Here is a 144,179-nt window from a genome sequence, read left to right on the forward strand (position 1 = left end):
ACCCAAATCACGCACAAAAAACAAAGTATGTATACTTTCCCATATCTGTGTACCCACTGTGACAGCCATAGCAGTCATTTGAAAAATGGAAGTATTTATGGGATCTGTGATTTCAGACTTGGAACAGGGAAAGAGATAAAAATAAGATGCAGCTGAGGGCAGCCTCGGGGAGATTCCACCTCCAGGAGCATGGGGCTGACACCAGCCTGAGGCTGTTTGTACCCCAAATATTGAGTACTTCACTTTGTTTCATTACATTTATTTACTTCTAAAAACCAGAAATACATCTAAAATATAAGTTTGACGGTTAAATGGGTATTAATAATTCACACAGCAGGTGGAATCAATTCAATCAGATCCCTTTCCCCTCCCTCTCCAGAGCGCTGCAGGACCAGTGGTGTGCACAGGGCACAAGGAGAGAAGGTAGATTCTCCACCAGAATCCTTTTCGGTAATCGCCTTCCTGGGTCAGGCGGGGCTGGCAAAGGGCCCCACTTGGTGCAGGGGTTGGGATGGGGCAAAGGAATGAGGGTTTTCTGTTGCTGGAAGTTCTGATGCAATCACAGGTAAACACTGAACGTCAAGTCCCCGAAGAAATGCAAGTCAGAGCCCAAACCAACATTCTAAGCTGGGTCCACAAGCCTGGGGGCCAAGTAACAAGTGGGAGCTAAGGCAAGGTGCCAAATGAGCTAGCAAAACAAGAGAGAACAGCTGAATGGGAGTATCAGGCAGGGCCCAAGGAGGCAGCGATTTGAGGTCAGGCTGACTGCACTGAGAAGCACTCAAATGGTTCAGAATGAAACCCCCTCCCGCGACCCCCAGGCTTTCTCCTGCAGGGCCTCCCTAGATTTGCCTGGTGGAAGGCTCTGGAGAAGTCTGGAGCTTGCATTTCTAAGGTGGCAGGAGGTTCCCATGGTCACAGTGGATTAGCTACCGGAGCCCTTATGGGGATCGAGTGTTCAAGGTCGGCTGTTTGTGGCAGGCTGGGGGCAGCAGGGATCTGTGGAGCATGGTCGGGATGGAAGCTGAGGACAGGAGGCTGTGGGGTGAAGCTTCAAGGGCCCGAGTGGACCTCTGGTTTCTGATGCGTTCGGTCTGGAAGATTCTGAAGGAGACCCAGGCATCTTCCACTGAGATGTCCTCTTTTAGGGCTGGACAGCTATCCGTTTATGGCTTATTTTGACCCTCAGCATACTAAAGCGTTTTCCAGAGGTCTTTCCGGGTGTCACAGCTCCTCCTGCCGCCCCGCCCCGAGCACCTGCCCTCGGCCAGGCTTATTCTTACGGAGTGGGGTACTCCTGGGGAACGAGTACAATGGATTTTTATACCAAATGCCACTGAGTTGAGTTGAGTGCACTGGTTCTTTCTGTTTCTCTAGAACTACAGAAGCTTCCCCCACTGCCCTTTCACCAAGTTAATATTGATTAATTATTGGTAGAAGTCAAGCCCAGGAATAAACACTTTACATGTGATTCTCTCTGAATCTGTCCATGTTCTAGAGCAGACCCTCCCAAGCATCCAGGACCCCTTTCTTCGCCTCCAGAGCCCCGAGTCTGTCAGGTCCTGCAGAGTGACGGAGCCATTGCGGACAACCACACAGCCCTTTACCACCTACTTGGAGTCTTGTGTCTTGTTCAAGAAAATGTTATTTTGAGTTTTCCATCACTCACAGCCAAACCTAATCCATACCGACTAGCAAGGTCCGCAGGACTAGGCTGTGAAAACTCTAAAGAGATCAGACAGTGAGAATAACCGAGCCTATGAGAATGCAGGAAAAATAACGTTCCACTAGCCTACCACCCTTGAAAATTTGAAGTTATTTTTATGACTTTGTAGAGAAAATTCCTACATTCTACTTTTTATAGGTAGACAGGGGTTGGCCCTGAAGAACTGGGTACACTGCTGGATTTGAATTGTCCTGTGTCACGGGCGGTGGTGGTGGGGTAGTTTGTGTACCTTGAGGGAGGTGCCTGGGTGCCTGGTCCACGTGCTCATCCGGCTTATCTCATTAGATCTCTTTGACTGAAACTCTCACAAATTCTCAGATCGAAGCCAAAAATCACCTCTTCACCCAAAACAGTGATTAGCATCATAAGTGAGATTTGGCGGCAGATTCCAAGGGCTGCTTAATATAAGGAATTATTCAAATGAGGGAATTATATGACGGGTAGTTATATATAATACAGATATGAGTAATGCACTGTGACCCATCCCACCAACATTAGCCTTTTTCTACATAAAATATTCATGCAGTCACTTTATTTGAGAAAAAGTTTATAAAGCATCTGTGAAATTATTTTGTGAATTGTCTATCCTTTGACCATATATCAATTGGGGTTTTCCTGTGTGTTATAGCCTTTTGTGGGAGTTCCTTCTAAATCAAGGATTGTAGCAGAAGAACTAAATAGACATTTCTCCAAAGAAGAAATACAGATGGCCAACAGGCATATGAAAAGATGCTCAACATTGCTAATTATTAGAGAAATGCAAATCAAAACTACAATGAGGTAGCACCTCACAACGGTCAGAATGGCCATTATTAAAAAGTCCACAAATAACAAATGCTGGAGAGGGTGTGGAGAAAAGGGCACCCTCCTACAGTGTCAGTGGGAATGTAAGTTGGTGCAGCCATTATAGAAAACAGTATGAAGGTCCCTCAAAAAGGCAAAAATAGAGTTCCATATGACCCAGCAATCCCACTCCTGGGCATATATCCGGGCAAAACTATAATTCAAAAAGACACATTCACCTCAATGTTCATAGCAGCACTATTCACAATAGCCAAGACATGGAAACAACCTAAATGTCCATTGACAGATGAATGGATAAAGAAGATATGGTACATACATACAATGGAATACTACTCAGCCATAAAAAAGAAAATAATGCTGTTTGTGTAACTGAGAAGGACCCTTTGGGGCCTTCCCAGAACAGCCCCCCACCCCATGTCCTCTGCCTGCCTTTTGTCTGTAGAAAAACTTTAGTCAAAGAATAAATTTAATCAGAGAAATGAAAAAAATGCAGAAAGGAAAACAGTCAAGCAAGACAAAATAATAACAGTTTAGCCATTAAACAAAGTCAAGTTCCTCCTCAAGGGCTATAGATCCTATTCTGAGCCACACCATTTAAGTTGTTTTGCAGCTACTGAAATCCCTGCCGGGTGGGAGAAGTTAACTATATGCTGCCCACAAGCACTTAGACCCCAGACCAGTTGGAACCAGGTTGATGATGTTGATCTTGATTACCTCACCACCAACTGATCAGAAGAATGTCCAGGAGCTGATCACACACCCCACAATGCCCCTCCCCTAATCCTGTCTTTCTTATTTATTTATTTATTTATTTATTCATTCATTCATTTATTTTTGCGGTATGCGGGCCTCTCACTGTTGTGACCTCTCCCGTTGCGGAGCACAGGCTCCGGACGCGCAGGCTCAGCGGCCATGGCTCACGGGCCCAGCCACTCCGCGGCATGTGGGATCTTCCCGGACCGGGGCACAAACCTGTCCCCTGCATCGGCAGGCGGACTCTCAACCACTGCGCCACCAGGGAAACCCCTCATCCTGTCTTTAAAACCCTTTCCCTGAAAGCCTTCAGGGAGTTTGGGTCTTTTAAGCACTAGCTGCCCTGGACTCCTTGCTTGGCCCTGCAACAAACGCTTTGCTTCACCACTTGGCTTTACTGCCCATAGGCAAGCAGACCCAAGTTTGGTAACATCTGCAGCAACAGGGATGGAACCAGAGATTATCATACTAAGTGAAGTAAGTCAGAAATAGACAAATACCATAAGATACCATACAGTACTGTACCATATGATATCACTTAAAATATGGCGCAAATGAACTTATCTACAAAACCGAAACAGACTCACATAGAGAACAGACTTGTGGTTGCCAAGGAGGGCGGGCAGGGAAAGGGATGGACTGGGAGTTCGGTGTTGGTAGATGCAAACTATTACATTTAGAACAGATAAACAACAAGGTCCTACTGTATAGCATGGGAAACTATATCCAATCCCCTGGGATAAACCATAATGGAAAAGAATATTAAAAAAGAATGTCTCTATGTGTATAACTGAGTCACTTTGCTGTACAGCGGAGACAGGCACAACATTGTAAATCAACTATACTTCAACTAAAATTAAAAAAGTTTAAGAAGCCTTAAGTATGGCTGACCAACCCTAACTTGACCTTGAGTGTGACAGGGGCCCTGAATCGGCTGAGCGTCTGCTGTCCCACTGCAGGAGGGGCGCGGGGTCCCAGGCGCTAGTACCCAGTGAGAACCCGGAGGGAGAGGGATGCGAGGCACCACGGCCGGGTCTGCAGCCCCTCTCGCTCCCCGCGGCTCTTCCCCGTGATTGGGCGGCGCCAACTCCCAGTGCACCCCGCCCACCCCGCCCACCGGCGCCGGCGTTCCCCGTGCGCGGCGGGAGCGCGAGTTAAAGCCGCCCGGGCGGCCCGTGCGCTCAGCCTGCTCGCGGCGTCCTCGCGCAGCGCGCCTCACGCCCGGGTTCCCGCGCTGTCTCCTCGCGGCCATGGGACTCTGGTCGCTCCTTCGGCTCCTGCCGCCCTGCTGGCCGCGCTGGGCGGCCTCGGGGGCTCCGCGACCGGTGAGTGGGGCCCGCGGGTGGGGCTCCCCGGGAGGGACCTCATCCCGCTCTGCAGGCTGCGGGGCGCGGGGCTGCGGGGCTGCCCGGCTGCCGGGAGGGGGCGGAGGAGAGCTTGGGGCGCCCTCGCTGGGTGTGTGCGGCTTGTCCCCCGTCCTGTGGTGACCTTTTGTCTGGGAGGGCGAGGCTAGACTGTCTGGAGGGGCCCCCTGCTTCTCAGCCCTTTACTCCTTAACAAGCCTGCCTGGTGGGTGGGCTCAGCGGATGGATTGGATGTCTTTTCCTCTCTGGCCCTCAGGCCGGTGAGAAAGGAAGCTCGTTCCGCACCTGAGTGCAGGGCGCCCGCTCCCTTCTAGGTTCTTCCTTTCCCCAACATCCAAGCGAGTGGAATTGGCTTTCTAGCCCTGGTCTCTGATGGGCCCGCAGCCCAGGTTTAACCAGGGAGCAAATTTAGCCTCTTGGAGGCCCGGGACCTTGAGAAGAGGTGCTTCCCTCCAGAAACAGCCTGGGGGAAACGGAGCTTGGGCCCAGGTGCGGTTAGCAAGCAACTTCCAGCGGCGCTTGTTAATACCACTCAGGTGTAGGCGGACCCCAAGGCAGAGGAGAGCTGAGTCGGGGTCCCAGGGTGACTGAGACACCCTGAGTTCCCGTAGGGCTGGTGGTTGGTGACTGAGCCAGGTGCAGGAGGTGCCCAGTGTTTGTCAAACGACCTGGCCTGCAGGATTGCCCATCTCTCCTGACAGGTGCTCCCAATTGGCCCTCATGGATGGAGGCAGATTTTAACTCATTTTTTAACTTATGCAGACACTTTGTTGGTCAAGGTACTGTTAACTGGTTTGGAGGAGATGTCACTTAGTCTCTGAGCTGTTTGCCCTCCAGGAGGGATTCTGACCCTCAGGGTTTTTGCCTAACCTGGTGAGGCGTCTCTGTGGCAGGAATTCCTTGTCCTGGGTGGTCTGTTTGCTCCACTCCGGAAACAGGATTTAAAGTTTCTTGCCTTTTTCACTAAGCAGTGTTCGCCCAGGCCTTCTGGTATGAAGACATCTTTGTGATGTCTGTTGTAGAACAGCCCATGATCATTGTACTTTGTATATTGACAGACTCTGAGAAAGCTACCATGAACTTAATATGTAAATAGATTAATAAATACATTTTTAGTTTATTCACAGCAAGTATGTACCTAAATTTGAAAAGTAATGTTTGAGACCCATCTACAGATGGTGTTCAGAATCCATGTGCACACTGGGTCTCCAGACTGAGAATCACCAGGGCAAATAGTGTTCCAGGTGGGACTCGCCTAGCAGTGTGAGTCTCTGAGGGTTGACTGCAGCCCTAACTGGGACCCTTCTGGAAGGATCTTCTAGAAGAGGTAGCAAAAGAGCTAACACTTTGGGAGCATTTATTTGGTGGGTATTGTGCCCAGTGACTTTGTACTCTTTTAATCCTTGCATTTTCCTCTTAGAACCACTTATTTACTAGCCTCACTTTACAGACAAGAAAAACTGAGGTCCAGAGGGAGGCAGTAACTCTCCTGAGGTGATGTTGTTAGTACGTGGTCTAACCAAAACTCGAGCCTAGTAAGTAGCCTGATGACTGAGCCTGGGGTCTCATCTTAGGGGTTGCTGACCTCACCTGCTCTCAATTGAATGGTTTTGGTCAAGTCAAGTGGGATTGCCCGGATGGTATGTGAGTAGCTGGCAAAGTTGTTAGCTGTTCATTAATAACCAGTGCCTCCTGAGTCTTTCATTTATAATGCAAATTATAAGCCAGACTTTTAAAATCAAACATTGAGTAACTATGCTAAAAGCACTATCTTAGAGGGATGCAAGTAAGACTGAGGTCTGGTTCCTCGCCAAAGAAGGTGTAGTCTATGCGGTGGGCTTCCATTGTCAACTCCCATCACATAGCTTTGCATACGACTTTCCATCCCATGTGCCTACATTGTCCCTGGGGTAGGGTCTTCACTGCGTCTTACAGAGTTTTCTGCCAAATGGGACATGTGGCTTATGTTTTCTCGGAACCAAGGATTGGCTTTTTCTCTTTGAAAGTTAGGGCAAAATAGTAAACTAAGTACAACCAGGCCTTCTCTGAGCACCACATCCATAACAGGCTTATTTTTGACCATTAATCATTCAGGGTTGAGAAACACAAGTTCATGGTTTCAATAAAGCTGATCATATAAATCAGTGTCCTGCAAATAACTGAAAACTTAAGTATTTATAACCAGGCTATTAGAGGTTTTTTTTTTTTTTTTTTTGCAGTACGCGGGTCTCTCACTGTTGTGGCCTCTCCCGTTGCGGAGCACAGGCTCCGGCCACGCAGGCTCAATGGCCAGGGCTCACGGGCCCAGCCGCTCCGCGGCATGTGAGATCTTCCCGGACTGGGGCACGAACCCGTGTCCCCTGCCTCGGCAGGTGGACTCTCAACCACTGCGCCACCAGGGAAGCCCTAGAGGTATTCTTATAAAGATGGCATGTAGGACCCCAAACCCTAACTTCATTTGAAGCTGTATCTACCCATGTCTAAAAAAAGGAAACTAAAGTCAAGTGCTTTGAGCCTAGACTTCTAAACTTGCAACGCTTCATGCTCTGAGTTTCTAAGACCGAATCAGGCCTAGAAGAATAGTTGTATCTTTTTAAGCACAAGTGTAAGTCTGAGCTGTTCTAACAAGACAGCGGGGAGGCGAATGGCAGCTCTCCAGCAACAGCTCCACGGCATCAGAAAGAATGGTCCCCAGGGTTCGTCATGGCAAACCTGCATGGGTTTTCAGGGTACTGAACCCCCTAGCGTTCTCCTAGATAATAGTTGAAGGAAGGTCTTCCAAAGAGAACAGTGACTGCAGCTTATCATGAAAAGGTCCCCTGGACCCAAGGAATCCAGGAACTCTGATGGCTTTGCTTCTTGGTCCTTCATTGCAGATGAAATATGGTGTCACATGACAAGGCAAGCTGCATGTGGTGGGAGATGCATTCCTGTGGCCTGGCTCTGCAACGGAGAGCAGGAGTGCCCGGATGGGGCGGACGAGCATTGTGGTAAGTGGTCTCACCGCTGTGTCCTGTTGTGTATCATGCACTCACCCACACCTGGCCCTTATTGCTATGTGCCTGGTTGACAGTCAGTTCTCATGGTTTTCACCCTCTTAGGGGGTGTTCGGAAATGTTGGGAGCCCTGGGTGTCTTGGTAGTGTAATTCGAGTGTCAGAAGTAGCCTAACCTTTGAAATCATAGTAAAACTGGTTTAAATCTACTCCACGTGCAGTGGGAGCTCGGAGTCCCACCAGTTCCCACCAGGTTTGTGCAGAGGAGCCTGGCTTACAGCGTTTTGGTGTCACCTCTGTAGCACCCTCCATTTTGGTTGAATTGTTGAGCTTGTGGGTATCTGCACTGCATGTGTCCACCTGTTCTTTGTCTTCAGCTGCAGCAAACACACACTGCACTGCTCTCCACCTTCAGATTCCTGCTCGTTCCTTTTGGAGCAGTTCAGCTCTCCTGCCAAGTTCTGCCTTAGGAATTTCACCATAAGTTCTAAGCTATATCTCAAGGTATTTTTCTCAGGTTAAAAAAAAAAGTTCCATCCCTAAGGGAAATTCTGGTGCTGTTAAAATAATTTATTATTTCACCTTGCTGCACTAGTTAAGGCTGATTTGATTATGACTCATAGAATCCAAATGAAGCTAAGGTAAGCTGGCTTAGGAATTTATTGTAAGGATACTATGGTTTCTAATGGAACTCAAAGAAGACTACCTGGGCCTTGGGACAGTGTCTCATAGTAAAAACACGTATCTCCGAGGATCAAAGACAATTGCCCCGGAAGGGGAAATCCACACGTGTTGGCCAGACACCCTCAGAAATGTCTATAAGATGACCTACTGAGCCCACAGGATCTGAGTCCATTTCCTCAAAGAGATAAGGGTTCAAGTGCATCATTGACTATAGGATATATCACATACACAGACCACTTTTATGTATAATCATTTTCAAATTTTTAAAAACATCATTGCGGGGCTTCCCTGATGGCGCAGTGGTTGAGAGTCTGCCTGCCGGTGCAGGGGACACGGGTTTGAGCCCTGGTCTGGGAGGCTCCCACATGCTGTGGAGCAGCTGGGCCCGTGAGCCACAACTACTGAGCCTGCACGTCTGGAGCCTGTGCTCCACAACAAGAGAGGCCGCGACAGTGAGAGGCCCGTGCACCGCGATGAAGAGTGGCCCTGGCTCTCCGCAACTGGAGAGGGCCCTTGCGCAGAAAAGAAGACCCAACACAGCCAAAAATAAATAAATAAATAATTAAATAACTTTTTTTTTTTTTTAATTTTTCTTTCTTTATTTTATTTATTTATGGCTGTGTTGGGTCTTCGTTTCTGTACGAGGGCTTTCTCTAGTTGTGGCAAGTGGGGGGGCCACTCCTCATCGTGGTGCGCGGGCCTCTCACTATCGTGGCCTCTCTTGTTGTGGAGCACAGGCTCCAGACGCACAGGTTCAGTAATTGTGGCTCACGGGGCTAGTTGCTCCGCAGCATGTGGGATCTTCCCAGATCAGGGCTCGAACCCGTGTCCCCTGCATTGGCAGGCAGACTCCCAACCACTGCGCTACCAGGGAAGCCCCATTAAATAACTTTTTTTAAAAAGGTTAAAAAAAAAAAAAAAAAGTCATTGCTTTACAAAAACAAAAAACTTCTTTTTTAAAATTTTATTTAAAAAATTTTTATTTTACTTTGGAGTACAGTTGGTTTACAATGTATTAGTTTCAGGTGTACAGAAAAGTGATTCAGTTATACATATACATCTATTCTTTTTCAAATTCTTTTCTGATTTAGGATATTACAGAATATTGATTAGAGTTCCCTGTCCTATACAGTAGGTCCTTGTTGGTTATCTAATTTAAATATAGTAGTGTATATATGTCAATCCCAAACTCCCAATTTATCCCTTCCCCTGCCACCTTTCCCTTTTGGTAATCATAGGTTTGTTTTCTAAGTCTGTGATTGTTTCTGTTTTGTAAGTAAGTTCATTTGTATAATTTTTTTTATTGAAGTATAATTGACTTACAATATTTTATTAGTTTCAAGTATATAACGTAGTGATTCGATATTTTTATACATTATAAAATGATCACCATAATAAGTCTAGTTATGATATGTCACAATACAAAGATATTACATAGTTATTGACTATATTCCCCACACTGTACATTTTATACCTGTGACTCATTTATTTTGTAACTGGAAGTTTGTACCTCTTAACCTGCCTCACCTATTTTCCTAATGCCCCCTACCCACCTCCCTCTGGCAACCACCAGTTTGTTCTCTGTATTTATGAGCTTGTTTCTGTTTTGTTATGTTTGTTCATTTTAAAAAAATTTTTATTGGAGTATAGTTGATTTACAGTGTCGTGTTAGTTTCAAGTGTACAGCAAAGTGAATCAGTTATACATATACATGTATCTACTCTTTTTCAGATTCTTTTCCCAAGTAGGCCATTCCAGAGTATTGAGTCCCTGTGCTATACAGTAGGTCCTTATTAGTTACCTATTTTGTATATAGTAGTGTGTATATGTCAATCCCAATCTTCTAATTTATCCCTTCCCCCTCCCTTACCCCTTGGTAACCGTAAGTTTATTTTCTACATCTGTAAGTCTCTTTGGTAGGTAAGTTCATTTGTACCCTTTTTTCTAGATTCCATGTATAAGCGATATCTTATGATATTTGTCTTTCTCTGTCTGACTTACTTCACTCAGTATGACAATCTGTAGGTTCATCCATGTTGCTGCAAATGGCATTATTTCGTTCTTTTTTATGGTTGAGTCATATTCCATTGTATATATGTACCACATCTTTTATTTATTTATTTATTTATTTTTGGCTGCATTGGGTCTTTGTTGCTGAGCGGGGGCTCCTCTTCATTGCAGTGCATGGGCTTCTCATTGTGGTGGGTTGTTGCAGAGCACGGTCTCTAGGTGCACAGGCTTCAGTAGTTGTGTCATGTGGGCTCAGTAGTTGTGTCATGCGGGCTTAGCTGCTCTGTGGCATGTGGGATCTTCCCAGACCAGGGCTCGAACCAGTGTCTCCTGCATTGGCAGGAGGATTCTTTTTTTTTTTTTTTTTTGCCCATAATCAAAACTTTATTGAAATAGTGACACCAAAATAGGAGAGCGCTGTTGTATACCTTACAAAATTAAACATAATTACATTATCTTGGTAGATTAACTGGAATTACTGAACTGATAAGGCTTTCTGAGATAGAACACAAATTCAGGCAGTTGTGTGGATCATTAGTGTTGCTTTCTTCTAAATGAACACCCTTCTATGAGTCTGGCCTTTCCTCCTGTCGGCTGGCACAACACGGTTGAACAACCTACACAAAGCACCACTGTCTGAGTATGGCTGAAAACTGTGGTAATCTCGTAGCAGCCTGGACATGTTACATCCATAAAATAAGAATTTGGACTTTGAACCAGCCGTTTCTTTTTATGTTTTTTCTTTTCCTCTTCCAAGGAAGGATGCAGTATATCTCTAGCCAAAGGCATGTTGATCCTTTCGCAAGCCCAGCCCGTGCATGGCAGGAGGATTCTTAACCACCACGCCACCAGGGAAGCCACATCTTCTTTATCCATTCCTCTGTTGATGGACATTTATGTTGCTTCCATGTCCTGGCTCTTGTAAATAGTGCTGCAGTGAATATTGGGGTGCATGTATCTTTTCAAATTATGTTTTTCTCCAGATATATGCCCAGGAGTGGGATTGCTGGATCATATGGTAATTCTGTTTTTAGTTTTTTAAGGAGCCTTCATACTGTTTTCCATAGTGGCTGTACCAATTTACATTCCTACCAACAGCGTAAGAGGGTTCCCTTTTCTCCACACCCTCTCCAGCATTTATTGTTTGTAGACTTTTTGATGATGGCCATTCTGAACGGTGTGAGGTGGTACCTCATTGTAGTTTTGATGTGCATTTCTCTAATAATTAGTGATATTGAGCATCTTTTCATGAGCTTTTTGGCCATCTATTTGTCTTCTTTGGAGAAGCATCTGTTGAGATCTTCTGCCCATTTTTTGATTGGGTTGTTTGTTTTTTTGATATTCAGCTGCATGAGCTGTTTGTATATTTTGGAGATTAATCCCTTGTTGTTTGCTTCATTTGCAAATATTTTCTCCCACTCTAAGGGTTGTCTTTTCGTTTTGTTTATGGTTTCCTTTGCTGTGCAAAAGCTTTTAAGTTGAATTAGGTTTCATTTATTTATTTTTGTTTTTATTTTCATTACTCTAGGAGGTGGATCCAAAAAGATTTTGCTGTGATTTATGTCAAAGAGTGTTCTTCCTATGTTTTCCTTTAAGGATTTTATAGTATCTGGCCTTACATTTAGGTCTTTAATCTGTTTTGAGTTTATTTTTGTATATGGTGTTAGAGAATGTTCTAATTTCATTCTTTTACATGTAGCTGTCCAGTTTTTCCAGCACCATTTATTGAAGAGCCTATTTTTTCTCCATTGTATATTCTTGCCTCCTTTGTTGTAGATTAATTGACAATAGGTGTGGGGTTTATTTCTGGGCTTTCTATCCTGTTTCATTGAGCTATATTTCTGGTTTTATGCCAGTATCATACTGTTTTGATGACTGTAGCTTTGTAGTACAGTGTGAAGTCAGGGAATCTGATTCCTCCAGCTCTGTGTTTCTTTCTCAAGATTGCTTTGGCAGTTCGGGGTCTTTTGTGTTTCCATACAAATTAAAATTTTTTTTGTTCTAGTTCTGTGAAAAATGCCATTGGTGATTTGATAGGGATTGCACTGAATCCGTAGATTGCCTTGGGTAGTATAGTCATTTTGACATTATTGCTTCTTCCAGTCCAAGAACATGCTATATCTTTCCATCTGTTTGTGTCATCTTTGATTTCTTTCATCATAGTTTTCTGAGTACAGGTCTCTTGCCTCCTTAGGTAGGTTTATTTCTAAGTATTTTATTCTTTTTGACGTGATAGTAAATGGGATTGTTTCATTAATTTCTCTTTCTGATCTTTCATTTTTAGTGTGTAGGAATGCAAAAGCTTTCTGTGTATTAATTTTGTATCCTGCAACTTTACTGAATTCATTGAGCTCTAGTAGTTTTCTAGTAGCATCTTTAGGATTTTTTAATGTGTAGCATCATGTGCTCTGCAAACAGTGACAGTTTTACCTCTTTTCCAATTTGGATTCCTTTTATTTCTTTTTCTTCTCTGATTGCTGTGGCTAGGACTTCCAAACCTATGTTGAACAGAAGTGGCGATGAACTCAGGTGACCTCAGCCTGCAGTGGCTTGAAGCAGGATCTCAGGTCCCAGGCCAGAGACTGAAGCCAGCCCGTGGCAGTGAGAATGCCGAATCCTAGCCACTCAACCTCGAGGGCCAGTGGCTAGTTCCAAGGCCCTGGGTCATCTGCTTTGTGGAAAAGAATTTCAACAAAGAGACAGAGGTAGTGAAACAAGTAAAGTGTTTATTAGGAGGAAAAAAAGTACGTGTGGATAGACACACACAGGCAGGCTCAGAGAGAGTTGCACCCTTGGGGTAGTTCACATCACTTATATGGGGCAGTTCTTCCCGGTTCCCTCTGGCCAGTCATCCTGCTTTGCCTGGCTCTGAGTCCATATTTGGTCTAACTCAGGGCCCTCCGCTGTGTGTGTGCGCATCTTTTAGACAAGGTGGATTCCAGTGCAGGGGTTTCTGGGAAGAAGAACATGTTATGATCTGGTGCCCTCTCCCTTCTCTGACCTCTGGGGAACCTTTCTGTTGCACGTGCAGTCGGGAAGGTGTCCTTGACCTCAAGAATGAGAGATATGTGGTCTCTTTATCTTCTCTCCAAGCAGCACTCAGCTCCCCTTGTTCCTGCCATTATGTTTATCCTAGAGTATCTGTCCACAGGGATTCCAGCTCCTCAGCCTGGGACCCATCCATCTCCTGCCTCAAATTCCCCCTGAGAGACGTGGACCCCAAGAAATCTTTACTGGGAAGATAAAGGCCGAAGGTCTATCTTCTGTAGCTTCTTCAGGCTGGCATGGGGCTTACAGACCCTACCTAATTGGAGCCATGCAACTCTTGCCATATCTTGTTGAGGGACCCCAGGGTGACTTCTGCTGTTATTCTGGCAGGGTCTTTTTCGGGGAGCAGCTGGAATCCATGCATCACCATTATCCTGTTGTGCCCTCGAGGAAACAAACTGAATAGGTAGATTAGAGTAGCAGGGGCTAAAGACTAGTGAAAGACAATTATAATCCGAGACTCAAGCAGGGGTAAGAATCTGGTTATACATGGTCAGCGTATTTTTGTTAATCTCAGGGTTAAAATTTAGCATGTTTCCCCGTTTCTAAAATGGAAGTTCTGAACCTGTTGGTCCCAGCCCTCCTACTTGGGCTGAAAGTTCTTAGTTATAGATTTATAACAGTATGGAAGACAACAAGCACTAGGCGAAATATAACTTAAATCAGTGTGACTGAAAAGAGGAGGGGTATAAGAAGATGGAAACCTGTCAGAAAGTTTTTAATACCTTGTGGGATCCAAGAGAACAAACTAGAGAACCAGTTTTCAGTTTTCCCGCCCATATTGAATAACAAGGATTGATGGTTAAGTGTCTGCTGAAGCCAAGCGGCTGATTGTTGAATTGTTTCAGTGTTGGTTTCTGCCTGGGAAGAGGTGTTAACGTACGTGTGACAGGAAGTATTGGCGGTTGCACATACTCCTTGTGTTCTGCCAATAGATAATCCAGGGCCAGTCGGTTGTCAAGTACCCCCTTGGCCAGGGAATCTAGAGACTCTGTAAATTAATAGGAGATTTAGTAGTCTCACTGGCTGTGGTGGTAAGAGTGCGACGCAAGTTTTGAAGGACGTGTTGGTGGGCAGCTGTCTCCCCTCCATGGTAACAGTGCATACCCAACGAAATAGGCCTCTCCATCTGGGATATTCTCGGGTAAGTTTCGAGTCAATCCAATGAACGGTTTTAATGAACTGACCCAGTGCTTGGATTCATTTGAGGAGTGGATTGAGAAAGGGGAAATCAAGGTTCCCAGCCTACACTGCGTGGGTGTGGAATGATTGTGTAGGCAATTAGTAGCCCACAGTTGTTTATCTACGTGGCATCCAAAGACGTATCCTGTTGGGGCACAATAGACTAACTGGCCTAAGGTTTTAAAGCTTAACCATCCAATCCTGTCGTTGTGGAAATATTTTCCAACCATATACCCAATGCGCCCCATCCATTCCGTTCTGTCAATTGCTCCACCAGTATGGATCCTTCTTCCATCAGGTAGTGGGTTAGGGTTTGAGCACAAACGGGCAACTGGACCTCTGGCTTGGGCGAGAGGCATCATAAAACGCTGGGGTGTCTTAATGCCAGTTTTTCATTCCCCAGTTTTGACCTCATGTTCTCCTTCTGCTGCTAAGGAAGAGGTAGGCAAGAGACATGAGAACTTTTTTCTGTGGGAAGATGAACAATTTGACTCTGTACATCACAGCACTGAGTCTTGGGTCTTTGAAAGTCCATTTTCCCTCAGGAACTTGGTGAAAATTCTTTATGGGACGGACAAAGGGGTTGCTATGGTCGATGAAGGACTTAGCTCATGGGGTAAGCAAATCCAGCATTCTGTCAACTGAGGGGAGGAAGCAAGAGTTTGCGCGGTGTGAGCCAGGGAGTTGTCTGTCTGTCCTGTGGACAAGGGAAAGAGGTAGAGAAAATCTAAAGTAATTAATACCTTCATAGTTGCACCAATCAGAATTTTGATCTTGAAAAATAACTGGAAAGCAGGAGCATTAAAAGAAGTGTTGTAGGGAGTTGAAAGCCAGTGGTTAAGTGTGGGTCCTGAGGTTTCAGGTGAGTCACACTAATCCACGCAGCATGGGTAGAGGAGTTCTCTCTCGGGTGTCGGCGCAGGGCTACAGCGGCACTCATAATAAATTCCGAAAGCAAACGTGAGAGCAAGGAGGACAGTGATTATCTAACTTCACCAGAGCATGTCAGTTATTTTGTAAGTGGACTAGAGTACTGGAAGGCAAATAGGAAGATAGTGGCTGTGGGTACTTAGCCTTGGGTCTAAGAAGTCTCTTTGTCCTTCCTGCATAGAGCTTTAGGTCTTGGAGAGGCTTCCTAGTCCACCTGGATTTTTCAGGCTGTCCAGGGTCCTCCGTGTCCTATGGAGACTTGGGGGAAGGGGTGGATTTGTAGGAATGGCTGGCATGTGGGTCTTCGGGTTCCTGTAACCTCAGTGGAGGCAGGTTTAATCCTGGACGGACGGACCCAACTCATGACTCCCTGGAGCTTAACTGCTGTAGGGGTGCTCAGCGGGACTTGTTAAGGACCCTTCCACTTTGGGAGTAGCTGGGCGCCCGGGGACTCATTTTTCCAGGTCTCTGAGAACACCCAGTCCCCAGGATTTACAATGGAGTGACTGGGGCTCTTACCTGGGGAGGGCTGGGTTCTGTTGCCATATTCTTGTATAGCCCTCTGGACCTGGCCTAGGTTTATAATGCATTTAAGATGGGCTTGGGTTTCTGGGTCAGTTAGCATGTCCAAGGTAAGGAATAGCCTTCCGTATGTCATTTCAAAGGGGCTTAACTTACTGGTTGTTTTAGGGGCCGCCCTGACCCTTAAGGGAGCTATTGGCAGCAGGCGGTACCACGGTTCTGGTTTCCTGACAGTTTGCCCATGGTTTTCTTTAGGGTATGATTAACCTGTTCTACTTTTCATGAGGACGGAGGTCTCCTGGACGAATGCAGGTGGTATCTGATCCTTAAGGCCTTTGAGAGCTGCTGGGCGACCCTGGCTTTGAATGAGGGTCCACTGTCACTCTGGAGGTGGCGGGGTAACCTGAACCTAGGAGTGATTTCTTTTATTGATAGAAGTGTTCTAGCCACCTTGGTTGCCTTTTCCGTCCTACTGGGGAAGGCCTCTGCCCATCCAGTGAAAGTGTCTTTAAATACTAATAAGTATTTGAAGCCTTGGAAAGAGGGCACCTGACCGAAACCCATTTGCCAGTCCTCTCCTGGGCAAGTCCCACGTCACTGGGCTGGGCTAACAAGAGGGGTTGGGGCTGCGGCTTGAGGCTGCCTCCGGATTATGTGTGGTGCAGAGGGCGCAGGCTCGAGCAACCCTTCTGATTGTCTCTGGGAGCCCTTTCCTGTAAAAAGCTGGAAAACCACAGCAGACATGGCATCCCTCCCCAGATGGAGGAATCATGTGGCCCTTTAATAATTTTCCATTGGTCAGAAAGAGGTATGAGCAATTTTTGATCTATGTGCCACCAGCCATCTATTCCCTTAGTTCCCCCTTGGTCTCGTGACCAGGTCTCTTCGGAAGTTGAGTATCTGGTATAACGTTAGAAGGGGCAAGGGATGGGATCAATGCCATTTCTGTTGTGGGTATCAGGGCTGCTTTCTTGGCTTCCTGATCTGCCCTGTAGTTCCCTTGGGTAATTTGAGAAGTTCCCTTTTGGTGCCCGCAGCAGTGAATGAGTGCTACCTGTTTTACGGTTTTTGAACCACTTCTATGAGATGTAAAATGTCAGCCTCATTTTTTTAGGGGAATTTCTTGTATTTAAAAATTCTCTTTTTTTCCCAGATAGCTTTGTGGGCATGTGAAACAGGGAAGGCATATTTTGAGTCTGTGTATAAATTTACAGTTTTTCCTTCCCCTAGGGTTAGAGCTATCAGTTCAGCCTTCCGGGCTGAAGTGTTGGGTGGCAAAGGTTTCACTTCTGTGACACTATGAGCGCTCATGATAGCATACCCTGCCCTCCTGACCCCGTCCTTAATAAAGCTACTGCTGTCAGTAAGCCATTCTTCCTCAGGGTTTTCTATGGCTTGATCTGTTAGATTAAACCTACAGGCACAGACCTGGTCAAGGGTTTCGAGGCAGGAATACATTAGTTCTGGGCTGTCAGCAGGCATCCGTGCAGCTGGGTTGAGGGTGCAGCAAGTTTTAAGGGTTACCTCTGGGGAGTCGAGGACCAAAGCCTGGTACTTAGTCAGGCAGCCTCCAGTTAGCCAGTGGTGGCCTTTGAGCTCCAGGATCCCTTGTACTTGATGGGAGGTCTGGACTTCCAGTGGCTCTCCAAAGGTAAACTTGTTAGCTTCTTCCACTAATTAAAGTGGTGGCAGCTACTACACAAAGGCAGCCAGGCCACCCTTGGGCCACGAGTCTAGTTGTTTGGAAAAATAGCCTATAGGCTGAGGAACTTGCCCTAGCTTCTGTGCTAGGACCCACCGCCCCCGCCCCGAGCTGTCCCTTGCTTTTCAGTCACGTATAAGATGAATGGCTTTTTCAAATTGGGGAGACCCAGAGCAGGGGCTCTGGTGAGGGCCTGCTTGATATTATTCAAAGCCTTTTCCTGTTCCCCAGTCCAAAGTAATGGTTTTGTATCTGGGCCTTTAGTGGCTTCATACAGGGGCTTAAGCCATTATCCCAAATCCTGGGATCCAAATTCTGCAGAATCCTGCCATGCCCAGAAAAGGTGTTTGTCTTCAGAGTGCTTAGGCCTAATATAGCCTGTTTTCTATCTGGAGATAACTGTCTACTTCCGAGGTTTATAATATAGTGCAGATGTTTAACTTGTTGCTTTGAGATTTGTGCCTTTGTCCGAGAGACTCTAACCTCGGGCCCCAAGGAGATTAAGGACTTCAGTTGTATTCTGATTTGAGGCCTCCATGGAGGGGCTACATATTAATATATCAATATCTACATACTGCAGAATAGCCCCTTTTAGGTGTTATCTCCCTTAGTTCTTTTCCTAGGGCCTGGGCGAACAAGTGTGGGCTGTCCCGAAACCCCTGAGGCAGTACTGTCCGGGTGTATTGTTGCATTTGGCCTGAGAGGGCATCAGTCCCCTCGAAGGCAAACAGATGCTGTGAGGAGGGGTGAACTGGGATGCACAAAAGGCATCCTAAAAGGCATCCTTTTGAGCACAGTAAACCATTCAGCATCCTCAGGGATTTGGGCTAATGTGTTATAAGGATTGGCCACGAGGGGGTGAATAGGGACCACAGCATCATTTACTGCTTTAAGATCTTGTACCATTCTAAATTCCCCATTTGGCTTAACATCTGGAAAAATAGTATTGCGTGGAGACTGGCAGGACACCAAGAGGCCATGTTTTAAGAATTTATCTACAGGGGGTTGTAAACCCTTCTTTGCTTCCAACTTTATGGGGTATTGTCTCTTTTTTTTTTTTAATTTATTTATTTATTTTTGGCTGCTTTGGGTCTTTGTTGCTGCCCGTGGGCTTTCTCTAGTTGCGGCGAGCGGGGGCTACTCGTCGTTGCGGTGCGTGGGCTTCTTATTGCCGTGGCTTCTCTTGTTGCAGAGCATGGGCTCTAGGCACGCAGGCTTCAGTAGTTATGGCACGTGGGCTCAGTAGTTGTGGCTTGTTAGGGTAGGAAGCTTCTGGCTTAAAGCTAATTTTACAGGTTGGGCGTTTATGGCCCTCCCAGGGACTCCTTTGTCCCAAACTGCAGGGTTCACTGGTTGGAGAATACGGCTGGGAACAGGCCCTTCATCTACCTTAGTCAGGGTCAAGATAAGGGGCTGCTTTCCTCCTAACTGTAATATGGCCCCGAGGGAGCCCAGAAGGTCTCTCCCTGGTGGTGGGGTAAGACTCAGGGACAACTAAAAAGGTATGTGAAATCAAACGCCGCTCAAACTGGCAAGTGAGAGGCCCAGTAAAGTAATGGGTGCGAGGCTTTCCTTGGACACCAGTCACAGTACAGCTTTTGGAGGAAAGAGGCCCAGCATGAGAAATCAGGACAGAGTAAGTGGCTCTGGTGTCACTTAAAAAATCGATCTTCTTACCTGCCGTATCATGGACCACCCGGGGCTCCGTGATGGAGACAGACATCTCATGGGGGGATGTCGTCCAGCATGGCAGTCTCAGGAGTGGGGACCCCCCTTCCGCTTTGGGACTGAGGGCAGTCCCACTTCCAATGACATGTTTGTTTGCAGGCTGGGCACGGCCTAGGGCCATTCTTGGGCCCAGTGGCCTGTTGACTTGCACTTGGAGCATTCCTCCTTGTTGGTCTTACTTCCAGACAGATAGTTGAACTTTCTTGGCCCCCTTGGGTTGTCTTGAGGTTGCAAGGCGTGGCTGACAGCAACGGCTGTCAGTTTTGCATGAGCCCTGTCCTGTCTTTTCTCACGTTTGGTTCTTTCTTCCTCCTCAGCTTGATCTCGATTATTAAATACTCCAAAGGCCACCTCTAGGAGTTGGGGCATGGGGGCTTGTGGTCCTAATTGTAACTTCTGGAGTTTCTATCTAATATCAGGGGCAGACTGGCTGATAAAGGGTTGTCCCAGCAGGGATTGACCTTCGGGAGTGGAGGGGTCAATGTCAGTATATTTTCTAAAAGCCTCCACGAGGCATCCATAAAAGAGGGCTGGATTTTCTTTTTCTTCTTGGGTCACTCCTTTAACCCTTTCATAGTTAACTGACTTTTTGATACTCTTTCTTATCCCTTCTAATACACATTGGATCATGTGCTTCCTGGCTTCTGTTCCCTCCCAGGAAACATCATTCCAAAAGAGCTCCTGCTTTGGGACTGCAGCTCCACCCATAACCAAATGTTCGGGTTGCTCCCTGGCAAGCTGGTCAGCGTGCCCCTGGGCTGTTCCCCAGTTCTCTGTTTCTCCTCAGGGGTACAGCGAGTAGATAGGACTACTTGGACATCCTTCCAAATTAAATCAAAGACCAGAGTTAGGGCCTGAAACCCTTCAGCAAACTAGGGTCTTCAGCAAATCAGCCCAGTCTTTGTTTGCATTGGGCTAAATCAGTTAAAGAGAAGGGCACATATATTCGGATTGTCCCTTTGCTGTTGGCCACTTCCCTAAGAGGGGATAATTTCCCTGATCCTGGGTGACAGGAAGCTCCACTGCGAGTTACCCCGGAGGAACTAGTCTCTCTTTCTTGGGGGTATTGGAGGGTATAGAGGGACATGGGGAGGTGGAGTTTGGGGTCGGTCAGAGGGCTCTGGAGAGGGAGGTGACACCAGAGAAGTGGGTGGCTCTGAAGAAGTAGGGGTACTGTCAGGAGTGGGGGAGCTCAGTTTCCCCCCTGAGAGTTGGGGGAGGTTAGGAGGGGATCATCTAAAATGTCGGGAGGGTTTTCTGGTTCCCCAGCCTTTTTTTTGTTGTTTTTTTTTTTTCTGCGGTACGCGGGCCTCTCACTGTTGTGGCCTCTCCCGCTGCGGAGCACAGGCTCTGGACGCGCAGGCTCAGCGGCCATGGCTTACGGGCCCAGCTGCTCCATGGCATGTGGGATCCTCCCGGACCGGGGCATGAACCCGTGTCCCCTGCATCGGCAGGCGGACTCCCAACCACTGCGCAACCAGGGAAACCCCCCCAGGCTTTTGATTACAAGAGCTGTGTAGGGCGGGATTTTGGTAAAGGACCATGAAGGCTTGAACATAGGGAACCTCAGTCCACTCTCCTATCTTGCAGCAATAAAGATCCAATTGCAGAATGGTATTATAATTTACAGACCCATTTTCAGGCCATTTTTCTCCATCTCAGAACTGAAACAAAGGCCAGGCAGTGTTACAGTAGAATTTGTTTTTCCTTTCTTAACCCGTCTATTTTAAAAAGTTTCTAGTTCTTAAGGATACACTCCAGAGGTGTTTCTTCTGGCTTGGGAGGGGATCCTCCCATGTTGGGAAACCTGCAACCGAGAACAAAAGCGCTCTCCTAGAAATGGAATTTGCTGTCCCAGAAACATTGCAGGGAGGCGCTTGAAGGAGATTCAGAGCATCCTCTAAATTTCCTTCCGTCTTATTGCTGATGGGGTTTGGAGCATCGTCTACTTCCCCATTGATTCCTACCAGACACTTCCAGTCATTCTTGGTACCTTGTGCAAGGTGTCCCCCATGTTGCCAGGGGAGGACATTTGAACCAGTGCAGACCGGTTGCCAGGATTCCCCTTAGGGAGGGATCTGTGGCCTATAGAGGTTATGCCCTATGACAGGTCTTCCTATGCTGGGGTGTATTCCTCGTGATTAAGCATCTACAAAGTTTATAACGCAGGCTTCTGTGTAGCGGCCAGCCCAATAGGCTGTCCATAGCAGTGTGTAGGCTGCCAAGGCCTGGAGTAAGGGAGTCTGATAGATGCAAAGAGGAACCCTTGGAGAAGTCGGAGTTGGGCGCTCTGGAAGATGGCGCAGGTTCAAGACCCAAGGGGCCGGGAGGTAGAGAAATTCTCATAGTAGATTTTTGGACATTGAATGATGTGAAAGACTAGACAACAGAAGAACCCAAAATCCATTACCCTATCTATCTGGAGGCTAAGATGAAATCATCAGGCACTTCCCAATTTTATCTGACAGGCAACAGTGAGTTTGGCAGCGGCGGGGACGGGGACACAGTTTAGGAACGAGGTCCAGAAAATCCTTCCCTGAAACGGTGCAGAGATACACAGTGAGAAAGAGACCTTGCTGTACGAGCGAGGTGGGAAAGAAAAGCATAGAGGAGGTTCCATACAGGACAGGGAGGGAGAGAGAGGGAGGGAAGGAGAGAGGGGAAGGGAGGGGGAGAGAGAGAGGGAGGGAGGGCGGGAGAGGCAGGCACCCCTTGGACTCCTTCACTATGAGAAATCACGTTTCCACCAGGTCCCAGAGGACAGCGGCAGCAGTCACCCCAGTGTTAGTTGGATCTGCACGGCCTGGGGGATATCCTCTGCCACCGTCACCTGGGGGAGCGATAACACAGTGAGTGGACTGAGATTAGGCCCCGTGGGTCTTGAAAAGAAAGCGAAGCAGAGAGCGAGAGACACAGGGCAAGAGTGAAAGTCAGGGGCCTCAAGCAGCAGCTGGGCAAAGCCCGCGGTTTACGTTGAATTCCCAGGTTTGGGCACCAAAAATGATCTTGGGTGGCCTCGGCCTGCAGTAGCTTGAAGCAGGATCTCGGTTCCCCGATGAGAGGTTGAAGCCAGGCCGCGGCAGTGAGAACGCCAAATCCTAGCCACTAGATCTCCAGGGCCAGTGGCTAGTTACAAGGCCCTGGGTTGTCTGCTTTGGAGAAAGGAATTTCAACAAAGAGAAGAAAGGTAGTGAAACGAGTAGTGTTTTTGAGGAGGAAAAGAAAGTACATGTGGATAGACACACACGGGTGGGCCCAGAGACAGAGCCGCACCCTTGGGGTAGTTCACGTCACTTATATGGGGCAGTTCTTCCCGGTTCCCTCTGGCCAGTCATCCTGCTTTGCCTGGCTCTGAGTCCACATTTGGTCTAACTCAGGGCCCTCCCCTGCGTGCACGTGCATCTTTTAGCCAAGATGGATTCCAGTGCAGGGGTTTCTGGGAAGAAGAACATGTTATGGTCTGACGCCCCCTCCCTTCTCTGACCTCTGAGGAACCTTTCTGTTGCACGTGCAGTCGGGAAGGTGTCCTTGACCTCAAGAATGAGAAGTGTGTGGTCTCTATCTTCTCTCCAAGCAGGACTCAGCTCCCCTTGTTCCTGCTGTTATCTTTATCCTAGAGTATCTGTCCACAGGGGACGATTCCAGCTGCTCAGCCTGGGGCCCATCTATCTCCTGCCTCAGCAAGAGTGGACATCCTTGTCTTGTTCTTGATCTTAGAGGAAATGCTTTCAGCTTTTCACCATTGAGAATGATGTTAGCTGTGGGTTTGTTATATATGGCCTTATGTTGAGGTAGCTTCCCTCTATGCCCACTTTCTAGGGGATTAAAAAAAATTTTTTTTAAATTTATTTTTGGCTGCATCAGGTCTCCGTTTAGGCACACGGGATCTTCGTTGAGGCATGCATGTGGGATCTTTCGTTACGGCACGCGGGCTCTTCCTTGCAGCTCGCAGGCACCAGGGCACGCGGGCTCTGTAGTTTGCGGCACACAGGCTCTCTAATTGAGGCACGCGAGCTCAGTAGTTGTGGCATGCAGGCTTAGTTGCCCCATGGCATGTGGGATTTTAGTTCCCTGAGCAGGGATCGAACCCGCGTCCTCTGCATTGTAAGGCGGATTCTTTACCACTGGACCACCAGGGAAGTCCCCGGGGATTTTTTAAAAAAATATAAATGTATTTATTTATTCATTTTTATTTTTTGGCTGTGTTGGGTCTTTGTTGCTGTGAGCGAGCTTTCTCTAGTTGTAGCAAGCCGGGGCTACTCTTCCTTGTGGTGTGCGGGCTTCTCATTGTTGTGGCTTCTCTTATTGCAAGCATGGGCTCTAGGCATGCAGGCTCAGTAGTTGTGGCATGCAGGCTCAGTGGTTGCGGTGCACGGGCTTAGTTGCTCCGCGGCATGTGAGATCTTCCTGGGCCAGGGCTCGAACCCATGTCCCCTGCATTGGCAGGCGGATTCTTAACCACTGCGCCACCAGGGAAGCCCTCTAGAGAGTTTTTATCATAAATGGGTGTTGAATTTTGTCAGAAGCTTGTTCTGCATTTATCGAGTTGATCATATGGTTTTTATTCTTTAGTTGTTTTTTTTTTTTTTTTTTTTTGCAGTACGCGGGCCTCTCACTGTTGTGGCCTCTCCCGTTGCAGAGCACAGGCTCCGGACGCGCAGGCTCAATGGCCAGGGCTCACGGGCCCAGCCACTCTGCGGCATGTGAGATCTTCCCGGACCGGGGCACGAACCCGTGTCCCCTGCATCGGCAGGCGGACTCTCAACCACTGCACCACCAGGGAAGCCCGGGAAGCGCTATTCTTTAGTTTTTTAATGTGGTGTATCACACTGATTGATTTGCAGATATTGAAGAATCCTTGCATCCCTGGGATAAATCCCACTTGATCATGGTTTATGATCCTTTTAATGTATTATTGGTTTCGGTTTGCTAGTATTTTGTTGAGGATTTTTGCATCTATGTTCATCAGTGATATAGGCCTGTAATTTTTTTTGTCGTATCTTTGGTTTGGTATCAGGGTGATGGTGGCCTCATTGAATGAGTTTGGGAGTGTTCCTTCCTCTGCAATTTTTTGGAGGAGTTTCAGAAGGATAGGTGTTAGCTCTTCTCTAAATGTTTGATAGAATTCGCCTGTGAAGCCATCTGGTCCCGGACTTTTTGTCTGTTGGGAGTTTTTAAATCACAGTTTCAATTTCAGTACTTGTGATTGGTCTGTTCATATTTTCTATTTCTTCCTAGTTTGTAAATTGACTTTTGAAGTGATCAAAAGCCTAATGTTTATTCTAACAGTGTTGCCATTCTTAGCATTTTTTGTGCACCCACCCTATGCCCCTATGAGATATGTAATGAATATTTAACTCCTACACAATATGAGATATAGTTATTATTTTCATCATTTTATAGTTGAGAGAAGTGAGGCTTGGAAAAGGTAAGTGAACTCATCAAAGATTTCACATCTAGCGAATATTAGTAAAAATATTCATTTATCATTCAGGCTTCAAAGATTATGGATAAAAAAGTGTGCCCCTGCTAATATGGAGGATATTTTTCTAAAACAGAAAAAAAAAAAACCTTTAAAAGCACTATGGCCTTATGTAAGAGCATATGTTTCGTCCAAATGAGAGAAAAATCCTTAAGAACAGGGATCCAATTCCCTCTGAAGCTGAGGTGACCGGTCCCATTTCATCTTCAGATGTGGCAGCACCACCTAGTGGCAAAGAAAGATATAGCCCTAGTGAATGGTTTTCTTCTTTGGACAACTAACCCTGTTTTTAAGAGTGACTGATTAATTTGGGGCTTCCAGTTCAAAATAAAATGACCAAATATGTTTACTTCCTTTACCTGGAAAAATTTCTCAACAAATACTAAGAAGACAGAGGGCAGAAGGTGGGCTGAACAGAACAGAGGAAGTTCAGGCCAACGGCCTGCGTGAGGGGATAACTGATAACTGCAGATGGCCCGAGGGGCCCAGAACTTAGAGGCAGTCTGATCTGTGAAGAGGGCTGGAAAAGTGGGGAGGGAGTGCGAATTAATCTGTTCACCTGTTGCCCATGCTCAGGAGGTTTACACTCAAGAGGATTTGATCCGAAGGTGCTGATCTCAGGGACATCAGGCCCGCATAGACCAGGAGGATAAAGAGGCAGGAACTGAAGAAAAATCCGCGCCCTGAATGGTGGCTCGTCGACCTCCTTCCCACACGGGACACCTGCATCCATTCTGGAGGAACTGAAGAACGCTGGAGGAAAATACAGCCACAGAAGTCCCTCAGGGCGAAGGCTGTTTCCCTGCTGTCCTTTGTGACGGCAGTGTTGACCTGAAACAAATGCACAGCTGTTTCTCCAGCAAAGATGGGTTTATTCAGGATCAACAGAGAATTGCAGTTCGGGGGCTGCAGCCGTGATGAGCAGCATGTGAGTTTGCCACACGGCAAGGGAAGAAGAGCGCTTTTACGGGGGAAAAGGAAGTTGGGAGGGTTGTAGCAAACAGAGTCCATGGCTTTGCCTTAGCTGAGTCCTTGCCAGGAAAGAAGAGGAATCTTCCTTCTTCCTGTCGGGCTCTGCTGTGGTCATAGGGCCTGAGAGCTCCCCCTTCTGGTCTCCAGATTCTATTTAATGGAGGTTTCTGTTCATTAATTTTTTACACCAGCTTTTAACAAACCCAGCCCTACCTGTATGAGTCTCTTTAAAATATGAATGGATGGCCAGAAGTCATCACACTTTCAAGGAAGAGCTCTGACATGAAAAATGAAGACCAAAACCAGCAAATGGGGAAAAGAGGCTGAGTGGAAACAGAAGATGCAGGAAGGGGACAAAAGCTACACTTTATAGTATCAGAAGAGAATGTTTAAAAAAAAAAAAAAAGAAAGAAAACAGAAAAAATAATTGTTTGCAGTTTATAAAAATGGTAACTGAAATAACAATTCACGACAAGTTTTGAAGGCTAATGCTGAGGAAATTCCAGGAATGTTGAGCATTAAGAAAAAAGGTAGATAGAGATTGGAGACAAAAGAAAACTAGAAGTTGAGGACAAATCTAAGTGGGGAAAATCTGTCTAATGGAATTTTCAGAAAGAGAGAAAAGAGGAAAGAGGTGTTGTGTGATCCTTCAGTGATGTACCTTGGCAGGGCCCTTCCCATTTATTACAATGGGTACTTAGTAGGTCTTTCAATAAAGTTATGGGTAATCATTCTAGCGAATATTCTGGCAGAGCTTTCCATGTCAGCAGAAACAGAGCTTATTCCTTTTAAATGCTTCATAATACTCTGTTATCTAGAACTAAATAGCATATGTAACTACCCGTTTTTCCATTGGTGAGCGTTTAGGTGTTTTTCTGTGTCTTGGCATTACAAACAGTGCTGCTATAAACACCCTGTAATCCTTCTCCTTGCAAATGTTTGAGTATTTCCCTTAGAAGTCTACCTCAAGAAAAGATTTCTAGGTCACAGAATATGAGTGTTTTTAAGTTAAAATCCAAAGGTTGCCCCTTCCTCATGACACCGATTTATGCTGTTACCAGCTGAGCTTGGGGTGCCGTCTCCCCATACCCAAGACTGGATGCTAATAATCTACTAAACTCTTTTCCAGCCTATTAGATTAAAAAATGACATCTCGTTATCTTAATTTGCATTTTCCTGACTATTATCAAGGTTGAACAGTTTTATTTACTAATCATTTGTATTTCTTCTTCTGTGAACTGGCCATTTGCATCCTTTGAACATTTATATTGGATTATTTGTCTTTTACTGATTTATAGGAACTATTTATATATTCTGGACAGAGGCTTCTATCTTAGAAGTTATCAATGTTTTATTCTAATCAGTTTTGTCTTTTAACTTTGTTAAAAATCCCTGTTATAATGAGAGATCCCTGAAGGCAGGGAATTGGTGTTACTCATTTTTGTTGCCAAGCATCTGGCAGGACATACTAGACACTCATTTTATGAATGAAAACAGAGACATGACCTTGGATTCATGACCCGCCCTGAAAGAACATTTACAGATGCTTGTAGCCAGAGCTCTCCTGGGTCTCAGGTGACTTCTCAGATTTCGGGTGGGTCGGTGGGTGGGGGTGGGGTGTGGGGGAAGGACTGGCTTGGATTTAAGATGTTAAGTGGATCACAGGAATGCCAGTGACATACACTCCCAATTGTTAAGATTCTTGAAGAACCATAATAGGGTATAGATTGTTGAGGGAGTATCCTCTAGTTATCTTCCTGAGCCTAAAACCAGGATCTAGTCAATAGGTTAATGTAGTAAAAGGAGAGATGTGTGTGGTTGGACTAGCTTACAGAGATGCATATGTCTTTAGGACCAGAGAACTGTTAAAAAGTTTGATTTGACAATGCACTATGACTTTTCATATTTTAACACCAGTGGCAAGAAAGTCTCAACCAAATAGGAGATAAACTAGTAAAAGATTGTGGTGAGGGTGGAAATTCACTACATATAGTCTTTAGGTGGTATTGTTTTAATAGACAGCATGAAGTTTGAGATTTGGTATTTATTCATATGCTAGTGTCAGTTGTTAAAATTTTTGGATCCTTGAAAGCTCATGGGTGGAATTTTTAGGTTTCTTTTTTTTCAATAGATCTTTATTGGAGTATAATTGCTTTACAAAACTGTTAGTTTCTGTTGTACAACAAAGTGAATCAGCCATATGCATACATATGTCCCCATATACCATCCCTCTTGAGCCTCCCTCCCATCTTCCCTATCCCACCCCTCTGGGTCATCGAAAAGCACCGAGCTGATCTCCCTGTGCTACACTGCTGCTTCCCATTAGCTATCTATTTTACATTCGGTAGTGTATATATGTCAGTGCTACTCTCACTTCGCCCCAGCTTCTCCCTCCTACCCTGTGTCCTCAGGTCCATTCTCTATGTCTGCATCTTTACTCCTGCCCTGCAACTGGGTTCTTCATGACCATTTTTTTTTTTTTTTTAGATTCCATATATATGCGTTAGCATACGGTATTTGTTTTTCTCTTTCTGACTTACTTCACTCTGTATGACAGACTCTAGGTCCATCCACTTCACTACAAATAACTCAATTTTGTTTCTTTTTATGGCTGAGTAATATTCCATTGTATGTATGTACCACATCTTCTTTATCCATTCATCTGTCGATGGACAGGTTGGTTCCATGTCCTGGCTATTGTAAATAGTGCTGCAGTGAACATTGTGGTACATGTCTGCTTTTGAATTATGGTTTTCTCAGGGTATATGCCCAGTAGTGGGATTGCTGGGTCGTATGGTAGTTCTATTTTTAGTTTTTTAAAGGACCTCCATACTGTTCTCCATAGTGGTTGTATCAATTTACATTCCCACCAACAGTGCAGGAGGGTTCCCTTTTCACCACACCCTTTCCAGCATTTATTGTTTCTAAATTTTTTGATAATGGCCATTCTGACCGGCGTGAGGTGATATCTCATTGTAGTTTTGATTTACATTTCTCTAATAATTAGTGATGTCGAGCATCTTTTCATGTGCCTCTTGGCCATCTGTATGTCTTCCTTAGTGAAATGTCTATTTAGGTCTTCCGCCCATTTTTTAATTGGATTGTTTGGTTTTTTTGATACTGAGCTCCATGAGCTGTTTGTATATTTTGGAGATTAATCCTTTGTTGTTTCATTTGCCAATATTTTCTCCCATTCTGAGGTTGTCTTTTTTTCTTGTTTATGGTTTCATTTGCTGTGCAAAAGCTTTTAAATTTAATTAAGTCCCATTTGTTTATTTTTGTTCTATTTCCGTTACTCTAGGAGATGGGTCAAAAAAGATGTTGCTGTGGTTTTTGTCAGAGTGTTCTTCCTTTGTTTTCCTCTAAGAGTTTTGTAGTGCCTGGTCTTAATTAAGTCTTTAATCCATTTGCAGTTTATTTTTCTGCATGGTGTTAGGGAGTGTTCTAATTTCATTCTTTTACATGTAGCTGTCCAGTTTTCCCAGCACCACTTATTGAAGAGGCTGTCTTTTCTCCACTGTATGTTCTTGCCTCCTTTGTCATAAATTAGGTGCCCATGTGTGCATGGATTTATCTCTGGGCATTCTGTCCTGTACCATTGATCAATATTTGTTTTTGTGCCAATACCATACTGTCTTGATTACTGTACCTTTGTGGTATAGTTTGAATTTGGGGAGCCTGATTTCCTCCAGCTCCATTTTTCTTTCTCAAGATTGCTTTGGCTATTCGGGGTCTTTTGTGTTTCCATACAAATTGTGAAATTTTTTGTTCTAGTTCTGTGAAAAATGCCATTTGTCATTTGATAAGGATTGCATTAATCTGTAGATTGCTTTGGGTAGTATAGTCATTTTCACAATATTGATTCTTCCAATCCTAGAACATGGTGTATTTCTCCATCTGTTTATGTCATCTTTGATTTCTTTCATCAGTGTTTTATAGTTTTCTGAGTACAAGTCTTTCGCCTCCTTAGGCAGTATTATTCCTAGGTATTTTATTCTTTTTGTTGCGATGGTAAATGGGATTGTTTCCTTAATCTTTCTTTCTGATTTTTCGTTGTTGGTGTATAGGGATGCCAGAGATTTCTGTGCATTAAGTTTGTATCCTGCAACCTTACCAAATTCATTGATTAGTTCTAGTAGTTTTCTGGTGGCATCTTTAGGGTTTTCTATGTATCATATGTATCATGTCATCCACAGACAGTGACAGTTTTACTTCTTCTCCAATTTGTATTCCTTTTATTTCTTTTCCTTCTCTGATTGCCATGGCTAGGACTTTCAAAACTATGTTGAATAAGAGTGGCGAGAGTGGACATCCTTGTCTTGTTCCTGATCTTAGAGGACATGCTTTCAGTTTTTCACCATTGAGAATGATGTTTGCTGTGGGTTTGTCATAAATGGCCTTTATTATCTTGAGGTAGGTTCGCTCTGTGCCCATTTTCTGGAGAGTTTCTATCATAAATCGTTGTTGAATTTTGTCAGAAGCTTTTTCTGCATCTATTGAGATGATCATATGGTTTTTATTCCTTAATTTGTTAATGTGGTGTATCCCATTGATTGATTTGCATATATTGAAGAATCCTTACATCCCTGGGATAAATTGCACTTGACCATGGTGTATGATCCCTTTAATGGGTTGTTGGATTCTGCTTGCTAGTATTTTTTTTTTTTTTGCGGTACGCAGGCCTCTCACTGCTGTGGCCTCTCCCATTGCAGAGCACAGGCTGCGGATGCGCAGGCCCAGCGGCCATGGCTCACTGGCCCAGCCGCTCCGCGGCATGTGGGATCTTCCTGGACCGGGGCACGAACCCATGTCCCCTGCATCGGCAGGCGGACTCTCAACCACTGCGCCACCAGGGAAGCCCCTGCTTGCTAGTATTTTGTTGAGGAGTTTTGCATCTATGTTCATCAGTGATATTGGTCTATAATTTTCTTTTATTGTGATATCTTTTTCTGGTTTTGGTATCAGGGTGATGGTGACTTTGTAGAATGAATTTGGGAGTGTTTCTCCCTCTGCAGTTTTTTGGAAGAGTTTGAGAAGAATCGGTGTTAGCTCTTCTCTAAATGTTTGGTAGAATTCACCTGTGAAGCCATCTGGTCCTGGACATTTGTTTGTTGGAAGATTTTTTTTTTTTTTTTTTTTTTTGGCGGTACGCGGGCCTCTCACTGTTGTGGCCTCTCCCCTTGTGGAGCACAGGCTCCAGATGCGCAGGCTCTGTGGCCATGGCTCACGGGCCTAGCTGCTCCATGGCATGTGGCATCTTCCCGGACCGGGGCACGAACCCGTGTCCCCTGCATCAGCAGGAGGACTCTCAACCACTGTGCCACCAGGGAAGCCCCTGTTGGAAGATTTTTAGTTACGGTTTCAGTTTCATTACTTGTGATAGGTCTGTTTATATTTTCTAATTCTTCCTGGTTCGGTCTTGGAAAATTGTACCTTTCCAAGAATTTGTCCATTTCTTCGTGGTTGTCCATAATATTGGCATATAGTTTTTTGTAGTAGTCTCTTATAACCCTTTGTATTTCTGCCGTGTTGGTTCTGATTTCTCCTTTTTCATTTCTAATTTTATTGATTTGCATCCTCTCCCTGTTTTTCTTGATGAGTCTGGCTAAGGGTTTTTCAATTTTGTTTATCTTCTCAAAGAACCAGCTGTTAGTTTTATTGATCTTTGCTGTTTTCTTTGTTTTGCTATTTCTCTGTTTTCTTTGTTTCTATTTCATTTATTTCTGCTCTGATCTTTATGATTTCTTTCCTTCTACTGACTTTGGGTTTTCTTTGTTCTTTTTTCTCTAGCTGTTTTAAGTGTAGGGTTAGATTGTTTGAGATTTTTCTTGTTTCTTGAGGTGAGATTGTATTGCTCTAAACTTCCCTCTTAGAACTGCTTTTGCTGCATCCCATGGGTTTTGGGTCGTCGTGTTTTCATTGTCATTTGTTTCTGTGTATTTTTTAATATCTTCTTTGATTTCTTCATTGATCTCTCGGTTATTTAGTAGCGCACTGTTTAGCCTCCATGTATTTGTGTTTTTTTACAGTGTTTTTCCTGTAATTGATTTCCAGTCTTATAGCGTTGTGGTCAGAAAAGATGCTTAGTACGATTTCCGTTTTCATAAATTTCCTGAGGCTTGATTTGTGACCCAAGATGTGATCTATCCTGGAGAATGCTCTGTGTGCACTTGAGTAGAAAGTGTATTCTGCCACTTTTGAGTGGAATGTTCTATAAATATCAATTAAATCTATCTGGTCTGTTGTGTCATTTAAAGCTTATGTTTCCTTATTTTCTGTTTGGATGATCTGTCCATTGGTGTAAGTGGCATGTTAAAGTCCCCTACTGTTATTATGTTACTGTCGATTTCTCCTTTCATGGTTGTTAGCATTTGCCTTACGTATTGAGGTGCTCCTGTGTTGGGTGTGTAAACATTTATAATTGTTATATCTTCTTGGATTGATCCTGTGATCTTTATGTAGTGTCCCTCCTTATCTCCTGTAACAGTCTTTATTTTAAAGTCTATTTTATCGGATATGAGTATTGCTACTCCAGCTTTCTTTTGCTGTCCATTTTCATGGAATATCTTTTTCCATCCCTTCACCTTCAGTCTGTATGTGTCCCTAGGTCTGAAGTGGGTCTCTTGTAGACAGCATATACATGGGTCTTGTTTTTATATCCATTCAGCCAGTCTGTGTCTTTTGGTTGGGGCATTTAATCCATTTACATTCAAGGTTATTATTGATATGTATGTTCCTGTTACCATTTTCTTAATTGTTTTGGGTTTGTTTTTGTGGGTCTTTTTCTTCTCTTGTGTTTCCCCCCTAGAGAACTTTCTTTAGCATTTGTTGTAAAGCTGGTTTGGTGGTGCTGAATTCTCTTAGCTTTTGCTTGTCTGTAAAGGTTTTAACTTCTCTGTCGAATCTTAATGAGATCCTTGCTGGGTAGAGTAATCTTGGTTGTAGGTTTTTCTCTTTCATCACTTTAAGTATATCCTGCCACTCCTTTCTGGCCTGCAGAGTTTCCTCTGAAAAATCAGCTGATAACCTTATGGGAACTCCTTTGTATGTTTTTTTTTTTTCCCTTGCTGCTTTTAATATTTTTTCTTTAAATTTAATTTTTGTTAGTTTGATTAATATGTGTCTTGGTGTGTTTCTCCTAGGATTTATCCTGTATGGGACTCTCTGTGCTCCCTGGACTTGGGTGACTATTTCCTTTCCCATGTTAGGGAAGTTTTCGACTCTGATCTCTTCAAATATTTTCTCAGACCCTTTCTTTTTCTCTTCTTCTTCTGGGACCCCTGTAATTCGAATGTTGGTGCATTTAGTGTTGTCCCAGAGGTCTCTGAAATTGTCTTCAATTCTTTTTTTTTTTTTTTTTTTTCTGTACGCGGGTCTTTCACTGTTGTGGCCTCTCCCATTGCAGAGCACAGGCTCCGGACACGCAGGCTCAGCAGCCATGGCTCACGGGCACAGCCACTCCGCGGCATGTGGGATCTTCCCAGACTGGGGCATGAACCCATGTCCCCTGCATCGGCAGGCGGACTCCCAACCACTGCGCCACCAGGGAAGCCCTGTCTTCAATTCTTTTCGTTCTTTTTTCTTTACTCTGCTTCTTGGCAGTTATTTCCACCATTTTGTCTTCCAGCTCACTTATTTGTTCTTCTGCTTCAGTTATTCTGTTATTGTTTTCTTCTAGTGTATTTTTCATTGCAGTTATTGTGTTGTTCATCTCTGTTTGTTCTTTAGTTCTTCTAGATCTTTGTTAAACATTTCTTGTATTTTCTCAATCTGTGCCTCCATTCTATTTCCAAGATTCTGAATCATCTTTACTATCATTACTCTGAATTCTTTTTCAGGTAGATTGCCTATTTCCTCTTCATTTATTTGGTCTTGTAAGTTTTTACCTTGCTCCTTCATCTGTGACATATTTGCTGTCTTATTTACTTATTTATTTATTTAATTGTGTTCCTGTCTTACTGGTTGTTTGGCCTGAGGCTTCCAACACTGGAGCGTGTTGGCTGTTGGGTAGAGCTGGGTCTTCGTGCTGAGATGAGGACCTCTGTGAGACCTCATTCCGATGAATATTCCCTGGGGTCTGAGGTCCTCTGTTAGTCCAGTGGTTATGGCACAGAGCTCCTACCACAGGAGCTTCAGCCCGACCCCTGGCTCATGAACCAAGATCCCACAAGCTGCATGGGGTGGCAAAAAAAAAAAGCAAGAACAAAAACAGAGAATAATAACAAAGTAAAAAATAAAGTTAGACTAGGAAAATAACAGATATGTTAGAAAGAATATAAAAATAAACATATAGGGCTTCCCTGGTGGCGCAGTGGTTGAGAGTCTGCCTGCTGATGCAGGGGACACGGGTTCGGGTCCCGGTCTGGGAAGATCCCACATGCTGCGGAGCGGTTGGGCCCGTGAGCCATGGCTGCTGAGCCTGCGCGTCCGGAGCCTGTGCTCCGCAACGGGAGAGGCCCACGTACCGCAAAAAAAAAAAAATATATATATAGATGAATCAACAACTGGAAGGTACAACAGTACCACAATAGTAAAAAAGAGGAGAAGGGGAAAGAAAAGGGCGGGGGGGGGAGAAGACCTTGGCTGTGGAGGGCGGGGCCTAAGCAAGGGTGAGGTTTGGGCGGTGGACGGGGCCTATGCTCAGGACCCACAGGGTTGGAAAAGGCCTTGGGGGCTGTGGGGGGTGGGGCTAAGGCTCAAGGAACAGAAGGGGCCCAGGTGTGGCCCCACCCCTGGTCTCAGAGGGTGGGGTACCTCACCTGGGAGCCCTGCAGGCTTCCTGGGCCCCAGTAGGCAGGGCAAATGCTCTCCGCTCCTCTGCTGATCCTCCGGTCCCGCAGGGCCCCTCCCACCTGCCTCTCCTGTTCTCCCCTCAGCCTCCCTCCTATGCCCCCAAGGACCCACACGGCCTGGAGGGGGCTTTGGAGAGCAGGGGACCGGCCTGGGAGCTCAGCAGGCTCCCTGTACCTGAGTGGGCGGGGCAGTCACCCTCTGCTCCTCCCGCCTACTTCTCCTGATCTCCTTGGCCTCAGGGGTGCCAGTCCTGTCCGGCCTCCACTTCTCCTCCCTCCTCTTCCCCACACGTCCTACTGATTCACTTGGGGGTTCCCTCCCGTCTCCTTGGGCATCAGGGTCCCCCACCAGCAGCCAGCAGGTGCCCTAGTTGTGGGAAGACCCGCATCTTCCCACACGGCCATCTTGACTCCTCCCCCTAGATTTCTTAATTGAGACTTATTTCTACAACTGAGGAAATGTGGCAGATGGGGCTTCCTGCTACATTGGTTTTTTTCCCCCAACTTTCTACTAATTTAGTATGAAGAAACCTCCAGCAAGCCTTTTCTATCTAAAAACATGTCCAAACAGTGATCAGAGCCCATATGGGGTTGGAAAACGGGAATGCTAGGAAGAAATGGTGAGGAAATCTTACTTGTTGCTTATTATATGTCTGTATTACTTAATTTTCTTATACAAATGTGTTATATATGTGTAATTACATTAAAACAATAGTCTAAATCACCATGTGGTGAGCAGTCAGCCTAACCCTCGTTTTCTAGGTTTGGGCAGTACTCTTTACTACATTTGCAAGTCTTTCTGGTAACCAGTGTGAGGCAGGAAAGGAGGTGTGAGCCTTGATATGTACTAGCAAGTGCCCCTATTTCCTCCATCCCCCCATGGGACTGTGCAGGAAAATAGGCTAGAATGAGACTTCTAAAAGCATGACATCTCAGACTAGAGTTGATCTTCCTGGCCACCAGGTGACGCTTGTGTGTCTCTGCAGGGAAAGAGATTTGAGTAACAATCTAGACAGTAATTTTTAGAAATTCAGGATATTTAACAAATCACCAGATTATCTCATGCAGAAATGGAGTATAGGTGTTTCTTGACATGTTTTTATAAACAGATCAGAAAATTTTACCTTGGTAAGAAATTCTGTTTTCTCCTCAATTAAGATGACATTCTGATTTCTATCTGAAGATCCTCATATCTAAATTCTAAAGTTATAGTTAAGATTGTAGGCATTAGGTTAACAATCAAAAAGTGCATAGTGGGACTTCCCTGGTAGTGCAGTGGTTAAGAATCCACCTGCCAATGCAGGGGACACGGGTTCGAGCCCTGGTCCGGGAAGATCCCACATGCCGCGGAGCAACTAAGCCCATGCACCACAACTACTGAGCCTGTGCTCTAGAGCCCGTTGGCCACAACTACTGAGCCCATGTGCCACAACTACTGAAGCTTGCATGCCTAGAGCCCATGCTCCATAACAAGAGAAGCCACCGCAATGAGAAGCCCGCACACTGCAATGAAGAGTAGCCCCTGCTCACCACAACTAGAGAAAGCCCGTGCACAGCAACGAAGACCCAATGCAGCCCAAAATAAATAAATAAATAAAAAATGTGCATAGTGTATGCATATTCACCTCACTCCAAGTTGTAGGTTGACCCCATGCAGGTAAAAAGTCAGACATATCTCAGACTTTACCTCCCCTGCAGGATAACTGAAAAACATTTGATTCCTTCCTAACTCTGGGTTACATTGCAAAACAATATTCTATCAATTTAATACATCATAATGACACAAAATTCAGGGCCAGCCAGTTCTTGGCTTTTCACAGCACTTGAGAGTGATTCCAGCACACTTAGCCTCACACCCTTTTTTAACCTCCTTAATGTGTGTCTGTGTCTTAAGACACATACACAAATGTATGAATCATAATAGCAAAAAAACTGGAAATAATTCATGTCTATCAACAGTAGAAGAAATTTAAAAATTGTGGTAAGCTCATAAAATGGAATACTATACAACAAGGAAAATGAATAAGATATAATAATATTGATTGAAATAAGACAAGCACAAAATATATATCATGTGATTCCATTTATATAAATTGAAAAACAAGCAGAATTAATCAATGGTTTTAGAAGTCAAGGTAGTAGTTACATTTGGGGAGGAGGTGAGGGTAGTAATTTGGAAGGAGAATGAAGGGGTTTCTGGGTACTAGTTGTGTTCTACTGCTTTACCCAGATATCTTCATTTTGTGATAGTTCATTAAAGCTGTACATTTATGCTTTGTACACTTCTCTTTCTGTTTTTATTTTATATTGGAGTATAGTTGATTTACAGTGTTGTGTTAGTTTCAGGCGTACAGCTAAGTGATTCATTTATACATATATATATATCCATTCTTTTTCAGATTCTTTTTCCATATAGGTTATTGCAGAGTATCGAGTAGAGTTCCCTGTGCTGTACAGTAGGTCCTTGTTGATTGTCTTATTTTATACATAGTAGTATGTATATATGTTAATCGCAAATTCCTAATTTATTCCTACCCACCTCCAACCTTTCCCCTTTGGTAACCATAAATTTGTTTTTGAAGTCTATGAGTCTGTTTCTGTTTTTTAAGTTCATTTGTATCTTTTTTTTTTAGATTCCACATATAAGTGATGTCATACGATATTTGTCTTTTTCCGTCCATGTTGCTACAAATGGCATTATTTCATTCTTCCTTATGGCTGAGAAATATCCCATTGTATATATGTACCACATCTTCTTTATCCATTTCTCTGTCGATGGAAATTTAGGTTGCTTCTGTGTCTTGGCTATTGTAAATAGTGCTGCAGTGGACACTTGGGCGCCTGTATCTTTTTTTAAAAATTTTTATTGGAGTATAGTTGATTTACACTGTTGTGTTAGTTTCAGGTGTACAGCAAAGTGAATCAGTTACACATATACGTATATCCACTATTTTTTAGATTCTTTTCCCATATAGACCATTACAGAGTATTGAGTAGAGTTCCCTGTGCTATACAGTATGTCCTTATTATTTACCTATTTTATATATAGTAGTATTTATATGTCAGTCTCAGTCTCCCAATTTATCCTTCTCCCCTTTTCCCCCTGTAACAATAAGTTTATTTTCTACATCTGTAACTTTATTTCTGTTTTGTAGATAAGTTCATTTGTACCCTTTTTTATTTTAGATTCCACGTATAAGTGATATCGTGATATTTGTCTTTCTCTGACTTCACTCAGTATAACGATCTCTAGGTCCATCCATGTTGCTGCAAATGGCATTATTTTGTTCTTTTTTATGGCTGAGTAATATTCCATTGTATATATATGTACCACATCTTCTTTATCCATTCCTCTGTTGATGGACATTTATGTTGCTTCCATGTCCTGGCTATTGTAAATAGTGCTGCAGTGAACATTGGGGTGCATGTATCTTTTTGAATTCTGGTTTTCTCCGAATATATGCCCAGGAGTGGGATTGCTGGATCATATGGTAGCTCTATTTTTAGTTTTTTTAGGAACCTGCATACTGTTCTCCGTAGTGGCTGTATCAATTTACATTCCCACCAACAGTGCAGGAGGGTTCCCTTTTCTCCACACCCTCTCCAGCATTTGTTGTTTGTAGATTTTTTGATGAGGCCATTCTGACTGGTGTGAGGTGATACCTCATTGTAGTTTTGATTTGCATTTCTCTAATAATTATTGATGTTGAGCATCTTTTCATGTGCTTTTTGGTCATTTGCATGTCTTCTTTGGAGAAACGTCTATTGAGATCTGCCCATTTTTTGATTGGGTCGTTTGTTTTTTTGATATTGAGCTGCCTGAGCTGTTTGTATATTTTGGAGATTAATCCCATGTCAGTTACTTCATTTGCAAATATTTTCTCCCGCTCTGAGGGTTGTCTTTTCATTTTGTTTATGGTTTTCTTTGCTGAGCAAAAGCTTTTAAGTTTAATTAGGTCCCATTTGTTTATTTTTGTTTTTATCTTCATTACTCGAGGAGGTGGATCCAAAAAGATACTGCTGAGATTTATGTCAAAGATTGTTTTTCCTGTGTTTTCTTCCAAGAGTTTTATAGTATCCGGACTTACATTTACGTCTTTAATCCATTTTGAGTTTATTTTTGTGTATGGTATTAGAGGATGTTCTAATTTCATTCTTTTACATGTAGCTGTCCAGTTTTCCCAGCACCACTTATTGAAGAGACTCTCTTTTCTCCATTGTGTAGTCTTGTCTCCTTTGTCATAGATTAATTGACCATAGGTGTGTGGTTTTATTTCTGGGCTTTCTGTCCTGCTCCATTGATCTATATTTCTGTTTTAGCGCCAGTACCGTACTGTTTTGATTACATAGCTTTGTAGTATAATCTGAAGCCAGGGAATTGATTCCTCCAGCTCTGTTTTTCTTTCTCAGGATTGCTTTCAGGGCCTTTTGTGTTTCCATACAGATTGTAAAAATGTTTTGTTTTAATTCTGTGAAAAATGCCATTGGCAATTTGATAGGAATTGCATTGACTCTGTAGATTGCTTTGGGTAGTATAGTCATTTTGATAATATTGATTCTTCCAGTCTAGTAACACGGTATATTTCTCCATCTGTTTGTCATCTTTTATTTCTTTCATCAGTGTCTTATAGTCTTCTGAGTACAGGTATTTTGCCTCCTTAGGTATGTTTATTCCCAGGTATTTTATTCTTTTTGATGGGATGATAAATGTGATTGTTTCCTTAATTTCTCTTTCTGATCTTTTGTTGTTAGTGTATAAGAATGCAAGAGATTTCTGTGTATTAATTTTGTATCCTCCAGCTTTACTATAGCTCATCAATGAATTTGGTAGTTTTCTGGTAGCATCTTCAGGATTTTCTATGTATAGTATCATGTGACCTGCATACAGTGACAGTTTTACTTCTTCTTTTCCAATTTGGATTCCTTTTTTTTCTTTTTCTTCTCTGATTGCCATGGCCAGGACTTCCAAAACTATGTTGAATAAAAGTAGTGAGAGTGGACATCCTTGTCTCATTCCTGATCTTAGAGGAAATGCTTTCAGTTTTTCACAATTGAGAATGATGTTTGCTGTGGGTTTGTCGTATGTGGCCCTTATTATGTTGAGGTAGTTTCCCTCTATGCCCACTTTCTGGAGAGTTTACATCATAAGTGGTTGTTGAATTTTGTCAGAAGCTTTTTCTGCATCTTTTGAGATGATCATGTGGTTTTTGTCTTTTGTTGATGTGGTGTATCACACTGATTGATTTGTGGATATTGAAGAATCCTTGGATCCCTGGGACAAATCCCACTTGATCATGGTGTATAATCCTTTTAATGTATTGTTGGATTTGGTTTGCTTGTATTGTGTCCCAGCTGTCTGTCCCAGCTGATCTCTCTGCTGGTGAGGGAGGCTTTCCCCGGGTATGGGAGTCTCATCTGTTCTTCAGCTCCCCACCAGGGGTGCAGGTCCTGTCCCATGCTACCTGGTTGTGTGGGGATTTTTCTTGTCCTTTTAGGTTTCCAAGGTCTTCTGCCAGTGTTCAGCAGGTGGTCTGTGAGAATTGTTCCATTTGTAGATGTATTCTTGATGTACTTGTGGGGAGAGGTCAACTCCATGTCCTCCTTTTCCACCATCTTGACTCCTCCCCCTGTTAAACATTTCTTGTATCTTCTCTGTCTGTGCCTCCATTCTTTTTCTGAGATCTTGAATTCTCTTTACTGTCATTACTCTGAGTTCTTTTTCAGGTAGATTGCCTATCTCCACTTCATTTAGTTATTCTTCTGGGTTTTTATCTTATTCCTTCATCTGGAACAAGACAGCAGATACTTTTCTGCTGTCTCATTTTGTCTAACTTTCCGTGTTTGTGGTCTCCTTTTCACAGGGTGCAGGATCATACTTCCTCTTGCTTCTGGTGTCTGCCCCCTTGTGGGTGAGGTTGGTCCAGGGCCTTGTGCAGGCTTCCTAATGAAAGGGACTGGTGCCTGCCCACTGGTGTGTGGAGCTGGGCCTGTCCCTCTGGTGGGCAGGACCATGTCAAGGCGTGTGTTTAGAGGTGGCTGTGAGCTCAGGAAGACTTTAGGCAGCCTGTCTGCTGATGGGTGGGGCTGTTTTCTCTCCCTACCCCTGCTGGTTGTTTGGCCTTAGGTGTCCCAGCACTGGAGTCTGCAGGCTGTTGGGTGAGGCCAGGTCTCGGTGCCAAAATGGTGACCTCTGGGAGACCTCACACTGATCAGTGTTCCCTAGGGCCTGTACCACCAGTGTCCTTGCCTCCACAGTGAGCCAAAGCGAACCCTCACCTCCCCAGGAGAGTCTCCAAGACCCCCATGTAGATCTAGCCCAGGCTTCTGTGGAGTCACTGCTTTGTGCTAGGTCCCAGTGCATGTGAAACCCTGTGTGCCCTCCAAGGGTGGAATCTGTTCCCCAGTCCCATGGCGCTCCTGCATTCAAGCCTCGCCGGCCTTCAAAGTCAAGCGCTCTGGGGGCTCCTTCTCCCAATGCCAGACCCTCAGTCTGGGGAGCCTGATGTTGAGCTCAGAACTCTCACTCCTGTGGGAGAACTTCTGCAATATAATTATTTTCCAGTTTGTGGGTCGCCCACCTGGTGGGTATGGGATTTGTTTATATGGTGAAAGTGCTGCTCCTACCATTTTGTTGTGGCTTCTTCTTTGTCTTTGGATGTGAAATATCTTTTTCGGTAGGTTCCAGTCTTTTTTATCGATGGTTGTTCAGCAGTTAGTTGTGATTTTGGGGTTTTCGTGAGAGGAGGTGAGCTCAAGTCCTTCTACTCCACCATCTTGTCCAGAATCCTGTACACTTTCCTATATGTGCGTTATACTTTGAATTTAAAAGTCTAAAATACATAAATAATTTTTTCCTAATACCTATGAACCACCCAGAGATTTAAAATCAACAGGCATAAGATTTTAGTATTTATATGTTATATACATAGTAAAAGTTCAACAAATAGCATATGGGTTGATTTCATCTGCTAATTAAAGCTATTTTGACATCAGACTATGAATTTTTTTTTCTGGCCATGGATATTTTGTTACAAACTTTTGAGTGCAGGAATAACATTGGTTAGGTCTAAAGTGAGGCAACTTTTTGTGATCTGTCATGTATGAAAAAATCTGTTTGAAATGAGTATTTGATAAGGGATGTTTTCCATTGGATAAAGTCCTAGCTCTTTCTCGTGCCTTTGTGATTTGACACCCACCTACCACCTCAGGCTCATCTAGACCTACTTCTCCCTTACCCACTTTCCTTCTGGCCACACCATAAGCAATACAAAATTCCCTGTGGTTCTCTGATCCCATGTTGATCACTCTTCGTGGACCACTGCCCACATCCATTTTTTTCGCCGGTCCAATCCTAGTCTATATCAATTCTCCATTTAGTTTTCATTCTTTGTTTACTTCACAGTGGCCATGTACTCCCCAGTCAGCACAGCCTACCCTGGAACACTGATCATGCCCATAACACATTTGCAGACGTATCTGTCTTTCCTACCAAACTGTAAGTTTAAAAGGAGTCGATACAAGTATTCCAAATACCTGTAACGGTTCTGGGCACATGGTAGATGCTAATAAGTATTGTTGGAACCAAAGATCTAACTGTGAAAATAGTACTCTCTCTCTCATTCTCCACACAGCAGGGAGCCACTGGGAGCATATGCCTCCCTTGCTTTAAACTCTCCAACAGCTTCCCAAACCAACTCAAAGAAAATCCAAAGTCCTTACCGTGGTCTATAAAATATTACGTAGTCTGGTCCCTGCCTACTTCTCTGTTCTTTGCTTCTGCTGTTCTCTTTAATCCCTAAACTCTGGCCTCATTGGCCTCCTTTTTCATACCTGCACACACCAATCTCATTCTCCCCTTAGGGTTTTGTACTTATTCCTTCCTCTGTCTGCAGTGGTCCCCTCACAGTGTCATCCTGGCTGCTGTGGTAGAGGCCCTGAAGGGCCTTCAGGAATGCTGTGCAAGGGTATCTGGACCTGTCTGGTCCAGCAGCAGCAGGGAGGCAGCCCCGCCCTGGCACCACTACCCACACGAAGCACAACTTCTCATCTACTGCTCAGATGCTGGCTGGGCCGTGGAGGCCAAGGAGTCTGACTTTTAAGACTGAGCCAGCCGCTTCCCAGTGCAGCATTGCTAGAGGACCTCGTGACCGGGGGAAGGAGGCTGAGATGGCACAGCTGCTGGACCACGAGCCCTGGTAGTTTTCACAGCCTGGACGGAGCAGGCAGGACTGTGGACCCAAAGGCAACTTTCAGAAACAGAAGCTAAGGACTGCTGGCTTTAGAGGCCTCCCTAGCTTCAGCCGGCAGGTGGTGCAGAGAACCGGCCTCTTCCCCATCTGGGGGGACTTCCAGCGCGTCTAGCAGTGGACGCTGGACCACTGCCACGAGTGGAGTTCAGCCGCAGACCCCACCGGGACCACGCCTGGCATGGGGAGGGCTGGTGAGCCTCCTTGTCCTAGCCTCATCCAGCTTCCCCGCGGCCTTGGTGGAAGGTGCGATGGCCCCAGTAGGTCTGTACTGGGCCAGCAGGTGGAGGCGTCTGTCCCCTAAGCTAACCCCGCTGGTCTCTGCTGGGCACCCAAGAGCCGCACGGACCTGGACCCGGGGCGGCACGCCCTCTGGCGCGGTCCCACGGGGCCACGTGTGCGCCACCTTCAGGGAGCCGTGGGCATGTCTGTCCTGGCCAGAGGCTTCAAGGACTAGAGTAGGATCCAGGAAGCCTGCAAATCTCCTTCCTTCAAAGGAAGCCCAGCTCTTCAGAGAAGACCGCTCAGTATCCTCAGACCCTGGGACATGAGCCTTGCCTGAGAGCTGGCTGTGATGGGCTGTGCGCCAGATCAGTCCCCTTTGACCTGCCCTGTGGCCACTCTTTGGACTATTTAATAGTCCTCCCCCCCCAGTCTAGTGTTTGAAGCTTATTGAGGGCACAGACCTTACTTACATTATTCCACAAAGTCCCTTGTCGCTGTGAGAGCACCTGGCACAAAGTAGGCTCTTCATGGCCGCTGAGCCTGCGTGTCCGGAGCCTGTGCTCCGCAACGGGAGAGGCCACAACAGTGAGAGGCCCATGTAACGCAAAAAAAAAAAAAGTAGGCTCTTGCTCACGGGAAGCATCCTGACACATCCTGTGAACGGGTGCAGGAAGGAAGAAATGAACACGTCTCCTTCGAAGTGTGACGGGACCCAGGACTTTACTCCCTCCTCTTTTAGTATAAAAGAAGCCTGAGTTCTACCTCCGGGAAGGTGGTTCTTTGGGATGCTAGCCTGCTGTCTTCTCAGCCTTCTGGCTTTCCAAATAAAGTTGCTATTCCTTGCCCAACAACAATAAAACAGTGCTGTCTCACTTAGATCTAGATTTTCTAACCATCTGACCTTCTTAACCTTCATATATTGTCAACAATATGGTACAGAAGTAGCATAAGACTCTGTAAAATTAAGAATGAAAGTAACTTGACTTCATGAAATTTCTGTTTCCCCAGAGACCCCATTGATCTCTCAGTTTTGAAAATCAAACCAACTTAGTAGTAACATGAAATCACTTGTTCATATTTATATCCAGATAGGCAGTCATTCTAGAGGTATTTATTGAGTAACTAGTATACATATGATGTGCTAGAATCATTCAGATATGTTGACTTGGGATGGGAGGATGATTTAAAAAAATTTTTTTTATTGAAGTATAGTTGATTTACAGTGTTATGTTAATTTCTGCTGTACAGCAAAGTGATTCAGTTATACATATATAGACATTGTTTTTTTATATTCTTTTCCATTATGGTTTATCATAGGATATTGAGTATAGTTCTCTGTGCCACATGGTAGCACCTTGTTGTTTATCCATGCTATATATAAAAGCTTACATCTGCTAACCCCAACTTCCCACTCCATCCCTCCCCCAACCCCCTCCCCTTTGGCAACCCAACCACCAGTCTGTTCTCTGTGTCCATGATTTTGTTTCGTAGATAGGTTCGTTTGTGTCATATTTTAGATTCCACATAAGTGATATCATATGGTCTTTTTCTTTCTGACTGACTTCACTTAGTATGATAATTTCTAGTTTCATTCATGTTGCTGCAAATGGCATTATTTCATTCTTTTTTATGGCTGAGTAGTATTCCATTGTATATATGTACCACATCTTCTTTATCCATTCATCTGTTGATGGACATTTAGGTTGTTTCCATGTCTTGGCTATTGTGAATAGTGCTGCTAAGAATATAGGGGTGCATGTATCTTTTGGGATTAGAGTTTTGTCTGGATATACGCCCAGGAGTGGGATTGCTGGATCATATGGTAGTTCTATTTTTGGTTTTTTAAGGAACCTCCATACTGTTCTCCATAGTGGTTGCACCAACTTACATTCCCACCAACAGTGTAGGAGGGTTCCCTTTTCACCACATCGGGAGGATGATTTTTTTGTCTACAGTGCCTCATATTTGACAGCTAGTCTGAATGGGTTTGTGAATAGATGTTTCTGGAGTCAAGGCATAATTATTTTGAGTCTCATCTGTTGACTTGTCTTTCATTCCCTACCTTTCTTCATTATTGTCAACTTTACCTACAAATTTCCCAACTCCAGTTACTAGAATCAATTATATCTGAAAAAGGAAGTTTTCAACCAGTTTCAGACCCACTTCCACATGGCCTTTGCATCATAATCCTTGTTGTCAGCCTGAATTGAATGCTGTATTAGGTTCTGAGGTTGCGGTGTACCACAAACCGAGTGGCTTTAAACAGTAGGAACCTACTCTTTACATACAAAACCGGCAGAGCCATCTTCAAAGTTCATGCTGGAGTGGAGTGTCTCCAACTGAGGGGGGTCCATGATAAGGGAGACACCCCCTCATTTACCAGGCAAGTAAGCACTGAAAAATTATAAACTGCCGTGAGGCACAGGCAGCAGGAAAAGCATAAAACTGAGTATAAAACACCAACATAAAGAAAAAACCTCAGGCAAACTGTTGTGATTTTGTTAAATTAACATTTGTTAAGTAGAACCTTGGTACTGAGTCAAATGATGAGCCACAGTTTAACAAAGACTGAAAGGGAAAGCGAAATAGAGAAGATGATTATTGCCCGGAGGTCCTGGCGGAGGTCCGTGGCAGCCTTGAGGGGCCACATGGAGAGGTAAAGGCAGGGTGCAGGCAGGCTGGGAGCAGCAGGACCTGGGGCGCCTGGCTTTATTAGGGTGACAGGTGCAGTGCTTGGCGGGTCCCAGGTTAAGGCTGGATCAGTTAATTCAAACCATAAAGAGCAGGGTTTAAGTAAGCTCCAGGGGGCTCTTATGCACAAGTGGAGAAAGCTAGGAGGCAGGAGAGACTGTTTATCAGCAGGGGTGTTGGAGAAGTCGCATCAGGAACTTGTGACTCTGAGGCTGCCGTGGAGGGCACGCACCGTGGGAGGGCTAGTGTCAGTTCAAGGCCCCCACTGGGCACTTGGCCGCACAAATTGATGCCCAGGCAGCAGTGTTATGGAGTAATTTAGTGAACCCCTCAACACAAACCAATGCCCACCCTCCAAGATAGATCAAAGAAAAATTATCTAAACTGAAACACAGAGCGCAAAGAAAGGGAAAATAGAGCATCAGAGAGCTATGAAAGAATATCAAATGGGCTAACATACATGTAATGGTAAAGAAGAAGAGAAAAAGAAAAATGTATATTTGGAGATACATAGGTGTGTATATATGTATGTGCATCTATGGCATAGTTTAATACATTTACAGTGAAATACCAAGTCCAAAACACTGAATAAATTCAACTATTATTTCATGCTGAGAGAGAACAGGGAAGTTATTTAAAAATTGGGGTGCCAGGGGAGAACCTAGATCACTTAACAAAAGAACGAAAGTCAGGTTTGCATTAGACTTTCAGCAGCAACATACATGTATGTATGTGCCTAGTATGGGGTCTGGTACTTAAGAGGAGCTCAGTCAAAGGCCACTGCTCCACACCAAGAGACCTGGTTATTGCACATCTGTTTTTACTTGCCACTTAACATCCTGTCTTGGGCTTGGACATTTGAGTACGAGAGGTAATTCCTAAGTCTGTTCTAACTCCACTGATGTGGAAATGTTCTTGGAACTAAAGGTATGTTTTTCTTTCACTCCCTGGCTTGCACAAGGAGTTCTTACAGCCTTTCACCTTGCCATTTTGTTTTCTTTGCTGTCCTTGCTTAGATGATGTGTTCTAGCATGTTGGGCTGTTCAACAGTGATTTGTTCTGTATGTTGCTACATTGTCATTTCTCTAGCTTCATATTCAATTTGTTGATGATAATAAAATTCATTTCAGGAATCTCATATACACTCCTTCCTCCCTCCTTTTCTTTTTTGGAAGCGTTTGTTGGTTATCTTGACTAATTCCAGTGATACTGGTTTACAATTAAATCAAGTGGATTAAGATTTGAGAGTCACTGAGTACACAGCAACAAAGGCATTTCAAAGAATACAGAAGGTATTATAAGCATGGGGTATATAAGCATATGAGATTTTCCCAATTTCAGTGTTATATACCATTGTTCGGTTGTGGGTTTTTGTTTTAATTTGGGTCTCTGTGACTTGAAACATGGGGGATAAGAAGACGTCACAGTATGAGCTTGGGTTGAAGATTATGAACATTTTAATGATCCTTGATACATAACTGCAGTATTACTTTCTTAAAAGGTTGCTAGCAATTTACACTGCTCCCAAAAATATAGGGCTGAGCCCAATTTGGCCATCTCACCATCTTGGTGAGGTGCTTAAAAATAAGTCCTAATGTTATCGTTATAAAATGCACCCCTCCCCCAAGTGTAAAGCCTCCTAAGTCAGGGAGTCACGTCAGTCACTTCCAGACCCTTCACACATTGACCTTCTTAGATGCCTTAGAACTTGGGTGGTGGTAAGGTTGAGTCAGACTGCCTGGGTTCGGTCAGTTCCACCCCACATTAGCTGTGTAATCCTTTGACAAATTAACTACTTAGTGTTTCCATTTCCTCATCCTAACAAGGACACTACCTACTTTACAGGACTTTTCTGAGGATTAAATGTGCGTGTTTACCACATTTTGAAACGAAGTCTGTATGCTTTTCAGTATCCTACTGTGACCTGCCTACCCACCCCCCCCAAAAAAAAGTCCTTAAGGATACTTTTAAATTTTGGTGAACAGCCAAAAGCTATTTGGAGGCAGGTCTGTAAGAGAGCTCATTTATTAAGCCACGTCATCAATGTCCTATCTATAAAAAATGTTGGCATTTAAGTGTTGGCTTAGGAAGAAAATTCATCTCATTGAGCCAGTCATCTCCCTGTGGATTGATGAGCCAGACAGTTGAGTTATTGCTGTTTTGTCTGTCCTCGGTCATCTAAGTTTGCCTTATTGTCCTACTTAAATGGATCGACTTGGTACCTAAGCAAGCACATAATTTTATTACTCTTGAGCGAATTACTTGCATTATTTGTTCCTTCCCCGCTCTTAAGAAACTTCTCTCAGATGAACGTTGAAGCGTTGAATCTCGCCTCCACGTCTCGGTATTTCCCTCCTCCTCTGCCCCTTCTGGTCTCTGCATTGTGTTCTGGAAAGACCCCAACTCAGCGCGCTGCCTCATTCCTTCATCCTGTCTGAATTCATTCTTCTATTTAACTCGTCTGCTTAGTTTATTTATTTATGTATTTTTGCTTAGTTTATTTTTATGATTCATTCATTGACTCCGAAAACTTATTGAATGATTCCGTGGTGCCAGGGACTGTCTGAGGAACATTTTTTAGATCTCCAGATAATTTTTGGAATTGCACGTCCCCGAATCGAAGGGCACTGGATTTGTTGTATTGTTTCGAATGTTCTTCCTCAGATTTGTAGGAGTTGACTGTCTCCTCATCTTTGTCATGTGGGAGCTCTGTTCCTTCCTGTGGGTGCTGGTGTGGTTCTGGGTGGCCTGCCTCTACTGACTGTGGGGAACGCTGGAACGCACGCCGTGTGAGCCAAGTCAGCAGCCTGCTGTCTGTGCACGAGGGCCCTCCATCCCATGTGGCTAATAAAGGTTTCATGGCCTTCCCTGGCCCAACGCCCTCATTTGGTGCTTTGGCCTGAGAACAGCTGCTGTTGCTGCCTGCTGCCCTGGCCAAGTGGGGAGAGGCCAAACGATCCAGCCGTGTCAAATAAGCCTCCCCAAGGAATCTGCCCAAGTTTTCCAAGACCCTCTACCAGTCTGGGGCTCCCCTGCAGTCCTCCATTTCTGTAAAGCTATGCTCTCCTCTGGTCTTCTATATTAGATTCCGTTTCCATATCAAAATTCCTCAAAAAGCATTGACTTTGGTTTTGCAATGCCATTAGATTTCATTTTCTTTAGTGTCATTGTTTTGAACTTGGGGAGGAAGGTAAGACGAGGTATTTGCTCAGTCTAACCATCTTTATTCAACCTCCCTTCTTAACTGGCATTTATTTCAACTCTGTTCAGTGGTCAGCCTGTGTCTTGGAGATTAAATCTGTCTAAACTGCTAGACACTGGTCTTGATACTCAGGAGAGGGTTTATGTATTTAATTCAAATATCCCCCATAAGTGCTGTAAGCAAAGTACAAGGAAAGTGCTATGGATTCAGGGTTTTAGCTGAGTGAAGGCACTCAAGTTGACCTCGAGGAACAGGAAGAACTGGACATGTAGAGACAGGTGTATAAGAAAAGAAGATCGGGCTTCCCTGGTGGCACAGTGGTTGAGAGTCCGCCTGCCGATGCAGGGGACACGTGTTCGTGCCCCAGTCCGGGAAGATCCCACATGCCGCCGAGCGGCTGGGCCCGTGAGCCATGGCCGCTGAGCCTGCGCGTCCGGAGCCTGTGCTCCGCAACGGGAGAGGCCACAACGGTGAGAGGCCCGTGTATTGCAAAAAAAAAAAAAAGAAAAGAAGATCAACAACCAGCTACCTTGGCTTGCAATACGGAATTCATGACAGAACTTAGTCATTTAAAGTGATAAGGGGAAAAAAAAGTCAGATTCTCCCACCCCTTCTTTTTCTGATCATCTGAATGGAAAGTGGAGTAGGAAAAAGATTTCCAGAGATTAAAAAAAAAATCTATAGACAGAGTAACTATCAGAGATCATTTACCACAAAACTAGGGTCAAATGATAAATAAAACCCATGAATTTCCATTAGTATGTGTGTGTATAGAGAGAGAGACCATTTAATGCTGCTTTGTGCGTGTGTATGTGTGGACACACGCAAGTACATACCACGGATGTAGATTCAGCACCAGGTAACTCCTACTGCGGTCTGATACATACTTTGAGAACTATACAGAACTGTATAGGTAAACTCTTCATTTATACCACCCAGACACTATTTAAGATATTTAACAGGCATTTGATAGTTTTTTATTACAAGAAAGTTCAATCTAACGCTGCAGGAACTATTGATAAGGTACTTTTGGGGAATGGCCCATTCTTTAGACATTTTCTGTAGAACTATTCATGATTCATGACTAGCATAATTGTGAGGGCAAAGGGTGGCTCTCTATCTAGGCAGTCATTTCTGCCTTTTTAATTAAAACATTCAATATTAAAAGATGATTTATTTATATTTGAAAAATCCTAGCTGGGAAATCAGGGACTGAAAGAATCAAGGCTGTTTAGCCAAGAGGTGTCCCCAGTGGGGGTAACTAAGAGCCTTATCTTTATCCTAAAAGGGACATGGATTTTTCAGAGGTTGAAAAATGTGCCTTAGAGCAGCGGTCCCAAACTTCTGGGCTCCAGGGACCAGTTTCGTGGATGACACTTTTTCCACGGACCGGGGTGGGGTGGGGGGTAGTTCGGGTGGTAACGCGAGTGACGGGGAGCGGCAGATGCAGCTGCGCTCACCCGCTGCTCACCTCCTGCTGTGCGGCCCGGTCCCTAACAGGCCACGGACTGGTACCAGTCCGGGGGCTGGGGGACCCCTGCTTTAGAGGATGGTTCTACGCCTAAACTTTCCTTAAGACACTTGATTGTTTGGTCAAAAGATGACCAAAAAAAAAAAAAAATTTTTTTTTGAAAGCTATAGCTTACATCTTACAGCACAAAACAGTAGGCAAAACTCATCTGTTCTCTACTCTATGTAGCTTGATTCCTCCGCTGATCTTTTTTTGACATTAACCTAATCATTAAGAAGAAAAAATATTATGAATTTAGCTTTTATTCAAAATTAAATAAGCAAAAGCAAAATTTTTAAGAAACTTTTACAAATTACTTACATAAAAGAAAGTTAAGAGGGACAGTCACAAGTCTGCAACAAATAATTACAAAAGTATCTAGGGCAGCATGAATACAGACCATGTCACAGCATGGTGATCTAACTGTGATGTGAATAAGGCATAACTAACATTTGCACCAAGACGAGAATTAAAAAAAAAAAAAACCAACATACTTTAAAAGCTTAGTTCTACATTAAGCTTCTTCTCTTCCCTTAGATCCTTAATGGGTTTATACTATGTAATTTTTTAAAACAAACATATCATGTCAAACTATAAATTACATAGATGGGCAGTTAATGTGAAAAGCCCCCCTAAAATGTACAAACTAACTGGTACTGAACTGAGTTCTCCATTTACCTTTATGTACAGTTAAGTGTAAACCATATTTTCACAGTTTTAAGTGTTTTATGAATAGATGCACAGTACCAAGTCAGGTTTGCAATTGTTCCTGAAAACTGGCTCTAGGTTCTGCATCCGATGCCTGTTGGCTATTGGGATGCAAGTATTTACATAAATAAGAAACTGTGTCCTAGTCAATGGTCAAGACAGTTCAGCAAGAGCGGTATTTCCGACAAAGAGTGATACTCAATACCATAGCTTACGTACTTGTGCAAATTAAGCATCAGGACAGAGAAATCTGAGGCAAATTCAATTTGCAAAAACTTGTATCGCTACCGTTGTAAACTTGGGCAATAAATGACCCTCGGCAAGTTCTGCTCTCTATGGCTTTTTTTTTTCTTTTAAAATTTTAAAGCCAGAGAAAATGCACCCATACTACCCACACGGGCGCGCACGCACACACACACACACACACACACGCACCCACACACACACACAGAGTTCTCATTTAGAGTATGGTACATAGTGCAACTTCATCACAATGTAGAGGTTTAACACACATTTAGTGTGTGTTTTTCTGTGCAAGTTCTTAGTGGTCTAAATCCTAGTTGAAGGTATTTGTTTGCAGAACCACATGATTCAGGAGGTTGAAGGAAAAAGAAAAAAAAAAAAACAGTTTCATTACATTTCTCAAACCAGCACTGGATGTGCAAAGGCAGCGGACAATCTGGCCGTCACCACAGCCAGATTAGGGTAATTTTAGAGGAAGATCCAAGCAGTTGGTTACTTAGATTGGTCTCTAGAAAAATAAGTCAGTATATGCTGTATCTTTGTCAGCCGTTCTTTCAAAGACTTCATTGATAAAACCGACAGCTGATAGCGGGGGTCGACGGGAAGGACGGCAAGAAGCCACCAACACCAGGCGGGTCCATTAGGGATTGCCTAAAAAGAATCCACATTGTATACTGTTAATAAAACAAATATTTATATAATTACAGCACTAAAAAACCACCAGCAAGCTAATCTGTATTGAGCATTTTATGGTGTCAGATTCTTTTTCTAACTTAAAAAAATTTTAATTGAAGTATAGTTGACTTACAATACCGTTCGTTTCAGGTGTGCAACATAGTGATTTAGTATTTTTATAGATTATTCCTCCATATAAAGTTATTATAAACTGTTGACTCTATTCCCTGTGCTGCACTTTCCATCCTTGTAACTTACCTCTTTTATACCTAGTAGTTTGTACCTCTTAATCCCCTTCACCCCTTTGCCTCTCCTCCTCCTTCACTTCCCTCTGGTAACCACAAGTTGTTTTCTGTATCTGTGAGTCTGTTTCAGTTTTGTTATGTTTGTTCATTTGTTTTATTTTTTATACTCCACATAGAAGTGAAAACATACAGTATTTGTCTTTCTGACTTATTTCACTTAGTAGGATAATCTCCAGGTCCATCCATGTTGTCACAAATGGCAAAATTTCATTCTTTTTTATGGCTGAGTAGCATTCCATTGTAGATACACACACACACCACATCTTTATTCATTCTTCTGTTGATGGGCTTAGGTTGTTTCCATATCTTAGCAATTGTAAATAATGCTGCTATGAACACTGGGGTGCATGTATCTTTTCAAATTAGTGTTTTCATTTTCCTTGGATATATACTAAGGAGTGGCATTTCTGGATCTCATGATAGTACAATTTTTAATTTTTTTGAGGAAACTCCATACTGTTTTCCACAGTGGCTGCACCAATTTACATTCCCACCAACAGCGCACGAGTATTTCCTTTTCTCTCCACATCCTCACTAATACTTGTTATTCTTGTCCTCTTGACAGTATCCATTTTTACAGGTATGAGGTGATATGGCACCATCACTAATCATCAGAGAAATGCAAATCAAAACCACAGTGAGCTATCATCTCACACCTGTCAGAATGGCTATCTCAAATCCTTTATCAGTCATGTAAGGAGGGCACTATTATGCCCATATAAAATGGGGAAACTGAAGCTTAAATATAATACAAATTGTCCAAGATATCTCAGCTCATACGTGGCAGAGCCAAGATTCTAATAATCCAGACCTGCCTTACAGCCAGCACTCCTTCCTCTTCACCGACCTAAACAGGGTATCTCAGTCTCAGGCTACTGGCTTCTGGGGCTGGACATTCTGTGTTACGGAGACTGTCCTGTGCACGGTAGCATGTTTAGCACATCTCTGACCCCTGTCTACTAGCTGCCAGTAGCTCCTCCCCCAGTTCTGATGGTCAAAGTCGTCCCCAGATATTGCCAAATGTCCCACAGGGGCAAAACTGTCCCCAATTGAGAACTGCTTTCTTAAAATATATATTTAAAACACTAAGGGACTTCCCTGGTGGTCCAGTGGTTAAGGCTCTGCACTTCCAATGCAGGGGCCATGGGTTCGATCCCTGGTCGGGTAACTAAGATCCTGCATGCCATGCGGCATGGCCAAAAAAAATAAATAAATAAAATATTAAGACAAGTTAATTGATATTTTTAAATGTCTTCAAAGAATTGTGGAATCCTAGGAAGGATATAAGAAAAGTCTCAGCTTCCAGTTTCATTTGAGAAATAAACATATCTCCAGCAAAGAACTTCATCTGATGTTGCAAGGGCTGACTACTGGCTATGGAATGAATTAGGAATTTATATACAAGAATGTTTAAGCCACCTTTACTACACACTGAATTGCTTTTTACTGAACCTAAAACATGAAGTTTCAGAATGACAAAAGGAGCTGTGACATAAGTTGACATCAATAAGCTCCTCCTAGAATCAAACTGGACTTATCTGTGTCCTGCCTGTTGTCAACTCAGCATCACTGCCACCTTCCGTACATCAGAAACTACATTTCCCAGGATCCCCTCCTCCCATGTGGGGGGGTGGTTCCAAGTTAAACATGACCAATGAGAGGCACTCTTTCAAGATTTGGAAGTTGGGAGAGGAAGCCATTGTTCTCTGGAGGCTGTTGCCAAGTGTGAGCAGATGTGAGATTTGCAGAAGCTTTCCAGAGCATTCTTGAAAACCACCTGCTCCACTACTGCAAACTGAGACACTGGTGGGGACTGCCCTAGGATTCCTAAGGATGACAGCAGCTTCCCCTCAAGTCCTGAGCCCGTGCTCCACTGTGTCAGGAAGAGAGTCCCTGAGCTCTGCTGACGATGGCCTGATCTGATCCTCCCTCCTCCAGCTCTCCCAATGGGGGTGTCAACTTTAATTCCGACAATAAACCCTTCACTCCTGGGATATATAGAGTGGCTGCTTTTGTTTTCCTGACTGAATCCTGACTCATACAATATGACTAACTGAAAGCAGTGGAAGAGGACTGCATAATAAAAGTGAGGGCGGTGGAGGTGACTGGAAAGTAATGTTGAAATTTTCTACAAGTTGGTTTGTTAACATTTAAAATGTACTTATTCAATTCCGTGCTCATCAAAAGCTGTTTCTATCAAGTTCAATCAGATGCAGGTAGCCAGGATAAAACAAACACGTGGCAACTGATATTATGCTGGACACAGAATGAGAACTCAATTTGGAGATGATGTGATGTTGAAATTTCGAGTTCAGGTGAAGGATTCAATTGAGATTCAGACAGATGTAGGCTGACCTTTGAAAACTGGAATGAGAGACAGTGTCCATCACAGGGGGATCAATTCTCTGTCCATCTGATATTCATTTAGAGCCATTCCTTTATGTAATCTGTTCCCATCTGATCACGAACACTGTATCCAACTCAATTCGAAACTGCTTATGCCTAATGCTTTGGTGGGTCTCCAGGACAGGAACGTTTCTTTAGCCTCTTGCGGTGCTCTGCCTGACCAGAAGGCACCTGCTGTGTGCTAATTAGATTCAACTTAAATGTGAACCCTAAATTCCAGATCAAGACCATAAGAACGATAGTTTCAGGAGGAGTGAAGTATAAAACGTGAAGGGATAAAAATGAATTAAAGTGGCAGGGTAAAAAGCTGGGGATAACAGAAGAGGTGACAAGATTTTTTAAAAGTATAGAAAATGATACATCTCTCAACTCTCAAAGAATAACAGCAAAGCTAAGCGGCTCGAAGACATAGCTGTCTCATAGGCATAATTTACTAGACGGTACCATGTCCCCTTTTATTTTTCATTTTTTATTTTTTAATTGAAGTATAGTTGTTTTACAATGTTGTGTTAATTTCTGCTGTAAAGCAAAGTGACTCAATTATACACATATATACATTCTTTTTTTATATTCTTTTCCATTATGGTTAATCTCAGGAGATTGGATATAGTTCCCTGTGCTATACATTAGGACCTTGTTGTTTATCAATTCTAAATATAACAGTTTGCATATACCAACCCCAAACTCCCAGTCCATCCCTCTCCCTCCCCACCTCCCCGTTGGCAACAGTGAGTCTGCTCTCTATGTCTGCTAGTCCATTTCTGTTTTGTAGATAGGTTCAGGTTCATGATAGGTTCATTTGTGCCATATTTTAGATTCCACATATAAGTGATATCATACAGTATTTATCTTACTCTTTCTGATTTACTTCATTTAGTATGGTAATCTCTAGTTGCATTCATGTTGCTGCAAATAGCATTATTTTGTCCTGGCTGAGTAGTATTTCATTGTATATATATATATGTACCACATCTTCTTTATCCATTCTTCTATCGATGGACATTTAGGTTGTTTCCATGTCTTGTGACATGTGCTATTGTGAATAGTGCTGCTATGAACATAGGGATGTATGTATCTTTCTGAATTAAAGTTTTGTCTGGATATGTGCCCAGGAGTGGGATTGCTGGATCATATGGCAACTCTACTTTTAGCTTTTTGAGGAACCTCCATACTGTTTTCCGTAGTGGCTGCACCAACTTACATTCCCACCTTCAGTGTAGGAGAGTTCCCTTTTCTCCATACCCTCTTTAGCATTTGTTATTTGGGGCCTTTTTTTTAAAAAAAAACAAAATATTATTTATTTGGCTGCATGGGGTCTTAGTTGGGGCATGTGGGATCTTTCATTGTGGCGTGTGGGCTTCTCTCTAGTTATGGTGTGCGGGTTCAGTACTTGTGGTGCACAGGCTCAGCAGTTGCAGCACGCAGGCTCTCTAGTTGTGGGGCGCGGGCTCTAGAGCACATGGGCTTAGTTGCCCCGTGGCATGTGGGATTTTAGTTCCCCTACAAGGGATCGAACCTGTGTCCCCTGCATTAGAAGGCAGATTCTTAACCACTGGCAGAGCAGAGCCCTGTGGCCTTTATAATAGTGGTCATTCTGACCTGTGTGAGGTAGTACCCCATTGTAGTTTTGATTTGCATTTTTCTGTTAGCTATGTTGAACATCTTTTCATGTGCCTATTGGTCATTTGTATTTCTTCTTTGGAGAAATGCCTATTTAGGTCTTCTGCCCATTTTTTGATTGGGTTGTTTGTTTTTTTGTTGTTGAGTTGTATGAGCTGCTTACATATTTTGGAAATTAGCCTGTGTCAGTCACGTCACTTGCAAATATTTTCTCTAATTCTGTAGTTTGTCTTTTCGTTTTGTTTATGGTTTCCTTTGCTGTGCAAAGGTTTGTAAGTTTGATTAGGTCCCATCTGTTTATTTTTGCTTTTGTTTCTATTGCCTTGGGAGGCTGACCTAAGAAAACACTGGTACAAATTGTGTTAGGGAATGTTTTGCCTATGCTCTTCTAGTTTTATGGTGTTGTCTTAAGTCTTTAAGCCATTTTCAGTTTACTTTTGTGCATGCTGTGAGGGTGTGTTGTAACTTCACTGATTTACACACAGCTGTACAACTTTCCCAGCACCCCTTGCTGAAGAGACCATTTTTTTCCCATTTTATATTTTTGCCTCCTTTATTGCAGATGAATTGACTGTAGGTGTATGGGTTTATTTCTTTATTCTGTTCCATTGATCTGTATGTCTGTTTCTGTACCAATACCACACTGTTTTGATGACTGTAGCTTTGTTGTATTGTCTAAAGTCTGGGAGAGTTATGCCTCCTGCTTTGTTTTTTTTCCTCAGGATTGCTCTGGCAATTCTGAGTCTTTTATGGTTCTATATAAATTTTTGGATTATTTGTTCTAGTTCTGTGAAAAATTTCATGGGTGATTTGATAGGGATCACATTAAATCTGTAGATTGCTTTAGGTAACATTGCCATTTTAACAATATTAATCCTTCCAATCCAAGAGTATGAGATATCTTGCCATTTCTTTAAATTCTCTTTAGTCCTTTATTTTATTTTTTGGTGCAATTTTAAAAGGTATTGATTTTTACATTCTCTTTCTGATATTTCATTGTTAGTGTAAAGAAATGTAACCGAGTTCTGTATGTTAATCTTGTATCCTGCTACTTTGCTGAATTCATTTATTAGATATGGTAACTTTTGTGTGGAGTCTTTAGGGTTTTTTATATAGAGTATCATGTCATCTGCATATACTGACTATTTTACCTCTTCCTTTCCAATTTGGATACCTTTTATTTCTTGTCTGATTGCTGTGGTTAGGACTTCCAATATTATGTTGAATAGAAGAGGTGAGAGCAGGCATCCTTGTCTTGATCCAGATTTTAGCAGGAAGGCTTTCAGCTTTTCACCATTTAGTATTATACTGGCTGTGGGTTTGTCATAAATAGCTTTTATTATATGGAGATATGTTCCCTCTATACCCACTTTGGTAAGAGTTTTTGTCATGAATGGATGGTGAATACTGTCAAATGCTTTTCTGCATCTATTGAGATGATCATGTGGTTTTTGTCTTTTCTTGATGTGGTGTATCACATTGATTGATTTGCATATGTTGAACCATCCTTGTGAACTTGGGATGACTCCCCCTTGGTTGTGGTGTATGATCTTTTTTATGTGTTGCTGGATTCAGTTCGCTAATATTTTGTTGAGAATTTTTGCATCTATATTCATCAAAGATATTGGCCTGTAATTTTTTTTTTTTTGGTGGTGTCTTTATCTGGTTTGGTATCAGGGTGACAGTGGCTTCACAGAATGTCCTTGGGAATGTTCCCCGCTCCTCAGTCTTTGGAAGAGTTTGAGAATTGGTATAAGTTCTTCTTTGGATGTTTGGTAGAATTCACCTGTGAAGCCATCTGGCCCTGGACTTTTCTTTGTATGGAGTTTCTTTCTTTTTTTTTTTTTTTTAAATTACACATTCTATTTCACTTCTGGTGATCAGTCTGTTCAAATTATCTATTTCTTCTTGATTCAGTTTTGGTGGGTTGTATGTAGAAACTTGTCCATTTCATCTAGGTTGTCAAATTTGTCAAAGTTGCTGGCATATTGGTTGAGATTTCTTTTTCATTTCTTATTTTATTTGGGTTCTCTTTTCTCAGTGAGCCAGGCCAGAGGTTTGAAAATCTTGTTTATCCTTTCAAAGAACCAGCTATTGGTTTTATTGATTTTTTTCTATATTTTTTAACCTCTATTTCCTCCCTGATCTTTATTATTTCCTTCCTTCTGCTGGCTTTAGGTTTTGTTCTTCTTCTAATTCTTTTAGGTGATAGGTTAGGTTGTTTATTTGAGATTTTTCTTGTTTTTTGAGGAAGGCCTGTATTGCTATGAACTTTGTTCTAAGAACTGCTTTTGCTGCATCCCATAGATTTTGTATGACTGTGTTTTCATTGTTGTTTGTCTCAAGGTATTTTTAAATTTAATTTTTGATTTCCTCGTTGACCCAATGGTTTTTTTAGTAGTCTCCATGTAATTGTTTCTCATTTCTTTTCCTGTGGTTGATTTCTAGTTTCATGCTGTTGTGGTCAGAGAAAATGCTTGAAATAATTTCTATACTCTTAAATTTTTTGAGGTTAGTTTTGTGCTCTAGTATGTGCACTTGAAAAGAATGTGTATTCTGGGTTTTTTTGGGATATAATGTCCTGAAATATCAATTAAGTCTCACTGTTGTATCATTTAGGATCTCTGTGCCTTATTGATTTTCTGTCTAGAAGATGTGTCCATTTATTGTGAGTGGGGTGTTAAAAGTCTCCTACTATTATTGTATTCCCATCAATTTCTCCCTTTATCTGTTAGTATTTGCTTTATGTATTTAGGTGCATATATGTTGATGAGCGCATAATCCTCCTCTTATATTGATCCTTTTATCATTATATAGTGTCCTTCTTTGCCTTTTTTTATGGCCTTCGTTTCAAAGTCTATTTTGTCTGATACGAGTATTGCAACTGCTGCTTTCTTGTCATTTCCGTTTGTATGAAATACCTTTTTTTCCATCCCCTCACTTTCAGTCTATGTGTGTCCTTTGCCCTAAGGTGGCTCTCTTGTAGGCAGCATATTATAGACTCTTGTTTTTTAATCCAATCTGAAACTATCTTTTGATCGGAACATTCAGTCTATTGACATTTAAGGTAATTATTGATACATGTGTATTTATTGCCATTTTAAACCTTGCTTTCCAGTTGATTCTTTGTTTCTTTTATCCTTTTTTTTTTTTCTTTTTGTGGTTTGATGATTTCCTTTTATTTTATGCTTGTGTTCTCTTTTTGGGTTTTGTGAATCTATTGTATGCTTTTGATTTGTGGTTGCCCTGTTTTTCAAGTATGTTAACCCCTTCCTATATGTGCTTGCTTTAGACTGATAGTCATGTAGGCTCAAACACATTCTTAAAGAATCTACATTTTCTTACTTTCCTTCTCTACATTTTATGGTTTTGATGTCCTTTTTTACATCTTAATGTTTATCCTTTTGCTATTCCTTGTGTTTATTGTTGCTTTCACAAATAGGGGTTTTTTATTTTCTTTTTGATGTGTATACTGGCTAGTTTATTTACTTTCCAATTGTGATTTCCTCCTTCCTATATCTTCTTGCTGCTTTTTTATTTAGAGAAGACCTTTCAATAATTTTTTAAGATAAGTTTAGTATTGCTGTATTCTTTTAGTTTTTGCTCGTCTGAGAAATTCTTTATCTCGCCTTCTATCCTAACTGATAATCTTGCTGGGTAGAGAACCCCAGGTTGCAGGTTTTCCCCTTTCAGGGCTCTGAATATATCTTGCCACTCCCTTCTGGCCTGCAATGTTTCTGTAGAGAAATCAGCTGATAGAATTACAGGAGTTGCCTTGTAATTAACTCTGTTTTTCTCTTGCTGCCTTTAGAAGCCTCTCTTTAACTTATGCCATTTTAATTATAGTATGTCTTGGTGTGGGTCTGTTTGGGTTCCTCTTGTTTGGGACGCCCCCTCTGTGCTTCCTGTAGCTGGATATGTTTCCTTCTTTAGGTTTGGGAAGTTTTCAGCCATAATTTCTTCAAATACATTTTCAATCCCTTTTTCTCTTTCTTCCCCCTCTGGAATCCCTACTATGCATAGATTGGCCAGCTTTATATTATCCCACAGGTCTCTTACATTGCTTCCTTTTTTGTTTTTTTCATTTGGCTTCCTGTCTGCTGTTTTGATTGGGTAATTTCCATTATTCTATATTGCAGATCACTTATTCTTTCTTCATTATTCATTCTGCTATCACTGCCTTTAGCTCAGCTTTCATCTCTGCAAATGAATTTTCTAATTTTTCTTGGCTCTTTCTTCTAGTTTCTTTTAACAGTAATCTGCATTTCTGTCGATAGCCTTTCTTAATTCCTCCAGTATTTTCATTACCTCCCTTTTTGAACTCGGTATCTATTATTAGGCTGAAGAGGTCTGTTTCATTGTTCCTTCAGGGGAATTCTCTTGGTCTTTTAACTGGGAGTGGTCTCTCTGTGTCTTCATTTTACTTGTATTTCTCTTATTCTGTCAGTTTAGGAGAAACAATTATGTACTGTAGTCTTGGAGGGCTATTTATATGCGGGAGCATCCCTATGTAGCTTGTGTGGGTTTAATAATTTTTTGGCATGAGGGCTGTTCTTGGTTTGGATGCCTGTTGCCCCTTTCCTCAGCGTGTGCTGGCCGTTGTCCCCTGGATCGGGGTGTGCAGGTGCGTGGCTTATGCACACTGCCAGGGAGGAGGGGGCAGCAGTTGGCACGTGGTTGTGGGACCCTCAGCAGCAGCAGTGGTCTGCACCTGCCTCTGGAGTCTGAGGTGGCAGTTGCACCCGCCCCTGGAGCTCAGGTAGGCAGTGCCCTGTTGCCTGAGAGTGCGTGCTCAGAGAAGGAAGCTCCTACGGCAGTCCTGAACCTCTCCTTGCACCGCCCCCCCAACAATGGCACCTTGCCCCTCTGGCAGTCTGAGGTTTCTTCCCGTATTCCCTCAGTCGTGGGGCCCTACACCCTAGCCCCCTCAGGCTGTCTCCACACAGCCAACCACAGCCCTCTCCCCAGGGTCTGGCCTCTAAGCTTGAGCCTCAGCACCCAGCCCCCTCCTGCCCCAGCGGACAAGTGTCTCAGGTGGGTGAGTGCTTGGTGGCACCGACCATCTGTGCAGGTCTCTCTCTGCTTTGCCCTCCGCAAACTGGTTGTTGTGCTCTTCTCCGTGTCTCTGAAGCTCTCCCTCTGTCCCAGCTGATCTCCCCACCGGTGAGGGGACTTCCCAGTGTCCAGAAGCCTTTCCTCTTTCAGAGTTCCCTCCCAGGGGCGCAGGTCCCATCCCAATTCCTTTCTCTTTTTTTCTTTTGTCCTACCCAGTTAGGTGTAGATTTTCTTGCCCCTTTGGAAGTCTGAGGTCTTCTGCCAGCATTCAGTAGATGTTCTGTGATAATCGTTCCGCATGTCGATGTAATTGTGATGTGTTTGTGGGAGAAGGTAAGCTCCATATCCTACTCCTCTGCCATCTTGATCCTATCTCCCATGTCCCATTTTTAACTCCTTATCCCTCCCTCTGGAAAATCCTCAGCTGGGGGCTTTCTCCTTGTGCACTTGCTCCTATACGCATCTCAGCTGACACCATTTCCATCCTCTTCCTATATAAGATGCAGTGGATACCCCTGTGCTAGAGAATATGGTCATGAATCTAAAGATGGGACAAAGGAGATGTGCAGAACTAAAGATGAAGAAACTTAAAAACCTACCAATTTCGGGACTTCCCTGGTGGTGCAGTGGTTAAGGATCTGCCTGCCAATGCAGGGGACACAGGTTCAAGCCCTGGTCCGGGAAGATCCCACAGGCTGCAGATCAACTAAGCCCGTGCACCACAACTACCGAGCCTGCGACCACAACTACTGAAGCCCACGTGCCACAACTACTGAAGCCTGCACGCCTAGAGCCCGTGTCCGCAACATGAGAAGCCACCACAATGAGAAGCCCGTGCACCGCAACGAAGAGTAGCCCCTGCTCCTGGCAACTAGAGAAAGCCCGCGTGCAGCAACAAAGACCCAACTCAGCCAAAAATAAATAAATAAATAAATTTATAACAGAAAAAAAATCTACCAATTTGGGTTTACACAAAAAGTGAGACTTTTGGAAACAATATCAAAGCCATCATACCTGGAGGTTTTCCTCCCTCCCGGGCATTGATCCAAAGTGCTGAAGAATTTGGCTTCGAAATCTGTCTCTTAAATTCTGAAACCAGCTGCAGGCTTGAGAGTAGACCAAATCGTGAAGCTGTCGGAGGTTCTCTATCTCATCTTCATTCTCAACCTAGAAATACAACAGTCAGTAAGGTGTCTGTGTCTAATCTTCCCATCCATCCCTATAGAAATGGAAAAAAAAAACCATAAAAAAATAGGGAATACCTATTTCAGTGCTGGATCAGAGTATTATTCTCATGCAGTAAACACCATACATTTCTGCCTCACAGAGTGCCAATGGGCCAGACTAAGAAGGCAGCAAGCCTTGACCTCCCAGCATAGCTGACCTAGCCTTGCTGAGTTAGCAGTGCAACACTGCAGAACCCAACTAACAGCCCCTAACTGGGAGGGGTAAGATGGAGAGTTAGTTCTCAGATAAAGGTCTACAGGGACTGGGAATTCATCTTTATGGATCAAAAGCCTTTGAAAGCAGTAGAACAAAAAAACCAGGAATACAGTTGCTACAATGAAAGGAAAGATTGGGGGAGATTTAAGATGCCATAGCAAAAGCAGTAATAGGACAGAGGAAAAGCATAATTACACCTTTTACCGGGGAACTGGGTCAAAAAAAAAAAAACCTGCAACAAATAACAGCATATAAAGCCAGAACTTCAAAAGAGAGAGAATACATTATACACTCATTATACAATGATGAACTGCTGCTGCTGTAAAGGCCCAAGGCCGTGGCTACCTCCATCCCCTGTGTATGCCCTTTGGACTACTGGTTCATCAAACTGCAAATATAAAATTAAATGTATCAGCCTTCCAGCTTAAGATCCAGAAGACTAGTCTCATAAAACACAGGTGGGAAGATGGAACATTAACTCATCCATCTCATGTTGATTTCTTTAACACTCATATCCCACTCACTCCATGCCAGGGAGCACTATATTTCACATACATTAATGCATCTGAACAAATACCAGGCCTGAGTCAGCCTTTCCTACTTAAAGAATGACTCAATAAAAAACAACAATGGACTCTGAAAATATCCTGATGTATAAAAGGTAAGACTATAGCACAGGGGCTTCCCCTGTGGTGCAGTGGTTGGGAGTCTGCCTGCCAGTGCGGGGTACATGGGTTCGAGCCCTGCTCCGGGAGGATCCCACATGCTGCAGAGCAACTAAGCCCGTGTGCCACAACTACTGAGCCTGCGTGCTGCAACGAATGAAGCCTGTGTGCCTGTGCTCTGCAGCAAGAGGAGCCAACGCAATGAGAAGCCTGTGCACCACAGTGAAGAGTGGCCCCCGCTTGCCGCAACGAGAGAAAGCCCGTGTGCAGCAACAAAGACCCAACGCAGCCAAAAATAAAAATAAAAAAAGACTATGGCACACAAGAGACAAAAGAACATACTTTTTATTTTTAAAGGATTTGAAACGAAAAAAACAAAGTTGAAAAAGCATCTGGTTTTTCACAACAATGTGAATGTGCTTAATGCCACTGAACTGCATATGTTAAAATGGTAAATTTTATGTCGTCTATTTTACCACATGAAAAATTTTAACAGAAAGGTAGAAGAGCCGTAGATTCCAGAATTCTGGTCTTGGACTTGACCAGACTTGACTTGACTTGGTTCTCGACTTGGTCTTGATATGAGCAAGAAATAAACTTGTGGGGCTGGGATCAAGATGGTGAAGTAGTAGGATGTGAAGCCCACCTTCTCCCTCAAATACATCAAAAATCTACATGTGGAATGAGTACACGTGGAATGATTCTCCCAGAATATCTACTGAACACTGGCAGAAGACCTGAGACTGCTGAAAGGGCAAGAAAATCACCATGTCACCAGGTAGGAAAAAAAGAAGACAGAAAAAAAAGAAAATGAGAAAGGAATCAGGACGGTACCCGTGTCCCTGGGAGGGAGCTGGGAAAGAGGAAAGGTTCCTAGACCCTGGGAAGCCCCTTCACCGGCAGGGAGATTGGCCAGGACAGTAGGAAGCTTCAGAACCTTGGAGAACACAGCAGCTGGTTTGTGGCAGCCAGAGTGGAGAGAGGACAGATGGTCAGTGCTGCCACTGTGGGCTCCCCAGCCTGAGATGTGCGTCAGCCGGGGATGGGTGCTGGTACTCAGGCTTCAGAGATCAGACCCAGCAAGAGGACTGGGGTTGGCTGTGTGGAAACAGCCTGGGGGTGGTAGCTAGAATCTGGTGCAACCGCAACTGAGACTGTATGAGGAGGAAACGTGGGCCGCCTTAGAGGCCAGGTGTCATTGTTTGGGGGGTGCTCAAGGGGAGGGGTGGGACCTGCCATTGTAGCCTTTTTCCTGTGTGTGTGCTCGCAGAGGGCAGGATACTGCCTGCATGTGCTTGAGACTCTGTCATAAGCTGCCACTGCCTCCCTCCCAGACTCCAGGAGTGGGTGCGAGCCACCTTCCGCCTCCCCTCCCAGGGCCAGGCACCAGTGACTGCATCTGCACAACCCCTATCAAGGGGATAACAGCTGGCACACACTGAGGAAAGAGGTGACAGGCGTATAACAATTCTCGCACCAAGTATATTAAACCCACACATGCTACACAGGGACGCCCCACATATAAATAGCCCTCCCAGACCACAGTAGATAATTGTTTCTCCTAAACTCACAAAGTAAGAGAAATATAATTCAGAAGCAGAGGAACCATACTCCCAGTTAAAAGACCAAGAGAATTCCCCTGAAAGTACAATGACGTTGACCTCTTCAGTCTAACAGACACCGAGTTCAGAAAGGAGGTAATGAAAATATGGAAGGAATTAAGAAAGGCTATTGGCAGAAATGCAGATTACTGTAAAAAGGAGCTAGAAGCTATAAGAGAGAAACAAAAATTAGAAAACTCATTTGCAGAGACAAAAGCTGAGCTAAAGGCAATGAACAGCAGAATGAATAATGAAGAAAGAATAAGTGATTTGCAAGATAGAATAATGGAAATTATCCAATCAGAACAGCAGACAGGAAGCCAAATAAAAAAAAAAAAGAAAGCAATATAAGAGACCTGTGGGATAATATAAAGACAGTGTGGTACTGGCACTGGCACAGAGTAGAGCCCAGAAATAAACCCACACACCTACAGTCAATTAATCTTCAATAAAGGAAGCAAGAACACACAATGGGAAAAAACAGTCTCTTCAGCAAGGGGTGTTGGGAAAGTTGGAGAGCTGCATGTAAATCAGTGAAGTTAGAACACACCCTCACACCATGCACAAAAATAAACTCAAAATGGCTTAAAGACTTAAACATAAGACATGACACTGTAAAACTCCTAGAAGAGAACATAGGCAAAACATTCTCTGACGCAAGTTGTACCAATGTTTTCTTACCAAGGCAATAGAAATAAAAGCAAAAATAAACAGATGGGACCTAATTAAACTTGTAAGGCTTTGCACAGCAAAGGAAACCATAAACAAAACAAAAAGACAACCTACAGAATGGGAGAAAATATTTGCAAACAATGTGACCAACACAGGCTTAATTTCCAAAATATATAAGTAGCTCATACAACTCAACAACAAGAAAACAAGTAACCCCATTGCAAAATGGGAGAAGACCTAATTAAACATTTCTCCAAAGAAGAAATACAGATGGCCAAGAGGCACGTGAAAAGTTGCTCAGCATCACTAATTATTAGAGAAATGCAAATCAAAACTACAATGAGGTGCCACCTCACACAGGTCAGAATGGCCCGTGTAGACCATTAAAAAGTCTACAAATAACAAATCTGGGCAGGATGTGGAGAAAAGGGAACCCTCCTGTACTGCTGGAGGGAGTGTAAGTTGGTGCAGCCATATAGAAAACAGTATGGAGGTTCCTCAGAAAACTAAAAATAGAATACCATATGATCCAGCAATCCCACTCCTGGGCATATATCCAGAGAACACCATAATTTGAAAAGATACATGCAACCCCTATGTTCTTAGCAACACTATTCACAGTAGCCAAGACATGGAAACAAATGTCCGTGGAAAGAGGAATATGGATAAAGAAGATGTGGTACATATACACAATGGAATAATACTCAGCCATAAAAAGAATGAAATAACCACAACTTAGATGCAACTGGAGATTATCATATTATCATACTAAGTAAGTCAGAAAGAAGACCATATGATATCACTTATGTGGAATCTAAAATATGACACAAATGAACCTATCTACAAAACAGAAACACAATCACAGACATAACAGACTGGTGGTTGGGTTGCCAAGGGGGAAGGGGCTGGGAGCGGGATAGAGTGGGAAGTTGGGGTTAGCAGATGTAAGCTTTTATATATAGAATGGATAAACAACAAGGCCCTACTGTATAGCACAGAACTGTACTCAATATCCTATGATAAACCCATAATGGAAAAGAATATTAAAAAACAATGTCTACATATGTATAACTGAATCACTTTGCTGTACAACAGAAATTAACAACACTGTAAATCAACTATACTTCAATAAAAAAAATTTGATCCCAAAACAAAAAAACCCAGAAAATAAACTTGTGAATTGTTAAGAACTATTACCAAAAAAATGTATCTGCTTTCTACCTTTACAAAATTCAAGGGACCAAACCATGAACTCTAGTAAACAGGGAATGATAAAAATAAAAGTCTGAGTTAGAAAAAGGAGCTAAGAAGTAGGCAGAAGCTTTAAAGGCAGGCTTTTAAAGTTAAGGAATTTCATTGCAATAACTGAATTTAAAATGACATCAGAGGTCACAGAAATTAGAATTACTACACCAAGGGAAAAAACAACTTTGATATAAAAAACAAATTTGAGAAGCTTTTCCAGAATGAACAAGAAATCATTATATAGATGAAGAAAAATTATTAGCCAAGACCACAATGACATAGAGAATTCAGTTTTCTAAACATCAAATCCATAATACTCTCAATATGCTAATTTACTGTCATATATTTATATATAGTCATAAGTTTAGCCACATACTCAAGGAATTTTATCAGCAAATCCAATATATGAAGATGTAAATTTACATAAAACTAAAATAAGGTTATTTTACAAAGAACATCACCTTTTAGCAAATGATTCCATTAACCAAATATTCCTAAGGCACAGACTATCAGTCAACTCAAAATTCCAACTCATACTTTTGGCTCACTGCACAAGGCAAACTTTCCCCATAACATCTTTATAATAAGATAGGACAGGTAATATCAGATTAATCAAGTTTATCAGCAGAGAAGCAATACGATATAATGATAAAACATAGCCCTTGGAGCCAGAGAGCTGGTTTTAAATTATTTTTTTACACTACCTATAGGATCTTTGGCAAATTAATACTCCTGAATTCTTTCCTCATCTGCTAGCTATCTCATAGCGTTTTGAAAATTTAATGAGCCACTGTTTGTAGAAATGCCTAATGCCAACACTGAATAAGTGCTGACTGAGATGAAGGGCTCAAACAGATCAATGAACAAGTGAGAGTGTAAGATCTATGTTTTTCTAATGCCCTTCCAAAGAAAGTTGCCTTTCATTTGATATTTACAGTACCACAAATCATTTTTCTGGTACCTAAACTAATTGCAGATGGTTAGAGTAGGTACTGGAAATACCAAAAGGGCAGCATTAACCCTATCCAAGAATATTTTCACACTAACCCTCCACAGGTAAGATATCACCAACAATTATACGGACAGTGCTTTATCTGTGTTGCCCTAAAGTTAGACACAGTTGGGTGCTATGTTCAGTTTTAGGTTATCTTAGGCATATCTTAATATAGAACAATTCTTCAAGGATTTTATGTGTTTACCTTTACGTCAAAGTTCAATCTACTGATGATTACATCAGCTTTGACTACTAATAAATTCAGTTTAAAAGGGTAGGAATTAGCAGGTTTCATAACTTACATGGATTGGAAGTTCAATTGAATCCACTGCTATTGTTAAGCAATTACCATGCGAATACACACATACATTCTAGGCACTGTGCTGGCTGTCAAGCCAGTAGAAATGAACAATATATCTAGGTGCTGGTCTCCCAAGTTCTCTTGGAACTCAGGATGGTTAAGAGCAAGATGAGGAAAAGGTAACTTGGAGCTAATCTGTGTAAGTATTGATGAGGGTCTCTGACAGGAAGAACTGGTTAATGATCCTATCAGCCTTTATGCGTGTACAATGCCTAGGACACAGTATACCAGAGCATGCTGAAAAAGAATAGTTTTTAATACCTTAACATCTTCCAGATATTCAATGTCTGCAGTGCAGTATCCATCTTTCATCCCTCTTTTTAAAACCCTAAACCGCTTTCCTCCAACTGTGTCAACCACAGACCTCCCATCAGGCAAGAAATGTACATTTCTAATTTGTAACATACAACCATAATCTGCAAAACTAAAGGAAAAACTCCAATTAATATCAAAGTTCAAGCAACAAGCATGCAAGTTCTCAGCAATATTCAAAGAAAATTCCAGAATCAATAAAAATATTTACATAAAAAGCATACCCATTTTGTGTATCGCTGACACACATCCCAAACTGTTTAGTTCCAGTCTGTATACTTCTTCGAATCATCAATCTGTATCTTGGCTCAAACACATGAAGAGGGCAAGGCACAGTGGGGTAGGCCATAGTGCAAACAAATATTGGAACATTCTTGGTCAAGCTGAAGAAAAAAGTTTCATTATTATGTATCAGGACATACAACAAAAATGAGTGAAGCTTGCAACAGTAATAAATAATAGGCAAATTCACTCTAAAATCAGGTGATTTTTATTCTTGGTAAGAAAAGAAATCAGCATCCTTTTCATTTAAGCTCATATTGATACAATATTAATCCTAAAAATCTGTTGGTGATCCTCTTACAAGTAAATTTGAATTTGATATACAAAGTTATCATATAGAGCTAAGTATCTTTATGAATCACAAAGCAATTGATTATAATTACTATTTTATATTAAAATCTGTTTAAAATATTTCTAACATGACAGAGTTAGTAAACTCTTACTCTTAGATAATAAGAAAACGTGAGGTCCCACAAAAGACAAAAAGCAAATCATTCAAAATTTTTAGGCATTGAAATATTTTCATACTAACAAAAACAGGTAATTCAATGAGATAACATTTTTTCCAGATAATTAAAATGACAACACTGTTATTGCCAGATTGGCAAGAAATGTGAAGGATAAAGGCAGTGCGCAGCTTTGGCAAGGGTGTGGGAAAACTGGCAGCGTGAATAGCTCAACCATGCTGAAGTAGAATCTAGCCATGTGCATCAAATGCTTTCAAAAAGGTTCATATCCTTTGAACCAAAAGGCTCACTTTTTCCCTGCAAGTACTATAAGAATGTTCAACACAGCACTGTGTATAGTAGCCAAAACTTAGAAGCAAAAAGAGAAGGCCAGTAAAATAAATTATGATGTAACCATAAAATGATACTATGTTTAAATGTTCAGATTAATGAGAAAAGGAAGTTACAGAAATGATAGGATTAAAATGATCCCATCTTTGTTTAAAATGTATTTATATACATTAGAATTGGGAAGGATATATGCCAAAATGCCAATGATGATTACGTTTGGGTTACAGAGTATGGTCCCCTCCCACCACTAATATTTTCTAGTCTTTCTTCAAAAAGACCACAAATTACTTAAGGCAATATCTAATACACGTTTAACATACCAGTCCTAGTTCCTCTACTTTTAAAACTCTATATTCTACCATCATTGAGCACTCTTATGAACATAAAAACTGGGGGGAAAAAAGCTAGTATACCTCTTAATTAGCAAAACTTGTAAGTACCAGGGGATGAGCTACCCCTTAAAATAATAGCCCTGTTAGTACACAGCAAGATTCCCTGAGGCTTCTCCATCACACTCAGCTTCCCTCACATCACTACTCTTTCTGTCATCCATGGATTTCACTCTTCTGTGAGGGGTCTGGTCCTGTCACTATGTTTTAGTATTTCAAAAATATATCTGAAGCATTCTTATATCCAAGCTTTTTGCAGTGTTGGTCAAAAAGGCTTATGATCCTCACATCAGAATATTTTCTATCATAAAATCACACAATAAAATATCAGTTCCATGAGGAGACAAATCAATATCAACTTCTATAAATAAAAGATTAGAAACCTTTCTTCTGTTGAAGGCCACTAGCCCAACGAAGACATTTGGTAGACAGATATTGAAAAAGAAAATCTGCAAGCACAATTATTTTTTTCTTAGAAAGTTAGAGATATAAAATGTTTAATCTGTATTTTTTAAAAACAGAAACAGCATATAAAAATTACAATTTTGCTCTTTAGTGTCCAGTTAAAAGTAAGAGGGAAAAAAAGAGAGTTAAGAAATTAGAAACCCATGAAAGAAACTTGGACACTCAAGAAGAGACTGGTGAAAAGACATGAGGGGAAGAGAAAGGAAAAAGAAAGGTAGAAGAAAGCAAGCTATACAGAGCAACAAAACCATGTCCAACCTACCCAGCCCCAATTAGCTTTTATGTGCTCTTACTAGTGGTACCACTGAATCCCAAAGTTACCACCAGGTTTTTCACCTTGCTGGTGCTAAGTCATTTCTGCTAACAGTCAATAGCTTCATTAATTGAGAATTTAGCCCCTAAGTCACCCCTTCCAATTTCAGTCTCAGGCCTTAAGGTCCCACCCGCTTCAAACCTCTGATTGGCTAACCCTCCTGCCAATCCAGGCCATCTATCCTCCACCTTCCCCCTGCACCACCATGATTGATGCCTGAGGGATGCAGTTCCCAGCAACCACCTCACCCCTCTCCATTCCCGATTGATTCCAGGGCCTGATGTCACTGGAGGAAACCCCTCCCCCACCTAAAACACTGCTTCAGTGCAGAGAGCTGAGTCAGTCACTCCCAACAGAACATCTAGAAGTTACCAAATGAACTTTTAAAAACTTCCTGTCGAGGACAGGGGAAGCTGGCCACTATTTGTTTAAAATATGCCTCTGACTACACTGGGTTGAACTAAAGACAGAACCCAGCTTGCTGTGAGGCTTCTCCTTACTATTTCAAAGGGTAGTAGTTCGTAATTTGATTGTTAATTTTTCTGAGAAGAAACTTACTGTGAGAGTTCAGCAGTTTCTTCATCATATATTTTTTTTCTCTCAGACAGTTCATCAGGCAGGTACTTCACTATTAAATCTTCCAACAGCTGTGTGACACAGTACCTCCTATCTGCTAGATACTGAAAAACAATATTATTTTACATTCCAGTGCTTTTTTTCCTACAGTATAAAACAGGCAAAACAGTTTAACTTGACATAGTAAAGCCTTTATTACATATTTATACAGTCAGTTCTGAATTAATTTAGTGAGGGGGACCATTACAATGGATGGTGCTAAACAGGTAAACCTGCCTGAGGCTTACCTCAAGAGCATTAAAGACACATACTTGCAACCTGAACCAAGTTCTGTATATAAGACCCTTGTCTTGCTACGATCATACATCTTTATTAGCAGCAGTCAGCGCTGCCCTGCCATCTCCCACACCAAAGGCCAAGTTCCATCTCACAGTGCATGAGTATCTGAAACTAGCATTTGAATTGAGAAACAAAAATAAGATAAGGAATGAAGAAAATGATGCATTTACTTGCCTTATTTAAGAAAAGCAAAACTACTCCTTTTTTGTCCCCCATTTCAGTGGCAGAGTTACCAGGTAATTTTTCTTTCAGATTTTCCTTCCATTGTCATCCCACTATGACTAATGATCCCCTTATCAAGAGGCTGCTCTTCCTATGTGAGCCACCCTCTGTATAAAATGGTCCATTTGTGCCACTCCCTTAATACTCTGAACACTGCCACCCTCATGCATTTTCGTGTTATTCTCTCTTCCAACTGCCAAAAGCCATCTGACTATCCTTCAGGGTCTGGCTCCAATTTTACCTTTTGCATAAAGTGTTCCTTAATTATTTTTTTGTCTCCCAAGAATCCCTTACTTAACCCTTTACCATTATAAAAGGCAGTTACCATACCCTGCACTATATTACATGGACAGGGATACATTATATCTCTGTAACTAAACTAAGAACTGCATAGGGCCAGGGACCAGGTCAGTGTGTGTGCAGGATTTTGGACCAAAAAAAAAAAAAAAAAAAAAAAAAACAAAACCCAATACCAATTTATTTAATAAAAGTAATGAGGAAAAACTCTTGGGAGACAATCACAAGATAAAGAGAAGCCACCTTTTTCTCTGTAGATCCAGCAAAAAGTTTTGTCATTATCCAGTGAAGTACAGAGTAGGAAATATGAATGGTGGGGAAGTGGGTTATAGTAGTGGTTTTTAAGGTTTAGCATGAACAGGGCTTGTTAAAATGCAGATTGCTGAGCCCCACCCCAGGGTTTCTGATTTAGTGGCTCTGGGATAGGGTCTGAGAATCTGTATTTCTAACAAGTTCCCAGGGGATACAGATGCTGCTGGTCAGGGGAACATACTTTGAGAACCATTGGGCTGTAGACTGGAGAGACATACTCTTGAGCAGATAATATGTACACACATAACTGAAGAGTTTATTATAAAATTAATCAAATGACAGATAATATAAAAGCAGTTTCATTACCGTTTTCTATTAAATTAAGATGTTTTAAAATTTAAGACTCATGTATTAAATTTGGGAAATACAGCCTCTCTTACAGTACTGGTAAGAATCTATTTTTGTACATTACTCGGGACCTAGGCAATTTGGCAACTGGTTTTAATAAGAGTCTTATAAATATACGGCCTTTGATCCAGTAATTCTCCTCCCAGGAATTTACCCTAAGGAAAGAGTCAAAGACACAAACCACAGTGTCAAAAGACACAAACCACAGTATACTGAAACAAAACAAAACAACTTACATACCCAACAATAGGAAAAATGTTACACCACTGGACTAGTATACTGCTACAAAAATCATGTCTTTAAAATGTATTCAAATGAAAAAATGAGCAAAATGAAATGACAAGTAGGAGAAGTAGAAAACTGTAGAGCATGTCAATTTTATCCTTGTAAATATATATTTAGACTTTACCAATTATATTATACAGGGTGTCTTCAGGTCAGGACAAAGGATAAAGTTATTTTTAAACAATATGTTATGTTTTTAAATAATATCCTTATTTTATCTTCCTTAAAACTTCAGACATTTTTTCAGGTGAGAGAACTCTAAATTTAAAGCAATGTATCTAAATGTTAATCTGAAAAAAGCATAATAAATATGTGAGTGTATCTAAAAACTCTGGAAAACCAGGAAAGAGCATGTTTAGAGTACTTCACCTGAAAACATTGAGTATACTAGTTGAAATAACTAACAAACTCTTTAAGAAGGAAGTTTTTTTATCTTATGTTTCCTGACTTGAACATTCTTTATGTGGTTTTCTGTTTTACTACATATAGGCTTGCTATGCTATAATAATACATACATGCCATATGATATCTGTACAGAGCTATGTTTTCTGTATAGGAAATAACTGTATTTTCAATAGCAAAATGGTTTTATCAATTTTTTAATTCGTATTTGGAAGACACTTCTTTTCTTCAAACAATCCAGGACATAATCACTCTCCCTGATCAATGCTACCACTGCAACTGGAACTCAGAATTCGAAGGCTTTGGCCTCACCTTTGGGGACTTCAAGTCACTCAAGCACGACTGAGAGAGTGTTGCTCTCCCACTGGTTATGGAAGATACCCACCTGAGATGCAGCTATTTTCCTAATGCAGGTGATTATTGCTTTTCACTTACTAGACAAGGAGGGATGTGGAAAGCTGTGTCTCCCTCTCTTCTCGCCAGGCCACCACCTTCTAGAGCTGTGCTGTCCAATGTGGTAGCCACTACTCACATGTGCCTTCTAAAATGTAAATTAATTAAGATTAAACAAAATTTTAAATACAGTTCCTTCTACACATGTGGCTGGTAGCTACCATGTTGGACAGCACAGATACAGAGCATTTCCATCAATGCAGAAAGTTCTACTGGACACAGTTGCTCCAGATGTTAAGGGGATTGGACTAGACCTGAAATCTAGCCTAAAAATGGTGGTGGGAGGCAGGGCAGTTGGGCTTCCCCAATACTGTCATCATTAAAATTCAATAGATTCCTGACCAGGTACTTGACCACACCTCCTTTGTTTAAAAAATTAAGTCAGGGGTCTTGGCCTTCAGACCCTCTCTGCTTTCTCCTCCCCTCTCCAAACTCACTTTTCTCTAACACTAGCATATGGGTAACAAAACAGAATCCCTTTTGGTCACTCAGCATATACAATGTAATTTATTCTGACCCTATTAATCATTGCTATGGCTGAATAAAATCAAACCATGTTGCTACACTTAAGACCAATAAACAGATAAGCATAAAAATGTTTACCTCTTTTAAGCTTTCCTTACAAAGGGGACAGTATGGTGTGTGATCTAAACAACGCTCAAGACAATTCTTACAGAATGAATGTCCACAAGGGGTTGTTACTGGCTCAAAAAACAACCTGAAATCAACCAAAATACATGTTAGTTTTCACAATAAACTAAACTATCCATTGGAAAAAGTGAACGAACGAATAATGGAACCATAACACTGATCTCTCTCTAGAGTAGAGGAGGAAGGAGGAGGGTCTGGTGGGCAGGAGAGGAGAGAAGCGGCAGTGGTAAATACGAGTATATCCTCCTGAAGCGTTTAAGAGTTCACCATCCACAGAGGTGCCCTGCGCTGGGGGCCTGGAGCTGTACTAACATAACTGCCACTCACACGTGGCTATGGCGCCCTTGAAATGGGGCTGGTCCAAACTGAGATGTGCAGTGCATCTAAAATACACACCAGATTTCAAAGACTTAGTGCAAAATTAATGATGTAAACTATGTCATTAATAATTACTCATTCGTTTTTGTACAGATTCTTATTTTATCATCACTTTAAAATTGGTTTTAACAAGCTTATAAAAGCCTTACAAAAATAATCCACTAAATTATTACCATTGAATCCTAAAGAAATAGGAGGCGTAATATTCAAACAATATGGAAAAACTCATTTTTCTTACATTATAATTATTTCCTGAAACATGATACTTTGGAAGTTCCTAGAAGTACTGTTAGATGTATAGGTACTTCACAAATCATCTGGGTCTAATCCTCTCGCCTCACAGATGAAGAAGCCAAGACTCAGAATTAAGGGACTTGCTCAGAAATACCTCTCATCACCCCTGGCCTAGTGTGGACAGTGCCGGGTGCTTTACACCGTTTCTGGCCTGGTGTGGACAGTGCTGGGTGCTTTACACTGTTCCCTTGCCTCCAGCATAGTTTATGTACCTGGAAAATGTTCTTTTTAAACTATCAGTCTTAGAATTACAAGCATTCTACATAATGGAAATCCTTATCCAATGTTAAGATATATAAACAAGATAGAATCACATACACACAACACATCATTGTATTCTTACCCAAATCTAAAACCATGGAGTCTCAATAATAACATGTAGAGCTTTTTTAGTACTTTACAATTCCCCAGATACTTTTTATGTTTTAGTCCTCTGATTCTTACAAGACTTCAATATAGGCTATGCAAACCCTGACCCCACTTTCTAAGTAAGGAAAAGCTAAATAAGGTTCAGAGATTACATTATTTGCCTAAGATGTGAAAGGGAAACCTAGGACTAAAATTCATATCTTTTGATTTTTAATCCACTGTTCTGTTACTTCACATTGCCTATTATTACAGAGTAGATTACCTTTATCTACTCTGTACTTTAGTTACATTAATATAAAATATTCATCTTTTATAAAATTGTACATACTTACCTCATGCAGAGAGAACACTCAAAATCTGAGACATCTATTAATTCTTCTGGGATGTCACCGTAAGTTAATGAAAATGCACAGACTTCATTGGGAGTTTCTATTAAAACAAAGAGATGGGATTATCTTCTTTAGGAAGAAGTTTGAAGGCCATTCTAAAGAAATCAATGTGTTTTATATGAGTGTGGTGAAATTTTTACCTCCCTGTCTTTTCAGCTTATTTCTTCCATCTTCATTTACAATCACATCCTGGTCTAAGAGAGAGAGCTTTCTTTTCAACAGAACACCCTTCTCTTGAACAGAGAGTGAAGGTTCTGAGGACACTCTTTTTAAACAATCCTCTCTGGCAGGCATGTCTGTCGAATTTATAGCCTGTGCTGACCGAGCATGGTTTAGGCTTCCTTTGACAGGCTCTGAAGTGACCTCTGCTATTTCTTCATTCTACAAAAAAATACAACAAATAAGGGTAACTAACTGTATTTCTTTACTATCCTTATTCTCGCCAGAACCAAACAAATTTTGATGTTTTAAAATGTTCATTTTATTGTTCATTTAAACAGCACCAACTTTTAATTCTAAAACCCTGGCAAGTAAGTGATTTTTGCCAGTACTTAGATAGCCCTGGACATCAAGCTGGCTTACATCATCATAAGGTTAAAGCAGTTATGCTAATATAGTTCCTACTCCAAGGAAACTGAAATAAATACAATGTTCTATATTTTCCAAGAGACTGAAAGTTTTCTGACATTGAATGACCTAAATTTGTCATTAATGAGCATATACTTTACATAAAAGTTTTCAGTATAAAATAAAAGGCCACAGATGAAATTCTATTAAGACAACACTTACTAGGTTGAAAGTACCTAAACAGATTTTAGTACTTGAAACTAGAAAGAGAAGATCTTAACTTGTAAAGAAATGGATACACTAGGCCCATGATTGTCTTTACTCACCCCCTTACCTGCTCTGGGCTAAGCTCACTGGCACAGTGAGACTCTTCTATTACTGAAGGAAAACCAAAAGGTTTGTTTTTAATACATGGTAATGAACTCCAGGAAGAGTCCTTCAGGCCTTCTTTTAAGTTTTCAGGTGATAATAAATCACATAAAATCTGTAAGAGAAATATTATAAAAAGTAATGAAAAATACAAAATATTTGGTTGAGGATAATTTAATATAAAGTTACCTAATATTTAAGAATTTGGGGGAGATTTGTAGCAAATAACTTCATATGGAGTATAATCTACAAAAATATCAAATTACTATATCATACACCTAGAACTAATATAATATTCCGAGTCAGCTATCCATCAGTTTAAAAGAAAAAGAAAGAAAACTTGTAGCCAACTTTATTTTTAATGAGCAGGGAAGGAACAGGTTAAGTAAAAAGCAGAACTTCCATATTGATTAAAAAGTCTTACAAAACCAAGGTGTGCCTCAATGGGGTCAAATCACCTCAAATAAATGATTCAAAAGGAAGGCACGGGGTGTTGAGTTTGGTAGCCTGAGAAGGTACCCAAGGTAAAGGTTGACGTTTTATTTATTTATTTATTTTAGCCACACCCCAAGGCATATGGGATCTTATTAGTTCCCCAACCAGGGATCAAACCTGTGCCCCTTGCATTGGAAGCACGGAGTCTTAACCACTGGACCGCCAGGGAAGTCCAAGGTTGACGTGTTAATACGAGGTTTGTAGAAAGAAGAGATCTTAAGAGAAGCGGAAAATATTACCTTTGAACATCAGTGAGTCCTGTCCTGTCAGAATAGTTCATGGTTCATCCCAATGTATATTTTAAGGTGGACGTAAGAGTGTTTATGTGAACTTGGACCTTTAACTACAAAACTCTAAAATTCCATGTGTTTACACTGAATTTAGTTTCTCCCTGAACAAGTGACCTGCACAGTCAGTCACCACTGCCCAGCATTAATTGTGGCACCAAATGGCAGCTGTCCGATATGAGAGGCAGCTGCAGTATCAGAATCTTGGGTGTTTCTCTCAGGAATATGTCTAAAACTCTCAAAGAAACAGGGTGGTTAAGACGGAGGAAGAACTTGGCTACAGGGAAATGAGAGGGATTCAAATTTGTTTGCTTGTCAAATAAGCTGCGTGTATATGTACAGCAGACGATTTCTTAAAGCCTCAATTTGGAGGTTTGGCTTTTCAGCTGTACTGTCTCTCAATACACAAAAATCAGAATTTTTCATGAGTCTTTACAATGTAATTAAAAAGGAAATATGTACAATGTAAACAAAAGTATGTGTATCTGTATGTGCTCAAGCAATACCCCATCTAATGAACAAACATTTTAAAATTTGGGTATGGTTTTACATTTCCCGATTTTAAAAAAAGGTATTAAACACACATCCATCCTAGAACACAGCAACTCCACTCCTAGGTATTTACTGAAGAGATATAAAAACGTATGTCCACAAAATGACTTGTATAAGAATGTCCATAGCATCAACTGGAAACAATCCAAATGAAAATTGCCAGTAACTGTGAATATCACAAACTGTGGTGTGTTCATACAATGGGATACTTGGTAAACAATAAAAAAGAAAAAAATTACTGGATGTATCTCAAAAACATTATGTTGAGCAAAAAAAGCCAGACACAAAAGAGTATATGCTGTATGATTCCATGTATACGAAGTTCTAGAATAGCAAAACTATTCTATGGTGATAGAAATCTGAATGGTAGTTGCCTCTGGAAGCAGGGAGATCGGGGATTTGCTGGAAAGGAGATGAGGGAACTTTCTAGGATGATGGAAATATTCTATATCTTGATTGGGGTGCTGTTACATGACTATATAATTTCTCAAAACTCACTGAACTGTAAAATCTATGCATTTTATTGTATGTAAATTATACCACAATTTACAAAAAAAAATACTGAGGAAAAATAAATACTTCAAGGCAGTAGGTATTTTGTATTCACCTGACCTTATTAACGAACAAGCAAATATTTACAGAAGTATAAGGATATCCAGCAGCATGGAAAATGCAAAATCATAAACCCTTAAAAAGTCTGCAATCTCACCAGGGTGATCACTCTAGCAAAGAGAGAACAGTCAGAAAACACACAACAGTAAACCATTTTTTGTTAAATCAGTGGGCTAGAACATGTATGCAAAAAAACCTTATAGAGGATATAGCAATGTTAGCTGTATTCATAAGGCATTTGGAATCTAAGAAAAATTTCAAAATTCTCATACTTCAAGGTACATAAGAATCTCCCAAGGTGCTTGTTAAACTATGCTCCAATTCCGGAGATTCTAATTCCAAAGGTCTGCGGTAGGGCCCAGGAATCTCTGTGTTTACCATGCACCCGAGATGATTCTGAAAAAAAGCCACACTCTGAGAAACACTATGAAGGTAATAAATAATGTGGCATCTTTGGGGGACATCGAGGGGAGCATCATGACAGGGCACTGAAATTATATTAGGGTAGATTTTCCCAAAACATTTTTCAAAGACTCTAGTCATCCCAGATGCTCTGTGGGTAAATCTGGCAAAAGCTGAATGCTGTTGTCATGCTAGCAAAGCAAAAACTCTTGACAAAATCCGAAGAAATCTGTTTGGTTCAACCCAATGTTTTCCAAAGTCATTTGATCGGAGAACCCCCTTCCCTTTTTCCTTTTAATTAACACCTACTGACACATCACTGAACAAACTTTGGTAAGGGATGTATGCAGTACTGAGAATATTAAGGCAAAACAAATTGAGTGGGGCAACACTACTGGCAACCATGGAAAGCGAGCAAAGTTGAGACCTGAAATGAAAGGCAAAGGAAGCCAATAAAAATTCCTGAGCAGGAACATCATGACAACAATGTTTAATTAAGGATGATTAGTCTGGCTCCCATGGAACAAACTATTAGAGAACATCTAAATTTAACTAGGCAAAAATAATGCATTTAACTATCTCTGAATGAAATGTTTTGATTTCGGTAAGAATTCAGTATGCTAATAAGTATATAAGCCTGAAAACTACTTGTCAAATTGCTACTGAATTTGACTTATGGACACTCCTTATGTTCTTACCCAAGATTCTAATTGGCATTTGTAAAAAGACCTGTGTCGTAGCCCTACCCTGAAGTATTATAGTTGGTAAACTGATTACCTTTTCTACTTCTAGCTTTGCAGGTGCGAAATCTTCATCAAGCGCTAAGCACTGAAGAAACAGTTGTAAGGCATCACCTAAAAAACCAGCATCGTGGAGGACTTTTCCTTTCCTGAAGTAGACCTTCAATAAAAGCACATAAACATGACTTTTATGGATGGAATTGTTTTTTAAAAAAATCAGTATCAAGGGGGAAAACAAAAAAAGTCTGCTTGGAAATACTCATTTTGAAACTCTGACTGACTGAGGAGGCCCAAGCATTCTAAAGGCATATTTACACCCTGCCCTGGAGAGGCACCTACGGGGGAGCTGAGGCCCAGAAAGTGACTTCAAAACCACATTTCTCATTATATCCCTTCAGTGATAAGTCCAGAGGGTTCTTTCTTTTTAACAGTTGTAAAGCTGTCCGTACAATCATTTTCCCTCTTAACATTCATTGGACTTGTACTAACCAGTCATGCCATCATGGGATTTTGAATCATTTTCCTTATTAGTTTATAACTTTTAGAGCATCCTTACGATACTGTCCTCAAAGGCACAGCTTTGAATGGAGGAAAAAGTCACATAAAAAAATGACTTCTAGCTTAAAGAATATATATGGGAGATGGACTAATTTGCCTTGGCAGTTTGATAAAAAGGAGAAATAGTAAACTGATTATATATTATATACATGCCACAAGTCTTTTTTTAAAACAGCATGGGCAAGGCAACCTCCTCTGACCCCATCTACCACAGTAAACCACAGCCTAACCATCCAGTTCCCATCACAATGCCTCAGTCAACTGTTCAGCCACAAGGACCTCTTCTCTTTCCATTGATAAAACCTCCTCCATTGATAACCAGTTTGGATCCAGCTCTGCAATAGGGCCAGTTGTGTCTCTTTGAGGAAATGCTGTATATTAAAGTCTTTTTTTTCTGTGCCTTGAATTCAGGTTGTTCTTTGGTTAGGAGACAAAGGTTTCTTATAGTTTAAAAAACTGTCATGATATTCATCCACTCAAAATACTGACCTTAGATTTCTAGAACTCTATATTTTATTTAAAGAATCACCCAATCCATTCCATTATAACTTATAACCATAACTGAATGCATATTCCCTGCAGTTGAAATTTGTAAATGTATGCAAATGTAAGACAGTAATTTTACCTCAGGCCAATTTGGCAGTTGAAAGAGAACTGCATTTAAATCTTCTATGGCTGCTTTAAACTCTCGCAGACCAGCATATGATTCAGCTCTGTAAATTTTCAGAGTCAAGTCGCTGGGCTCTGAAATAAATATACTATGAAGGTTTGATTATTTTTAAAAGATTACTGTATGACCCACAAAATACATCATACTAGATTAAGAACTGACTCAGTGATTCTAGTCAGTAACCACCAAAGCAAAGGCAGTGAACCAAGCACTGTACAGGTGCAACCCACTAGTATGTTACAATTTATAATTTATATCAAATCCTTATGAGTAGATTATTTTACTGGAGGAAATTATGCTTTTTAAAAAAACTGAAAATATTTTTATAATATGAATAATCATCCCTAAGAAAATGTTTTCTTAAAATAGGTCATTCTGTTAAAATTTAAAAGACTTATGTCTTAGATGTTTAGAAGATTTGCCTTTTTGTGGTAAATCTTACTTTTTCATAACAATTCTGAAATCCTATTTATAAATGACCATATGTGAAACCACTGCACATGGGATCCCACAGTTACAAAGACTGACCAAGGCACGGTCTAAGGAGAGTACACAGTGATCCTGCTTCTGGAGGAAATGGGTTGATAAGAGTCAGCTTTTTTAAGAGGGAAAAAATTTTAATTCCTGCCATTAGCAAAAGTAGTATTGGACAGTCTCCAGACAGATTTAATTTCAAATATTTGAGGGCAAAAAGCTTTGTTGATAATTTCACTATGTTGTCCATCACTACTTGAGAAACTAAACTAGTATCCAATTGCACTCAAAATTTCAGACACTTAGTTGGTTCATTTATGATACTACAATCAATTACTACAGGTACATAAGATTGTAAAACTGAAGTCTAGGCCAGAAACTAATTTTCAGTACATCGTACATCTATAGATGACATAACTTGACTCTTCTTTGAAAGCTATTCATCTTTGGAGGCTTCCAAAATGTATGCTTATAAAACAAACCTTTCATTGTGGGAAGGGTGTAAAGACCCATAATGCCTCATCCAAAAAAAACTATAATAAAACAAAACTCATTAATAGCTCCCTGATTTACTTTTTTTAAAAAATTATTTATTTTTGGCTGCACTGGGTCTTTGTTGCTGCGCGCGGGCTTTCTCTAGTTGCAGTGAGCGGGGGCTACTCTTCTTGCGATGTGCGGGCTTCTCATTGTGGTGGCTTCTCTTGTTGTGGAGCACGGGCTCTAGGCATGTGGGCTTCAGTAGCTGTGGATCGCAGGCTCTAGAGCACAGGCTCAGTAGTTGTGGCGCACAGGCTTAGTTGCTCTGCAGCATGTGGGATCTTCCCGGACCAGGGCTCGAACCTGTGTCCCCTGCATTGGCAGGCGGATTCTTAACCACTGCACCACTAGGGAAGTCCCTACTCTAGTTTTTAAATCATTGCTTTTCTACAGATAAATCTAGATTTAACAATTAAATTAGAGACAGGCCTTTTTCAGTTGCTGGTACTTGAGAACCCGAATTATATTGTTCCCTCAGATTTATACCAATGAAAAATTTTCAAGAATAAAGTTAATATTTCATGAAAATATTTCTTACTTCCTCAGTAGAAAAAGACACATCTGGCATATTCCATCTTTTGTTTCTTAAAGCAATATAATTGTAAATCATTATCTTTGAACAAAAACGCATAGAAACTGAAAGCTCCATGTGATTAATCAATCAAGTATGAAGAGTCCTAGCACCAAGCTAGACCCTGAGGGGGTTTAAAAGATTTTACTTTATCCATGTCTTCGAGGAGCTTACAGTCTCATTAGAAAATTCTGTTTTCTTGTGAAATGGCACCATGTGATCCTGATTTCACAAGCACAACTGGAGTTGGGGAAACAGAGCAACGTGTGCCAGACCAGTCCAAGGAGTAAGCAGTCACTACCCTTGAGCTGGAGAGGACGGTGACCAGGACGTGCACAACTGGGTGCTTCCAACAGCATCCTTGGGACCCCGCCTGTGCTCCAGCACCTCCAGAGACAGGGGGTTCACGGTCACAACAAGCAGCCCACTCCACACACGGATCCCTCACTGGGCTTTTTATCTTCTCACATGTTGTTTTTTACAGCAAGTCCCCATGGCATGACACTTGACGTAGTACACATTCGGACCTCGTGAGTAACGCACCCTCTGATCAAGGCCTCACTGCTCAGTGGTGCCCTTTACGCAGCTTCTCTAGGGCAGCACTGAGGGAAGGGGCGGAGGAGACCTCCGCCTTTAAAGCACCCAGTCAATCTACAACGCTTCTCCCCTCTGAGGGAAGCAAGAAAGGACTGTGCCCCTCTCATCTCACCACAGAAGCACTCAGGCTATCCAGACTCCCTGGAAAGCTAGTGTCTACTGGGATTAGAAAAGAGGTGGACCCCATGAAGAGATGAGAAGAGGATCATATTTTAAAACTCTTGCTCCCCAAATCCTCATAGGTCATGTTTTTATTGATAACTTCAAATGTCAATGGACTACATTTGAATGACTCTGTTTGGGGGGGAAAAACCCACCTCATCAATTGAGTTCACACTCTCCAATATGTTTTAAAAGAGATTAGGGCCACCCCACTTATTTCCTGCAGATCCTTCTTAATTCAAAAAAAGAGCCAAATGCACTAATTGAGGCCCTTCGAATAGCCTAAGGATACAGAATGTCTGCCCTCCGTGTCCACTTTTGCGAAAAAAAAAACAAAAACGCCATCAGCCTGGCGTGTGTGGGATTAACTCAGGTGTGAAACAGGCGACAAACATTTACTGTCTGCTCCCTACCTGGCCCTGCGGACGCTGGAATGAACTAGTCACCTCACTGCACAGGCCACCAGGAGGGCCTGCCTCTCAGTCCACAGCTGCAGGTATGCAGTGCCTGGCACATTACAGACTCAGTTTGTTGGAAAAATGAAGAAGTATAAAGATGGGGTTGGGGCTAAGTGTACTGAGCGTGATTTAAATCCCACACCTAATTGTCTCATTCTACCTCCAGGTGCATCAGATTTCCAACAGCCTGCTGTGTTCTTCCTCAAGTTCAGTACACGTCTCACACTCCACCCCCCAAAAAAGGTGTCTGGTCACTATATTCTGTTAGTAACACTGACGTCCCAAATCAAACTCTTAACCGTGGTCAATTTTACCTCCTCTAATATCTCCCAAATCCATCCCTGGTCTCTTCCAATCCTACTGCTAATTGCCTTAGTTTTGGCTTCCAGAATATCGACTGCACCCCCTGCCTCCAGTTTTACCTATATCCTCACCATCCACAGATGAATAGGCATTGAGCGCAACATCCAAGTTTCTCCCTGCTTGGGTCCTGCCCATCTCTCCAGCCTTATTTCCCATCGTTGTGAGCCTCCCACTTGACTCCAAGACCTAGCTACTCACTCAGCCCCATGCATGCCATTCGACTTCACATCTCCTCCTTTCTTCACAGAGCTTCCTCCTTATCATTCTTTGTGAGACCACCTCAAACCAACTCCCCTCGGTCTGGATAACTTTTTCTAATCCAGTAAGACTCAGCTCACCAGTCTCTTCTCCAAGATGCTTTCCTTTGCGTCTGCTGCCACTCAGCATCCCATAAGAATTCAGAGCATGAGCCTGGAAGCCAGACTGCCTGGGTTCAACTTCTGGCTCCTCCACTCACTCGCTGTGAACTGGGGCAAGTTGGCAAACCCCTCTGTACCTCAGTTTCCTCAGCTGTAAACTTGAGTTTTTGTCCACCTATGGTCAATTAATTGACGACAAAGGAGGCAAGACTATACAATGGAGAAAAGACAGTCTCTTCAATAAATGGTGCTGGGGAAACTGGACAGCTAAAGGTAGAAGAATGAAATTAGAACATTCTCTAACACCATACACAAAAATGACCTCAAAATGGATGAAAGACCTAAATGTAAGACCTGATACTATAAAACTCTTAGAAGAAAACATAGGCATAACACTCTGACATAAATTGCAGCAATATCTTTTTAGATCCGCCTCCTAGAGTAATGGAAATAAAAACAAAAATAAGCAAATGGGACCTAATTAAACTCATAAACTTTTTCACAGCAAAGGAAACCATAAACAAAATGAAAAGACGACCCACAGAATGGAAGAAAATATTTGCAAATGAACAACTGACAAGGGATTAATCTCCAAAATCTAGGAACAGCTCATACAGCTCAATAGCAAAAAAACAAGCAACCCTATCAAAAAATGGGCAGAAGATCTCAATAGATGGTTCTCTAGAGAAGACATATAGATGCCCAGAGGCACATGAAAAGATGTTCAACAAGGCTAATTATTAGAGAAATGCAGATGAAAACTACAATGAGGTATCACCTCACACCAATCAGAATGGCCATCATCAAAAAGTCTACAAACAATAAATGCTGGAGAGGATGTGGAGAAAAGGGAACCCTCCTACACTGTTGGTGGGAATGTAAATTGGTACAACCATTATGGAGAACAGTATGGACGTTCCTCAGAAAACTAAAAATAGAATTACCATACCATCCAGCAATCCCACTCCTGGGCATATATTCAGAGAAAACGGTAATTCGAAAAGATACATACACCCCAATGTTCACTGCAGCACTATTTACAACAGCCGGGACAGGGAATACAACCTAAATGTCCATTGACAGATGAATGAGTAAAGAAGATGTCGTACATACATACAATGGAATACTACTCAGCTATAAAAAAGAATGAAACAGTGCCGTTTGCAGCAACATGGATTGACCTAGAGATTATCATACTAAGTGAAGGAAGTCAGAGAAAGACAAATACCATATGATATCACTTAGATGTGGAATCTAAAAAAGATGATACAAATGAACTTATTTACAAAACAGAAACTTAGAAATCACAGACTTAGAAAGCAAACTTATGGTTACCAAAGGGGAAAGGCGGGGGGAGGGATAAATTGGGAGTTTGGGATTGACAAATACACACTACTATATTTAAAACAGATTACCAACAAGGACCTACTGTATAGCACAGGGAACTCTACTCAATATTCTGTAATACCCTAAATGGGAAAAGAATTTGAAAAAGAATAGATATATGTATAACTGAATCAATTTGCTATACACCTGAAACTAACACACTGTTAATCAACTGTACTCCAATATAAAATAAAAAATTTAGGGCTTCCCTGGTGGCGCAGTGGTTGAGAGTCCGCCTGCTGATGCAGGGGACACGGGTTCGTGTCCCGGTCCGGGAAGATCCCACATGCTGCTGAGCGGCTAGGCCCGTGAGCCATGGCCGCTGAGCCCGCGCGTCCGGAGCCTGTGCTCCGCGGTGGGAGAGGCCACAACAGTGAGAGGCCCGCGTACTGCAAAAAAAACCCAAACAAACAAACAAAACTACCCCAAAGGGAAGAACTGAACTAATTTTATAGGTTTTAGGCAGACTGTTTTTTTTTAAACATCTTTATTGGAGTATGATTGCTTTACAATGTTGTATTAGTTTCTGCTGTATAACAAAGTGAATCAGCTATACGTATACGTATATCCCCGTATCCCCTCCCTCTCGCGTCTCCCTCCCACCCTGCCCATCCCATCCCTCTAGGTGGACACAAAGCGCCGAGCTGATCTCCCGTTGCGATGCACTAAGCAGACTTCTTTAAAGCAAAAATATACACAAAGAAGCAAAGGGCAAGAATTTAAGTTACGTGAGATGATTTTTTTCAGCTAATACAGTTATTTGATAACAACAACAAACTATGTACTGTTCTAAATAATTTACAACCTTCAGAACAATCCTGTGGGTATAACATTGTCCACATTTTTATAGATAAAGAAACTGGGTACAGAGAGTTTAAGTAATTTGCCCAAGATCAAACAGCTCGCAAGTGGTGGATTCTAGATGCTACCTCCAGCTGCCTGGATCCAGAGTTCTTGCTGTTCACCTCTATGCTAATAACAGGGGAGGGGGGGGGAGGGGGGAGGGGGAGGGGGGGTGGGGGAGGGGGTGGGGAGGGGGAGGGGGGAGAGGGAGGGAGGGGGAGGGAGGGAGAGGGAGGGAAGGAGGGAGAGAGAGGGAGGGAGAGAGAGGGAGGGAGGGAGAGAGAGGGAGGGGGAGGGGAGGGGAGGGGAGGGGGAGAGGGAGGGGGTGGGGAGGGGGAGGGGGAGGGAGGGGGAGAGGGAGGGAGGGGGAGGGAGGGAGAGGGGGAGAGGGAGAGGGAGGGAAGGAGGGAAGGAGGGAGAGAGAGGCAGGGAGGGAGAGAGAGGGAGGGGGAGGGGAGGGGAGGGGGAGGGGGAGGGGGGAGAGGGAGGGAGGGGGAGGGAGGGAGAGGGGGAGAGGGAGAGGGAGGGAAGGAGGGGAGGAGGGAGAGAGAGGGAGGGAGGGAGAGAGAGGGAGGGGGAGGGGGGAGGGAGGGAGAGAGAGGGAGGGAGGGAGAGAGGGGGGAGAGAGAGAGAGAGAGAGAGGGAGAATGTGTGCAAAGTACTTAGAACAGGGCTTGGTATATTTTAAGCACTATTTTAAGTGTTTGCTATTATGATTGTGTTCCTTTACTGTATGCGAGCAGCATTTATTTAATTTTAAAAATCTGTTTTTGAGCTCCCTCCATTATTTACTGTCTCTGTATCCTCAAATCCTGGCTTTGATAAATGTTTGCTGAACCAGGGGAAATTCATTAAAATCTGTCCCCTTGAGCTCCTCAATTCATGCCCTCATTTTCTCTTCTCTTCAACCCAGTAATATTGTGAGTCATTAGTCAAATAAAAAGACAAATACAATTCTGCTACAATGAGGAAACTAGTTTTAAGTTGTCCAAGGCCCCACATGGGCTGTGGAGGGAGAGTTCTCCAGAGTGGTGATTCCTCATCTGTTTTCCAGTAAGTGATGGGTAGTAATAGGAGTGTACACATCATTTATTTCATCTTCAAGAAACTTGTTTTGAATAACAAAAGTTATAAAATATTTAAACTTTGAAAAATACAGAAAATTAAGAATTAAAAATCCTTTTCCCACCACAAAGAAATTCATTAAAATCTGTCCCCTGAAGTTCCTCAATTCATGCTCTCATGAATTGAGAAATAACCAGTATTGGCATACAACCTGTACTTTTTATGTTTGTGTAGATTACATTTTTAATGTACAGTTTTATAAAATATACCATATATACTGTGTATAATCTGCTTTTTCTGTCAATGTAATTATATCCACAAGATTTTTAATGATTGCAAACTATTCCACTATGTATACCATCTATTTAAAAATTCCCTATTACTTCTAATTTTTGCTAATATAAAAATTCATTACTATATAGCTCCTTGCTATACTGCAATGAACATATATCTATAAGCTTTTACATATCAGTTTATTTCCTTGGTTATTTTCTATAAAGTTGAGTGACTGTGTAGAAAGTTATATAGATATATAGTCCTCAATACATTCTGCTCACCCTTCTTTTATAAAACTTTATTTTACACTCCCAGAAGCTGTGTATTTGTTTCCTAGGAAAACACAAATGAAAATAGTATCATTATTATTTTTTTAACATCTTTATTGGAGTATAATTGCTTTACAATGGTGTGTTAGTTTCTGCTTTATAACAAAGTGAATCACTTATACATATACATATGTTCCCATATCTCTTCCCTCCTGCGTCTCCCTCCCTCCCACCCTCCCTATCCCACCCCTCTAGGTGGTCACAAAGCACCGAGCTGATCTCCCTGTGCTATGCAGCTGCTTCCCACTAGCTAGCTATTTTACGTTTGGTAGTGTATATATATGTCCATGCCACTCAGCATCATTATTTTAATGTGCATTTTTTCAGTGAGTTTGACCTTTAAAACTATTTATTGGCTATTTGGATTGTTCATGTGTAAGCATTCCTCTTGAGTGTCTTTTTTCTTAGATATTTATATGTTGAGCTGTTTGAGGAATTCCAATGGCTAACTGAAATACTAGATTTCTTTGCTTCTATTTCTTTGTCATGTTCAGTACGGTAGAACTTGGTTATCACAGTTAAACTGAGAGCTGCCAATTGACAAGTTGTTAGTGATTGATTAATAAAGTCCAGGAATAGTAGTCTGGCATACTAATTAAAATCATAACCATTGGATTCAGAAGATCTGGCTCCAGATCCACTTTGGACAGTTTACCTAACTCTTTGAACTTCAGTCTCCTCACCTATAAAATGCTGGCGATACCTGTTAAGACTGTTTTGTGGACTAAATAAGATAGTGCATGTTAACGGTTAACATAGTGCCTGGCACAAGAGTGTTCAATAAATAACATTACTGTTAATATTACAAAATATTTCAAAACAAGTTGATAAAGAAATGAGATTAGCTCTTGACGCAAGGTATTCGAAGAGTATTTTCTACCTCTTTTACCCAAATAAACCTTAGCTGGATGAGAAATATCTTTAGGGATCAGTAACACAGGTTGGACAAAAGGAGGGGAAGCAAAAAAGAAAAAAAAAAGAAAAACGAAAAGAATGATCTTATCCTATCAAAGAAAAAGAAAAAAACTTAACAGAAACTTCTGCCTTGCATTTTAGAGTTCTCTTAAGTTATTCACCTTCTACAGTAAAACATAACAATTTTGAAAAGTATCTTTACAATGTAAGAGGCAGAATACTATACAAATTTGATAAAAATTACACTTGAATATATCTAAGCCTCTTAGAAATATTCCACTAAATAGAAAAACAATTCTGAATAAACCAAAGGTTAATATAAAAATAATGAGAAATCTATGATAACTGAGTTTTGATAAATCTTTTATCATTTGATGAATTAAAAAAAGTCAAACATGGAAATTATTTAAAAGACAGAGCTTAAGAGTTATTTATATACCCCCCTTTTCATCTGTGACAATAAGAATAAGCTGTTCTATGGGCTTCTCTGGTGGCGCAGTGGTTGAGAGTCCGCCTGCCGACGCAGGGGACACGGGCTCGTACCCCGGTCCGGGAAGATCCCACATGCCGCGGAGCGGCTGGGCCCGTCAGCCATGGCCGCTGAGCCTGCGCGTCCGGAGCCTGTGCTCCGCAACGGGAGAGGCCACAACAGTGAGAGGCCCACGTACCGCAAAAAAAAAAAAAAAAAAGAATAAGCTGTTATAACTGATCTTTATAGTAACCCTGAGGCACTGCAAAAATCCTTCAAGTGACTTCTGAATTAAAGGAAAGATGAATCACAGATATACTGGATATAGGCTCAGTTTGTTAGAAATCAGTTAAGCAATAAGCCCCTTTTCTGGTGATTTTCAATACTGTAAATACCAATTTGCTGCAATTTTAAAAGAAACAAGAAATACAAACTTTGTAAGGACAGGGACTTGGTTTTGCTCACCTCTGTATTGCCAGCATCTAAAACAATGCCTAGTATACAGTAAGCACTGAATAAATACTTGTTAAATTAATAGCAAGAACACCTAAGATTTATGTTTTATATGCTAATTTTTAAAATCAACTTCAGTCTTAGAAGCAATATTCACATGCCCAATTTCTGCTTTCAGTTGCAACTCAGTTGCTTGCTTGCCTTTAAAAAGTCACTTAAAATTCTTGGAGCTCTTTTCTTCAGTTCTAATTTGGTTACTTATTTGCCTTAAAAAAAGTCACTTAAAATTCTTGGAGCTCTTTAATCTGTGAATTAGGGGTACTAATACATGCTCTCCTATCTCACATGATCTTTTTTAAGAATCAGTTAAGATAATGGAAGTGAAAATACTCAGTGAAGTCTAAAGCACCGTATAAATGTCAATGTTTACTGTTTCAGGTACTTTGCAGAATAAGTTAGGGCATATATAAGTTTACTGATGAATTAAATTCCAATCTCTTCATGTTAACCTAGTTGACTAAGATATTAAAAACCGCTTACATTTTCTTTAAGTGTATTCAGTATCTACCTATAATTTGACTTACCTTTTTATAAGGTAAAGCCTTATATATAAAGCCTTATATAAAGCCTTTTATAAGCCTTGCAATGTCTATATTTTATTGATGTATGCTAAAATGTTACTACTAATTAACATATGCAGGCGAGAATCAGGATTTAACCCTCACTCTGGTAATATTAATGTGGTAAAGAGAAAAGAGCAGGACTTGACATTGTAAGATTTAGATTTCAATTTTAGCTAAATCACCTTCTTGCTGGAGCACAAATTTTACATTTTAAAAATATTTTAAATATTTACTGAGTATTTAACCATCAGGCACCATTCAAAGCACTTCACATGTTTTGACTCTTAATTCTCACAACAGCCCTAGGCTGTTGTTATGGTTGCTATCTTTCTATGAGGTAGACACTATTCTCACTTTTCAGATAAGGAAAGCAAAACAGGGAGGTCAGACACAGGCCCAAGGCCAGAGAGCAGGTGGAGGCCGCGCTGGGATTCAAACCCAGGTCATCAGACACCAGCATGCACAGCTCTAACTAGTAGGCTGTACTGCATTCTCTAACCCTAGGTGCCTCAATTTCCCTCTGAGGATAATGGTACTCCACAGGATTCTTTATGACAATGAAATGACAAAGAATTTTAAAACACTTGGTAATAGTCAAGGACTACATAATTAATATTCAAAACAAAACTTTCCTTCTCCAAGTATTTCAAATAAAATATTCTCCTCCTTACAACCTTTATTTTAACCAGTTCAAACTGTAAATTATACTGTTCTGTTGGTGTTCTTTTGTGGGGGAGAGTGGCAAGTCAGTGTAAAAATTCATTAAAAATAAAAGGAAGAGGGACTTCCCTGGTGGCACAGTGGTTAAGAATCCACCTGCCAATGCAGGGGACACGGGTTTGATCCCCGGTCCGGGAAGATCCCACATGCCATGGAGCAACTAAGCCCGTGTGACACAACCACTGAAGCCCACAACTACTGAAGCCCGCACGCCTAGAGCCAATGCTTCGCAAGAGAAGCCACTGCAATGAGAAGCCGGCGCACCGCAATGAAGAGTTAGCCTCTGTTTGCCGCAACTAGAGAAAGCCTGCGTGCAGCAACGAAGACCCAACACAGCCAAAAATAAAATAATTAAAAACAAAAAGGGAAAAAAAATCTTTATTGAAAAAAAATAAAAGAGAGCACAGCAAAGTTGCATTATTTCAAAAGACTCAAGTATAAAGGTTCAATGCAGAAGACTTTTACATAATATCCTTGAATACCAAAAAGACAAAGTTATGAAACATCTGAGAGTTAATACCAAAAGATCAATGGATTAAATGTTATCTAAATATATTTCAGTTCAGCAGACACTTATGTAATCTCAATGGGAACGTTCTGATTTTGGCAAAGGTTTTCTAACTTTCCTTTCTTGTTGACAGGGATTAAATTTGGATGTGTGTGGGCTAACTGTAGACTAGATTATTTTTTCTAGTTAATAGTATTTACTTGTTTCATTGTAAGAATTATACAAAAAGTTATAGTGAAGGTCTTTTTCCATTGTTAACAATAATGAAAGTATCTTAAGTAACTACAGCTGTATAATTACATAAATACATTTCAAATGCCTGGCTCTCAAAAATTTAAAGCTTAACTGTACAAATACATTTATAACTCTACTAAACCTTTTTTATTTATGCCCATAAACTGTTAAACACATAATATCTGTACTTTACCAACTATAATTTGTTAGCTCTAAGATTTTTTCCCTCCTACTTCGCACTAAAAATTCAAAGGATGAAAAAAGTTATCCTCATTAGTACCATTCAGACACATTTTTGAGTATGGAATTAATGATTTTTGAAAGACCTAAAAATGAGGGGAAAACAGACTGATGAGGTGAAAGTCAGGAGACATGGGTTCTAGTTCTGCAAAAGTAAAATTAAGCAGCTGAGTGGACAGAATTCCCACATGCAGTCTATGCAAACTGAAAAAAGGAGAAAGAATAGATCTTTCAGTCTTTTTCTGTTAAAAATAATATCCTCAACCCCAGGCCCCAAATATTCTTTAATTAAAAGATTACTGGTCATAGAACATTAAACTAAATCTTAATTAGTAAATGTACTCCGTGTTCTTCCATGGATTAGGACCTGAATTCTTATGAAATGCCTAATTTAAGAGGTCAAACCACTAAATCATTGGGCGTTAATACTGAATAGGACTGTCAGGAAGTTTCATCCTTTATTTTACACTAGTGACAAAAAAATTCCTTGGAAATTTATGTTAAACATTTTCATTGGATGAGTTATACCGGTAGGATGAACCCTGGTCCAACATTTAGGAGAAATGGAGGACATGGTGTTGCTGCCTGTGTGTGACTGTGGACAAGTCATTTCACTGCTGCAGCTTCTGCTTCATTTAAAAAATAAGGACCGGGCTTCCTTGGTGGCGCAGTGGTTAAGAATCCGCCTGCCAATGCAGGGGACACGGGTTCGAGTCCTGGTCCGGGCAGATCCCACATGCCGCGGAGCAACTAAACCCGTGCGCCACAACTACTGAGCCTGCGCTCGAGAGCCCGCGAGCCACAACTACTGAGCCCACGTGCCACAACTACTGAAGCCCGCGCGCCTAGAGCCGGTGCTCCGCAACAAGAGAAGCCACCGCAGCGAGAAGCCCGCGCACCGCAGCGAGGAGTGGCCCCCTTTCGCCACAACTAGAGAAAGCCCGCGCGCAGCAACAAACACCCAGTGCAGCCAAAAATAAATTAATTTTAAAAAAAAGAGGACCATGTCCTAGATGGTCTGTACTTCACCATTCATACTCTATTCACCCAGAGAGGCTGAGTTGTATTGGAATTTTGCATTCCAAATAGTTCTCTTTTGTTCTGGATCTATCATTCTATTTTATAACTGCTACTCCCCATAAAGATACTGAAAATATGGCAAGTTTGTGCTTTGAACTCTAAAGGTATTAAACAGCTCAACACAGTTAACTAGCTCAAAGTGACCGGGCACTTAGTGTAAAAGACCTACAACAAGATACTCTCAGTTACAGTTTATAAATGCACCTCATACTTAGCTTCAGTTTATATTCTGGAAGTCTGTTTTCTTGGGGATTATTTCCCCAAGTGTTATTCCATGCCTGTCTAGACCTTAGTCTTGAAATATGCTTACTTAATACAAGGCTTAACAGTGACAAAATTGACATTTGGGGCCTGATCTTTGTGTGGGAGATTGTCCCGTGCATCACTGGATGTTGAGCAGCATCCCTGGCCTCTACCCACTAGATGTACCAGCACCACTCCCACATGGGGTGGCAGCCAAAAATCTCTCTAGATATTGCCCCAGATAATGTCCCCTGGGGGTGGGGAGGGGGCAGTAAAATCCCCCGGTAGAAAAACACCGAATTCAAGAACAACTGTTAATTTTACACAGCGAACTAACTCCGGCAATGTCCCCTTCCACAGCCCAAAAAGAAAAGTGCTAGCCTAAGTTAGGAGGCCGAAACTGCTTCTTGGAGGCGAAGAAACAGACAAAAGATCTTCAAGGCCTTTTCCCCACAGCTTGATCAAGAGTGGAAAGGGAAACAAGCGTGGCAACGAACTCGATCTGAGACTGCCTCTTTATCTTTACCGTGAACTAGGTGTTTTCGAAAGTAAGCACACGTGTGCTTCTGAAATAAGCACTCCCTGACACACACAGGGGGAAATCATCAAGAGGAACCAGGTCGGCAGGCGTTTTCAGCTAAGACTGGAACAACCCGGAGCACCTCCGCAGCCCGGCGGCCCACGGGGCCTCCGGGTGCGGGGTGCGGGCGCCGAGCTCCTGCCACGCCCACCGGACGTCACCCGTTACACAACGCCCCCCCGCCCCCCGCTTATGCAATTCTGCCTCCAGCGGTTTCCAATTGCCCCGGTGACTTTTGTGGGAGACCAAGGTATATGTTGCACACCCAGCCTCGTCTGTGGATCCTCTCCCCGCCCCGGCTGGCGTCTCCCCGTGGCGGACCCGGCCCGGCCCGAGCGGCCAATTACCGGAAAGAGCGCGGCAGGAAGAGAACAGCCGCTCAGGCTCGCCCAACTCCCTCCCCATCCCGCGCTCGGGCGGCCTCGCCCGGCCACCCGCGCCGCGCCGCGCCGCGCCGCTCCGGGCGCGCCCGCCACAGCGCCAGGCCGCAGTGGAGGGAACCCCGCGCCGCGTCACAGTCGGCTCGAGGGCGATCCCCACTGTGACCGAAGCACCCTGGGGCGCCGCCCCCTCCCACACCCTCCGGGACCCCGAGACCCGACCCGCGAGCGGCAGCCGGCCTCGGGAAGCCTCCCGGGGGCGTAGACGAGTTTGTGGCCGCCCGCCCGTCGGGGAAAGGAGGGTGGGGTCGCAGGGCCCGCGCGGTCACCTGTTCGCAGCTCCTCGCAGGCGGCGGCCAGGGCCTCCCGGTAGCGCCCCTGGTGCAGCAGCTCCCCGAGACGCCCGGCCGCCCGGGCTCTCTCCCGCTCGCCCGGGAACCACTTTTCGGCCAAGTGGTTGAGAACGACGCTGGTCCTGAAGCCCGAGGCAGCGATGGCGGCGGCCAGAGGCGGCGGCCGCGGGGAGGTCCCCTCAGCATCAGCGGCCGCGGCGGGCGGCAACCGGTCCCGGCAGAGGCGGCAGCGGGCGCGGAGCTCTCTCCGCAGGCAGCGGCGGCAGTAGCTGTGGCCACAGGCCACGGTCACCGGCTCGCTCAGGAAGCCCCGGCAGCCCAGGCAGCTGAGCAGCCCGCCGGCGCCGGGGTGGGCGCCCTCCGCCGGGGTCGCGCTCCAGCCCAGCCCGTGGCGGAGCCGGTAGTTGAACACCAGGCAGTCCACCAGGGTACCGAGGCACTCGGGCCTGACCGGGGCCCCGCGGCGCAGTGCCGCCGCGTACGTCTCCAGCGCTCCCTTCAGGTGGCCGCCCAGCGCCAGCAGCTCGCCCCGGCGGAGCAGCAGCTCCCAGCGCTCCGACTCCGCGGCCGCGCGCTCCAGCCGGTCGCCGCCGCCGCCCACTTCCCAGAACCGGCCCCGGCTCCGCGGCCGGGGGTCCGCCTCCTGGCTCTCTCCCTGGGAGCTCCTCGCTACGACCGGAGAAGACATGGCCCGCAAAGGGTTGCTCCGCCGCCCGCCGCCACGGTCCCGGAGCCTCCGGGGCGCGCGGCTCCGCACGCGGCCCGCGAGCAGGGGGGCGTGGCGCGCGGACACAGCGGGGCGGCGCGCGCCCGGGAAGCCCCGGGGGCGGGGCCTGGCGGGCGCGGGCGGGGCGGGACCGGGCTGCGCGGAGGCGCCCGGGACTCCCCCGCACTCTCCCCCCCCAACCCCCGCCCCGCGACCGGGTCCCCGAGAAGCCTACAGTCTGTCCAGCCCCTCCCGAAGCCCCTCCTGGCGGGAGACGCGAGGTCAGATGATCCCCCAGCGGGGATCTAATTGGCTTCTCCGGAAGAAGGGCCTGGCTTGTAACCGAACAAAGCCCGAAGGAGCTCAGACCTCCCTCGCCCCACTGGTTTCTCCGCCGGACGACCCCGCACCTGCCGCGGACTTCCCCTAGTCCCTGCTTCGTGGGTGCTCTCCTGCCGGGCGGCCGGCTTCGCGGGACTGAGGCCCAAACTGCCCACCCTTCCCTGACATAAACGCCCACCTGAGTGGGGACCCGCCCCCTCTTCCTGGCCCCTGGGAGCGTCCCGGTGTAGTGTACGTGCTCATCTGCGTTTTCTCTAGTTTATGCCCAAGTTACAGATGGACACGTAGAGGCTGAGGGCTTAGGAACGCGCAAAGTCAGTCTGATGACTTTGTGACTCCCCAAGTCTAGAGCAGGTCAACTTTAGGAACAAAATAACTCCACTCACCTACCTGACGCGACTCCCTCCAGAGTGTAAGACAATTTTCCCTGGTGCCAAATTACTGCTGCTTTTCTGGTTTAACCCCGCCCCCCATCTCGAGGGAGGAGGCCCACAGGTTCCTCTCCACATCTCATTTACTGCCCAACAGCTGGCTAAGGCCTATATTTGGCATTTTTAAAGAGAAAACACCAGGTGAATGTTTTTCACAGGAAAGTCATATCACTGCAACCCAAGCAAGGTCTGCAGTTTTGCCCACAGAAGAGAAGGAAAATGATCTGGGTTTTATATAATGGGTTATATTTCCTCTAAACTTGGTGGTAGCGGGTTTAAAGCTCTTCGTTGAAAATACAGATTTGATTATAAGGTACTAGATTATTAATGCTGTCCTTTTTCAAATGGTTAGAAATAATGGCCCAGAGAGGGAAAGTTATTTGCCCAAAATCACACAGCTAATAATATACAAACGTTTTAAGATCACTTTACTCGCATTCCACTATTATTAGATCTTAGATAAAAATATTTCACATGAGATCTTCAAAACGGAGCTAAACGGACTCTTAACCTGAGCATGCTATGTCTGAAACTGGCTAACGTTTAATCAACATCCCTCTTTACAGAGAACAGGCAGTTAGGCTCAAAACTGCTTTGAGGGCTTCCCTGGTGGCGCAGTGGTTGAGGGTCCGCCTGCCGATGCAGGGTCCGCGGGTTCGTGCCCCGGTCTGGGAGGATCCCACGTGCCGCGGAGCGGCTGGGCCCGTGGGCCATGGCCGCTGAGCCTGTGCTCCGGAGCCTGTGCTCCGCAAGGGGAGAGGCCACAACAGTGAGAGGCCCGCCTACCGCAAAAAAAAAAAAAAAAACTGCTTTGAGTTACATGTGTTTCTACTACACAATTAGCAAATCTCACGACTTCAGAGACGTAGATACACTGCCCCCAAGACAACATCCACATTGAACCTGAAACAGATTGCCAGCTGAGACCCAAGGAGCAACTCCTAATCATCTGAAGTGTGGTGTATTGGGATTGATTCACAAGCACAACCGTGAATCTAATTCTAGACCCCTGAATTACTGCCCTCCCTCCATAAACAGAAGAATGACATTAGTCAGATGCCCACATACTCATCTGAAACTTGAAACCATAAGTAGTAAAACAAATATCCATATGCCCATGGACATTTACTTTTGTGATGTATTCCTATCCTTAAGAGCCGCTTGCAAAATGTACAATAGTAATGAATACATGTGTTCATGATTACACAAAAAAAGTATAAGTTGATAAACATGTTTATGTTTCTTATCAAGTATAGTTCAAATCAGGTTTTATTAGGGAATTTCCCCCAAAAGTAAAATATATGGTTCAGAAAATAATATGAAGCATCATCTGTCCTTTGGAATTTCTTTCCCCAATAAATGTGACAAATAGCCACATCTGATTCTGGTGTGAAATAAAATAGTACAATTATGATAATGTGAGGGGGGAAAAATGGGACGATCTTGCTGTGTTCTCCTTGGCATTTGTGAATGGTTATAATTCCTGTTTGCTCGTTTATACATTTACGTAACTGGTTCTCATTTATGTAACTTATTTATGTAAGAGGTTGTACTGCCTCTGTGGCCTTTGTGTGCAGCACAATTTCCCTCTGAATCAGGAAGTCTGGGGCAAAATGAGCACTGGCTCTAAGACCGGTCACTTGTCTGTCATGCTATGCCACCAAAAGAGGATATGTACTTTGATGCGACTGCTTTTTAAATTCAGAGGAGAGAAAATTAGTATCTTTCTTCATTCATTTTCTAAAATTTGGACTTTGGTCTCTGACTCACCCAGCAGGCTGCCATGGAGGAGAGGGAATCCTGTGGAAAAAAAAAACAAAAAAAATCCTCCGGGCCAAGAGGAATAGGATGGGGTGAAACTCTCCTCTATTTCCCTTCCAGCGTTACTTCTGTCTTTGCTAACAAAGTAGTAAAATCATGAGATTTGTATTTCATTTCAGTTTTTTTGTGTTGTCTTCTAAAATAGATCAGTTATGTAAGAGAGTAAGAAGAAAAGCATATCTATTTCCTAATTTGGAAAATGCTTATCACCATCATTCCCTGCGTATCCCTGCCCTCCCCCGCCCCACTGCACCAGAAGGAGACTTTTCCTGGTATAGTTAGATAAACTATTTAAGAATCACGTAACATAGTGCTTTTCCTGTGCACAAGTCAGCTGAAGGTGTGTATTTGAACCCCTTTTTCTTTCTTTCTTTTTTTTTTTTTTTTTTTACTGTGGGTGAATTTACCACTTGTTTCCTCACATTCTTAACCATTAAAAAAACAGAAACTGAATTTAAGCTTTAAAGAGCCAAGCAAAATTATGTCCTCTTCCTGATTCATTTCAGTTGGTAACATTCTAGTCAATGCATTGAGAACAGTGAATTCTAAAATGAAACCATCAGTACATACCCAATAGCGTATCAGTACATAATGCACAGATGGAAGGGACTTTACAGCCACCTTGCATACCCCTCGTTTTACATACACGGGGACTCTTAGACCTGAGAAGCTGCTGCTTTAATAGAAGTCATACTAGAAAGGGAATCCAGAGACCTGGTCTTGACCACATCTATGCCTCTATATCCGGGAGGAAATCCCCTGGCCTTGCTGAGCCTCGTTTGCCATCTGAAAAATGTTAGAACTGGAACTCTCTTTCAGGTGCCTTCTGCCTCTGGAGCTGAGTCCTAGGGGTTGGTTTGAACACAGTGAGAGGAGGCAGAGAGTCTCCCAGACACAGGAACACAGCAATGTGACACCTGATGAAAATATAACAGCAGAAGGTGAAGGCTGAGAAGAGGAATCAGAAGCACACTTGGTTGGTGCACGCCCAGCCCTGTCCAGAGGAGGGAGAACCATCTCTGGGACATGAACATTTGCAGCCACTGGACAGGGATCCCCCCATACACCCCTCCTCGCCCCTTATATAAATCTGTGAGAGGCTGGAGGAAAGCCTGGCGGGGGGAGGGGAGCTGGTTATATAACGGGCATTTGTGGGGAAATTTATATAAGATGCTAAAAATACAGTATATGATTGCTATAATGGTGTTCTAAGTGAAGAGCCCTCATGAGGACAAACCGAGTAGGTTAAATAGAGGTGACGGTAAGTAGATGTCTAAACCCAGTTGCCTGCAATGACTACTGTCTGACCAAGTATACTACCCAGTATTAAAGTATTCTGTTATCCCCTTGGGGAACACGGTCGAAGTGCTCAAGGGCACCATTCTTAATTCTTTTCTAATACTCTGAAGAACCTAGAAATACTATGTAACCCATATTCTATTTTATTGGTAGTCAAATTGATAAAATGAATGCATTTCCCAGTATCAAGCTGTTAAATAGAAATAGACATAGGAAAAAAATCCCATACATTATTTAAGAAGTTCTAAGAATTAACTACATATAAACTCTCCTGGATTGTCTATCCTCCTTCCTTGTCCCCCGACCCCTCACCTTAGCACTTACTGTCACCTGACATCATATATGTAAATATATAAAGTGTCTCTGTCCTCTAAAGTGTAAGCTCCTTGAGAACTGGGATTTCTGCCCATCTTGTTCACTGAGGTGTCTCTAGCACTGAGGGCACTAGATAATCATTGTTGAATGAGTCACACACAAAGTAATGATATCACCTAATATTCTTCATTCTCATCAGTGATAAAAAGACATTTACCATTAACACACTAGGACAATTTATATTCTTCATTTCCCCTTTCTCTCCTATGTCCCATCGGGCCTGCCAGAGAATCCTTTTAGTTCTGCTTTCAGGATATATCCAGACTCTGACCCCTCCTCACTGTTCCCTCTGCTCCCCAGACCCCTGCCAGCCCCACCATCACCTTGGCTCAAGCTATCAGCATCTCTCCTAAAATAACACAATGGGTCTTGGTATTCTTTACGTAAGAGAAAAAATTTTGCAAGTGGAAACAGATATAGAGAAAAATTATAATCAGCAAATATATATATGTGCCCATGTATAAATAAATCAAGAAAACAAAGAAATAAACAGCCTGACATAGCAAATCAAGCTTTGATAATTTGAAAATTATAAAGCACTATTCGTTTGGATAAGATCTAACGTGATTATTACTATTATTATTTAGAAATGCTTACTAAACTCCTGGGAAAATCAGAAAGTCTTTGAACATTTGAGAAGACCTGGTAGGATGCCTACATGGGTCAAAAAAATCTTGGAGTCCTCCTCAACTCCGCTCTTTCTCTCACACTTCACACATGGTGGGCCAGAAAATCCTTTCGGCTCACCTTCAGAGTGTATCCAGACTCCAACTCACCCCTCCTCTGCCACCACCCCGGTCCCAGCCACTCGCAGCATCTCTCACCTAGATTGCTGCCACTGGCCTCTGATTTTGTCATGACACCCTTTCATTCTGTTATCAGCACAGCAGCCAGAGTAATCTCCTTAAAACATAAACAGCATGCTCCTCGAAACACAGCATCTATTTCTCATTTTAGCTCAGAAGAAAATCCAAAGTCCCAACCGTGACCCAGAAGTCAGTACTTGGTCTATCCTACCCTCCAGCTCTTTTGCTCTCTCTTTTCTCACACTTCTCCAGACACAATGGCCTCGCAGGACCTTGGTCCTTTCTGTTCTCCTGGCCAGGGATGCTCTTCTGCTTGAGATCCTCCAGGCTGCCTTTCTGTCTTCCTTTAGACTTCTGAGCAAATGGCACCTGTGATGTCTTGCCTGGTCTCCCTATCTCTTTTTCCTGTTTTTTATCTTTAGCATTTATCCCTAATATACTGCATGTTTTCTTTTTCTTATTTATTGTCTCCCCCAAGAATATAAATTGTACAGGGAAAACTTTATATAATAAACTGCTTTATTCTCTGTTGGGTTTTCAGTGTCTAGAACACTTAATAGGTCCTCAATTAAAAAAACTATTGAATGGGGCCTCCCTGGTGGCGCAGTGGTTGAGAGTCCGCCTGCCGATGCAGGGGATACGGGTTCGTGCCCCGGTCTGGGAGGATCCCATATGCCACGGAGCGGCTGGGCCCGTGAGCCATGGCCGCTGAGCCTGCGCATCCGGAGCCTGTGCTCCGCAACGGGAGAGACCACAACAGTGAGAGGCCCGCGTACCGCAAAAAAAAAAAAAAAAAAACTATTGAATGAACAAATAAGGAAGGGACTCTGGTGCTCCATACAGACGGTACACAGAGGATACACACGTGTGCTTTGATGCTCAGCTTCTGCTTGTGATGGCTTTGGCCATTTGTGCCACAGCTACAGGGGAGAGTGAAGTCTATGGATTTAATGATGCGGAATGGACCTATAACATGATTTCCTAGCAAAGGACTGCACAAAATAATAATTACATTTGAGAAAGAGAAGTTGTAATATCACCTTACTTGAAAAGGAAAAACAACAAGTGAATTGACTCCTTGAAAGTTCATGTATGTGCTGGGAATCTGGCAAACTGGTAAATCCCCAGTCAACTCACCACGCCCATCAAATACAGAGGAGCTCCTGCTCCTATCCCCCACCCACATGGTTTTGTTCCATTTGTACATTCCCAGGATTGTACAGCTTGACTGGGCTGTCACCTGGTTTAGAGGATAAAGGCATGCAGTGTACCTCTGCTTGGCTCATTTTCAGCTCCTATGTGACATTTTTAGAATCTGAGTTACTAGATAAATCATAAGAATTCAAGTTTGCAATTCATAAAATAATGAGTGACTTGGATAAAGTGAGTATTTGTAGAATTTCATCTGAAAGACTGAAGTATGTTGGTTGTATGGGGAGGGTGTTGGAACTGGAGAAGGAAATCATGCATGTTAGGTAGAAAAGCACCAGTGACTAGGTTAGGTCAGTGATCTGTGTCCCAAGACGGTCTAGGTCTACAAGGTCAGTGTCAAAAAAAGGAGAGATGATGGAAGAGTTCATAACTAGGAGGTGAACACATATAGATCAGAGAGTCAAAACAAGGACATAATGGTAGAATAAGAAACCAGGTTAGTCGTTGAGAAAGTTAAGAGAAAAAAGCAGAGGAGGAAGATATGGAACACAGACTGATATGTATTATAGGTCATCTTTATTCAGCGTCCAGTGCATGCTGTAAGCCAGGCTGGTTTAGGGCCTTGAACCAGAGAGAAGGATCTCTTTTCCATTTCTTTTCCAACTGTGACATAGCTAGATGAAGGGACATTCTTTCAAACTTAAGTGAAACAAATAAACAACACGAAGAACTCTTTCATCCAGCATGGAACACTAGTTATCATAAAAATAAACAAAATGGGCTTCCCTGGTGGTGCAGTGGTTGAGAGTCCGCCTGCCGATGCAGGGGACACGGGTTCATGCCCTGGTCCAGGAGGATCCCACATGCCGCGGAGCGGCTGGGCCCGTGAGCCATGGCCACTGAGCCTGCGCGTCCGGAACCTGTGCTCCGCAATGGGAGAGGCCACAACAGTGAGAGGCCCGCGTACCGCAAAAACAAAAACAAAAACAAAAAAACCTAAATGCATTATTAAAGGGTTTTGAACAAGTTTAAGAATTGGTACATTAAAATACTACTAAAGGAAGTCAGACTCTACCGAAATTTAATTTAGTCAAGGAAGACAATGCTTTCCTATGATCCATCCTTTGGTATTTCTGTCGATAAGAGAATACTGGGCTGAATGGTCCAGGGATCTAACCCAGTAGGATAGTTCCCATATTCTTGTGTCTCTACTTAGTTAATCACATCAACTCCCATATGAAACCAAATCAAAAACACGTGATAAATTTGAATAAAATGCCTTGTAATCAGAAATGCCTTGACCAGAGCTCTAAGTAAAATGTGAAGTATAGGAATATGTTTCAGTATACAAGTGTCAGTTTTGATGACCCTTCCCACTGCTAGCTGATTAACTCATATATGAGCCCCCAGAATTCTGGCCACTAATTTAACCTGATCCTGACTCTGGTTTATGTCTGTGAAAATTCAGGACCTGAAATCTCTGACTCATGTCTAAGGTGACAATACTTCTCATCTAGCATGGAGGGAACCAAAGCTTCCTTCCCACATGCACATTTATTACCAGGATAATTTTTCTACAACTGCCTTTGGCCTTAGAAGATTTATTAATCCAGTTATCAAGATATCATTGCCCCCTATTACATCAACTCTGGTCTAAAAAAATTAAGGCCTGTCCCATAGACAGGCTTCTCTAGATTTGGATCAAACCTTTCTGACCAGAAGGGGTATTTTGAGTAACAAAACAGCTCATTTTTGTTTCCCTTAAATTTGATGTGGCCAAGTTATCTGGCTCCAAATATAACTAAATAACTCAAATGCAGCCAGCAAGAGCTGAGTTTATGAAGCTTTCATCTATATCTGTTTACATAAACAACTTGCTTCAAGAATGTCTTGGAATTGTTTATATGATAAATCAAAGTTGTTTCGTGTTTATCTGGGGAAAAAAAATAGAGCCACTTCAACACGTAAGAAAAGTTTGCAACGGCCGAGACGGTGTGAGTTAAAAGACACTGTTGCGTGACATAAGGCCAAAACCCCTTTTACCCAGAGGGTAAACCACCTGGATTCTGTACACCCATGGTCAAAGTTTCTCCAATTCCGTGTATGATGAGGGGGTTGTGACATATAATTTCTGAAGTCCCTTCCAGCTCAGGGAGGCTGTCATTTCTGAACAAACAGACCCCTGCCTTTTCATACTTTTCCAGCATAAAACCAAGCAGTTTGGGCCCACATGTGAAATTTTTCATTTTGTAATTAAGAAACCCCCCTTGGGTCTGCCCCCAGAGGGGTGGGCCGTTCCCTATGGAGGCGGAGTCGACACAAGCACACCTCGCTTCCACCCAGGGTGTCAGCGCGGTTGCAGGGTTTGGGGGCAGAGGGCAGTGTCCCTACCCGGAGGGGTGGGGACAAAAGGTAAAGGGTGGTGTGACGGCATCAGATCACAATGGCAGCAGAGGCTTAAAGGTGGCCCCATGGGGTGGTTTAGGTGGAGGATCAGACGAAGGCGAGCAGTTGAGCATCTCGGCTCAGGTCAAGGGATGCTTAGGTGAACGGGCCTGTCCGCGAGGCTGGGGGAGGCCCCACCCGAGTGCGCCACCACATCTGGCTCGGTGCCCTCGGATGGGCGCAGTCTGCATCCAGACCCCAGGCTCGTCCCCAGCTGGCTGCAAAGGGCTGAAGGGAGGGTAATCTGCGCCCCCTTACCTTCTGAGCGCCCCCTACCCGGGGGCTCTGGAGCAGAAGTGGAGCCTGCGCAGACTGCGGCTCAGCCCCCTGCCGGCCAGGCCTGCGGAACACAGGAGACCCGCGAGATGCGGAGCCACGCAGAGCTGTCTTGATAAATGATGGCCGGCCGTGAGCTGCGCATCCGCGCGTCTGCGTTGCCTTCTTACCCAGGGGAAAGCAGCGTGCTGAGCGTGCTTACTACCTGCACAAGGGTGCGTGTGCTAATTCAAGTTCGCAGCGATCTTTCAGAGCGACTTCAACCAGACCAGCAGAAAAAGAAGTGATCCACGGACACTCCAAGTGCAAATGGTGACGGCGATCCACCAGCCCCAGCCTCTCATTACCAGATGCTATGCTCCTGGCCCAACCAGCTGCAAGGGGCGCGCCAGGTGTGGCGAGACACCCGGGAAAGAGGCCGGGGCCTACAAAGACCTTGGAGCTAACCAGGCAGCTTCCCTTGAAGTTTGTAAAGATAGCCATCCACAGTCAAGACACAGAACAGCGCCGCCTGAAACTAGACACTGTCCACCCTTTTCACCTTCAGCTGTGTCCCCTTCAGTTGCAAGAGATGGCTCTGCTCACTGGAAAAACCTTGTTTAGCCCCCAAGACCATCAGTGGAGGCTTACGGTTGAACCCAGGCCATCCCAGCTGAGGAACATAAGGGACTTACCTGTGTCTGAGGCCAAGCCCAGAGGCCACGGAGCTCCAGGGAGAAGGGTATCATCCCCAGGTCAGCATCAGGAGCCTTCCCATGGTGTTTGGGGCTACCTCCTCTGTTATGCTGAAGGCAAAGGAATCCAATATGCCTCCTGCACATCCTGTGTTCATGGAAGCACACTCTCCCTCCCAATCACAACACCCGCAGTGCCTGACAAAGGGGCAGTGGCGTTAATGACGTCAAATCCAAGGTGGCAGAGACGAGCAGGTGGAGGCCACTCCTTTATTCTTATCCTTCTGATAATTACCTTTGCAAAGTACAGAGCATGCACTGACTTTCCAAGGCTTTATAATCTTGTCCAAAATATAGGTATTAATAATATAAACATAGGGCTTCCCTGGTGGCGCAGTGGTTGAGAGTCCGCCTGCCGATGCAGGAGACACGGGTTCGTGCCCCGGTCTGGGAAGATCCCACATGCCGCAGAGCGGCTAGGCCCGTGAGCCATGGCTGCTGAGCCTGCGCTCCGGAGCCTGTGCTCCGCAAGGGGAGAGGCCACAACAGTGAGAGGCCCGCCTACCGCAAAAAAAAAAAAAAAAAAAAAAAAAAAAAAATAATAATAATAATATAAACATAAATGAGTGTGCCATGAAATATGTAAGAAAAGAAAGTCGTTTTCCAACAATGGGTGGGAGAGAGGTTGTGAAGCAGTGGCTACAGAGCACGTAAGAGAATTATGAAGCATTCTGTTGTTTCGAGAGGGGATCTAAATTGGGAAACAGATAAACTTATCTCCCTCCCCTCTTAATCAATGACTGGAAGCTAGGTGGTAGGAGTAGAACGGTATACATATTTCAGGAAAGGAAATAAAATGTCTCATTGCCTGAAGACACCAAATAATTGCATCTTTCTCACAGTATTGCCTTGTCCTAGCCTTGGATAGTTTGTAGGGGAAAAAGTCTTTTCACCTGCTCTGGTTTTATACACCAAGAGAATGAGAGGTCCACATGTCTGGTGTTAGATTTAAAATTAAGTTAAATTTAATAATTAAGTTAATTTAATAATTAATTATTAAAATTAAATATTCTGTTGCCTTGATATGTGGTGAGACTGGGAGGGCCCTGAATGTCCTAATAGAAAGTTCCCCTCCCCAGTCTGCTCCCATGGATGAGGTCCCAGCCAAATAAGCCTCCAAATCAAGGAAACCAAAGGCAGATCCTACTTAACCTGGAGTAGTGAGTTTCAGTTCCCTGCCAGCTAGTAGAATTATTCAAACAAGCCAATCACATCCTCCAAAGGAACCAGATGTCACCTCACTCTCTTAATACTACAGGTTCACTTTGTTCCAGGGTGGCCCTGCATGGCATGCAGTGTCCTCTCCTGGGCTGTGATGCACTGCTGTGGATCTCACCTGTCCAGTGTCCCAGTAACCCTTGGGCAGAAATCCCTCCCTCTCCAGTGGGATGAACAGGAGTCGATTAAACTATGTTTTATCCACTGAAATAGGATCTTTGTTAAAATAAAATAAAAATCTGTATGTGTAAATAAAATAAGGCTGTGTGTGATTTTAGAAAGCACAGGAAAGCAAGTATTTTTTCACCAATAACAGGACAGCTAGAAAAAGTGATCTCCCTGGATATTTTCTTTTTATCATAGCCTGTCCTTGTGAGAGACTGGCAGTAAAAGTATAAGTGGTTGGCCAGCCATACAGTGTCGTGGACAGCACAGATTATCATAACAGCAGTGACTGTGGAAATTAGTGCTGGATAAAGGAGAGAGCCATTGTTTCCCAGGAAGCAAACTAGACAAATACAAGAAACAAGGCCTCCCACCAATTTATTTATGTGTGGGTTAGGACTGTGATTAACACCCATTGTTTACCTGATCAAATATAAGAGCTAAGCTCCCAGGGATCCTGCAGGACAGCAGACAAGAGGGCTCTAGGAGAAAGGTATGAGTGAGAAAGAAGGGAAAAGAGGGGAGGTATTATCATCAAGTTGGTTCTGACCCACGGTGCACATGCCAATCAGGGGCACAGGGACCCTCCATGCTTTCTAGCCAGGGATGATTTCCTCCCCTAGTGTCAGGGGCCAAGGCAGTGAAGGCCAGTGCAGGCTGCATAAAGAAAAATTTAAAAATTAAAAATAGAACTACCATATGATCCAGTAATTCCATTTCTGGGTATTTATCTAAAGAACATGAAAACACTAACTCGAAAAGATACATGCACCCCAATGTTCATAGTAGCATTATTTACGATAGCCAAGATATGGAAGCAACCTAACTGTCTGTCCACAGATGAATGGATAAAGAAGATGTGGTATGTGTATACAATGGACTATTACTCGGCCACAAAAAAGAATGAAATTTTGCCATTTGCAACCAAGTGGATGGACCTGGACCTCAGCAAAGTAAGTCAGACAGAGAAAGACACTTATATGTGGAATCTAAAAAATAAAACAAATGAATGAATATAACAAAACAGAAACAGACTCACAGATACAGAGAACAAATCAGTGGTTTGAGAGGGGAGAGGGATGGGGGAGGGGCTAGAGGTACAAACTATTAGGTATAAAAGAAGTAAGATACAAGGATGTAATGTACAGCACAGGGAATACAGCCAATATTTTATAATAACTTTAAACAGTATAATCTATAAAAATACCAAATCACCAAGTTGTATACCTGAAACTAATATAATATTGTAAATCAATATACCTCAATAAATAAAAAAGATGATGTTACACACTAATGTAATCCTGGCAAGTAGCAGAGAGGTATGGTATGCTCCAAGGAAAAAGAACAGGTAAACTCAAAGGGTCAATATTGCCAGAACAAAGAGTTACAGGACTCATCACTGTTACAATGTGACCACTGCAATGTCCCAGAGCCCTCCCAAGCAGCATGCCCTGTCCCTTTCCCATCCCATATAAGGAAAGACATTTGCCGTGTTTTTCTCCCGCTCAGCACACTGAAAGTATACATACTCTGCCCAGTCAGCAGATGGCTTACAGGTTCCCTAGCTATAAAAATAGACAAGCAACCCATGCTCATTGTCGACTTTCCCTGGCTACCAGGAAGTCGGCCCGCTGTTCTTTCAGTGACCCTTCTCTTTAATAAACTCTATCTCCCTTACTTTGTGCCTTGTGTCTGGAAATTCTTTTCCAACCCATGCTCGGACCACGACAGGAGGCCTTTGACCTCCTGAAGGCAGCCCTGTGGTCGGGTACCTTCAGAGTGCTCCCCTAAGTGGACCACACAGCCTTGCTTGCACATCATCAAATGCAACTGGGTGGTCCATTATCATAGTAGCTGCCATTTGTTAGCTACTATGTGCCACACACTTGTGCATTATCTCCTTTCATTTGCTAAACAGTTTTTTGAGAGGCACTATTATCCACATTTTACCAATGAGAAAACTTATTAAGTAACTTATTCAAAGTTGCACAGCTAATAAGAGGTACAGCCTAGATTCAAACCTAGAGCCAAGGTTCGTAATAGCAACCAGGATGTGTCTGGACATTTCTGGGGAGAAGAGACTACAGAAGGGGGCTACTTCAGACAATCAACTCCAACTGTGATGCTAATAAAGAGAAGTCACGGCTTTCATACAAACACAGATAATTTTGTTTTAGAGGAAAAAAATAAATCAACCAGGTGTCCCATTAGCATACACGATTAGCGTCTCGTTGGAACACAGATGGATCCCTGTAATAGGAAGTGACGATCCAGTTAAAGAAGATGAAATAAATGTATATCCATATTGTGTATTTTGATGCTGCTCTCCAAAGAGCTTGCAACTTATTGTACAAATTTATTGAAGTAGGATTTTGTGTTGTATATAAAGCACAACCCAAAACATGCATACTCTGAAGGGCACTAATAGACAGCGCTGCATTGGTTGTGTGTTTATTTCTCTTTTCCTTACATAACCGTGTTTACACAACATCAATATGCAGAGCAGTAGCCAAATGATGCTGTGCTAACTGATGGGAACGGACAAGTTCTGCCGAGCTCAGCACTTCAGGACAGCGCTGCCTTCTGAAGGTATCTTGTCACGAGAAATGCTCACCTTGAGAACAACACCTCCTAGAGATGTATAGTCGGTTCATTTACATTTAGTGCTTCTTTTGGGTTGAGAGTAGCTTGTCTTTAATTTCCATTTATGGTTAGGTTTTGATTTAAGGAACTGTAAATCCTTCAAAGGCTAGAAAACTGACCTGGCTGAATACCTGGTCACCTTCCTAAAGGTCTCTTGTAAGGATTCTTTGTTAGGAAGTATTTCAGATATAATGATTTATAATGGCATTTACAGAGCTTAATGTCAGTTCTGAAGGATTCACTTGTAACTTATGTAGATTTGAGTTACAGTCATGCTAATTGTATTAGTTCAGAAAAGTGTTTATATAGACATTAAATCACTGTGTTTTGGGAGACACTGTCTTCCATTAGACCTGCCTGTGGTTAGATCACATTACTTCAGTCTCCCTCAGCTCTTATTTTAATTAGTGATTATGTACACCCCATAAGTATATATTATCTGTACATATCTGCTCTACAGCCTCTAATTTGCTTTGACTCTTTTTTTTAATTACATTGAAAATCTTCTTTTTAGGATAGATATATGTCTTCCTCCTCCACAAGCCCCAAAACCCCTAGCAGAATACTCTGAACACACACACACACACACACACACACACACACACCCCAGGATTTTGTCCGACAACAAGAGTTCTAAGTCAATTAGTGAGTTTTAAGTCTCGTAGCTTTGGAAGTACCTCATAGGAATCAAACCTAAATGATTCCTCCCAGATACAAGCCATCTCTTGGGTGGTTTCTTGTCTTCCAATTACTTTTTTATGTAATCAAATGGACACACAGTCCTCTGAGAGCCCATGTTAGAAGGAAATGCACCATCTACATGAGCATTTATCTGTAAAAGATCTTACTGTATCCAGAGGCTAAAGATACTTTAAATGTACATCCTATTTCTGTGTTATTTACCTCCTTTCTTATTCACTTTTTTTCAGCCTTTTCACTTAGATCTATCGGTAATATTCAATACTTCATTTTCCCAAGCCCATGTCTTCAAGTATTTCTAGAGCTGTTTTGTGTCCATCACTTACCTTATTTATAAAAATCAAATATTTTAAAGTCTGAACTTCTCTAATGGTTAAATTGGGAGACAGATTATTTTCCATGGCAAAGGATTCTTCACTTTACAAACGGGACCAAGGACCTCTCATCTCTTCTTTGTATAAACATTACTGAGCACATCTGCAAGATGAAAAGAGTTCCGTGGATGGATGGTGGTGATGATAATACAATAATGTGAATGTACTTAATGCCACTCGACTGTACACTGAAAAGTGGTGAAGATGGTAAAGGTTATGTTAGGTGTATTTTACCACAATTGAAAAACGTATATTATTGAGCATCTACTGTGGGCCTGCACTGTGCTCAGTGCTGTGGCCATGGCACTAAGTGAGACAGATACTGTCACTGCCCACACATCCTGGTCTAGTGGGACAGTATAGTCTACTGACCAGGTAATGCTTCCCATGTGGCGCGGTGCTGTGTAAGATATGTCACCGTAACTGAAAATCTGGCAGTGGGCACCTAATTTACCTACAGGAGCTCACAGAAAGCCTGACGCCGAGAGGTGATGTTAACATGAGATGGCTTTGGCCATTTCAAGTCGGCAGAGAAGGGCTTCAGTGTTGAGGGATCAGCCTGGGCAAAGGGTTATGAGGTCAGAAATAATTCAGTGTGTTTGAGCAACGGAAGGAAGGCCTGGTGTGGCTGAAAAAAATTCTTGGGAGCAGAGAAAAGTGTGGAATGACAAGAAGTTGGAGAGGAGCCAGCATCCTGATTATTCAGATAAAAGAGATTTGGATTTTACTTCAGGTAAAAGGAAAGCCACTGAGAGGTTTTAAGCAGGGGATTGACCTGGTGTTATTTACATTTTAAACAGACCACTCTGACTGCAGTATAGAGGCTGGGTTGAAGGGGAAAGAGTAGAAGCAGAGAGAGAATACATAAGAAACTCTTTGAGCACTTCCCACGACTGCATCTAAAAATGTAATTAAACCTAAAAATACAACAGAAATTATATTTTTAAGGGGTACCTTTTAGGTGGACTAAATGCAAAATACATCTATTAGTATTGGTTTCTTTTGTTATAGGAATCTAAATTTTTTCTTTGACTTTTTTCTAGGCCAGTACACTTTAATTTGTTTTTCCTTGTATTTTTCCTGAATATATAGTGAATGATTTTTGACCAATGAGATAATTTACAATAAAGCTATTTGTAATCTGTCCAACATTATTCATAAGTAATGTATTACTATTGCTGTTATTTAAATATCAGATGATAAAGATAATCTAAACAACATTTCACTGGCTGAAAAGATATTCCTAAATTATTGATTGCTGTCTTACCCTCAGAGGTTGATATTGTCTTTCGAGGGGGCATCCTATTTGATCCATCTTATTTGAACCATCTAGTTCTTCCCCGGCTGATGGACCCTGGAGTCCAAAGAGGAGGGTCCTGGGGAAGGAGCACATCTCTGGAGTGGGCCACATACTTCAAGAGATGTCTTGTTTCAACACTAAAAAATTAGAACTCTTGAATCACCAAAAACCAAGGATTGGCAGGAAACACACACGGAATGAGGGCAGAGTTCCCATTACCAACAGTGAAGATAAAGTCACATTGATAAAATGTACCAAGGCATTCCTGGCCACATTGCATCCTCAGTCTTCACTTCATGAAGCAGAAGCCCTCTAAAGTACCTGGCACGTAGTAAGTGCTCAGTAAATGGAGGCCATTATTTTCTTATTACTCCAAGAGTTTTATATATATGTGTGTGTGTATATATTTATGTATTTTTTGATACTTAAAGAAGATACTTCATAACTGTGCCTACTGCATTACTCAAAACCTTCATGGGCTGCTCAAACTAGAAAATGGGACTTTGTGTCCCTACCCTCAGGGTGGTGATTTGAGAGGTCATCTGAGCACCATCATCCTACCTGCAGAATTCCCACCCACTTTTCCATGGCTTGCCGTCCTCATCCTCTGCTCTGTGTCACTCTATGTCTATCCGGACCCAGCAACTATATCCAGAAAATATATCCAGAAATAATTGAGAAGCAAGGGTGTAGAAGGAGGAAAGTGTATATTGGTTCAAGGATATTAACTGCTGAAGCAAAAAAACCCTAACATTTCAGTTAACGTAATGGAAGTTTTTTCTTTCCTCACACAATAGTCTAAATTGAGTCAGAAGATAGTGATGAGGGGGTGGGGCCGGGTCTGCTCCACACAGTCATTCAGGGATCCAACTTCCTAGAGGCCCTGCCCTCTTACACATGTGGCTTCTTCGGGAGGGAGGGAGGGAGGGGGAAATGGTGGGTTGTTGTTCAACAGGTAAGAAGTTAGTCATACAAGAGGAATGAGTTCTAGAGATCTGTGGTGTAACATAGTGCCCCTTGTTAACAATATGCTATTGTGCAGTTGGAAATATATTAAGGAGGTAGAACTCATGTTAAGTGTTCTTATGACAGTTTCTAATCCCAAACAATAGAAATAGAAATTAGAAAGAAAAGACTATACATATATATATATATATATATATATATATATATATACACACACACATATATGATGTTTGTGTATGTAAGTACATATGTAATTTTTAATTGCCCTGAAAAACTCTTAGGTAAAAAATTTTAAATTTCAGTTACATTTTTATATTAAAATAGTGACAATGCAGATACTCTTTATCAAATGTTACGTTGTTCCTATGGTGAACTGAACTTAGAGAACTCTAACTTCTTATACTTAAATACATTCATTATTAAACAATAAATGAAAACAGATGAAGAAAATACTCAAAGGAATTTAAGAGGTGATGCAGAATAAAACTGAGGGGCACAAAAGTATGGAATTCATAAAGATAAAAGCAGAAGTTAATTAATCAGATAACAGAAATACATCACATCTTAAACATCTTTCATAAACCTTGTAAGTGGTAACACAAGAAGTCTTTAGATACAAGATCTCGGGAACTAAGAAATATGTACATGGGACTTCCCTGGTGGCACAGTGGTTAAGACTCTGCCTGCCAATGCAGGGGACACGGGTTCTATTCCTGGTCCAGGAAGATCCCACATGCCGCAGAGCAACTAAGCCCGTGCGCCACAACTACAAAGCCTGTGCTCTAGAGCCCGTTGGCCACAACTACTGAGCCCACGTGCCACAGCTACTGAAGCCCGCACACCTAGAGCCCATGCTCCACAACAAGAGAAGCCACCGCAATGAGAAGCCTGCACACCGCAACGAAGAGTAGCCCCCGCTCACCACAACTACAGAAAGCTCGCACACAGCAACGAAGAGCCAATGCAGCCAAAAATCAAAAAATAATTTAAAAAAAGAAATATGTATCTGAATCCATATCAACCAATGTTAACTTCACTTGCAAGGTGTGAAGATTTGTTAACAATAATGCATTATAGCTTCCATTTCTTGTTGAAATGGCTTACCATCACCTCCTATGCAAGACCAGACTGATGCTTAAGATTCAGAAATGCACTATTGTAGATACATCAAAAGATCTTCCTATGACGACATTGTTTTCTGTTGTGAAAATTTGGAAACAACCTAAATTCCAAAAAAGAGAGTCATAGTTTAATAAATTATTCCATTCTTATAATGTAATACTATGCAATCAATAAACTAGTACCATAGAATAATATCAAATAACTTGGGGAAGTGTTCTCAATTTATTCAGATTCCAAAAAAGCAACTCAGAAATTGGACTGTAATCTCATTTATTGAAATACAGAAAGGGGGGAGGGGCGAGGAGGGGAAACACCAGAAATTGTAGATGAAAATGTACAGTGGGGTTACTAGTGATCTTCTTTCTTTGTGCTTCCCTGAATTTTTTCAGTTCTAACATGAACTTATTACTTTTACATTCATGAAAATAAACCATAAATTTTACATTTTTAAAAATGCCTTCACCAATATTTCATAGGACAAAGAAGCCAGGTATAGCAATGTCACAATTAATCATTCATGTATTTAAGAAATATTTATAAGGTGTGTCCTACATGCCAGGCAAGTATTTAAGAAATATTTATAAGGTGTGTGCTACATGCCAGACCCTGGAGATACAGCAGTATCAAAGCAATGAAAATCCCTGCCCTTTTGGAGTTTGCACTTTAGAGAAAGGGAGAGAGAGATAATATGCCAGTGTAAGTATATATGATATCTTCTGGTAATAGTGTCATAAAGAAAACATAGCAGCATAAGGATAAGGAGTGATAGAGAAATGCTGTTTATAGGATGGCGTTGTTTTGCTTTTTTTAAATAGAAATACAGTTGATTTACAATATCGTGTTAGTTTCACGTATACAGCAAAGTGATTCAGTTTTATATATATACATATTTTTTTCAGATTGTTTTCCATTATAGGTTATTACAAGATAGTGTATGTAGTTCCCTGTGCTGTACAGTAAATCCCTGTTGCTTATGTATTTCATGTATAGTCGTGAGTATCTGTTAATCCCAGACTCCTAATTTATTCCTCCTCCCTCCCTTTCCCCTTTGGTAACCATAAGTTTGTTTTCTATGTCTGTGAGTCTGTTTCTGTTTTGTATATAGATTCATTTATATTACTTTTAGATTCCACATCTAAGTGATATAACATTTGTCTTTCCCTGTCTGACTTGTTTTGCTTTTCTTTCAGAGAAGAGTGTCTGAAACAGAACATTTGCAACTCTTATTCTTAATGTCTTTTGTCTCCCAACAGGAATTGGCGATAATCTAAGATCTACAAACTCAAAACAGACTTTTCGTTACTGATGCTTATCAGACACCTGTATTTTAATTTTAATACCATGACTAAAAGGAGGGAAAGCAAGGGGAATCCACAGGTGGAGCAGATGAAACTCAAGTGCTTAAAAAACCCCACCTCTGATTCTTTTGGCTTTTTTTTTTTTAATGATTTTAAACCACTTTTATTTATGCTGCTTTCAAGTTCCCCTGCCTAGAGCAGGAAGCTCCACCCAGACCTCCTGAAGCAGAATTCTTGTTTCAACAAGCCCTCCAGGTGATTCTGATGGATGCTAATGTCAGAGAACCACTGCGTTAGAGACAGGCTGAGCGCAGATCCTTGGAACGCTGGTATTCCACTTTTGATTGTCACAACAGTGGCTGATTCTGACTATTAAGTTATCTTCTGATTGAATGGGTTTATATTAACTGTGCCAATACTAAAAATCATACCTTTGGAAACTATTCTTCCAAATTCAATCAGTTCAAATGTCAAAAGAACTTCACAGAACAGATTAAATCATCACATTCTTCTTTAAACAAAGCGTGCAAAATGCCAACATAAGAAATGTACGAAAGTTGTAACTCAACTATACTCCAATATAAAATAAAAATTAAAAAAAAATTAAGAATGAAAAAAAGAGAAATGTACAAAAGTGAGATTAAAGGGTGATAGTGGTGGACCTTGAACCTTACTTGTTGACCTTCCCAAGCCCTAAATCCTGCCCCTTCTCCATCCCTACGGCGGTCCCCGAGGCACCTCTCTGGAGTTTCTGCAGGATACACTTTGAAAGTCATTTGCTCTTAGACTAGTCATCTGGCCCTTAATTACATATTGCCTTGGCCTTGTATCAACTTCTCAGGTTCGATAATTTCCTAGAATCGTTCTCGCAGAACTCAGGGAAACACTTTATTACATTTATCAGTTTATTTCAAAGGCTACAACTCAGGAACAGCCAGATGCAAGAGATTCAAAGGGCAAAGTATGAGGGGTGTGGGGGAGGTACATGGGGCCCTCATGCCCTCTCTGAGGGGCCACGCTCACTGAACCAAAAGGCATCACGCACGGGGAAGTTCTCTGAACCCTGTGACTTAGGGGTTTTTATGGAGGTTCCATTCTGCAGGCTTAGATCGAGGAACTCAATCTCTGGACGTCCAGAACCTCTTTCCTCTCTGGGGCTCAGAGTTCCAACACTCTAATCACATTGTTGGTTCCTCTAGCAACCAGCCCCCATCCTGAAGCTACCTAGAGATCCACCAAGCATCACCGTAGTAGCATAAACTCAAGTATGGTCGAAAGGGGTTTGTTATGAATAACAGAAGACACGCATCATCTCTATCACTCAGGAAATTCCAAGGGTTTTAGAAGATCTGCGTCAGGAACCATTGACAAAGACCAAATATATAGTTCTTACTGTAACACACTTCTTATACTTTCATTTTGTTATTTTATCATTGCTTTTTGTTTAAGTTTTGAGCAGTCTGAGTCCTTTCAAGAATGAGGCAGGAAAAAATATCATGAAGCACAAAATAACATAAAGAGGGCATAAGGAGCAGACATATAATCAAAACCAATATAGCCAGCAAGACTATAGCCAGGAAACTGTGTGCAGTGTATTTCTTGTATTTTTCACAGTTCTTGTATTCTTCCGTGTCAACTAAATGGAAGAAGGAATACAACTGGAACATAGAACGCATAGCCCAGCAAGGTGGCAATGAGAGTTAGCAGCTATTCACGTGGTTTTCAATTTTCTTTTTAATCAAATAGGACCATTATTTTTTCTCCAACGGACCTCACGTTTAGGAAGATTTTATCCACTAGACTAACTTCCTAAGTAATAAATTATTTCTCCAAATTTTTGCCAATGTAGATATAGATCATGCATTCTCAATGAGGGCAGAAATTGGTTTTTATGGAGTGGCTGAAAATATCTTACTCTTTTTATATATAAAGCACAGATATATAGATACATAGAGAGATATACACAGTACATATAAACATACGTAATATATCTATGGTATTAAAATGTCATAGGAGGGTGGTTAGGAACAAAAATATGTCTAAAAATATTTCTTAGGGGATAACGAAAAAAAAAGGTAATGATGCACTCATATAAATGACTTCCAATCAGAAGATTTGATCTGTGAGAGCTTACCGGTGTTATCACACTCAGTTGGAATTTCAGTCAAAAGTAAATAAATATCATATCTCAGCTTGTGGGTAAATGTCATTGTTCATTCAATAGTGAGCACTTTGCCAGGCAGTGTTCTAGATGCTAGGAATACAAAAGGATAAAAGAGCCCTGTCTTCATGGAGCTTACGTTCTGGTCAGGAGAGATAGTACACAAACGGATAAAAATATGTATAATATATCAAACAATGATATGGTATTACAAGAAAAATAGAGCTTGACAGAGAGAAAGGGTGTGCGATTTCATATAAGGTGAATGGTTAAAGGAGTTTCTCTTTGGTACAATGATATTTGAGTCCTGAAGGCTTCGAGGCAGAAACTGTTGGGGTAACAGGGGGAAGAATGTTCCAGGTAGAAAGAACAGAGGTTCAAAGGACCTGAGGTAGGAGTGGGCTCCCCTTGTTGCAAGTATAATAAAGAGGCTAAAGGAGTAGGAATAGAATGAACAAAGGGAAGGAGTGGGAGATGGGACCAGAGTAGCAGGTAGGAGGGGGGTGGGGTAACAAAATCCTATCACCGAGTAAAACAGGAAGCCTGTGAAGGGTGCGCAGAGAGGAGCTCATGATATGATTTCCATCTTCAGAGGTTGGCTACCTTGTAGAGAACAGACCTTAGTTTGGTGAGCATGAAAGAGAGCAAATCAATTGGAAGGCTACTGCAGTAGTCCAAGCAAGAAACGGTGGAGACTAGCCTAGGATATTCAGATGTGGGATATATTTTTACAATATGCTCTTTTGAAAAATCCAGAACAGCTCAATGTCCCCATAATAAAAGTTTCCAAATTGGGAACTACAGGATTATCCCAAAGTCCTAGGTCTTATTTGGGGGGAATCTTTGGTAATTCTTCAGGTTGGCAAAAAATAAATCAGCAAATCTCACATTTTCTTTCATAGGAAAATTTTGTTTGTAGCTGGATCGAATTACTATTTGGAGAAAAAGTGGCTCCTATTAAAAGACAAGGTTTGTATATTTTGTTACACAGATGTCTTTCATTTTGGAAGCTGTCAATATCTCCTTAATTGCAAGTGGTTTAAGTTGGTGTAACTTGCTATATCATGTAGCTTTTGAAGTGCATTTGTATTTCCAGAGCTCAGAAAGTACATAATGAGCATTAATGAGTCTTCCTAGGCAATTTTTAAAGTTACTTCTGGCATTGATCAACGGTTATGCTGATTGTGGTGAAACTTTCTTCCAGATAAAACCCACGTTTGGCTCTGAAGTCTGTTTTCCAATAGCTATTAATCAATTTTGCAAGCTGCCTCAAATTCTTTTTGGTGAAAGGCCGTCATAAATAAGTAAAAATAATCATTGGTTAGTCCGGAGGTGGGGAAGTACAAGCTAGTATACGTGCAAGGCAGCAGGGCTGGGACATATTCTACATATAGGAAAGATTGATTCTTCTTTGTGGTTATGTGGGTCATACCGCTTGTATATCACCCTCTCCTCAGGTGAATACAAAGGGCTGTAAGGAGCATATAATCCAAGGGTCTACTATCAAAACAAGTCCATTTCATGAGATGTGAGCTGTCACTTCAAGCAATGACTTTTGAGATCTTTGGTTAGGGGTTACAAAGCATGTTTTCAGAATGGGCCTGTTATCTCTTACAAAGAATAGGATTTACAGGGAAAAAAAATTAACAAGACTTTTAAAATAGAGACTGAAACTGGTTTCTTCATTCCTGGAGTGCAAGTAAATTATATTGCTAAGTCATATGTATATAAACCTATGTTGAGAAAATATAATATTTGTACTCTATATTACAGGGTTTGTTTGCTGTGTGTGTTCCATTCAAAATATATTTTTAAGTATTAGTAAAAGGAACAATAATTTGGCTTATCTTACACCTTATATAAAGAGAAAAAAGAGCTGGCAGACCTAAGACTGAGAAAGGTCATAAAATACTTAATGACCTGTGGACCAGAAGATCAACATTGGGCGAAGATCAAACCCACACTAAAAGTGGTGCAGCCATGGGCTTCCCTGGTGGCGCAGTGGTTGAGAATCTGCCTGCCAATGCAGGGGACACAGGTTCAAGCCCTGGTCTGGGAGGATCCCACATGCCGCGGAGCAACTAGACCTGTGAGCCACAACTACTGAGCCTGCGCGTCTGGAGCTTGTGCTCCACAACAAGAGAGGCTGCGACAGTGAGAGGCCCGCGCACCGCGATGAAGAGTGGCCCCCGCTCGCCGCAACTGGAGAAAGCCCTCGCACAGAAACCAAGACCCAACACAGCCAAAAAAAAAAAAAAAGAGTGGTGCAGCCAGCAAACCACCAAAAGAGAGTGGGGTCTCTCCTGTCCTGATTGCCAGTGGAAGGTTTAACTCACTTGTATGCATACTGCCGAAGAGACAAGCCCACGAAACGAAGCCAGCAAAGCAGTTGCCCCTTGCATGTCAAGCACTGAGGGGGGTGTCATTACGTTTATGACCTTTGGGGAAGCACAGGAAGAAAAGGAGAGTGTGAAGGATGAGGGGGTGGTTCAAGATTCTGGTATAATCCTGCTATGGCCACAAAAAACACAAATCCCTAAACCCCAAGTGCCCTGTGAGTGTCTATCCCACACCAACTAGGCAAATTACAAATTTTTAAGAATAGCCTTAGAATCTATCCATATTATCCATGAATAAAGTGTTTTAATTTGAAAACAATCACTGTAATATTTCCCATACAGTATAAATATATAACTGATATACATATGTATATGTATATCAGTTATAATTTAAGATTTTCACAAGAATATGTTAATGAGCAATTAAACCACCTCATAGTTCGAACTGGTTCTTATCTTTAAAAAATATTATTTTCAAAAAAGAAAAAAGAAAAAAATTATTACTTTCAAAAACTAAATAGCAAATAAATCTTTTTTAAAACAGCATGTGGGAAGTAGAAAACAAAATAATAAAAATGCCATTAAGGTGAAGGGGGGAAAAGCAAACCCTAATATTCCTATTTTTAGGGACCCCTGCAAGTGCAAGACTGTTTTTTTTTTTTTGTGTGTGGTATGTAGGCCTCTCACTGTTGTGGCCTCTCCTGTTGTGGAGCACAGTCTCCGGACGCGCAGGCTCAGCGGCCATGGCTCACGGACCCAGCCACTCCGTGACGTGTGAGATCCTCCCGGACCGGGGCACGAACCTGTGTCCCCTGCATCAGCAGGCAGACGCTCAACCACTGCGCCACCAGGGAAGCCCAAGACTGTTTTGAAGATCTCTAATGCCCACACTGCTGATGCTTTAGACAGTCAGTTCTGCTCTGCACAGGCCAAGACTGGGAGCCCATTTACAATATTTGAAAACTTTAATGGAAATTCTAAGTTTGCAGCTCTAGAGATGAACAAGTACAGGAAAAGCAGTTTGAAAGTCAGCAAGGGCCTACAAATGCTTAGGGGTCTTCTCTTTAACTCTTGCTCTGAAGAGTAACTTTTTGTAGTTGTTTAGGTCCTTACATGGAAAAAGAATGTATTTAGCCAGAGAAAAACAAAAATAATGAACCAGATTTACGGCTAATTCCTCTCAACTATCTTCTTCCACAAGACCTTACTCCAAGGATATTCAGAGAAATAATGTTCCAGGTCTAGAGACAGTTACCAGAATTGCACACACTACACAGCAAACACTTCATTTTTAGGCTGCGTGTTTTAGCATTCTAAACTGCCTTCTTTCCACCAAGAGCTGGGCACTACATTTCTTTCTGAGTGAGAAGGTGACGGAAGTTTAGGGATCATGGTAATATTGTCTCCGTTATTTCCAGATTTGGTGGCTGTCCTTTGGTTACATAAGAGAGTGCCTCGTTTTGAGGAAATGCACACTTGAATGGTTATAGTTAATGGGGCATCACGACTAGGACTTAATCAAATGGCTCTGGGAAAAAAACAGCTGAGAGAGAGAGAGAGAGAGAGAGAGAGAGGCAGGTGGAGGGGGGGAGAATGGTAAATCAAACGTTGCATAATGTTAATGACTCGGTGAGGAAATGCCAAGGTTTTTTGTGTTATTCTTGCAACTTTTCTGTAAGTTTTAAATTATTTCAAAATAAAAAGTCAAACAAATTTTTAAAGGGCACAGTTTGAAGAGCCTCCAACGGGCCACCTTTTGTACTGTCTGAAGCTCAAAAAAATGACTGTAATTTTAACTCAGTGAATGAATAAATAAGAATTTATGAGTCCACAATGATACTTAACAAAGGGCGAAAGAAAACAAGAAAGAGGAAGGATGGAAGGAAGGAAGCAAGGAAGGGAGAACAGGAAGGAGAAAAAGAAGTACCACCATTGGAGGCTACTACCATGCCAAGGGCTCAGTCTGAATTTTTTGTAGAGAAAAAAATAAGCATTTACTCTGCCGTCAACACAAATAATCAATAAATAATGTATAATAAGAAATAGAAGAAAATTTTATTTGAGCCAAGCTGAGGACTATAGCCTGGGAGACACAGATTCAAGGACCACTTGAATTGTGTTCTGCCAGACTACAAAATGGGGGAGGCTTATACAGGCAAAACCCACCAAGTTACATAAATTGTTTGTCAAGAATTAGGATTGGAGCTGGCAAGAAGTAAGGGTGCTTGTTAAGCAAGGGTTGCTGGGGTCCAAAATGGTTGCACACTTATAAGGGGAGACCTTGAGACCATAATGTTGTAGCTGGCAGCTGCTAGCAGATACTATTTTGAAAATGGCTGGTGGTGGTGTTCTTGAGTTTGATACAGTTCACAAAACTCAAGTTCTCAGTGATGCAGTAACATGTTTGAAACTATACCCACAATGGCCATCTGACTCCATTTTGAATGCCTGAACCAGTTACTCCATTTTGATTTTTAAATGATCTTAAATAGGTCATCATGGTCTTTTTGAGAAAAATTATCAACATCACCAGTTGCTGAGTGAAAGGAAGATTTTCTTTTCAGAAGAATGCCCATTCATACATGTGGAAGAAATGATAGACTAAAAAATCACCATTTAACAGCCACCAAAGAAATAATTAGTTATGCAAGGATCATCAATACATGCTGGGAAAAAAAAGTGTGTGTGTGTGTGTGTGTGTGTGTGTGTGTGTGTGTGAATACATAGGTAGAAAGACAAAGACAGTAAAATAATGACATTGTTATTGAATCTATGGCATGGGTGTACAGACATTCTCTGCATTATTCCTTCACCTTCTTTGAATGTTTGAAAAGGTGCAAACATACAAAAGCTTCTCCAATATCAGTGCCACTCCGTGTTTGACTAGAGTACAGAAATCACGAGATAATCCATCCTATCAATCGTTAAAAGACTGTGGAATATTTGTTGCTTTGCCTACCCCCCAACCACAAAATATACGTAACGGAGGGGATTTTCCGCTGGCTGCTGAATTTAACCAAAGAGCTTAACTCCTGAGAGCTGCAAGATGATTTGTTTGGCAGGGAGGCAGAAGTGTTCATGAAATAAGAAAAACTGGCAGAGGAAGATCTGTTCTCGAGCCCCCAGGTGGTGGGTACTCCTTGGCACAAAGCAGAGAATCAGGCTGATTGATAGTCTGAAACCAGAAAATAAACATCCAGCTGCACTTAGGACTTACCGTCTGAGAGTTGCTATTATTCACATACTAGGATAATCGAATTCCTCCTTATTCTCTCTTATTAATACACACCTATCTCAAGAAAAGTCTGAGGAAATAGTTAACATTACGTTGTGCCTTGTATTCATGGACAATCATTCTGGTATTTTCTTCACCTAAAAACTATCTCCATGGTGGTACAGGGCAGAGGAAGCTCATCAATTCTCGCAAAACTTTAGTGCCGTCCTCAAATCAACAAATCCACTCACAGGTCATCTCCAAAGAAAATGCCCACTGTTTCTAAAGCCATTCAATAAAAAGCTCTTACAGTAAATAAAATTGTTTTTGCATAAACATAACAGAGTGATTTTTAATGGTTCTATTCTTGCTGCAAAATATATTTAAAATTATTTTAATCATATATAAATCTCTGAATCATACCACATCTAAATATGATATTGATGACCATCTTTGTATATAAAAACAGATCTGATCTACAATTGCACAGCTTATGTTGCCACATCCTACTGCTCCCTGGGGACCAGAGGTCCACTTCAGTGATAGTATTTAGCAAACTGAAATGTATTGCTGTGATATGCTAGAATTGGGCCATCCATCGTGGACCTGCCACAAACTCTCAGATGGAATAAGCCAGCTCTGCAATTGTGTGCAGCAAAACTCCCAAATGGTGTAGGAGGAGAACACAGCAGAAAAACAGAATTGCACTGAATTGTAACTTCCAGGAAAAGTTTGTTGGGGAGGCAGCAACTGTGAAAAACTTTCAAGGACCCTGGCTTTATATACACCAATCCTTAAAATAATGGGTTTGGATGAGCTCTCATTTTAGCATTTAGTAACTCTTTAATTATGCCTCAAGGGAGTGGTGGTGTTCCAAGTGGGATGTACACTCCTCTGGGTGTGCATGAGAAGATTCACTGGAGAACTTCTATTTCTGTTTATTTTTCATCTAAACACAAGATGGGAAGTAAGCTTTATTAATATTTAATATACAGGTGGACACTGGAGGTGTCCCTACGTGTAAGCTGCCGTTGTCTTGTGACCTACGGCACACCAAGAACTCAAGGGGAGAGCGGGGGCTCCACCACCCATGTGCTAACATGTGCCTTGAGTGTTCAGTGCATTTGGATGGAATGCTTCACATGACCGAGTGAAGTTGGGTCATGTATTACCAATGGATGGGTTTGGGCACTTTGCAAAAGAGTTAATACTAAAACAAGTGTAAACAACAAGGTCCTACTGTGTAGCACAGGGAACTATATTCAACAGCCTGCGATAAACCATAATGGAAAATAACATGAAAAAGAATATATATATGTATAACCGAGTCACTTTGCTATACAGCAGAAATTAACATAACATTGTAAATCAACTATGCTTCAATAAAATTAAAAAAAAAAATTAAAACAAATGTAAAAATACTTCATATACCCAGATCCAACTGAGCAGTGAACCCAAGATTAGATGTCACTTTCAAGCCATGCAGATCTAAAGAACCTAAACTTCTTTAGAAGGAGAACTACTTCTCAATGGGCTGAGTAACATTTACTATTTCACCAATCTGCAAACAGAGCTATAATAGTTTTGGTTATAATAGGTTTTAATTGTACACAGTTCACAATAATTGAGCAAATTTCCATATTGAAGTATACAGAGACACAATAACTAATTATAAGGACCAAGTGAGTCAGTTCCACCAAACTAGCTGATTGGTGAAACAGGGGAACCCTGAAATTGCAGTTCTCACCAGAAGAACAACATGAGGCTGGGCCAACTGCCTTGGTAACCCTCAATCACATTTCAGGTGCCCTGAGCAGCTATTTGTATTTGATTTTGCGTGAGACACTGAAATCAGTGCAGTTTACCTCAAACCATCCTCTCATCTAGGAATACTTGGGGAAAGAAACTTTTCTCATTCCAACCAGAGGTTCTCAAAAGTTTATATACTATAAGACAGAGTGTAATAGTAAGACGATGACAAATTACCTGATATTTGCTCTACGGCTGGCACTGTGGTTAGTTTACATGCATTATCTACCTCATTACTCAATGTTTCTCAAGAAATTTTATGACTCTGACCACACCTCATCTTAAAACAACCATGACTTAATGTCTTAATTCACATAAGCCAAATACATGTGCAGACTGTCTTTTTCCTGATAACCATTATAAAGCACAAGTTTTCTTTATGCAGATACTGCAGGCTTGTTTTAATTATTCCAGCCTAATTATTCCACTAGGTCACTATATCTGCTTTCAATTCCTTCTACATGAAGTTTTTCAAAATGCCGTGTATGAAAGACCCACACCCTAGTACTTCTGTCCTTCTGGCTGAAGCCCAGCCCAGGGACTGTGTGAGGCCTGTAGTAACTCTCAGTGTTCCCTGGGCCCTGCTGGGATTGCTCAGAAATGCAGCTCAGAACAAGTGGTAAATGCCATCTAAGGCTACATCCTGGCCCAGGGGGGACGCTACAGACTGGGTGAACATATATTACCTCATTGCAAATTTTCTTCTCTGGAAAGAGGAAAGATAAGTGTAACGACCATTCAGGAGAACTTAATACGGGCCCTGTGGTTGGCCAAGTGCTAACATATTTGTTACTTCACACACTGGCAGGTTCTAGAGTCACACAACCTCAGTTCAAACCCCATTACCCCATTTACGAGCTGAGTTCCTTGGGCCTTGGTTTCTTCATCAGGAAAGGAAGGATAATAATAATACCTACTTCGTAGGATTGCTATGAGGATTAAATGAATGATTTTTTCTAGATAAAGTGCTGAGAACATGCCAGTTACATAGTAAGCTGTCTAGGAGAACTGCTCCTGTGTTGTCTACTACAACACACTCTACTTCTGTACTTTTTGTTGGAAGGACTGACTCGGCTGAGAACCAACTCGTAGAAAGGTACACCTCGACTAAATTTGAACTTTATTCCTTCTACTTCCCCTCCGCCTGGAACAATAGTGTAATTAACCTATTACTGGTTTGAAATATATTATTTTTTATTAGCTTATTAAGAAATATTATCTTAAATGCTGTTGTCTTGTGAGATATTATTGTTATAAATTATAATTCCTGCAGTGAACCTGTGTTAAATAAATTATTGACAAAGACAATCTCAGTTTCTGAGCATAATTTGCCCAAATAAAACATCGGTGCTTCTGACCGTCCATAAATCAGAAGTTCCCATGACCCCTTCCTTGGGTTTGATTAATTTACCAGAGTGGCTCACAGAACTCAGGGAAACAGTTTACTTACTAAATTTCTAGCGTATTATAAAAAGATATAACTCAGGAACAGCCAGATGGAAGAGCTGCACAGGGCCAGGTATGTGGGAAGGGGCTGGAGCTTCCATGCCCTCTCTGGGTGTGTCACCCTCCTAGCACCACTGCTTGTTCACCAGTCTGGAAGCTGTCTGAACCCTGTCCTTTTGGGGGTTCTTATGGAGGCTTCCTGAAGTAAGACGACCGAGGAAATCTTTGCCCATCTGTGATGGATTCAATCGCCAGCCCCCTCCCCTCCCTGATGTCAGGGGGTGGGGCTAAAAGTTCCCACCTTTTCATTACTTGGTTGGTACCCCTGGTGACCAGCATCCACTCCTAGGGGCTTTCCAAAAGTCATTTTATTAACATAAACTCTGGGTGGTGAAAGGGGCTTGTTATGAATAACAAAAGATAACTTTATCACTCTTATCACTTAGGAAATTCCAACGGTTTTAGGAACTGTGCCAAGGACAGAGTTGGAAGACCAAATATTTATTTCTTATTATTAATCACAGTGTCACATAAGCACTCAACACATGTTGGTTATTTTAATCTAAATCCTCATAACAACCCTACGAGATAGATATTATTATTCTCCTTTTACAATTGAGAAAATAAGCTCAGAGTAATTAAGCAATTTTCTTGGGTCATGCAGCAAGTAAGTGATGATGCTTGTATTTGTACCTGAGCTAGTTGGCCTGACTCTACATTTTAAGTTTTTTTTCTCTCTACCACACAGCTCCAAAGAGAAAAATATATATGTCAGAAATGAGAACCAAGGAGAACCTTATGAAACTGAGCGTGGCCCTGTAGGGCCCTCCCAGGGAACAAAAGCCTTTCCGAGTCCCGTTTCTGGTTTGTAGGGAAAAAGACTTTAGCCTTCTAGACTTTCCCTGAGTTCCAAAGGGCAGTTACTAATTAGGGAAGTGAGGGAATGTGGGAACAAAGGAAAAGCAGTCAGGAAACAGTAGTGCAGCATTAAGACAGAGTCCTAGGTCCTCCTCAAGGGATATACACAACAATCCAGTGCCTAAAAAAAAATATTAAAAAAAAAATCCGATGCATATCTTTGAGTTGTTCTACTGGAACTAAGGCCCACACCCAGGTGGAGGATGGTAACTTCAGGCTGAGCAGGAAAGTCCTGGAACACCACCCTGTTACCTCACCAGCAGAAGAAGGTCATAACCCCTGCAGCCCAAATGTTGCCTTTAAAAATGCTTCCCTGAAAATCATCGGGGAGTTTGTTTGGGTCTTTTGAGCACAAGCTGCCCATTTTCCCTGCTTGGCCCTGTGATAGACCTTCCTGTACTCCAAACTCCGACGTCTCTGTTCGTTTGGCCTCCCTGTGCATCGGGCACATGGACTTGGATTCAAGTCATGTCTGTCCTTCATTTCTCTTTTGGTCAAAATATCTGGAAATCAGATTTGATCTAAATGCTTTCCAGAATATAATGATTATGGTAATAAACTGTGAGCTCTAAATTCTGAGGAGCTATTTTATGAGGTGTGGGAAAATCTAATTATTTCTTCAGTGATATGTAATAGCTATGTACATAGCTATGTAATAGCTATGTAATAGCTATGTATGAAATGTGGCTTTGGAATTTCAAGTTTAATCGTAAAACTGGTATTTTTGTTACTGTTTATAGATGAAGTAATTTAAATATCTACCCCAGTTCTAAACTACTTATTGCCTGTACCGTAGCTTTTTCCCCTCCTTTTTGGTTTACTTCTACATATGTTTCTGTGACAAAGACTAGAAAAACTAAGCTTTTTTTTTTTTTTTTTTTTTTTTTAAGAATTGAGATGCTTTACTTCTATAAGCAAAGAATCCCTTGAAATTGAGAGAGCTAGCAAGTAACAACAATGTAGCATACTTTTCTTTTTTCCATGCTGTAGATAACTGGAATAGTTTAGGCACCACATCTAATCTCTTACATAAGTCTTATGCAAGAGATGTGAGCCAGTTTTCCCTGAAACAGTGCCAGAGCTAATTCAAATATTGAAGGGCCTTTGCTTCCTAATATTCCTGGTAAGCATGGCCTATACTTACTTTACTTAGTTCACTTAGGTTATTTATAAATCACATGGGTAAACACATGCACACACACACACACACACACATTTATAAACATCCTTGCCAACACAGTGAAAGCTCATATTGTATTTGTTCAAGTATGCTTAGCCTGGGCAGGGAAGGGGAAAGAGAGAAAGGCTTGGGATGATTAATGCTATTTCTTTAATCTTTCATAGAAACACATACAATAACTGAAGACATTTTGGAAACAAACCACTAATACTCATCAGGCCTTTGGTAGGACATAACTCCAGCATGGAAGGCTAACAGCCCTGTTCAGTGGCTCAGGAATTTGAGTTTTCTTATTTTAAGAGTGGGGAGAGGGGCTTCCCTGGTGGCGCAGTGGTTGAGAGTCCGCCTGCCGATGCAGGGGACACGGGTTCGTGCCCTGGTCCAGGAGGATCCCACATGCCGCGGAGCGGCTGGGCCCGTGAGCCATGGCCGCTGAGCCTGCGCGTCCGGAGCCTGTGCTCCGCAACGGGAGAGGCCACAACAGGGAGAGGCTCGCGTACCGCTTAAAAAAAAAAAAAAAAAAAAAAAAAAAAAAGAGTGGGGAGAGTTAGGCAACTGAAAGTTGAGTGTGCCAAAGACAAGGGGAGAACAGAAACAGAGACAGATTAAGGTCTCAGAGATCCTGCAGGTCGGCCAGAGCCTCTGGGGGTGCTGTGTCACAACCTTGTATTTCTTCTAACGTGTGACTCGTTGTGTTAGCTGGCTAAGCAGAAACAAGTCCCGTTAAGATATGTTTGGGTGGGAGGCCTTTTTCTCACATTGCAAGGTAGAGCACACAATCTCAAATCCAAGTATCAATTGAGAGTCCAGCCAATCAAAATATCTATTGTAAAAAATCAGTAAACAAAAACTTCAATTAAATAGAATCTGGAGACCAGAAGGGGGCGCTCTCGTGCCCTGTGATGACAGCAGAGCCCCAAAAGGAAGAGGAAAGACTCCTCTTCTTTCCAGGCAAGGACTCAGCCAATGAAGAGCCATGGACCCTTTGTTTACTGTAGCCTTTTCTCCTCTAAAAAAGCATTCTTTCCTCACTGAGCAGGGACTTGCCCATGGCTCAACATGGTTGCAGATGTTGTAATTCTCTACTGATCCCGAATAAACCCATCTTTGCTGGAGAAATATCTGGCAGTCGGCTTGTTCCAGGTCAATACTATCTATGAATAGAAATGATGAATAAGAGATCTATTTATCTATTTATGAATAGGAAATGAATTTTAATGAAGATTTTTAAAAACCAAATAATTAACTGAAAAAGACTAATTTGTACTGTACATCATGAACTATATACATTTAATTAGAGAGTTTAATTAATAATTTAATTGAGCAATTTTTAATATATGGTGAGAACTCTCATACCGCTTTATATCTATCCTTTCTTCCCAACGAGTGGTGACTTGTTGACTTCCTTCAATGCGGCTGGTAGAATTGTTTCTGTTCTAGTCTGGTCAGAATTCTCATCTTACTATTGAACCTCCAGGTTCTACTGATCTTTTTATATATCTTCTGTGTGATTCGAGACCCAGGGAGTTTTGTTCTGAGGTTGTCACTCTTATGTATTAAAGTCAGAAAATAGTCTCTTGTATTATAGATGTTCAAAGTGCTGGTTTTAGATACGGTCTCCACCACCTGTATTTAAAGGGGCTGTATTTCTCCAAGGATCCCTGTTAAATGCCTGCCACATAATGGGAATGTCTCCTCGCTTTATTATGTGACCTCGCATTTCTCCCTGTGGCAACAATTTCTGTATTCTGCCTTATTTGGGCAATAGAAACATTTGAAACTTAGCGATTTCAAGCAGGAAGAGTAATTTCCTGATGGATCTGAGCAGATATGACCCCTCTATTGTTCTAAGTCACCATGACACTTTCAAATCATTAAGCGCTCTACCTGGGAGCAGAACTTCAGAGTTTAATTGTTTAACCATTTCATACTCACTATTATATGGGTCTTATTAGAATCACATGGCCCATAATACGAACAGAATAAAAATTTTTTAAATCTTCCTAAACAATGAATATAACTGCCATATTTGTCTCAAAATATTTGATTCCTCCGAGAGATATTTCATGTTTTAATCTATCCGATTAGTGCAGCCAGAATAGAACCAGCTGTGGACAGAGGGAACTAGGGAGCCACCCAAATACCATGGTTTTTAAAGAGAATAGGGTATATCCCCTATCCTTAATTTTCCTCCTGAAATTCTACAGTGAGAGGCATTTCAATCACTACTTTGAATTTGAAAACTAAGTTATTCCTGTAAAGGGTTATATGCTCCCAAAGGTTAAAATCTGAGCTGGGTTTAGTGAACAGATACCTTGAAACAAGACAGGCTCTAGTAGATGCATAAGAACAGACAAATGTGCAAAGGTGCTTTGTGTGATGAGATAAGGGAGCAGAGACCGAGAAGCCCATTAACATGGTGGGGAAAGGGAACTAGAAACTGGCATTGGCCAGTTCCCAGCACTGTGAGGAGCAGCCTAATCCTAGACAGTTGCTTTTTGACAGTAGTAATGAAGTCTACAGAGAATCTCTGGGTCCAGACCAGCACTTCCCAGTAGAGCTTTCTGCAGTGATGGAAATATTGTCTATTGCTCTATTCAATATGGTAGCCACTGGCAACATGTGGCTGCCAAGCATCTAAACTGTGGCTAGTGCAACCAAAGATTTAATTTAAATTTTTAATTTAAAATTTTAAGTGTAAGTAACTACATGAGGCTAGTGTCTATTGTATTAGACAGAGCAGCTCTAGACCATGTTCCAGTTCTGCCTATATGTTGCCAAGACCAAACAAAACTCTAATTCTTTAGTTCCCTCCTTCTTCATTTTTTTAATTCAAAGAATATTTCCAAGTGAGAGATATCAAATTAGTATTACTAGTATTACTACTTTCATATATTAACTTCCTACTAAGTACTGAGTTCATTTATTATTATTTTAATTCTACCAACAGACCTTAAAGGTAAATATTAGTTTTTTTTTTAACAGATTAAAGAAACAGGTTCAGAGAGGTCGTGAAGATAGTAAAGGACAGCGTTGGATCTGTCTGACTTTGAGGTCTATATTCTTTCCCCTACCTCACACTAAAGACACCAAACATACAAAAATATTTTACAGTTATATCTATGTCTGCTTTTCTAGATGAAACCATATTTTTATTACATTTTATTAGCATGAATAATAAAATTTTCTCCTCCTCACTTTCTGTACCTTTGTCTCTCTGATACAGCCTAAAAGAGTGACTGATGTCCACAGCAGAAGTGGTTCTCTTATGAAACACAAATGGAATTATGAAAAACATGGACAAATTTATGACTAAAAGGGCCATAGTCTGCTATTAGCTCTCTGGGATATATAATAGTTACTTTTAAAGCTTGTTAGGTAGCACAGCTGCATATCAACCACTGCATGTTACTTGAAGTAGCTATTCACAGCTGAACACTGGGATGGACTGACCCTGGTATGACTCAATTCAAATCCCTATGTTCTTATGATAGGCTATTAGCAAATGAAGGAATCATAATTCTACCTAGAGCTCAGTTGTAAGTTAATAATTTATTTGTTTAGGGAAGGTCTCAAGCTTTATCAGTATCATTATGCAAAAATATTAACTGCTTGAAAATGTAAGATGTATGAAAATCAAATGTAAGCAAAAGTATTCAAATAAATTCATGAGAAGCAATGTTAATTTTAGAGAAGGCAGAAAAACATAATACAGTTGTAATTCATAATACAATTAATGAATTTTTAAGTGCTCTTTTCAGTTGTCAGATTTAGTTTTCTCAAACCAGAGTTTAGATGGTGGTAAAATTAGCAAAAGTGGAAAAAGAGAAGACTAAGTATCCAATTAAAGCCACAGTGCCAAGAGAAAGCCAGGTTTTTGAACAAGCAAGTAAGGTCAAGGGTCAGCTATTTTAGGAACAAATGGTACCCAGAAACGTGAGCTGAAAAGGAATTCTTAAAGCTAACAGTTAGTCCTCAGGAGAAAACCAGGTGATATACAAAGTAAATGCCCATGATAACTGGCAAACTAAGAGTGGGTCAGGTATTCGTAAAAAGTTCACGTGGGTGGGCAGTTGGCATTGATAGGACAAGCGTTGCTACAAGAAAGGAGAAAATTAAGTCAACAGTGGAACAATTCAGCTACTAGGGAGTCTACAAGACTGAGAGCACAGTATATGGTATGCTCTGAATGTCTGTATCCCCCTCAAATTCGTACGTTGAAATCTTAACCCCCTGCACAGCGATGGTATTAGGCAGTGGAGCCCTTGCCAGTTGCTTAGGTCATGAGGGTGGGGCCTTCATGAATAGGATTAGTGTTCTTATGCAAGAGACCCCTCAGGACTCTCTCAACCCTTCCGCCATTTGAGGACACAGAGAGGAGGTGCTGGCTGTGAATCAGGAAGCCAGCTCTTACCCAAACACAACCATGCTGGTGCCTTGATCTTGGACTTCTTAGCCTCCAGAACTTCGAGAAATAAATTTCTGTTGTTTATAAGCCACCCAGTCTGTGGTATTCTGTCATAGTTAGCTCCAATGGACTAAGACAGTATAGAAGCTTAACCACTGAAGAACCAGGGTTGAATAAAAGAAGCCAATTGTAAGTCTTGAATATACAGCTGAGAGGGAGCTAAATGCACGACCGACTCGTTGCTGAGCAAGTGAGCTGCTCCCTCACAGTCAGGGACAATGAGGTCTCAGCTGGTGTGGGGAGGAGCTGGACCAAGAGAAGCCTCAGTTCAGTCTTTAAAGATGTTGAGACCACTGCTGTGTAATCTTCTTGAGAAGGAATAGTGGCCCTAGGAAATAACACCAAGCACATCTCTTCTTGAGGCTGGCCGGAAGAAGGTCGGAGTGCCAGGTCCCTTATGTGCCCATGAATAGACACAGAGTGGGGGCAATGGTAGCTTAGCAGGGAGCAGGGAGCACAGTAACCTAATTCTCTCTACCTTCCATCCTCTCCCTAAAGGCATAATCGGAATTAACCAGAGTGTTTCACTGGGTTGGTGTAGGAATGCTCTCTGCAACATAAGGTGTTTTCTGATGTCAACAGCAGATGGTCCTCTTTTCATTTCAGTGTCCCCTTTCTTCCCTGTGAGAAGCAAATGCTACAGTGTCTTTTCTGGGTCATTTCATTCCCAGGAAAACTGCAGAATGTTCCTTCTGTATTTGCTCCATGGATGGGGAGGACTGTGAGTCCAGAAGGCCACACTCCTCCTACAGTGCCGGATATAATGTCCCCGAATATCTCTGCTAGTGAAGGGCACACTCTGGAAAACTCACGTCTTGATGCTCTTCCACTGGCGTCCATTTAGTCCCTTTCAACATGTGTTTATTGTATTTTCCCATCCACGTGTGTAAAAGTCATAGCAGTTGCACTTAAGTGTTTAGCTTGTTTTCTTTATTTGATAGGGGACTTGGCTTCTGAGAGGAGTCAAAGATGGAGAAGAAATGGGCGAGGTGTATCTCAGGGCCCACTGTCTGAAAGTCAGCAGTGAAATCTGCTTTTGCCCTTTTCCACAACAATTTTTCACCATTTTGCATATGTTTGATTTTCCCTCATAACTCCGGGGTTTTAGTTTCTTTCTTTTTTTTTTTTTTTTGCGGTACACAGGCCTCTCACTGTTGTGGCCTCTCCCGTTGCGCAGCACAGGCTCGGGACGCGTAGGCTCAGTGGCCATGGCTCACAGGCCCAGCCGCTCCGCGGCATGTGGTATCTTCCCGACCCGGGGCATGAACCCGTGTCCCCTGCATCGGCAGGCGGACTCTCAACCACTGCGCCACCAGGGAAGCCCTTTAGTTTCTTTTTGAAACTATTAATTGCCTAGAGTTACAGAACACTGGAGCAAAGAAGCAATCAATCTCATAACTATCATAAGAAAAGCATTAAAACCAGCAAAACATATTAAGAATATTCCTGTAGACGTTTATAGATATTTTCTGCAATAAAGAGTGAAGTTTATATTCTGTCTGGTAGCATAATATGCTCAGGAAGAGGCAAAGATGCTATTGAACAGTGAAAAAGAACATTGCAAAGAATTTTCCAGTTATGCAGTTTTAAGGGCGATGTTCTAAGATGGGGATAAATCTAACAAGTGCAATAGTGTTTCCTCAGATCTAATCTAAAAAATATTAGCTTCTGGAAATCTCTTACCTGTTTCTTTGTTTACAATTACTCTGAACGTTTTCTGTTATCTGTGATGAAATTTGAAAAGAGCTGGATCCTTGGCTGGGGGAGTGACCTGCTTTTGCTTAAAAAGGCACTTGTTGGGTAGCATCTCTGCATGATTTTTGAAAGTTATCAGAGGTGAGAAGGGTAATTGAAGCTTCCAGAATCAAGAAAAACTACAAAAGAAGCTTATTTTTATAAATGGTATTGTCTGTCTTATATAATCCCTGGAAGACACCCAGTTCTCACTTCTAAGAGCTCTTATGAGTCAATTTGTCATTTGATATTTTGTAGAGTTTGCAGTAAATGGTAAGAAGTGAATTCTTCTATTAAACTTCAATGATTAACTAAATCCACTCGATTTCGTACTGTAGTTCCGTGAGGGAAGCTATTCTATCTCCTTCCTCTCCTTGCCCAGCCGGCTCCCAATATGGAGAACAGTTTCTTACATGTACTACAGGCCCAACAAGTATTTGTAGCATTAAACTGAATTCGGGAAAGTTCCCTTCTTTGGGGTATGGAACTGAAAACACATGAAGCCAGAAAGTTTTGCCATCCTCACCCCACCCCCATCAACCGCCAAGTATCTGCCTTTCCTGGGGCTGGTGATGAGAATCTCCCCAACCTCTCCCCTGCTTCCTCTTCCTGCTCATCCCTCCTCCTTTTCGGCCCCCAGTCTCTTCTGTTTCTTCCCTTTCCCCTCTTCCTTAGAGATTCTAAGCAAGAAATCTATATACGCAGAGAACAAAACCAACCGGGAAACAAGATGCCGACTTATTAATAGCTGGGCAAGGATCAGTCATTCCGATGCAAGGCAGATTTGGAGAATAAGGTTTAGGTAAGGAAGTCTAAAGAAGGCTTCTTTTTGTTTCCTTGTCCCTGAGTCCAAGATTATCAGGAGTCCACTTAGCTGCCAGAACACATCAAGATGGATGGAAGAAGGTTTTAGTGCAAGACAGCAGCCCCATCAGGGTCCTGGGCCGGAAGCATAGAGCTTACCACGTGGACACAGGAAATGACTCAGATGGGACTGTCCTTTAACACGGGGGTTCACAGCAGCCCTGGAACTGATTCCCTGCAGGTACCGAGGGACAACTGTGTATCCTTCAAGACCCAGCTCAGATGCTACTTCTATATGACAGTCCATGATTGCCCCAATCAGAAATAGTTGAGCCCTCATGGGTGTGTCTGATTTGTGTCTTATAGTGCAGAGAGCAAGGATCTAGCAGTCTGAGTCTGAAATCTGGCTACCCAGCTTTTTAGCTTTGCCCTTGAGCAAGTTACTTTACCTGTGGTCACCACAGGTAAAAAGTGGCCAGTAGGAGGCTCGTGTTCTCACCAACCAGGGAACAACCGGTTCTACTTTGGACAGGGACTAGTGGGGGACCAGGGGAGAGGGCAGAAGACTGGGGGTGCCTGCTGCCCTCCTGGACTGAGACGGGAAGCGGAAGAGGGAACTGAGGGTTCCCCGACAGAGAAGTATAGGCACAGATTTGGGAAGTGAGTTTAGGATTCCTTTTGATCTCTATTGTCCAGAGGAAACCAGGCCACAGAGCTCGGATGTTTGCCCTGGACCCAATTCAATACATGAGTCATCACCACTGGACCTCTGCTTGACACTCACCCCCTCCACCCAGCTTCAACCTCTCCATATGATTTCCCTCTATTCATCAAGTTGCCACCAAATTAGACATCTTTTAGGTTCCTTACACAGCCTCTGTACTTTTCGATCTCCATATCTTTATTTTAGTCCCTCCCACCACTCGGTCATAAACTTCTACAGTGGGCCCTGAGTATCCACAGGTTCTGCATCTGCAAATTCGACCAAATGTGGATAGAAGATATATATATATTTTATATTCCAGAAAGTTCGAAAAGGCAAAACTTAAATTTACCTAGTGCAGGTAACTATTTACATAACATTTACATTGCATCATCAGTAATCTAGAGATGATTTAAAGTATATGGGAGGATATGCATGGGTTATATGCAAACATTACACCATTTTATATAAGGGACCTGAGCATCCACAGGAGTCCTGGAACTGATTCCCTGCAGGTAGCGAGGGACAACTGTGTATCCTTCAAGACCCAGCTCAGATGTTACTTCTGTATGACAGTCCATGATTGCCCCAACCAGAAATAGTTGCGCCCTCATGGGTGTGTCCGATGTATGTCTTATAGTGCAGAGAGCAAGGATCTAGCAGCCTGAGTCTGAAACCTGGCTACCCAGCTTCTTAGCTTTGCTCTTGAGCAAGTTACTTACGTTTTCTTGTTACTTGGTTTCCTCATAGTATATCGTATAGGGAGGTGCTATCTTATAGTGATTGGCATCACGTAAATTATATAATGCCTGACACACAGTAAGTCAGTCTCCAAAAAGGGAGCCTACCATTACAGCTTGTAGCCATCTTTAGCATCAATTACAAAATATAGTGAATTATATTTATTTGTAGACCTGAGTTATCTCCTCCCACTGGATAATTCACTTGCTGTGGCAGCAACAATAGCTTCCCATTTTTGTATCCCTTCCATCGCCACCCCAGGGTCTTGCATGATGCACACAAACAAAACCAACATAATGGACTTAAATGTACCAAAATAGACTTGACCCTCTACATCAGTTCATATCACTCTAAATCATTAATCGCTGCTTACCTTGAATGGGCACTGTATAAACTAATTAGTATTATAGAACACTACGTATATTAATTTACTCAAAATATCAGATGACCAAAGTTTATATTTTTGCAGACATCGGATGTATTTTTTAAAACAGTGCTTTGTTTGAATAAAGTATTAGAACCTATTAATCTTTTATCCTAACGTTTGCTTAGCCATTGCCAGAAGTTCAGGCCTTGCCAACATTTTTTCCTCCACCTCTTTAAGAATTATTTCCTTTAGATTTAATCTGATTTTTTTATTACAGCATACTCTTCTTATCAAGATCGTTTAATAGACACCTCAAATGAATAAAGGTTGTTTAAATGTTGTTCATTATTGAGGGTAATGAAGATTCTTTATAATCCATACCCTGTGCCTTTCTGCTTTACCAGGGCAGGTTTATGCCACAGCCGGGCTGGGAACAGCATCTAAACTCCTCTGTGGAGTAGACAGACCCCTTTTGTGAATGCATAATTGATTCAAGTATATGCCTCTGAAGCTCAGCTTGAAAAAAGTAAAATCAAAGAAAAAACACAACAAACCTGTGAGTATGGCAAGTTTAGATCACATTAACTCCACACCATCATTAAAGGCAGAGTTCTTCCAGAATCTGGAAATAACCAACAGGGCCTCTTTGTTCCAGCACTGCACTCCTAAAAGAGCAATTCCAATCCCAACAGCCCGGAGGGTTACACAGTTGGCCCTGGGCGCGCCTGCCAAACGCCCAAGACAGTTCCCAGGAACTTTCCGCTGGCTGAAGTGTTGACAGGCTCGCGAGCAGCAAGAGCGGGCTGTTAATAGGAATATACATCTCAGAGAGTCAGAAACCAACCTACTCAGATTTCCCAGACCATCCTCCACTCCATTTCTCTCTTCCAAACAATCCAAGTACAGATTCTCTTTTTGAAACCTTCCTCCAGTGAAGTATTTACGTCCCCGATTCCCCCAACCCGGAAAAAAAAAGAAAAAGAAAAAAAAAGAGAAGCTGTAAGGTTCTCGATGCCAAGGAGAGTCCACTCACCTCCCTCTCTGCCCCCCAGGTTCTCCCGGATTCCAAGGGGCGGGGCGGGGAAGGGTGGCTTTGGCAGCAGCTTCCCTCCTGGGTCTGCCCTGGGTCTCACTGGGCACCGCCCTCACCTCTTGTTCAGTCCTGTCTTCTGGGGCCTCAGGGCAACTGGAAAGTATCTTTTGCTTACAAAGAATGCGGGAACCCCTGCAGTTCAGGAAGGTTTTTACTTTACTTTCTTCTAAAAAGGCTTTGTTTTTCTAAAAACACATATAAGACTATTCTGATGGTTTTAGGGACATCAGTGCCTCCGTTCACAGATATTAATGCTAGATAATGAAGCTCTGAGTTGGTACATTTAAAAGTTAATGAGAGATCAATTAGACCTCAAGAAAGCTGGAGGGAAAAAGTTAATGAGTCAGAGAGAAAGAAAGAGAGAGAGAGAGAGAATGCTAGCTGCCCTAAAACGGATCTTCCTCTTCTTCTACAATAATAAAAGCCTTGACATTGAGCTGAGGTACCTGACCACCTAGAATACAGTGTTCCTTTCTCAAGTTGCCCAGCAGCTAAAGGAGGCCATCTAACTAAACACTGGCCAATGCGATGGAAGAGGAAGCTCTAAATGCTCTTGGCAGAGCATGTTCCTAAGTCCAGAGCAAGCTCCTTCTTCCAGCCCTTCCTCATCCCGGCTGCCTGGACAAGGAACTTGGTGCCAAAGGCAACATGCTAGGAATGACAGAGTAACAAGATATATAGAAGGAACCTCGCACAATGCAGCCAAGTGTCTATCTCTGGACTATTACGTGAGAGAGAAATACATTCCTAGCCTGTTTATGCCACTGTTAATTTGAGTTTCTATTTTATTTCATGTAGTCAACCATATGTGAAGCAGAGATGGGTTTTCAATGAAGTGAGTGAAGCATAAACTTCAGAAACCCTCCCTTGTCTGGGATTATTCCAAGGCGGGAGGGAGAAACTTGGCCTTGTGTTCCCATGGTCATTTTGTATTCTTTTCCTTAAAGGGTTCCCCCAAATTGCATAGGCCCCATGACCTGAATTCATACCTCATGCTCAGTAATTCAATGAAGCTTTTCAGGTGTACCTCTTCCTGGTAAGCGAACCTGAAATACAGAACAGCAAGTAACTACGGCAAATTTCTCTCCTGCATGAGCTACACTCTAACGTACTTGGTGAGATTTAAGAATATCACAGTCTATTGTTTCTCAAAGTATATATTCCTAGATAATAATGACTGTTGTAAGAAAACGGAGGTTTTTTTTTTTTTTGCACTACACGGGCCTCTCACTGCTGTGGCCTCTCCCGTTGCAGAGCACAGGCTCCGGATGCACAGGCTCAGCGGCCATGGCTCACGGGCGCAGCCGCTCCACGGCGTGTGGGATCTTCCCGGACCGGGGCACAAACCCGTGTCTCCTGCATCGGCAGGAGGACTCTCAACCACTGCGTCACCAGGGAAGCCCAGGAGTTTTATAATCAAATAATTTGGGGAAATGCAGTATTAGCTAAAACATTTGTGAATATGTTGTTAACTTTAATATCTCTCAGAGGATTTAATTTGCAAGTATGAATAGGGAATCTCCCTAAGAGAATGCTGTGCTTTTTAAACTCATTGGATTACTAAACCCCCCTATTAAGGAGTGGTTCACGGGCTAGTTTTCTGTGGAGCACAATTTAGAAATACTCACCAGGTCTCAGCTGGAAATATTTGTAGACTATCTCTTAGGACAAAGTCTGTGATTTTTTTCTTCCTCATCTTGTTTTGTTAAGTTGCTCCCTGTCTGGAGTTTGTTGCCCAATAAGCATGAATTCCAACAATATTGCCGTTTTTAGATTTACACTGGCACATCGCTCAAGTCTCCAACAAAAGCTAGGAGTACTATGTACAAAGTATTAGGTCACCTGTGCAGGAAAGGGTGTGACTTCAAGGGAACTGGGGTCACACTGAGGTTTTATCTCCAACGAGGAGGTTTTTTGATAGTGAGGTATGGAAAGCTACAATCACGACTGAGAAGTGGTTCTACATAAAATACCTTTTTTTTCCCCCCTTATCTCAATGTTTGTAGAAATGTCCCAGCTCATTTGTGGGAGTTACATTTTCCTTATAGGGAAATAATTAGTCTCCAGGCTTCTTGCCTTTAAGTGAAATTTAAGTGTTCACACTTGTATTTGTCTTCTCAGGTTTCTGTAACAGAATTCCACAAACTGGGTGGCTCAAAACAACTCTCTTCTAGTTCTGGAGTCTAGAAGTCTGAAATCAAGGTGTCAACAAGGCCATGCTTCCTCTGAGACTCTGGGTAGAATCCTTCCTTGCCTCCTCCTGGCTTTTGATGGTGGCTGTCAGTCCCTGGTGTTCCTTGGCTTACAGCTGCATCACTCCAATCCCTGTCTCTGTCTTCACATGGTTTTTCTCTTTTCACAGAAAGTAGAATATCAACATATCTTTTGGAAGGATACGGCTCAACACATAACACCGCCAAAGAACCTGTAATTATCTTTTGGGCAGCATATTGTCATAGTGGACAGAGCTCTGAGTTAGGAGGGAGAAGCTCTGAGTTGGTGTTGGGCAAATGTCTAGCCTACATTTCCATATACATAACCAAGGATAACAATACACTCCTTGATTTCCCTCTAAGGGTTGTGACAAAGATCTAGAAAAGTGCTTTGTGGCCTTTCAATGATAATAGAAGTGCTGTTGCTGTCTTTAAAGGGCAACATGGCTGGTGTGGGCAACTGACATTTAGTATATCATCTCATACCTAACTTTAGGCAATCATTTTGACTTCTACCGCATATAGCTCCTTAGTAGATAATAATTTTTTTTTTTTTTGCTACCCTTGCATTGTCAACTAAGTGATGTCAGGTTGTGAGGGGAATCCTTGCAAGTGCAGCCAACTCACAAATTGAATGTGAAGCACTGAGTAATGGAAAAATGCCCATATTGCTTTAATAACAATTCTTTGTGTTTTAACTCAAGGTAAATGACTGAAAAATGCCAGTGGAAGACTTTTTTAAGACTAGATGTTAATTGGTATATCCAAATTTACTCAGCATCCATTGTATATAAACTTCTACTCTTAAATTTGATGCAGTAATAATGAAACAGTAGAGCCGTGGTTCATAAACTGATGTCCTGGGTCTCTAGAGGCACTGCAGGTAGTCATAGGGATTTGCATGCAAGTTCTAATTTTGCAGAAGTCCCTAAAATCGTATTTTCATTTAGTTAGCACAACATAACTAAAATGTTCTTCTTTTTTCTTTGGATTGAATTTATTACATCATTTTGATTATACTGGTTATCTCAGGCTGGGTAGACGTTCTCTTTGGCAACCATATACCGTTTTAAACAAATAAAAATGAATTATTTATGATGACATAGTTAAGATCATTTAAAAATCAAACTGGAGTAAATGTGGTTCAGGCATCCAAAAATGGAGCCGGGTGGCCATCGTGGATTTGGTTTCAGACATGTTTCTGCATTACTGAGAATCTGAATTGTCTGAACTGTAGCAAACTCATGGACACCACCAGCCATTTTCACAATAGTATCTCTAGCAGCTGCCAACCTTATGGTCTCAAGGTCTCCCCTTATAACTATGCAACCATTTCAGACCCCAATCAATCCTTACTTAACAAGCACCCTTACTTCTTGCCAGCTCCAATCCTAATTCTTGACAAACATCTTATGTAACTTTGAAGTTTAGACTGTTTATTATTTACATTGACATTTATAATGTGTAATTTTTTTGGTATACAGAATCTTAAAAAACATGAGAATAGAGGGAGATTGAGATTTTAAGAAGAGATTCTTAGTAGTTAAAATGTTGACAAAAGGGTAGATTTAAAAGGTATGTACTGGGCTTCCCTGGTGGCACAGTGGTTGAGAATCCGCCTGCCGATGCAGGGGATACGGGTTCGTGCCCCAGTCCCGGAAGATCCCACATGCTGCAGAGCAGCTAGGCCCGTGAGCCATGGCCGCTGAGCCTGCACGTCCGGAGCCTGTGCCCCACAATGGGAGAGGCCACAACAGTGACAGGACCGTGTACCGCAAAAAAAAAAAAAAAACCACACACACAAAAAAATAAAAGGTATGTACTGATCATATGACCCCCTTTTAATGAACATAGACAAAAGAAGACAGTCTCCCAAATACTTTGTTCTATTTCTGCTTAAAACCATTACTTGACTTAAATGCATTTTAACTATGACCTTCTAGAATTTCCTGAACAATTTTCTGCTGTTTAAAATGTAGTTGGCTGATTGATTCCTCCTTTCACATTTCAGAAGTGTCCTGTGTCATTTTAATGATTATGTGGAGTGTGACTTTGTTCTCAGCACTATAAGTATACAGAGCCAAAACACTAGAGAGAATAATTTATATATTTAGGCAAAACCTCAGAGAGGGCAGAATGCTTTTCTGATATGATGCTTAAAGTAACACAAAGCCGGGGAGGGCAGAATCACCATTCCTGGAAGATCTCAAACCCCAAATCAGAATACTCTACACAAGGAGACTATGATGTTCTAGTGCATTTATTGAAGCAATCTGCCCTGGTTTATGGTGTGATAATCCCACATGATTTCCCACACTGCCCTGGAATCCCTGAGAAAATCAATAGAAACTGCATCCCTGACTCTTCTTAGCTGGTTTCTATCACTTTCCCTAAACTTTAATTTAATATGATCTTATATATCATACATTTTTTTTCTTAGAGTCGAATAGGTCCTTATAACAAAGCATTTTTCACTCCCTGGGAAAGATGTTCCCAAGGGCCAGAGTATGTTTTCCCTTTTATCCAGAGACTCAACAATAAGCAGCTCCTCATCTTTACTTTTTCCAATAACTTGTCTTAAAATCAGTTCATTTCCTTTAAAGGAGGGGATATCACATAACATCCTCTGTTGGAGGGCATATGCAGTGAGGAAAACCACTTCCCTAAGTGATTTTTTTTAAATGTACACCTTTTTATAAGGTATTACATACTAGCATTAAGGGTTCAGCTCAATGACATTTTATGTAGTAACCCATTTTTGGGGCCACAACTAGAAAAAGAAATCAAAGTTTGTCAGCAGCACCCCAGAAGTCCCTCTAAGGCCACCTCCAAGTCACTCCCAACCCTACTCTACCCCAGAAAATAAACAGTTTTCTGACTTCTATCACCATAGATTAATTTGTCCGATTTCAG

At 42.2% G+C, this 144,179-nt stretch overlaps 2 protein-coding genes across 2 annotated transcripts; both read right to left on the reverse strand.

The window, feature by feature from the left end:
• Nucleotides 1-10,870: 10,870 nt before the first annotated feature.
• On the reverse strand, nt 10,871-11,125 carry LOC307068654 (small ribosomal subunit protein eS27-like; the record flags this gene model as incomplete). The annotated part of the gene is made up of 1 exon (XM_079726634.1): nt 10,871-11,125. One exon carries the CDS (start codon nt 11,123-11,125, stop codon nt 10,871-10,873), a length of 255 nt encoding a protein of 84 aa, XP_079582760.1.
• A 39,696-nt stretch (nt 11,126-50,821) lies between these two features.
• Nucleotides 50,822-96,592, reverse strand: LONRF1 (LON peptidase N-terminal domain and ring finger 1; the record flags this gene model as incomplete). The annotated part of the gene is made up of 12 exons (XM_079726585.1): nt 50,822-52,170; nt 62,595-62,747; nt 68,823-68,985; nt 69,098-69,256; nt 71,678-71,799; nt 74,957-75,071; nt 76,378-76,474; nt 76,575-76,815; nt 77,336-77,485; nt 80,496-80,618; nt 81,642-81,760; nt 95,881-96,592. The coding sequence occupies 12 exons, from the start codon at nt 96,590-96,592 to the stop codon at nt 52,012-52,014; spliced, it is 2,313 nt and encodes a 770-aa protein (XP_079582711.1). The 3' UTR covers nt 50,822-52,011.
• Between the last annotated feature and the right edge of the window lie 47,587 nt (nt 96,593-144,179).

This window comes from Hyperoodon ampullatus, assembly GCF_949752795.1.
Source record: "Hyperoodon ampullatus genome assembly, chromosome: 20".
Lineage (NCBI taxonomy): Eukaryota > Metazoa > Chordata > Mammalia > Artiodactyla > Ziphiidae > Hyperoodon > Hyperoodon ampullatus.